Below are 144,179 nucleotides of genomic sequence, written 5' to 3'. Positions count from 1 at the left end.
ATAACATAAAACAGGATAGGAAGGGGGAGCCCAGTGAACGCTCGGATGCATAGATTGTTTTGCTTGAAATCTCCATATGACCAACGCTGCGCCTATTGAACATAAAGAGGAAAATAGGCCAGCTGCACTATTTACACACATGTTAGCAATCAGCGGGCCTGGGACGTGATGCGGGAAGCAGTCACATGGATTTTTTTAAAAATAGACACAACAAACAAATAAAACATATTGACCTGGAAAACTAAATTAAGACAAAAGCTGAACAGCACATGCATAATATGCGCCCTTTAATGAAGCATGCATACTGTATAATCACATTGAGTTCCTCAATTAGAGTTTAACAAAGCAAAGGAACATCTTTTATTTTCATCCTTGAATATACAAAATTAATAAACCAACATCAGATGTTCTGTCATTTTATGCTATGCAATATGCCATTTAACTGCATTTTAAAACGAATACATGAATATTTGTACAATAAGTTTTTTTCATTACAGGTGAAAAATATTTTTCAGTAAGTTAAAAGTTTTCCAGGATTGGTCATCAATAATCAACCGCTCTGAATCCCTGCCCGTCAGCTGACTGAGGTGTCAGTGAGGTTTTGATGAGTGCCACTATCACTTCAGTGCATACTCGGCACAGCTCTGTAAAGTTCATAGTGGCCGTGCCTGGTATTGCAGCTCAGTCACATACACTTGTATGATACAGAGCTGCTCTTGGGCCATGTGACTGATGAACGTGATGCCCCAGACCTCAGTTGAACGCTGTTGACTTTTCAATGAGCTGATCGATGGCAATCAGCAGACCCCCGTCCCATTAGCATCCCATCATAGCCCTGCAACACAGTTGCTCAGTTCTGATTTATTTACTATATTTATGTTATGAGCTTGGTTCTGGTTTTGTATCTATGTACTGAGGTTGATTTGTATGTAATTTACAGTATGTTTTGAGTTTGGCTCTGGTGCTGTATTTATGCAATGAGCTGTTTTGATGTGGGTATCCTGCTTTCTGCAAAAGCAGACTGTTTACCATTACATGGCATGTGGCATATAATAATGTGGGGAGGGGGGGGGGGGTGTACGGCACAAAAAAATCAGCAAAGGGTGCCATCTGCCCTTAAACCGGCACTGGCTACCCCCATGCTTCATGATGAAGATGATGGGACCAAGCTTCCTTGTATCTATTTCCCAACTAGAGCTGTTTGAAGTAGGAGAGTACTCTTTGTTACTAGGAAGCAGGACGATTAGGTCTGTAATAGTAATGAAAGGTGAATAATTTATACATTCAATAATTTTCTGTACTACAGTCATGTTGACTATAGAGATTTGTTTTCACTGTCGCAATTACATTTCTTTCTGTTTTATCAGAACAATTCCAATTAAATATCCAGTTATACAATAAAACATAATATAATTGTTCCCAGCAAGAGAAACCACGTAATCTTGTAGATATGATACTTTTTAATGGCTAACAAAAATACTTAATGTTAATGCGACCTTGTGAAGCAACGCAGGGTTCTTCTTCAGGCATAATGAAATATATATACACACATACATATGACAAGGCACAGACATGGTGTGATTAATTTGCTCTTAAAAAAAATACCAGAACAGGATGAGTAGAGAAGGAAATAAATACTTTTTTTTAAATAATAAAACATTAAATAGTCCAAGGGAGTGAATATTTTCTTATAAAAACAGCATCATGCTTCCCATGTATGATTCCACTCTCACTTTTCTCACTGTCTCTATAATACCTTTCCAATGTCTAAAAACTTTTATAATAGTCCCTGTATAACTAATATACACTTGATATTCTTAATTATCTTAAAGTAACAATTCAGGCGCATCGGATTAAGTTCACAGTAGAATAATAGATTGCACGGCAAGCTCAAGGCTGTATTTAATTAATTAGATTGGGACTTTTAATGAGAGTGACACCAATTATGGCGTCATCAGTCCATAGGTTATGGTGCAGTCACATTGCAGTTCAATTTGTCACATTGATTTATTTTCTTATTGTTCTGCTGTCATTATTTTTATAAAAATGCATTACATTATCTATAGCGAGTCCCCTGGGATGGCAAGTAATAAAGTCAAATAGTATCTCGTTCCACTCAGCAATATTTAATTGTGATATTACCAAATGATACAAGAAGAGAAGTAGGAAAATAAAAGGACAGAATAATGAGGAACTCATTATCCATTTCACTCAATTTGAATTAATCAAACCTCTCAAAGGGTGAATAGATCAAGATATTTACAGACAGTTTTGGATTACGCTCTTGAGAAAAGTTGTTGTCATATAAAAGACATGGGACTTGCGTTACTGAAAACAAATATAAGCTGTGTTCACGTCACGTCAAGGGAATACATTTGGCACATACAATAAACGGGTAAATCTCCCAATTATTGCACCAAAAATATAGCCCCCTGATATACAACTGTGTACCATATAGTATCGTGCCATCCATAGTATTTGCATTAAATATCTGATAAGTGCAGGTCTCCGATGTAGGGCCCCCACCAATCTCTAGAAAGGCGATCCCCCAAATCCCTTTCCTGACTGATGAGGCAGCCACAGGCCACTGCATGTAGGCAAGGAATGAAGGCCTCCATTCATATCTATGAGAGTTAAGGAAACAAAAATGCTTGACTGTTTTTGTAACACAAACAAATGAATGGGATCTGTGGGTGCACTTCCCAGAGGGGGAACCTATCTAACATTTATGGCATATCTTCTGGATATACTAGAAAAGTCCATGATGGGAATATTACTTTAAAGTGGGTTGTCCAAGTTTAAAAAATATTTTTAAACAGCTGGCCATGTATCAAAATAACAAGAAACTGTACTTCTCTCTTCTTCCCCAGGAAAAGACTGCACCGGCTCCTGTTATTCTTCAAGTCTCTGTGGACAGTGGAACTCAGGTGACTGATACAGGCAATCGGAGGCTGCAATGTCACCATTCCAAACTCCTGGCATCATTGCACCCAGGAGTGTTGATGCCCCGATAATAGGCAGTGACACTAGGCCTCTGATTGGCTGCAGCAGCCACCTTACTTCCGCTGTTAGAAGTGATCGGGATTGCCGCAAAAGAAGTGAGTATAGTTTCTCTTGTTATTTTGATGCATGGCCAGTAGAGATGAGCGAGCATACTCGCTAAGGGCAATTGCTTGATCGAGCATTGCCCTTAGCGAGTACCTGCCCGCTCGGGAGCAAAGATTCGGGTAACGGCGACGGGCTGGGAGCGGCGGGGGAGAGCGGGGAGGAACGGAGGGGAGATCTCTCTCTCCCTCTCTCCTCCCCGCTCCCCCCTGCTCATGGCCGCAACTCAACTGTCACCCGCGCCGGCAGCTGAACCTTCTCTGCCGAGCGGGGAGATACTCACTAAGGACAATGCTCAATCGAGCAATTGTCCTTAGCGAGTATGCTTGCTCATCTCTAATGGCCAAATTTTATTTTTTTTTTTAAACTTGGACAACCCTTTTAAATGCAAATGTAGTGTAAAGATTGAAAGAGGGAAGACCCAGAGTGTTAATTTTAACATGTCCAACAGACATAACAACTTTCTATCATTATAATGCAGTGCCCCAGACCTAGGAGATGTTTAGCAGCAAGGGAAATTGATATGGTAGTCATGGTGGCTCTGCTGCTCCTCCTGGCAAGATGGTAAATGAGATCTGGGACTGGTATAACTGCAGTTGTAAGATTTATTGTCAGTTCTTAATGTGTGCTGCCCGTTGGGTCAGACAGGGCAAGATGTTAGTTTGTTGTGACGCCAGCTTGTGTACAGGTAGTCACCCGTTTCAAGCTAAATAATAAATATAAAAAATTGGAGATCCAAACAAAAATGGGGCTAGTAGTCCTTGCCTTCCTGTAGTGTCGTGTGGTAAGTCAGTGTGGATGCTATTGATGGTGGGAAGCACTCCAGGCAGCAGACTTGGATGGTAAAAACAACGAAACACTTTATTGAGAAAGAGTTCTTTTCTTGGTAGCAGTTACACCGTTTGCATTTATGTGAAATTTGAGTAGATCATGAGAGGCATTATTAGGACGCATACTCCAAGTGCATCATTCACTATTGACTTAGGTAGCTGGTTCGGACTGGAAAGGGTTAACTTGTTGCTGGCTTGCCTCTTTACACTGACTCTGACTTCTATCTCTTCTCCCTGAAATTTTCTCTTCTCTTTCTCTCTATTCCTCATCTTTTCTAACACTCCAGAATGACTTTTCTTTGATAACTGACAATTAGATGTTGCACTTCCCACCGCATTGGCTTTTGAATAAAGATGGTCTCCTTGTTCCTCTTCAGTCTCTATCTCAGGTTCCCCTGGACTAGACTCTCTCCAGGCCCAGACTAGACTGCCGAACCCCGCCCACTCTCTACCTTTTATACCTTCTCACACAACCAATCCTAAGCTAAGGGAAGACTCTCTATCCAATCCCAAAGCGAACTACCGGTTATTGACAGGTATGAGAGCAGGTTAGGGTGAATTCTGCAAAGCTGGTACCTTATTCAATTGTGCTTGATTGCAATAATCCTACTTACTAAATAAACTTTCATGCAGCTGTATCAAACCTGCGCAATTTGGGAATGTGTTCTTTCTGCCTTTTCCTTTTATTTACTGCAATTGCTCTCATCTTGCTCTAGAAAATTGGACTTTGGGTATCGTTCACACAGTGCAGACAAAAAGCAGGAATCTCATTTTGTGTCACCTCAGTTTGGCCTTAGATACTGAGCTTAATGGCCTAGCGTGCAGTGACCACATACAATCCCCGTCAAATCCTACAGCTCAGATGGACTGATGTTGATTGTTTACTGGAGGCAATGTTGTTTTATTCTTTCTATGGAAACATGCAGCGTTTCATTTACTGAGAGGCTAAAATGCCTGAGGTTGTGTTCTTTTAGTAGCTTTCTTTCATACATCATAATAATAAATGGAACAAAGGGAATAAATGGAACACATTATGCAATGTAGGACAAAGCCAGGACAGTAGAACACGAATCTCTAAAGACTGCAGCCCCTTATTTACCAGTCATTGTATAGAGCACATTTATAGCATGGGCAGTGTTCTACTATATGATGGTAACTTTGCAGTCTAGTAACAATGAAAAATCCATATATTATTTATGTTTTTTCATGAGCTTCAATTCACAGCTCTAATGTAGCAGGCAGCAGAACTTTGGAAACGTTTTTAATCCAAGGACAGTTTACTTATTGACACTTTTCAATCCAATTAATACTGAATAAGTGATTTTAGTTTTTTTATTTTTCTGGCCAGTTGACTGGATCCCAAAAGGATGATCCATTCTCAGGGACCTAACCTTCCTTTTTCCAAAAGAAATATAGAGTTTTGTACGGTTAACGGAAATGTTTTTACCTCCAACATCTCATTTTAGCTAAAGAGTGGAGATGAGCGAACGTACTCGTCCGAGCTTGATACCCGTTTGAGTATTAGCGTGTTCGAGATGCTCGTTACTCGTGACGAGTACCACGCGATGTTCGAGTTACTTTCACTTTCATCTCTGAGACGTTAGCTCGCTTTTCTGGCCAATAGAAAGACAGGGAAGGCATTACAACCTTCCCCTGCGACGTTCAAGCCCTATACCACCACCCTGCAGTGAGTGGCTGGCGAGATCAGGTGTCACCCGAGTATATAAATCGGCCCCTCCCGCAGCTCGCCTCAGATGCATTCTGATAGAGATCAGGGAAAGTGCTGTTGGTGCCGGAGCTGCTATAGGGAGAGTGTTAGGAGTATTTTAGGCTTCAAGAACCCCAACGGTCCTTCTTAGGGCCACATCTAACCGTGTGCAGTAGTGTGGAGGCTGCTTTTTGCAGTGTTGCACATTTTTTTTTTTTTGTATATCGGCCGTGCAGAGCATTGCGCCCTGCAGTAATTATACATACTCCAGGGCCAGTAGTGGTGGTGAGGCAGGGACAGAAGACATATATTTATTGAATATAGGCAGTGGGCCTTTCCAAAAACATTTGGGAAAAAAAATCTATTTGGGCTGCCTGTGACTGTCCTCAGTGTACTGGGTCTGTGCTGGGTGTAGTTGTCCTCCTAATTCATACGCAGCCAGCTAAGTGTTACAGCAGGCTTGCGCAAAATTATTTCCTGGCTCTGTGTTGGCTGTTACATCACCGCTGTATTCCTGTCCACAGTGCAACAGTCTGCAGTTATTTTACATACTCTAGGGCCAGTAGTGGTGAGGCAGGGACAGAAGACATATTTATTGAATATAGGCAGTGGGCCTTTCCAAAAACATTTGGGAAAAAAAATCTATTTGGGCTGCCTGTGACTGTCCTCAGTGTACTGGGTCTGTGCTGGGTGTAGTTGTCCTCCTAATTCATACGCAGCCAGCTAAGTGTTACAGCAGGCTTGCGCAAAATTATTTCCTGGCTCTGTGTTGGCTGTTACATCACCGCGGTATTCCTGTCCACAGTGCAACAGTCTGCAGTTATTTTACATACTCCAGGGCCAGTAGTGGTGAGGCAGGGACAGAAGACATATATTTATTGAATATAGGCAGTGGGCCTTTCCAAAAACATTTGGGAAAAAAAATCTATTTGGGCTGCCTGTGACTGTCCTCAGTGTACTGGGTCTGTGCTGGGTGTGGTTGTCCTCCTAATTCATATGCAGCCAGCTAAGTGTTAGAGCAGGCTTGCGCAAAATTATTTCCTGGCTCTGCTGTGCGTTCGGTAAGCGATGTCAGCCTCCAACCACAGGCCAATAAGCGGCACATTTAATTACAGCGTTCTGTTTCTGCACTACTGGTAATACACCATGCTGTGGGGTAGGGGTAGGCCTAGAGGACGTGGACGCAGGCGAGGACGCGGAGGCCCAAGTCAGGGTGTGGGCACAGGCCAAGCCAGTGCAATGGCCAGGGGTAGAGGCAGGGCCAGACCGAATAATCCACCAACTGTTTCCCAAAGCGCCCCCTCGCGCCATGCCACCCTGCAGAGGTCAAGGTGCTCTGTGGTGTGGCAGTTTTTCACAGAGACGCCTGACGACCGACGAACAGTGGTGTGCAACCTTTGTCGTGCCAAGATCAGCTGGGGAGCCACCACCACCAGCATGCGCAGGCATATGATGGCCAAGCACCCCACAAGGTGGGACGAAGGCCGTTCACCGCCTCCGGTTTGCACCACTGCCTCTCCCCCTGTGCCCCAACCTGCCACTGAGATCCAACCCCCCTCTGAGGACACAGGCACTACTGTCTCCTGGCCTGCACCCACACCCTCACCTCCGCTGTCCTCGGCCCCATCCAGCAATGTCTCTCAGCGCAGCGTCCAGACGTCGCTAGCGCCACTGTTTGAGCGCAAGCGCAAGTACGCCGCCACGCACCCGTACGCTCAAGCGTTAAACGTGCACATTGCCAAATTGATCAGCCTGGAGATGCTGCCGTATAGGCTCGTGGAAACGGAGGCTTTCAAAAGCATGATGGTGGCGGCGGCCCCGCGCTACTCGGTTCCCAGTTGCCACTACTTTTACTGATGTGCCGTCCCAGCCCTGCACGACCACGTCTCCCGAAACATTGTACGCGCCCTCACCAACGCGGTTACTGCCAAGGTCCACTTAACAACGGACACGTGGACAAGCACAGGCGGGCAGGGCCACTATATCTCCCTGACGGCACATTGGGTGAATTTAGTGGAGGCTGGGACCGAGTCAGAGCCTGGTACCACTCACGTCCTACCCACCCCCAGAATTGCGGGCCCCAGCTCGGTGCTGGTATCTGCGGCGGTGTATGCTTCCTCCACTAAACCACCCTCCTCCTCCTCCAACGCAACCTCTGTCTAGCAATCAAGATGTGTCAGCAGCAGCAGCACGTCGCCAGCAGTCGCTGTCGCGTGGGGTGGCAGCACAGCGGTGGGCAAGCGTCAGCAGGCCGTGCTGAAACTACTCAGCTTAGGAGAGAAGAGGCACACGGCCCACGAACTGCTGCAGGGTCTGACAGAGCAGACTGACCGCTGGCTTGCGCCGCTGAGCCTCCAACCGGGCATGGTCGTGTGTGACAACGGCCGTAACCTGGTGGCGGCTCTGCAGCTCGGCAGCCTCACGCACGTGCCATGCCTTGCCCATGTCTTTAATTTGGTGGTTCAGCGCTTTCTGAAAAGCTACCCACACTTGTCATACCTGCTCGGAAAGGTGCGCCGGGTCAGCGCACATTTCCGCAACTCCAAGACGGACGCTGCCACCCTGCGGACCCTGCAACATCAGTTTAATCTGCCAGTGCACCAACTGCTGTGCGACGTGCCCACACGGTGGAACTCTACGCTCCACATGTTGGCCAGACTCTATGAGCAGCGTAGAGCTATAGTGGAATACCAACTGCAACATGGGCGGCGTAGTGGGAGTCAGCCTCCTCAATTCCTTACAGAAGAGTGGGCCTGGTTGGCAGACATCTGCCAGGTCCTTGGAAACTTTGAGGAGTCTACCCAGATGGTGAGCGGGGATACTGCAATCATTAGCGTCACCATTCCTCTGCTATGCCTCTTGAGAAGTTCCCTGCAAAGCATAAAGGCAGACGCTTTGTACTCGGAAACGGAGGCGTGGGAAGACAGTATGTCGCTGGATAGTCAAAGCACCCTCATGTCTATATCACAGCGCGTTGAGGAGGAGGAGGAGGGGGAGGATTATGAGGAGGAGGGGGAAGAGACAGCTTGGCCCACTGCTGAGGGTACCCATGCTGCTTGCCTGTCATCCTTTCAGCGTGTATGGCCTGAGGAGGAGGAGGAGGAGGATCCTGAAAGTGATCTTCCTAGTGAGGACAGCCATGTGTTGCGTACAGGTACCCTGGCACACATGGCTGACTTCATGTTAGGATGCCTTTCTCATGACCCTCGCGTTACACGCATTCTGGCTACTACGGATTACTGGGTGTACACACTACTCGACCCACGGTATAAGGAGCACCTTTCCACTCTCATTCCCGAAGAGGAAAGGGGTTCGAGAATGATGCTATACCACAGGGCGCTGGTGGACAAACTGATGGTAAACTTCCCATCTGACAGCGCTAGTGGCAGAAGGCGCATTTCCGAGGGCCAGGTGTCAGGGGAGGCGCGGAGATCAGGCAGCATGTACAGCGCAGGCAGGGGAACATTCTCTAAGGCCTTTGCCAGCTTTATGGCTCCCCAGCAAGACTGTGTCACCGCTCCCCAGTCAAGGCTGAGTTGGCGGGAGCACTGTAAAAGGATGGTGAGGGAGTACGTAGCCGATCGCACGACTGTCCTCCGTGACGCCTCTGCCCCCTACAAGTACTGGGTGTCGAAGCTGGGCACGTGGCCTGAATTCGCGCTGTATGTCCTGGAGGTGCTTGCTTGTCCTGCGGCTAGCGTCTTGTCAGAGAGGGTGTTTAGTGCGGCTGGGGGAATCATCACGGATAAGCGTACCCGCCTGTCAACCGACAGTGCTGGCAGGCTTACACTCATCAAGATGAACAAAGCCTGGATTTCCCCAGACTTCTCTTATTCACCAGTGGACAGCATCGATATCTAAGCAATACGTAGGCTGCACCCGCGGATGGAAGCATCGTTCTCTATCACCAAAACGGGGACATTTTTGCTTCATCAATCTGTGTATAATATTCCTCCTCCTCCTCCTGCTCCTCCTCCTGAAACCTCACATAATCACGCCGAACGGGCAATTTTTCTTAGGCCCACAAGGCTCAGTCATATAATTTTTCTAAACAATTTTTATACGTTTCAATGCTCATTAAAGCGTTGAATCTTGCACCTGAACCAATTTTTATTTTAACTGGGCTGCCTCCAGGCCTAGTTACCAATTAAGCCACATTAACCAAAGCTATTAATGGGTTTCACCTGCCCTCTTGGTTGGGCATGGACAATTTTTCTGACGTACATTAGTACTGTTGGTACACCAATTTTTTTGGGCCCTCGCCTACAGTGTAATCCAATTAATTTTTTGCCCACCTGCATTACAGCTGACGTTACATCAGCTGTGTTGGGCACTGCAATGGGATATATTTATGTACCGCCGGTGGGTTCCAGGGAGCCACCCATGCCGTGGGTCCACACGGAGTTGTAACTGCATGTGTCCACTTCTAAAGAGCCCCAGTCTGACTGGGGCATGCAGTGTGGGCCGAAGCCCACTTGCATTAAACATGACATTACCTCAGCTGTGATGGGCAATGCAATGGGATATATTTATGTACCGCCGGTGGCTTCCTGGCACCCACCCATGCTGTCGGTCCACACGGAGTTGTAACTACATGTGTCCACTTCTAAAGAACCCCAGTCTGACTGGGGCATGCAGTGTGGGCCGAAGCCCACCTGCATTTAATCGGACATTACCTCAGCTGTGATGGGCACTGCAATGGGATACATTAATGTACAGCCGGTGGGTTCCAGGGAGCCACCCATGCTGTGGGTGCACACGGAATTCCCATTGCGGAGTTGTACCTGCCTGTGACTATTTATAAAAACCGCGGTCTGACTGGGGCATGCAGACACCTTGACAGAATGAATAGTGTGTGGCACATAGGTTCCCCATTGCTATGCCCACGTGTACAGCTCCTGATGGCGGTGGCACAGGATTCTATTTCTCATTGCTTCTGTACAGCATTGTGGGCTATCGCCCCGCCCCTTTTAAAGAGGGTCGCTGCCTAGCCGTGCCAACCCTCTGCAGTGTGTGCCTGCGGTTCCTCCTCATGGCAGACGCACTTATAAATAGACATGAGTGTGGCGTGGCATGAGGGCAGCTGAAGGGTGCGCAGGGACAATTTGGTGTGCGCTGTGGACACTGGGTCGTGCAGGGGGAGGGGGGGGGGGGTTGGGCAGCATGTAACCCAGGAGAAGTGGCAGCGGAGTGTCATGCAGGCAGTGATTGTGCTTTGTTGGAGGTAGTGTGGTGCTTAGCTAAGGTATGCATTGCTAATGAGGGCTTTTCAGAAGTAAAAGTTGTTGGGGGGGCCCACTCTTGCCGCTATTGTGGCTTAATAGTGGGACCTGGGAACTTGAGATGCAGCCCAACATGTAGCCCCTCGCCTGCCCTATCCGTTACTGTGTCGTTCCCATCTTTTTCTTGAATTGCCCGATTTTCACAAATGGAAACCTTAGCGAGCATCGGCGATATACAAAAATGCTCAAGTCGCCCATTGACTTCAATGGGGTTCGTTACTCGAAACGAACCCTCGAGCATCGCGATAATTTCGTCCCAAGTAACGAGCACCCGAGCATTTTGGTGCTCGCTCATCTCTACTAAAGAGTAAAACTGTACAATTAGGAAAATTTCTTTTAAAAAAATTATTAGTTTTTTAAGGTGTAATTTTTTAAGGAGCTTAATAACACTTTTAAGTAGAGGATGGATTGGGTGGGTGGATGGATGGATTAGGTGGATGGATGTATGGATAAATGGTTGGGATGGATGTATGGATTGGGTGGATGGATGGATTAGGTGGATGGATGTATGGATAAATGGTTGGGATGGATGGATGGATTGGGTGGATGAATGGATTGGGTGGATGTATGTATGGATGAATGGATTGGGTGGATGGATGTATGGATGAATGGTTGGATTGGATGGATAGATGGATGGATTGGGTGGATGGATGTATGGATGAATGGATTGGGTGGATGAATGGATTGGGTGGATGGATTGGGTGGATTGATGGATGAATGGATTGGGTGGATGGATGGATAAATGAATGGATTGGGTGGATGAATGGATTGGGTGGATGGATGGATTAGGTGGATAGACGGATTTGGTGCATTGGGTGGATAGATGAATAAAGATGTAAGTGTATGGTGAGTGTAAAAGGAATAGATATAATAAGAAAATTATAGCATCATAAAATAAGCACAACATTGATACTTTGTAAAGTATTTACAAGATTTACGTATGGATAGTTGTGAGAATACTAAAATATACAGGGTGATTCTCTTGCTAGGAAACCAAAAAAATTTCTCAATGACATTCTAATTTTTGTATGGTTCCCTATGAAATTTACACGACAACGATCAATAGCAGATTAATGAACATTTTCTAAATCTATCTCTGCTGCTCATAACAACCAAATACAGCACCGCTTTCATTTTTCAAGAGAACTATGTGGAATGAAAGCGGAGCTGTAACTGGTTGCTATGTTTTGGCCAGTATTAGAGATGAGCGAGTATACTCGCTAAAGGCAATTACTCGAGCGAGCATTGCCTTTAGCGAGTACCTGCCCGCTCGAGATGAAACGTTCAGGTGCCGGCGGCGGGCAGGGAGCTTCGGGGGAGAGTGGGGCAGAACGGAGGGGAGATCTCTCTCTCCCTCTCTCCCCCCGCTCCCTCCTGCTGACAGCTGCTACTCACCGCACCCCCACGCCGGCAGCCGAACCTTTCGTCTCGAGCGGGCAGGTACTCGATAAAGGCAATGCTCGCTCGAGCAATTGCCTTTACCGTGTATACTCGCTCATCTCTAGCCAGCATCATAAATCTCCCCTAGGTGCATTGAACCATCACACCTTTCAGTGAAGTGGATTGTACCTGTGACGTTGTGAGACACAACTGCCAAACAGGCGTTTGACTCACTGTGTCACAAACATGTACTTAGTTGAAAAGTGCGCGCTTATTGTTCATGAATACTGGCGAACAGGTTAATTTAAACAATGTTAAAAGGGCATTTAGGAATAAGCATGGTGAAGGAAATGACCAACAGAATACTGTATTCAACAACTGGTGAGAAAATTTGAGACAACTAAAAGTGTTTGTACTCAACACACAGAAGTCTGATTGCACGGTACAAGATGTTAAGGATCGACTACTGGCATCGCCATGAAAATCCTTAAAACGACTTTCACAAGAAACTGGCATTACTTATTCCAAGTGTCAAAGAGCTGCAAAAAAGGTGAAACTACACTCATATCAGGAGTCCATAGTCCAAGAGTTGGAAAAACATACTCTATATTATTGATGCCCTCAAAGATGCAATATGGCAAGAAGTTGCTGCCATTACTAATGTCACATTTTATCAGATATCTTTGCCAATATGCCGACAAAAGGGCTTGAATGCTAAAGGGGACCATTTTCATCATATGCTCTAGTCCAGGCCTGTACAACTTGGCAGTAGGTAGGAGTCAAAATTAAAAATCAGCAAACCTCTTGGGGCCACAGATACGATTTTAGCAGGTTACGTACATAGTATAATGTTTCAAGTAAACGTTTGAAAAACTTAATATTTACATTTACAATATATTTAGGAACCTAAGAAAAAGACCAAGCAGACTCACATATCATTTTTACTCTTCAATTTACTTACTGCAGCATATACACATGGATCCAGAGGTCTGTTAGATTCTCCTCAGTCTATACACATAGAAGTGAGGAAGATTCACCTCAGTATACAAATAATTTCCCTAGGCTTTATGATTTTTGAGAAAAGAACTCTCTCGTGTATCGCGGATTTTTGCACAGTTTTTCACACTCAGAATTGAATAGTGAAGTTGCGATCCCTTTACTTTTCCTATTTAGGATGTAAAGAATGCAGATTTCATGTTTGTGCGGTACAGATGTGTGTTATTAGTTACATTACATAGGGGGTCACTTACTTTGGCCCTTAGAATTGAATAATCAAGTTGTGACCCTTTTACTTTTTCTATTTATTACCTAAAGAATTGTATTACCTAGTTTCACATTTGTACGACATCGGTAAGTTAGAGATTTAGTGTCGAGTCAGTCAGTCAGTCAGTGAGGGCTTTTGCCTTTATATATATAGACTAGCTGATATACCCGGCTTCGCCCGAGTTATTTTGGTACTGGTGTTTATCTGGTGTTCACACAGAAAATCTTATGAAGTCGTCGTTACTTTAGAGTTAGGGCGCCCACCCACTGGCGATTTTTTTTCCCTGCGAAATTCGCAGCATTTTTTTTTCTGCAGGGGTCTATGGGACTTGTAATGTTAAAATCGCGATCGCGCAAAATCGCGATTTTGCGCGATCGCGATTTTAACATTACAAGTCCCATAGACCCCTGCAGAGAAAAAAATGCTGCGAATTTCGCAGGGAAAAAAAATCGCCAGTGGGTGGGCGCCCATACCGGGAAAAAAATATGTACAGCATTTTGTATGGTTCTTTGCGTTACCCAGGAAACACCACATGAAGGTAACCATGCGACATTTCCTTTATATAAAATTACATCCGGAAGTGAGAGAATTAGATTATGTATGTAAATTTTGGACGCTAATTCTTTTGCGCTTAGAATTGAATAATCGAGTTGGGACCTATTAACTTTTCCTATTTATGACATAAACAATGCTTGTGCCAAATTTCATGTTTCTATGACATCGGGAAGTGAGAGAATTAGATTCTGTATGTAAAATTTGGACACTAATTCTTTTGCACTTAGAATTGAATAATTGAGTTGGGACCTATTAACTTTTCCTATTTATGACATAATCAATGCCCGTGCCAAATTTCAAATTTCTATGACACCGGGAAGTGAGAGAATTAGATTACGTACGTAAAATTTGGACGCTAATTCTTTTGCGCTAGAATTGAATAATTGAGTTGGGAGCCATTTACTTTTCCTATGTAAGATATAATCAATGCTCCTGCCAAATTTCAAGTTTCTATGACACCGGGAAGTGAGAAAATTAGATTCCGTACGTTATATTTGGTGCTAATTCTTTTGTGCTTAGAATTAAATAATCGAGTTAGGACCCATTAACTTTTCCTATGTATGACATAATCAATGCTCGTGCCAAATTTCAAGTGAGAGAATTAGATTCCGTACGTAAAATGTGGACGCTAATTCTGTTGCGCTTACAATTGAATAATCGAGTTGCGACCCATTAGCTTTTCCTATTTATGACATAATCAATGCTCGTGCCAAATTTCAAATTTCTATGACATTGAGAAGTGAGAGAATTAGATTCCGTACGTAAAATTTGGACGCTAATTCTTTTGCGCTTAGAATGGAATAATCGAGTTGGGACCCATTAACTTTTCCTATTTATGACATAATCAATGCTCGTGCCAAATTTCAAATTTCTTGATCATTTAGATCATAATTGAGTGAGGTGGATACCATTGTATAGCATGAACCGCCTCTCCACTTTTCCTGGAGAATGCAGCCAGCACTTGGCTAAGGGAAGGGTACCACCACAGCGAGTGGGTGCCATCTTTGATTCTAAACTCTGGCACACACCTCCACATTCTGTTCAGCAACTTACAGGTGGTGGCACAGCTCTGCCAGCCCTACCTGGGCACCCTAGATACCCCAGTAGAAAGCTCGGCGCTAAAGAGGTTGAAGGTGAGAAGCACCATCACAGTGCATAGAGCTCCACAGTCATATTAAGGAGTAGTTACATTTACGGCTCATTCACAGCGTTTGAACAAGCTGAAATTGTGTTTATTCACTGCATATTTGGACTTTCTTGTGTTTTTTATTTGGCATGCGTATTCATTGGATTTTTGAAAAATCTTTGAAAAAAGATCCCATAACTTTGTAAATAGGTATCATGCATACTCAATTCATATTTACAAAGTCCTATTGACTTTAATGAGCACTTTTGGTCTGTAGTATGAACCAAAATAGGACATGATGCGATTTGTTTCATGCACTTAAAATACACGCTTGTAAAACGGGTTTAAGCAGTCTGCTTTATGCGCTTAAAAAATGTGCACAATATGGTTTACAGATTCGCCCGTGTGAATGAGCTTTCATAAACGGCCCTTTAAAGGCAATCATAATGCTAATGTGGCCTTCGGTGAAAATAAGTTTGCCACCCCTGTTGTATACAGGATCTGCACATTGTCTTTGCCTGTGATGTGGCTAGTAACCAGCGTTGTATTCTTGTACCACATGCGATCATTTCCTCTCGGTTTGTTGCACAACTGGGCTTTAATGTATTTCAGAGAATGTGACTATATGGAAATAACATTTTGTTTGAAACTTCTATGAAATGTTTACACTGCTACAAAGCAGATTTTTCGCCTGACCTTTGGATTCGGGCGCACCACTGGAATCTTTTACTAATATAATGAGCATGAGACTTTTTCGCAGATTTATGCTCTGTGTTCACTTGTTTGACCTTTTGCCAGAAACTTCACTATAAATAATATGGTTGTACATTCTGTTTGACTTCCTTGACTTGCTTTCATTTCTGGCCTTATTACAAGAGAATCTTTGCTTTTCATGGGAATATTTTGCTTTTTCACTCTGCTACATATTTTGGTATCTGATGCTAGTTATCTATACATTGTGTCACCTTCTGCCTGCATTTCTTCAGTTCTAAAGACCTTCATTTAACGTTACATAAACAACATGTAACTAATTGTTGTGCTGAGAATACACTGGATGCGAGGACATCATGTGGTTTCATATTTAGGCATTTTTCTGTTTTTTAAAGGAATTAGATTAGAAAATGTCACAAACTGAGCCTTCACAGTTTGTGGTGCAAACACGGCCACAAGGGGTTGACTTACTTCCACTTCCTCAATACTGCACATCCTGCAAATTGAGCATAAATCACACCAAACACAGTCCTATGTGCCAGAAAAAAATACTTGCTGCCACCACTGACTGTTTCTTTGTAAAGCGCCATTTACACGCAAAGATGATCGCTCAAAATTTATTCAAAAGATGGGGAGAATGACAGTTTGAGCGATCATTTTGCATAAGCTACTAATACCCATTTGTAGCTTATTAGCTTCATCTGCATGTAAATAAGCCTCCTTTCGCTGTATACAGATTAAAGCAGATGGTCTGTTATCTGCATACATCCCCTTTGTTCTGCTGTGTGACAGCAGCTGAATACAATGTTATCAGCTCTCCCATGGAGAATCACAGCGTGCGGTCCCAGCTGCCCAGCCAAACAATGGATTTAAAACTCAACAAAAAATCATCATTCGGCCGAAAAACTAACAATGGTAGCATTTACACGCAACGATTATCGCTCAAAAGACATATTCTTATCAGGGTCCATAAAATAAATAACTGCAAAAAAACAGAGGTGACTTACCTGGTGTGACAGATCTGCCCATATTAAGGGCAGACTGTCACACCTTAAGTCCCATCTAGCTTATCAGATACTTGGTTCAGATGGCCAAGGGCTTCCCTCATCACAAGGACATCCAAAGATGGAGAGCATCAACAGGATTCTGAAGTGGAACGATGGAATAAAGGCTCATCCTGTTGGATGAAAATCTACTTTTTTGCACCATATACTGCTGCCCTCGCTTCTTTCCTCAGGATTCCAAAGTGGGTCTGAGACACGTGTGTACGAAGAATAAAATCGATAAATAAAACCTAGCGTTCCAGGGGTTACAGCCATATAAAATAGGAGAACATAAAAACTTACTTCACAGGGGGTTTCCATTGAGAAAACCCCCTTTATGTTGGTCTGCAAAATGCTACAGTAATGTTTTTCAGGGGTCCAAATCCACAGTTCACAATAGGAATATATAGAAGATTAATTCATACATGAGGATATTTAAAACATTACAAAGTATAAAATAACAAACGGGGGTTAACAGGTGTGGGGGTGCAAGACATTTCGGGGGAATAGAAAACTCCTTGTTCAGGGACGACAAAATACCATATATACTCGAGTATTAGCCTAGTTTTTCAGCACATTTTTTATGCTGAAAAAGCCCCCCTCGGCTTGTACAACAACAAAAAACCCGCAATACTCACCTCCCAGCCAGCGTCTATGGTCCCGGCAAGATGGTCTCCCCGGTGGTGCGGCAAGCTGCTTAAGAATTCTCCCCGCTGTCATCTCCCTGCTCAGCTTTGAATTTCCCCGCCGTCAGCACTGTGTAAGTAAGTGCTGTGATTCGATCGAACGCCAGCCAATCACAGCTGGCGCTCGATCCTTCACAGCTATTCAGTGGATAACATCACTGAATGGCTGTGATTGGTTTATCAAGCGGCGGCTGTGATTGGCTGGCGCTCAATCCAATCACAGTGCTTACTTAAACAGCGCTGATGGCGGGGAATTCAAAGCCGAGCAGGGAGATGATAGTGGGGAGAATTCTGAAGCAGCTTGATGCACTGCCAGGAAGACCATCGCGCTGGTGACACAGACGCTAGCTGGGTGGTGAGTATTGCATTTTGTCTTTACCTAGTATATACTCGAGTATAGCTAGGCTTATATTCGAGTCAATAGGTTTTACCAGTTTTTTGTGGTAAAACTTATTGACTAGGCTTATACACGGGTCGGTTAATACTCGAGTATATACGGAAGTTAACCAGGAGATGTGTATATATACCAAAGCTATAGGGACCCTTTGGGTGCATGGTGTACATTCCCACCATTTTATTTGCCTTGGAGCACTAAATGGCCGCCAACACGCATGTGAATAGCATCGCTGGAATGCAGGCCTTGCATCCCAAACAACCGGAAATTCACGGCTGGCTTGAGTGTGAAGGATGCAATAGTTTGTGCGCTCCAGCAACTGAATGTGGAATTGCTGGAAATGCATGTTACTTGTTCTAGTAGTCAAAGTAACGTAGTTAAAATCTAGAGATACGTGATCTGCCAATACAACTAAATAAAAGTAAAGATAAAAGAAATTATACATGCCCATATAAAATGGATAATTCTGCATAAAAACTATAATAAATGATCATAACAATAGAGAGGAGTGGCAACACATGGTGTATTAAAATTAGGGAAGAAGTCTGTACCTTAAAATATATATGCTAGATCATCTTCCAACAGTTACAACCAATAAAGGGGGGTCTCATACGTACGGATTTTAATTGCGTAATCCGCGATAAGTGTCTGCACGGAAGATCTGTGGAAAAACATAGGCATTGAAAGGCATGTATTTTTGATCAAACTCTCGGGTACAAATTGCGAACGGAAGAAAAAAATCGCTGCATGCTCTATTTTAGCACAGATTCCATGTAGATGGCCCCTATTGAACTCAATGGATGCGAGTGTTCCGTTCGTGTGAGCCCAGCCAAAGAAGAAACAGTAAAAATAAATAATGATATTAATAATAGAAATATCTTAAATAAAGGATAAGGAATAGAGATGAGCGAACGTACTCGTCCGAGCTTGATACTCGTTCGAGTATTAGCGTGTTCGAGATGCTCGTAACGAGTACCACGCGATGTTCGGGTTACTTTCACTTTCATCTCTGAGACGTTAGCGCGCTTTTCTGGCCAATTGAAAGACAGGGAAGGCATTACAACTTCCCTCTGCGACGTTCAAGCCCTATACCACCCCCCTGCAGTGAGTGGCTGGCGAGATCAGGTGTCACCCGAGTATAAAAATCGGCCCCTCCCGCGGCTCGCCACAGATGCGTTCTGACATAGCTGAGGGAAAGTGCTATTGTGTTGGAGCTGCTATAGGGAGAGTGTTAGGAGTTATTGTAGGCTTCAAGAACCCCAACGGTCCTTCTTAGGGCCACATCTAACCGTGTGCAGTACTGTGGAGGCTGCTTTTTGCAGTGTTGCACATTTTTTTTTTTGGTATATCAGCCGTGCAGAGCATTGCGCCCTGCAGTAATACTCCAGGGACAGAAATGCTTAGGCAGGGAGAGCGTTAGGAGTATTTTAGGCTTCAAGAACCCCAACGGTCCTTCCTAGGGCCACATCTAACCGTGTGCAGTACTGTGGAGGCTGCTTTTTGCAGTGTTGCACTTTTTTTTTTTTTTTTGGTATATTGGCCGTGCAGAGCATTGCGCCCTGCAGTAATACTCCAGGGACAGAAGTGCGTAGGCAGGGACAGGAGACATATTAATATTATTGATTGAATATAGGCAGTGGGCCTTTGCTAAAAAAATTTGGGCAAAAAATCTATTTGGCCTGCCTGTCACTGTGCTCAGTGTTCTGGGTCTGTGTGTGCTGAGTGTAGTAGTTCTACAAAATCATACGCAGCCAGCTAAGTGTTACAGCAGGCTTGCGCCAAATTATTTCCTGGCTCTGTCTGGGCTCTGAAATCACCGCTGTGTTGCAGTTGACAGTGCAACACTCTGCAGTTCTGTGACATACTCCAGGGACAGAAGTGTGGAGGCAGGGACAGAAGACATATTCATTGAATATAGGCAGTGGGCCTTTTCTAAAAAAAATATGGGCAAAAAATCTATTTGGCCTGCCTGTCACTGTGCTCAGTGTTCTAGGTCTGTGTGTGCTGGGTGAAGTAGTTCTACAAAATCATACGCAGCCAGCTAAGTGTTACAGCAGGCTTGCGCCAAATTATTTCCTGGCTCTGTCTGGGCTCTGAAATCACCGCTGTGTTGCAGTTGACAGCGCAACACTCTGCAGTTCTGTGACATACTCCTTGGACAGAAGTGTGGAGGCAGGGACAGAAGACATATTCATTGAATATAGGCAGTGGGCCTTTGCTAAAAAAATTTGGGCAAAAAATCTATTTGGCCTGCCTGTCACTGTGCTCAGTGTTCTGGGTCTGTGTGTGCTGGGTGTAGTAGTTCTACAAAATCATACGCAGCCAGCTAAGTGTTACAGCAGGCTTGCGCCAAATTATTTCCTGGCTCTGTCTGGGCTCTGAAATCACCGCTGTGTTGCAGTTGACAGTGCAACACTCTGCAGTTCTGTGACATACTTCAGGGACACAAGTGTGGAGGCAGGGACAGATGACATATTCATTGAATATAGGCAGTGGGCCTTTGCTAAAAAAATTTGGGCAAAAAATCTATTTGGCCTGCCTGTCACTGTGCTCAGTGTTCTGGGTCTGTGTGTGCTGGGTGTAGTAGTTCTACAAAATCATATGCAGCCAGCTAAGAGTTACAGCAGGCTTGCGCCAAATTATTTCCTGGCGTTCCGTAAACGAAGTCAGCCTCCAACCACAGGCCATTAAGCGGCACATTTAATTACAGCGTTCTGTTTCTACACTACTGGTAATACACCATGCTGAGGGGTAGGGGTAGGCCTATAGGACGTGGACGCGGGTGAGGACGCGGAGGCCCAAGTCAGGGTGTGGGCACAGGCCGAGCCAGTGCAGTGGCCAGGGGTAGAGGCAGGGCCAGACCAAATAATCCACCAACTGTTTCCCAAAGCGCCCCCTCGCGCCATGCCACCCTGCAGAGGTCAAGGTGCTCTACGGTGTGGCAGTTTTTCACAGAGACGCCAGACGACCGACAAACAGTGGTGTGCAACCTTTGTCGCGCCAAGATCAGCTGGGGAGGCACCACCACCAGCATGCGCAGGCATATGATGGCCAAGCACCCCACAAGGTGGGGCAATGCCCGTTCACCGCCTCCGGTTTGCACCACTGCCTCTCCCCCTGTGCCCCAACCTGCCACTGAGATCCAACCCTCCTCTGAGGACACAGGCACTACCGTCTCCTGGCCTGCACCCACACCCTCACCTCCGCTGTCCTCGGCCCCATCCAGCAATGTCTCTCAGCGCAGCATCCAGACGTCGCTAGCGCCACTGTTTGAGCGCAAGCGCAAGTACGCCGCCACGCACCCGCACGCTCAAGCGTTAAACATGCACATTGCCAAATTGATCAGCCTGGAGATGCTGCCGTATAGGCTTGTGGAAACGGAGGCTTTCAAAAGCACGATGGCGGTGGCGGCCCCGCGCTACTCGGTTCCCAGTCGCCACTACTTTTCCCGATGTGCCGTCCCAGGCCTGCACGACCACGTCTCCCGCAACATTGTACGCGCCCTCACCAACGCGGTTACTGCCAAGGTCCACTTAACAACAGACACGTGGACAAGCACAGGCGGGCAGGGCCACTATATCTCCCTGACGGCACATTGGGTGAATTTAGTGGAGGCTGGGACAGAGTCAGAGCCTGGGACCGCTCACGTCCTACCCACCCCCCGAATTGCGTGCCCCAGGTCGGTCGTGGTATCTGCGGCGGTGTATGCTTCCTCCACTAAACCACCCTCCTCCTCCTCCTCCTACGCAACCTCTGTCTCGCAATCAAGATGTGTCAGCAGCAGCACGTCGCCAGCAGTCGGTGTCACGCGGCGTGGCAGCACAGCGGTGGGCAAGCGTCAGCAGGCCGTGCTGAAACTACTCAGCTTAGGAGAGAAGAGGCACACGGCCCACGAACTGCTGCAGGGTCTGACAGAGCAGACCGACCGCTGGCTTGCGCCGCTGAGCCTCCAACCGGGCATGGTCGTGTGTGACAACGGCCGTAACCTGGTGGCGGCTCTGCAGCTCGGCAGCCTCACGCACGTGCCATGCCTGGCCCATGTCTTTAATTTGGTGGTTCAGCGCTTTCTGAAAAGCTACCCACACTTGTCATACCTGCTCGGAAAGGTGCACCAGCTCTGCGCACATTTCCGCAAGTCCCACACGCACGCTGCCACCCTGCGGACACTGCAATATTGGTTTCATCTGCCAGTGCACCAATTGCTGTGCGACGTGCCCACACAGTGGAACTCTACGCTCCACATGTTGGCCAGGCTCTATGAGCAGCGTAGAGCTATTGTGGATTACCAACTCCAACATGGGCAGCGTAGTGGGAGTCAGCCTCCTCAATTATTTACAGAAGAGTGGGCCTGGTTGGCAGACATCTGCCAGGTCCTTGGAAACTTTGAGGAGTCTACCCAGATGCTGAGCGGGGATGCTGCAATCATTAGCGTCACCATTCCTCTGCTATGCCTCTTGAGAAGTTCCCTGCAAAGCATAAAGGCAGACACTTTGGAATCGGAAATGCAGGCGGGGGAAGACAGTATGTCGCTGGATAGTCAGAGCAACCTCATGTCTATATCTCAGCGCGTTGAGGAGCAGGGGGAGGAGCATTAGGAGGAGGGGGAAGAGACAGCTTGGCTCACTGCTGAGGGGACAGATGCTGCTTGCCTGTCATCCTTTCAGCGTGTATGGCCAGAGGAGGAGGAGGAGGAGGAGGGGGAGGAGGAGCATGAGGAGGAGGGGGAAGAGACAGCTTGTCCCACTGCTGAGGGTACAGATGCAGCTTGCCTGTCATCCTTTCAGCATGTATGGCCAGAGGAGGAGGAGGAGGAGGAGGAGGAGGATCCTGAAAGTGATCTTCCGAGTGAGGACAGCCATGTGTTGCGTACAGGTACCCTGGCACACATTGCTGACTTCATGTTAGGATGCCTTTCTCGTGACCCTCGCGTTACACGCATTCTGGCCACTACGGATTACTGGGTATACACACTGCTCGACCCACGGTATAAGGAGAGCCTTTCCACTCTCATTCCCGAAGAGGAAAGGGGTTCGAGAATGATGCTATACCACAGGGCGCTGGTGGACAAACTGATGGTAAACTTCCCATCCAACAGCGCTAGTGGCCGAAGGCGCATTTCCGCAGCCCAGGTAGCAGGGGAGGAGCAGAGATCAGGCAGCATGTACAGCGCAGGCAGGGGAACATTCTCCAAGGCCTTTGCCAGCTTTATGGCTCCCCAGCAAGACTGTGTCACCGGTCCCCAGTCAAGGCTGAGTTGGCAGGAGCACTGTAAAAGGATGGTGAGGGAGTACGTAGCCGATCGCACGACCATCCTCGGTGATGCCTCTGCCCCCTACAACTACTGGGTGTCGAAGCTGGACATGTGGCCTGAACTCGCGCTGTATGCCCTGGAGGTGCTTGCTTGTCCTGCGGCTAGCGTCTTGTCAGAGAGTGTGTTTAGTGTGGCTGGGGGAATCATCATGGATAAGCGTACCCACCTGTCAACCGACAGTGCCGACAGGCTTACACTCATCAAGATGAACAAAGCCTGGATTTCCCCAGACTTCTCTTCTCCACCAGCGGACAGCAGCGATACCTAAACAATACGTAGGCTGCACCCGCGGATGGAAGCATCGTTCTCTATCACCATGCAAAACGGGGACCTTTTTGCTTCATCTATCTGTGTATAATATTCCTCCTCCTCCGCCTGCTCCTCCTCCTGAAACCTCACATAATCACGCCGAACGGGCAATTTTTCTTAGGCCCACAAGGCTCAGTCATATAATTTTTCTAAACAATTTTTATACGTTTCAATGCTCATTAAAGCGTTGAAACTTTCACCTCAACCAATTTTTATTTTTACTGGGCTGCCTCCAGGCCTAGTTACCAATTAAGCCACATTAACCAAAGCGATTAATGGGTTTCACCTGCCCTCTTGGTTGGGCATGGGCAATTTTTCTCAGGTACATTAGTACTGTTGGTACACCAATTTTTGGGGGCCCTCGCCTACAGTGTAATCCAATTAATTTTTTGCCCACCTGCATTACAGCTGACGTAACATCAGCTGCGTTGGGCACTGCAATGGGATATATTTATGTACCGCCGGTGGGTTCCAGGGAGCCACCCATGCTGTGGGTCCACAGGGAGTTGTAACTGCATGTGTCCACTTCTAAAGAACCCCGGTCTGACTGGGGCATGCAGTGTGGGCCGAAGCCCACCTGCATTAAACATCACATTATTACCTCAGCTGTGATGGGCAATGCAATGGGATATATTTATGTACAGCCGGTGGGTTCCAGGGAGCCACCCATGCTGTGGGTGCACAGGGAGTTGTAACTGCATGTGTCCACTTCTAAAGAACCCCGGTCTGACTGGGGCATGCAGTGTGGGCCGAAGCCCACCTGCATTAAACATGACATTATTACCTCAGCTGTGATGGGCAATGCAATGGGATATATTAATGTACCGCCGGTGGCTTCCTGGCACCCACCCATGCTGTCGGTCCACAGGGAGTTGTAACTGCATGTGTCCACTTCTAAAGAACCCCAGTCTGACTGGGGCATGCAGTGTGGGCCGAAGCCCACCTGCATTAAACATGACATTATTACCTCAGCTGAGATGGGCAATGCAATGGGATATATTTATGTACAGCCGGTGGGTTCCAGGGAGCCACCCATGCTGTGGGTGCACACGGAATTCCCATTGCGGAGTTGTACCTGCCTGTGACTTTTTATAGAAAACCGCGGTCCTACTGGGGCATGCAGACACCTTGACAGAATGAATAGTGTGTGGCACATAGGTTCCCCATTGCTATGCCCACGTGTGCAGCTCCAGATGGAGGTGGCACAGGATTGCATTTCTCATTGCTTCTGTACAGCATTGTGGACTATCGCCCCGCCCTTTTTAAAGAGGGTCGCTGCCCAGCCGTGCCAACCCTCTGCAGTGTGTGCCTGCTTTTCCTGTGGCAGACGCACTTATAAATAGACATGAGGGTGGCGTGGCATGAGGGCAGCTGAAGGCTGGGCAGGGACAGTTTGGTGTGCGCTGTGGACACTGGGTCGTGGGGGGGGGGGGGGTTTGGGCAGCATGTAACCCAGGAGAAGTGGCAGCGGAGTGTCATGCAGGCAGTGATTGTGCTTTGTTGGAGGTAGTGTGGTGCTTAGCTAAGGTATGCCTTGCTAATGAGGGCTTTTCAGAAGTAAAAGTTGTTGGGGGCGGGGCCCACTCTTGCCGCTATTGTGGCTTAATAGTGGGACCTGGGAACTTGAGATGCAGCCCAACATGTAGCCCCCCGCCTGCCCTATCCGTTGCTGTGTCGTTTCCATCACTTTCTTGGGTTTTGCAGATTTTCACAAATGAAAACCTTAGCGAGCATCGGCGATATACAAAAATGCTCGAGTCGCCCATTGACTTCAATGCGGTTCGTTATTCGAAACGAACCCTCGAGCATCGCGAAAAGTTCGTCTCGAGTAACGAGCAGCCGAGCATTTTGGTGCTCGCTCATCTCTAATAAGGAATATATATGAGATATAATGTGATGAGGAGAGGATTAAGATTACATTATATAAATTATACATGAAGAACTTGAAGTAAAATGATACAAAGTAATAAAAAATGGAATGTAAAAATGATAAAATATCACAATTATAAAGTCATAATAAAAAGCCATGATGTAAAACATAATAAAATAAAATAAAAAAGTGCTGAGAGGATGGAGGTTTTCACACTGGGTGGTCCAGGAATCCTAAAATTCTTATGTAATTGAGATATAAAATAAAATATATAAAATGTGGGATATTAAAATTGATAAAAACCCAGTGTCACACCATTTACAGCATTTCGTCCAGGCCATTTGGAATTAGTGTGTTGAGCCAGAAAATCCAAAACATTTGCTTTTGATTGTAGTTTTTTTGAAAATTCCAACTGAGGGATCTTCTCCAAAGGGGTAATGCGTAAATCCGAGGGGGTTCATGTTATGGTGGCTGGAAAAAAGTCATGAAAGGCTGAAATGCACGTACAAAAGCGGAAAATGTATACAAACCCATTAACATCACTGGGTTCTACTCTCTGCATATTGCAAAATTTGCGTGCGCAACTCCGTGTACATACAGTCGTGCGAAGGAGCCCTTATAAAGGGGAACAGAACAAACACAGTACCAAAGTGAAATATGGATATGATGGTATAACTATAAGGAATATCTCTACAATTGTAATATCACATGATCTAAACTAAAAATGCCATGAAGGAAAATGGAAAGCCGTGTGACATACTGAGCAGTGGAGATGAAATGCAAACAGGTAGCACATTAAACTAGTCAATAACTATCGAGGTATACAAATCTATAGGACCATGTCAGAAAGAAAAGATACCCTACGTGTATCACTACGTCATGGGTGGCTTCATCAGGAAAGTGCCAGTAACAAGATTAAATGTTTCTATAGTGTGCATAATTCTCTCAAAAAAGGCTCACTTGAATCTTGTAAAGCTCCCTGAGTGCTGGCGTTCCATTTCAAGAAGAGCGCACAGCGTAGTTGTCTCACAGAATGTTCACATTTCTATATATTGAAACACTTATACCAGGGGCCTAACTATACGGGATGCAGGAGGTGCTATTTCACCCGGGCCCAGGAGCCTTAGAGGACCCATAAGGCCTCCCTTCCCCATATAGGGAGCCCAGTACTATGAATAAAGCATTATAGTTGGGGGCCCTGTTACAGGTTTTGCATTGGGGCCCAGGAGCTTCTGTTACGCCTTTGACTTATACCCAGAGTAGGAAAGCAGACACTCAAATCTCACGTGTGCAACTAATCAGCCAATTGGTAGGTGCTTCCAGATTAGTATGCTGGCTGACCATGGGTCATAATAGTATAACTAAATAGGATTAGGACAGGGTGAGAGAGTTCCAGACCCTCATGCAACCTATTGGTAGATGTCGAATACAAAGTGAATTGAATCGATAAAATCAACATTTACATTTCAGGTATGCAGACCCCTTCATCAGATACTAGATTGATTATTATTGTTGTATGGAAAATACAAAATCCTGGTCAGCGTGAAAAAATGATCATTGTTGGCCAGTGGTTTCACATGGGGTGACCAAAGTGTGTGTAAGTTCTCTTATTAACTAAACACATTGGCGCAGATTTACTATTCAAAATACAACAGTTTTCTAGGACAAATTCAGCCAGAAACCTATCTTACATGCTTTGTGCCTAAATTGTGCTAAATTTCGAAAAAGTGTGCCAACATTTTGGTGCAATTTCTGACGTTACTTAAGCCAAGTAACAAGTGATATATACTGTGGGAGGACAGCTCGGTAGAGTGCGGGTTTGCGGCAGTCAAAGACGGAAACAAGTGGATAAAGTCCAAGTGCAGGCGTGACTTGCGTTTATTTCAGTCCAGCAAAACAACACAAATGCAGCCTTAGCTTCAGGCAAGAAAATAACAGTCCAGCAATAGGTCAATAGGCAGTCCCTGCCTGACCAGGTCATGCTCAGCAGGTGCACACACACCAGGGTTTTCAGCTCTATGGTATCACAGGCTGCCAGAGTCCAGCAGCCATCTCCCCCCCCACCTGTGTCAGTGCATACTGCTGTTTATATGCACACCTCCTGCTGGCTCAGCCTCAGCACCTGTGCTGATTGACCTCACACACAACCTGGAGTGGAGGAAGTGGAATGGATGGCCCCCCTACCAACCTGACATCCATTCCAAAAATCCAGGCCCAAAGACTTTTAAAGAAAAGACCTCCAGCAACTACTTGCTGGAGATTACATTGCACTCCTGGTTTTTCATGTCTCAAACAGCGGGACATAAACTTCCTCCAGCCCCACTAGGCATAATAGCGGAACCAAGGGGCGATGTAGCGACCATCCACTATCACGCCCCTTAAAATTTGACTGATTTACCATCTAGCTATGATGATCTTAGTTTGCACTTTCTTAGACAATATTAGTAAGTGTACCCCACTTTATCCTTCTGATGCAGCACATAATGGGGTGTGAAGAGAGCCTTATAGATGTACTGTACCTTCTTTCTATAACTATTCTAGTACTGAACTGAATCCTTCAGATCTCAGCACTTGTTCAGTTCTTTATCCTGTGACCTCCTCATAGCTTATATTCTATAAAAAGCTTTAGGCCTCATGTCCACAGGGAAAATCTTCATGCAGAATCCCGCAGCGGGTCCTTCCTTTCCCGCGGACATGAGGCCTAAAAATAAGCATTACTTACCTGTCCGGACGCTGCGGATCTGCCCTCCGTCACAGCCGGATCTTCTTTCTTCGGCCCAGCAGATGTGCTTGGCACGACGGCAGCGTGCCACGCGCATGCACCGTGCACTCTTTTCTTTTTTGAACTCCTGCTCTCCTGCGCTCTTCTGCGCTCCCCAACATATTTTTGCGTTTATGAAGTTAGAAGATGCCAAGAAGCAGGCTGATATGTCCGTGCCAGCAGATCAATCCTTTTTTTTTGCGATCAAAATGCCACTTCACATGCTCATGTGTTATAGCCTTCCATGGAATAGAATGGCAATTACATGCCTAATTAGGGCCAGCTCTCTTCTTTTCCCTGCATTGTACGCAGGATTACTCCCTTTATTTGAACTGACACAGAAGTCTATGGCAGCTTTTTACGTAACACGGACAAAGATAGAGCAGTTTCTGCACAAAAAAAATACGTTCATCTGAATTTGCCCTTACTGATACAGATATTTCATACACAATCAAATAAATTGAAGTTTGAAGAGCATCAGATGAGAATATCTGGATAGCTACATAAGTATATAAATACTATCAATGATCAAGCTGTGAGGTTGACTGCCTTACTGAAGGGGAAATAAAAGTTTTATGGACCTTCAGTATTTACATAGCTGTGGCTTGTGTCTACTCCACATCTCTGAATGTTGAAGTTGGTGGTGCAGCAGGGTGCAAGTATTGTGTCTATATTTTGTATGTTATGCTGGGTTATAGGGATTATTCAGGGACGAAAAGTGTTTTCAAAGCTGATAACAATAGTGTAAAAAAAGTAAAAGGAATCTTACTCATTTCATGAGATAAAAACATTTTCTGTTACCACAAGGTCAGCCACACTCCATAAAATAAACCCGATACACTCTTATACCGTGTGCATGGAAGATGGCAGTGACTGGGGGCACAGACTGATGCACGCTACTTTAGAGGAGAGGCTGACAGTGCTCCAGCACTAAACAGATGTAGAGGGGAATCTCCTGGTGAATGCAGCAATCAAAAATTAGCATCTCCAGACTCCAGCTACCATGGCCCCCTCTGAACACACTCCACTGGTCGGGTCGTTTGGTTATTGCATGTGTGTGTAAAGGCCCATTTAGACACAACGATTATCGCTCAAAATTAGCTGAAAAGCCGTCTTTTGAGTGATATTCGTTGTGTCTAAATGTGCCTATCTTTCACTGTTCGGCTGAACAATGGTTTTCAGCTCTGCTTGAAAACCGTGGTTCGGCAGAACAGCTCATAAGCAGGACCGCATGCTGTATTCTGCCCGCGGAGAGCTCATTACAGCTGATAACATTGTTACAGCTGTTCTCAGTTCTCAGCCCTGCTGGCAGAACAGATGATAAGCAGAACCGCACTCTGTGTCTTCTGTCCATGGTGCTGAATTCTCAAAGGGGAGCCCGTGTCTGAACAATGGAGCTAATTACAGAGCTCAGACCTCCTGCTGAGTTCTGTAACAGCTCCCAGAAGCTCATTTCCATGCAAATGAAGCTGTTAAAGTACTAATAGCAATTAGTGCCTATTAGTACTTTATGCAAAACGATCTCTCATCTTTCAATCTTTTGAAAGATTATGTGTGTGTGTAAATGGGCCTTAAGTGTGTCTGTGTGTATAGTGTGTGAAAAGTATATGTAAAAGTTTGCCTATGTGTGTGTTCATACATGTGAAAAAATGTGCATGTTTGTAAGTGCAAAACAACTTGTTTGTATATATCTTTGTTACAGTTTGCCATATATTATGTGTTTGCTCCATGTCCCACTGTGTGTATGTAAAGTGTATCACTGTGCGTGCAGGTAAAAGTGTTCATGTGTATGAAAACATATTGTGGAAGTTTGGTACATATATATTAAATCTGTCAATTAAGGGGTTTTCCAGGTAAAAACTACTGATGACCTATCCTTAGAATTAGAGATGAGCGAGCACCAAAATGCTCAGGTGCTCATTACTCGGGACGAAATTTTCGCGATGCTCGAGGGTACGTTTCGAGTAACGAACCCCATTGAAGTCAATGGGCGACCCGAGCATTTTTGTATATCGCTGATGCTCGCTAAGGTTTCCATTTGTGAAAATCTGGGCAATTCAAGAAAGTGATGGGAACGACACAGCAACGGATAGGGCAGGCGAGGGGCTACATGTTGGGCTGCATCTCAAGTTCCCAGGCCCCACTATTAAGCCACAATAGCGGCAAGAGTGGCCCCCCCCTCCCAACAATTTTTACTTCTGAAAAGCCCTCATTAGCAATGCATACCTTAGCTAAGCACCACACTACCTCCAACAAAGCACAATCACTGCCTGCATGACACTCCGCTGCCACTTCTCCTGGGTTACATGCTGCCCAAACCCTCCTGCACGACCCAGTGTCCACAGCGCACACCAAATTGTCCCTGCGCAGCCTTCAGCTGCCCTCATGCCACACCACACTCATGTCTATTTATAAGTGCGTCTGCCATGAGGAGGAACCGCAGGCACACACTGCAGAGGGTTGGCACGGCTAGGCACGAACCTCTTTAAAAGGGGTGGGGCGATAGCCCACAATGCTGTACAGAAGCAATGAGAAATATAATCCTGTGCCACCGCCATCAGGAGCTGCACACGTGGGCATAGCAATGGGGAACCTATGTGCCACACACTATTCATTCTGTCAAGGTGTCTGCATGCCCCAGTCAGACCGCGTTTTTTTATAAATAGTCACAGGCAGGTACAACTGGAAATCCCCAACTCCGCAATGGGAATTCCGTGTGCACCCACAGCATGGGTGGCTCCCTGGAACCCACCGGCTGTACATAAATGTATCCCATTGCAGTGCCCTGGACAGCAGAGCTAACGTCAGATTAAATGCAGGTGGGCTTCGGCCCACACTGCATGCCCCAACCTGACCGGGCTTTTTAATTCATAGACACAGGCAGGTACAACTCCTTATTGTGAAGTCCCTGTGGATGCCAGGAAGCCACCGGCGGCACATAAATATATCCCATAGCATTGCCCATCACAGCTGAGGTAATGTCATGCTTAACGCAGGTGGGCTTCGGCCCACACTGCATGCCCCAGTCAGACTGGGGTTCTTTAGAAGTGGACACATGTAGTTACAACTCCCTGTGGACCGACAGCATGAGTGGCTCCCTGGAACCCACCAGCGATACATAAATATATCCCATTGCAGTGCCCAGCACAGCTGATGTAACGTCAGCTGTAATGCAGGTGGGCAAAAAATTAATTGAATTACACTGTTGGCGAGGGCCCCAAAAAATTGGTGTACCAACAGTACTAATGTACCTCAGAAAAATTGCCCATGCCCAACTAAGAGGGCAGGTGAAACCCATTAATCACTTTGGTTAATGTGGCTTAATTGGTAACTAGGCCTGGAGGCAGCCCAGTTAAAATAAAAATTGGTTGAGGTGAAAGTTTCAACGCTTTAATGAGCATTGAAACGTATAAAAATTGTTTAGAAAAATTATATGACTGAGCCTTGTGGGCCTAAGAAAAATTGTCCGTTCGGCGTGATTACGTGAGGTTTCAGGAGGAGGAGCAGGAGGAGGAGGAGGAATATTATACACAGATTGATGAAGCAAAAATGTCCCCGTTTTTGATGGTGATAGAGAACGATGCTTCCATCCGCGGGTGCAGCCTACGTATTGCTTAGGTATCGCTGCTGTCCGCTGGTGAAGAAGAGAAGTCTGGGGAAATCCAGGCTTTGTTCATCTTGATGAGTGTAAGCCTGTCGGCACTGTCGGTTGACAGGCGGGTACGCTTATCTGTGATGATTCCCCCAGCCGCACTAAACACCCTCTCTGACAAGACGCTAGCCGCAGGGCAAGCAAGCACCTCCAGGGCATACAGCGCGAGTTCAGGCCACGTGTCCAGCTTCGACACCCAGTAGTTGTAGGGGGCAGAGGCGTCACCAAGGATGGTCGTGCGATCGGCTACGTACTCCCTCACCATCCTTTTACAGTGCTCCTGCCAACTCAGCCTTGACTGGGGAGCGGTGACACAGTCTTGCTGGGGAGCCATAAAGCTGGCAAAGGCCTTGGAGAATGTTCCCCTGCCTGCGCTGTACATGCTGCCTTATCTCTGCGCCTCCCCTGCTACCTGGCCCTCGGAACTGCGCCTTCTGCCACTAGAGCTGTCGGATGGGAAGTTTACCATCAGTTTCTCCACCAGCGCCCTGTGGTATAGCATCATTCTCGAACCCTTTTCCTCTTCGGGAAAGAGAGTGGAAAGGTTCTCCTTATACCGTGGGTCGAGCAGTGTGTACACCCAGTAATCCGTAGTGGCCAGAATGCGTGTAACGCGAGGGTCACGAGAAAGGCATCCTAACATGAAGTCAGCCATGTGTGCCAGGGTACCTGTAGGCAACACATGGCTGTCCTCACTAGGAAGATCACTTTCAGGATCCTCCTCCTCCGGCCATACACGCTGAAAGGATGACAGGCAAGCAGCATGGGTACCCTCAGCAGTGGGCCAAGCTGTCTCTTCCCCCTCCTCCTCATGCTCCTCCCCCTCCTCCTCCTCCTCAACGCGCTGAGATATAGACATGAGGGTGCTCTGATTATACAGCGACATACTGTCTTCCCACGCCTCCGTTTCCGAGTGCAAAGCGTCTGCCTTTATGCTTTGCAGGGAACTTCTCAAGAGGCATAGCAGAGGAATGGTGACGCTAATGATTGCAGCATCCCCGTTCACCATCTGGGTAGACTCCTCAAAGTTTCCAAGGACCTGGCAGATGTCTGCCAACCAGGCCCACTCTTCTGTAAAGAATTGAGGAGGCTGACTCCCACTACGCCGCCCATGTTGGAGTTGGTATTCCACTATAGCTCTACGCTGCTCATAGAGCCTGGCCAACATGTGGAGCGTAGAGTTCCACCGTGTGGGCATGTCGCACAGCAGTCGGTGCACTGGCAGATTAAACCGATGTTGCAGGGTCCGCAGGGTGGCAGCGTCCGTCTTGGAGTTGCGGAAATGTGCGCTGACCCGGCGCACCTTTCCGAGCAGGTATGACAAGTGTGGGTAGCTTTTCAGAAAGCGCTGAACCACCAAATTAAAGACATGGGCCAGGCATGGCACGTGCGTGAGGCTGCTGAGCTGCAGAGCCGCCACCAGGTTACGGCCGTTGTCACACACGACCCTGCCCGGTTGGAGGCTCAGCGGCGCAAGCCAGCGGTCGGTCTGCTCTGTCAGACCCTGCAGCAGTTCGTGGGCCGTGTGCCTCTTCTCTCCTAAGCTGAGTAGTTTCAGCACGGCCTGCTGACGCTTGCCCACCGCTGTGCTGCCACGCCGCGCGACACCGACTGCTGGTGACGTGCTGCTGCTGACACATCTTGATTGCGAGACAGAGGTTGCGTTGGAGGAGGAGGAGGAGGAGGGTGGTTTCGTGGAGGAAGCATACACCGCCGCAGATACCAGCACCGAGCTGGGGCCCGCAATTCTGGGGGTGGGTAGGACGTGAGCGGTCCCAGGCTCTGACTCTGTCCCAGCCTCCACTAAATTCACCCAATGTGCCGTCAGGGAGATATAGTGGCCCTGCCCGCCTGTGCTTGTCCACTTGTCCATTGTTAAGTGGACCTTGGCAGTAACCGCGTTGGTGAGGGCGCGTACAATGTTGCGGGAGACGTGGTCGTGCAGGGCTGGGACGGCACATCGGGAAAAGTAGTGGCGACTGGGAACCGAGTAGCGCGGGGCCGCCGCCGCCATCATGCTTTTGAAAGCCTCCGTTTCCACAAGCCTGTACAGCAGCATCTCCAGGCTGATCAATTTGGCAATGTGCACGTTTAACGCGTGCGGGTGCGTGGCGGCGTACTTGCGCTTGCGCTCAAACAGTGGCGCTAGCGACGTCTGGACGCTGCGCTGAGAGACATTGCTGGATGGGGCCGAGGACAGCGGAGGTGAGGGTGTGGGTGCAGGTCAGGAGACGGTAGTGCCTGTGTCCTCAGATGGGGGTTGGATCTCAGTGGCAGGTTGGGGCACAGGGGGAGAGGCAGTGGTGCAAACCGGAGGCGGTGAACGGCCTTCATCCCACCTTGTGGGGTGCTTGGACATCATATGCCTGCGCATGCTGGTGGTGGTGGCTCCCCAGCTGATCTTGGCGCGACAAAGGTTGCACACCACTGTTCGTCGGTCGTCAGGCGTCTCTGTGAAAAACTGCCACACCGTAGAGCACCTTGACCTCTGCAGGGTGGCATGGCGCGAGGGGGTGCTTTGGGAAACAGTTGGTGGATTATTCGGTCTGGCCCTGCCTCTACCCCTGGCCACCGCACTGGCTCGGCCTGTGCCCACACCCTGACTTGGGCCTCCGCGTCCTCGCCCGCGTCCACGTCCTCTAGGCCTACCCCTACCCCTCAGCATGCTGTATTACCAGTAGTGCAGAAACAGAACGCTGTAATTAAATGTGCCACTTATTGGCCTCAGGTTGGAGGCTGACTTCGCTTACGGAACGCACAGCAGAGCCAGGAAATAATTTTGCGCAAGCCTGCTGTAACACTTAGCTGGCTGCGTATGAATTAGGAGGACAACTACCCCCAGCACAGACCCAGTACACTGAGGACAGTCACAGGCAGCCCAAATAGATTTTTTTTCCCAAATGTTTTTGGAAAGGCCCACTGCCTATATTCAATAAATATGTCTTCTGTCCCTGCCTCACCACTACTGGCCCTGGACTATGTAAAATAACTGCAGATTGTTGCACTGTGGACTAGAATACAGCGGTGATGTAACAGCCAACACAGAGCCAGAAAAATAATTTTGCGCAAGCCTGCTGTAACACTTAGCTGGCTGCGTATGAATTAGGAGGACAACTACCCCCAGCACAGACCCAGTACACTGAGGACAGTCACAGGCAGCCCAAATAGATTTTTTTTCCCAAATGTTTTTGGAAAGGCCCACTGCCTATTCAATAAATATGTCTTCTGTCCCTGCCTCACCACTACTGGCCCTGGAGTATGTAAAATAACTGCAGACTGTTGCACTGTGGACTGGAATACAGCGGTGATGTAATAGCCAACACAGAGCCAGGAAATAATTTTGCGCAAGCCTGCTGTAACACTTAGCTGGCTGCGTATGAATTAGGAGGACAGCTACCCCCAGCACAGACCCAGTACACTGAGGACAGTCACAGGGAGCCCAAATAGATTTTTTTCCCCAAATGTTTTTGGAAAGGCCCACTGCCTATATTCAATAAATATGTCTTCTGTCCCTGCCTCACCACCACTACTGGCCCTGGACTATGTATAATTACTGCAGGGCGCAATGCTCTGCACGGCCGATATACAAAAAAAAAAAAAAAGTGCAACACTGCAAAAAGCAGCCTCCACACTACTGCACACGGTTAGATGTGGCCCTAAGAAGGACCGTTGGGGTTCTTGAAGCCTAAAATACTCCTAACACTCTCCCTATAGCAACTCCAGCAAGACAGCACTTTCCCTGATCTCTGTCAGAACGCATCTGTGGCGAGCCGCGGGAGGGGCCGATTTATATACTCGGGTGACACCTGATCTCGCCAGCCACTCACTGCAGGGGGGTGGTATAGGGCTTGAACATCACAAGGGGAAGTTGTAATGCCTTCCCTGTCTTTCTATTGGCCAGAAAAGCGCGCTAACATCTCAGAGATGAAAGTGAAAGTAACTCGAACATCGCGTGGTACTCGTCACGAGTAACGAGCATCTCGAACACGCTAATACTCGAACGAGTATCAAGCTCGGACGAGTACGTTCGCTCATCTCTACTTAGAATATGTCATCAATAGTTAATCATCAGGGACCTGCAGCTCAGGGTCACCAGCAATCCGCTGATCTTCCTGCCTGCTGTTAGTGCAGCTGGAAGGACGTTGTCATTGGAGATGTCATAGTTCACTTCACTCCCATTGAAATCAATGGGAGCCGAAGTTTCTATTACACTTCTGCCTCCAGCACCGGGGTCAGACAAGGTTGTGTAATAGGTGGCTTCAGCTCACATTGATTTGAATGAGAGCGTAGTCAGCTATGGCACTTCTGCTCCCTTCCCCAATGACGACTTCCAGCCCTGCTGCACTGAGAGCGGGCCAGGAGACCAGTTGAACTCAATGGTTCCCAAACAGTGGGTCTCCAGCGATTAACTGTTGATGAGATGACCTATCCTGAGGCTGTATACAGTAGCAAACGTGGCCCATTGACTTCCAGTGCAAAAAGAAAAAATTAGACTAACACTTGATTTAAATAGTATGTAATTTTCTGTTGATACCTTCCTTTTGATGGTTTACATGATGTAGGACTGATGTGGGACCTAGAAAGGCCAAACATCTTAAAGGCATTGTCTAAGATTTTGTAAATCTGGACATATAAAGGCACAAAATAAATACAAAAACCCTCCCAGATTTCAAACTTTACTACCTGGCCGGAGAGTTAAGAAATCTAAGACCGTGGCTCTTGACTGAGGAGCTCCCCATTGCAAACAACTTCCTAGCTGAAATAGTAACGAGAAAAACCTGGTAGGCTACCCAGAAGGACCAGAACACGCTAAGGCTCAGGGCATACTCCTGTTACATAAATTAGCCCTCTCTGGCGGTTGGCTAAATCCGTGCAACATTTTGAAGATACGGTAGCAGAAATGCCATTATGGAACAACCCTATTCTTCTCCCCATGGGCTCGGTACCAGATCCCCAGTACTGGGCAGGCCTGGGAGTAGTGACACTGGGAAATATATATAGGACCAATATGTTCATTTCCTATACTCAATTATGTTATGAACTGCAAACACCCCACCTGCAACTCTTCAGGTACTTTCAACTGCGACATGCTGCCCATGCCCAGTTCCCTTCTGCTGCGTTCCAAATCTCTAAATACCCTGTCATAGGAATTCTCAAGTCCCAGGGCCCTAAAGGATTGATCTCTGCATTGTATACGCACCTGTTGTCAGCCAGAATTGGCTACACCCCACTAGAGATTCAAAATAAATGGCAAGATCTTGTTCTGGAAATAATATCAGAAGACTAGCAGGATATTCTAGAGTCCCATTTGTGGGTATTCCCGGCAGTAAATAATAGATTAATACAACTATATGTAATACATCAATCTTATCTCACACCCATACGACTACATAGGATAAGCAGGACTCGGACATCAGAGTGTCATAGATGTCACTGTGAATGATGACTTCTGGCATATGTTATGGGACTGCCCACACATTAGGGACTACTGGACAGAGGTGACAAAATTTTTGTTGAAGATTTTGCCCTCTGCACATACAATGACTCTGGATCCTAAAATTGCAATATTTGGCTTGATAGATGAGAAACGATGGCCTCATCACATGCAAATCTTTTTGAGAGAGGTCTTGTTTTTGGCTCGGAAAGTAGTAGCCCTGTAATGGATGGCTGACGAATCTCCATCTGTATCGGGATAGAAAAGCCTGGTCAATACTATGTTGCCATATGAAAAGCTTGTTTACCAGCAGAGGGGCTGCTTGGCTAAATTTCAAAAAATTTGGGGTCTTTGGGTAGATAACTGTACTACTGTACAATAGCACTAATGCCACTTTATAGCCAAAAAAGTAAACCAATACTAATGTGTTCATTGTTTAGTGGTTATGCATTGTCTGAAGATTGGAAAATGTTATTGTTATTAGAATGGTGTATGAGATACATGTAACAGAAAATGGAAGTTGTAAATGATACGAAGAAGCAAGTGAGAACTGTGTAATTGCCATAGTACCAGCAATGACGCATGGAATGTACTTGAAGACCTAATTTAATGAAGTGATCAATAAAAAGAAATAAAAAAAATACAAAAACAGTACTTACCATTTTAAGGGTCCCGGTGCCCCAGTATAGCTTCCCCATTCCCTACCGATCCTGTCCCGGAAGATCAGGCACTGATTACATCACGTTCATTGTTCAACTGACCGCTGAAGCCAATTACTGGCCTTAGCAGTCATGTGCGATTCATACATGCATGACTAATGAGGCCAGGGAATTAATTCATCAGCGACCACATGAACGATGAATGGTATGTGGCCGGCGAAGGAGCTTCCAGCACTGGAGCTGGAATTTAAGTGACTGAGCTGCGTAACGAGCACTCTGGTTCATCAGTAGAGATGAGCGAGTATACTCGTTTCGAGTAATTACTCGATCGAGCACCGCGATTTGAGTACTTCAGTACTCGGGTGAAAAGATTCGGGAGGCGCCGGGGGGAGGCGTGGCGGCACGGGGGTAGCAGCGGGGAACAGGGGGGAGCCCTCTCTCCCTCTCCCCCCCCACTCCCCGCTGCGACCCCCCCACTCACCCATGGCGCCCCCTGAATCTTTTCGCCCGAGTACGGAAGTACTCGAAAATCGCGGTGCTCGGGCAAAAAAGGGGCGTGGCCGAGTACGCTCGCTCATCTCTATTCATCAGGTCTGCACTCAGGCCAATTCAGAATGTACTGTTTTGTCGCTGTTGGCAGCACATCCCTAGTTCATACAGGGAGCTTTGCAGCTGAGAATGCTTATTTTTGGTGTCACGTGAAAATGCGATCACCCAGCAAATAAGCATTTGTCAGATGATCGGTGGCATCTTCTTATGGCCTGATGATTGGGCATACAAAAATTCCTTTGAATGTTCTTTCCCGTTCATAGGGCCAAGTAAAAGGCATTTAATGCCCTATAACTTCGTTCCCGCATTTATTAGCTAGTAGAATGTAAGCCACGTTCTGGAGTATGTAAGATGGTGACTTCTTCAATAACTAATCTGTATCTTACAATGCAAAACTTTTTGGCAGTATTTAACGGACAAGACTGAGATGAGCGGAGGCGCTGTTATTCATCACCTCTTATCTGACTAAACCTCCGTGATTCTTGTCTTCAGGAAAACAAAGTACAACACATAAAAACCATTCAGCGCCGCTTCTTGCTCATCCTTCATTTCATCACATTTAAACTTACTCATAGAACATTTTTTAGACTATCTTCACTTCAATGAACTGTCACTGTTCAGTGTCTTGGTGGTTTTGTAGGTTTTATCTTAATAGCAATTCTTTAATTGGTGATAGTTTATAAAAAGGAAGCAGACTGTTTCATTTTGACTTGGAGTCAACATAAAAATTCGCAGTACTAGAAAGAAACTTTGTTATGACATTACATACGCATTCTATAAGATGGATTTTTTGACTCTGCAGAAATAAATCAGCTCCAGCCCAATAAAATTGAACTGTCTAGCAGTAAATTCAGCTGTACTACCGTAGATGTTGTGAGTATCAGTGATTGCTGGAGCTGATTTACTGAAATCACTCCAGTTACCGCACACAAGATAAGTCTAGCTTTAGAAATACTATTATAGGTATTGAGGATGAATAAATGCAAATATGGATTTCAGTAACATGTTCCTAGAATAATTGCTTACCCCTCTAAGCCTTGGTATTTCGTATTGCAAGAGTAAGGTGCCTAGTGTATTAGGGTTTATGCACATGGGTGTAGTTCATATCCATGTGCTGTCCATGTCTTCACAGCACAAAGACGCTTAAAATCCAATTGTGCTATACACATATGCATTTCTTCACATGGACTATTGCTATACGCTATCTGGCCTGCTTTCATGGACAAAAATAGCCAATCCAATATTGCCGATCCGTAAAAATTGGACAGCACGGCTCTGTTCGTATGCTGTCCAATGTTTTTCTGTGCCCGATTGTTGCACAGCCAACATGACTATGATTAAAGCCTTAAAAGAGATAAAACAACCCCGTTACCTGGAGCATCCAGAGGATTACTTTTCACTTTCCTAGTGTAGTCTTGAAAAAGAAGGCTCTGATTTATTTATGGACAACAAGGAGACTTCTTTTGAATATAGGTTTGATACACCCAATATGTTTGTGTTCATTAATCTCTTGAATTTTGTTGTATTTAGAGATGAGCGAGTATACTCGCTAAAGGCAATTGCTCGAGCGAGCATTGCCTTTAGCGAGTACCTGCCCGCTCGAGACCAAAGGTTCAGGTGCCGGCGCGGGGAAGTGGTGAGTAGCGGCTGTCAGCAGGAGGGAGCGGGGGGGGGGGGGGGAGAGAGAGAGATCTCCCCTCCGTTCCGACCCGCTCTCCCCCGCAGCTCCCTGCCCGCTGCCGGCACCCGAACCTTTGGTCTCGAGAGGGCAGGTACTCGCTAAAGGCAATGCTCGCTCGAGCAATTGCCTTTAGCGAGTATACTCGCTCAACTCTAGTTGTATTACATCAAGAAATGAAATTTGTGAGGTCAACAACTACTTGATCAGTGAAAGGATTAGTTATCTCTTTGATAAGATATACCAATTTTGTACATTACTAAACCGCTAGGGCGCATTCGCATGGCACTTTTTATGTTCAGTTTTATGTGAGCCAAAACTAAGAGTGGAAAAAAAGTATAATGGAAAGATTTGCATTTCTTCCGTATTTTGGACCTGTTCCTGGTTTAGGCTCACAAAAAAACTGAACATAAAAACTGTTGTTTTTTAATGCGAATGTCAATGGGACTTTCTACTGTTAAAAATGCATTGCAAGTTTGTGCTTTGCGATTTTTGTGCGATGTGTTTTTAACATTAGAAAGTCCCATTGCAATTTGCGGGGGGGGGAAAGCAGTGATATCGCTTAAACAAAAACATGCAAGAAAAACACAAGTCTGAAAAAGCCCTAACATGTTACTCTGGAGATTTGGTGGAGGGAAGCTGCCTCTTAAGGTGTGACCACCCACATAATAAGTCCAATATTTTTTTGACTTATTAATGTCAGTTATGATAGAGAGTTTAATAGCTTAGAGCACTGGTCTTGTAAACCAGGGATTGTGAGTTCGATAGTCTTACATCTGGGCAACAAAAATGAAAAAGGCACATACAGAATGAGAGGAATTGGGCTAAGCAGCAGCACTTCTTAAAAAGACTACTATATTAATAGATCACAGACTGAATGTGAATCAACAGTGTGATGCAGCAGCAAAAAAGGCAAACACAATTCTTGGATGTATTAAGAGAAACATAGATTCTAGATCACGTGAGGTAATTATCTCTCTTTACGCTTCCTCGGTCAGACCTCATGAGTAATACTGTGTCCAGTTCTGGGCACCCCCCTTTAAAAAAAACATTGACAAACTGGAGCAAGGTCAGAGAAGATGGTGAGCGGTCTGCAAATCATGTCCTATGAGGAACGGTAAAAGGATCTGGGAATGTTTAGCTTGCAAAAAAGAAGGCTGAGAGGAGAGTTAATAGCTGTCTACATATATCTGAAGGGCTGTCACAGTGCAGAGGGATCAGCCCTATTCTCATTTGCACAAGGAAAGACTAGAAGCAATGGGATGAAACTGAGAGAGAGGAGACACAAATAAGATATTAGAAAAAACTTTCTGACAGTGAGGGTGATCAATGAGTGGAACAGGTTACCACAGGAGGTGGTGAGTTCTCCTTCAATGGAAGGGTTCAAAGAAAGGCTGGACACATATCTGTCTGGGATGATTTAGTGTATCCTGCACTGAGCAGGAGGTTGGACCCGATGACCCTGGAGGTCCCTTCCAACTCTACTATTCTCTGATATCTATTAGCAAGCTGCAGGTTGATTGCAAAACAGCTGGAGTACCAGGATCATGCTATCCCATACATTGTCAGTAGTGGCTGAGATGTAACAATGATGCAAACTTAAAACAGAAGCAGGTTTTGAGCTTCACCATGACCTTATCATATGTGCACCAAGTACACTGGCCTCGACTAGTCCATGCTTCATTTGATGTTGCTCATATTGCTTGATTTTCCCATTCTAATACGGATTCACACTAAAACTGATCCAGGAAATCTCCAATCATGAAAGGGATGGTATCTATGATAAAGTGGTTATTCATTATACATTATATGCTCTTGTATAGAGCATCTTGATCACCTTATATATTGCTGTCAGCAATTCATACCACCAGCACATTCACAGCCTACATGATACCGACTGAGGTTTCATTAGGAGGTGTTCTGGATATATTGTAATGGGGTATACGTATTCTAGCCTTAGAACATGAACTGCTGCACAAAAGTCATCTGTATATATCACTGGGAACTGAAGCAGGATTCGGGTGTAAAAACAATACTGCCCTGGCTTTTAAGAAAGTCATGCCGCTGACTGATAAAGCTTTTGTCATGTAATGCATCCCAGCTGCCTGCTCAGCTGACAATTGGCTGATGTTCAAAAGTCAAGATAGGAAAAAATGTTTCACACTTTGGCTGGCAAAAAGATTCTACTGGGACTTTGAAATATTGAAACAGCTTTCAGAGAGAGATAATACATCGCCTTAGCCCGAGAGAAGCCATATACTTCTATGAGGTTAGACAATTAATAGAAATAGGCAAGTAGTGACGTTATCTGTACTATATAGGGAGCTATTAATTATGCTAAAAATATGACCAGCTGCATCTATTACAGTAGGCTCAAATTTGGGATTTTTTTCTTTCTACAATAAACACGGAATTAACTTTTCTGAACTTTTTATACAACTATTCAGACTTATAAACTCTAAGAATACAGCAGTTTTGTTCTGGAAGTAGAAGGTACAACTTTACAGATGATTGAAAATGTGTCATCTATGAGAATACATTTTGGGGTAAAATCACAATATTTGGGCATTACATTTGGTGCATACATCTAACTTAGCCATAGACCTCTATTATCCAGCCATATGTCATAGGAGTATCCTCTTGGCATGTGTTTGATATGTACTTTTTTTATAGTTGGCGTTAATGGCAGATATATCCACCTTCATAGGCATACCGTTGGGATATGACAGTACTGGATTCTAAACGTGACATCCAAATATGGTGTAAAATAAGCCTACTTTGGTATTTTGTGATGCAGTAAAACTGTGGCTTTCTTCTGCAGTCTTGCCTTCCAACAGGCCCTTGCCCTCTGGGCAAATTCACAGGAGCATTTAAAAATTCATCTGTTTTGCATCTGCAAAAAACTGACATTTTTTTGCCATCTATGTGCTGTTCTGTATAACATCTGTATGCAGTTCATGTGCCGTCTTTTACTTCTGTACCGTATATCATCCATTTTTCAAGTTCATGAAAAACTGAAACAGGCCACAATTCTTTTTTTATGCGTCCCTTATTAATGGAAATATGACTAATGGCACTCATACACATTTAATATCTGAATAAAATTGCGTAACTGTTATATCTACTGACTGCATAAAAATGTAAGGTTCTTAAGGACATATTTTGATCAAAATATGTATGCCCATCTACCACGTCAAAGCGACCTTATGTAGGTGGGACCCTACACTGATAGACTTACTGCTCTTTGGGCATAAGCCTTTCAAATGCATTCAAGGGAAGTAGGATCTAGCTATATACACTAATTAAAATGCTCTGGACAAATGGGAAAAAGGCTGCACAACAGATATGGAGGCAGCCTCACCTTTACAAATGCAACAAAAATCAAATGTAGTCAGTACTTCATACAAATAAATTAAATGCACAGGCTGCACCATTCCCCATCTGTTCCAAACCTTTTAATTAGTGAATATAGCTAGATCCCGTCAGTGTAGGTTCCCATCTAAATAAAAGTCAATAGGTTGGGGATAATTCAGCAGAATGTGCACTGGTCCTTTAGGACTGCAGGGATGTTCATGCATGCACTCTTTGGAAGCTATCTGTGAGAGGAAAATGGTAGAATGCAAATAAAAAGCTTTGTTTTGCTGAACTTTGTACTGATGAGGCAGAAAAAAGTTGTGACATGCTAGTATGAAGTAGTAGGGCATATGGCACCTGCATGTGTCATAGAGCTGTCTCGCTTCTGCTAAGGCCCCCTGTCCACAGCCGAGGCGGAATATCGATATTCCGCCACGGGGGAGGGTAGGGGATCCCTGACAGGTCTCCAAGATGAGCCTATGTAATAAATAGGCTCACCACGGAAAATTGCGGCAATCACAGCATGCCGCGATTTAAATCCCGTGAGTGGAGAATCGCTATGGTTCTCCACTCGTGGGTGCCGGCACTGCGCTTTCCATAGTAATCCTATGGAAAGCTTTACAGAGCGTGATCCGTGGGCGATTTAGCGCAAGCGGATCATCGCCTGTGGACAGGCAGCCTAAAGGGTCTACTATGTGCAGGAGGCTTTCAGAAGATCTATGCTATATATGTTCTCTGCCCTGTTCTTCTCTTTCCTGCATGATTCATGTTGATGTATTTTTATGTTTTTGCACCTTGGCATGATTGAGCTGGTATATGTTTGCTTTGGCTTCAACTCCATCCCAGTCATTACTTTCCTTAGCAACAGTGACCCTTTATTTATCTCCCATGATGGTTCTCTTTGCTTTTCTGAAGAATTGATTGAACTGCTGTGCACAGGAGCATCCACAAGCTTGCCTTTTATTCATTAGCTAGTGTAATGTGATTTCATGGAGGACTTTTTCTAAAATAATTTATTTTGTGTAATGTAATAGTAACTACTTAATTTTATGTATCCAGCTCCTATGGTGACCTTCATACTCCATTAGAAACAGAGTACAAACCCTCATCTATTTTCCGTAGGTTAGCAAAGAAAAGCAGTAGTTCCTAAGTATTTCTTGATCAGGAGCCACTTGCAAATACGACATGGTGGTGTTGAGCCATGTTGAGTAGTAAAAAGTAAAAGGTGTATCATATACAGTATATGGTCAAATGATAACTACCAGGGTTATGGTTTGACCCAGGTGCCAAGTTTCAGTGCTGATATGATGTCCCTAGAGTCGGGCTGTACATAAATCTCCATAGCTGCTCACCGCTGGAGTGCTACATGTTTCTCGGAGGTCACCCTTAAGGATTAAGCACAGTAAATTGACAGTATTTCGTCCTAGGGCTTAATCCCCGCCGATAGTAAAAATATGGCGTGCAATTAAAGTTCCTGCTTCTGCAATGTAGCAGGAGCAGGTCAGGTCCTTGGCTGTCAGCCACAGCTAAGGACCCGGAGGAGAAGGTAGAAGCGGTTTTTATATACTTCTCCTTTACAGGCTACTTAATGCTCAATGAGTACTATGTAGTGGAAGGAGAAAGTGGAGCATAGTTGAGCACAAGAGCTCTGCCAGTGGCTACTGTCACTATGGGGGATGTTTTCCCCTGTAACTGCGGATTCTATGGATGCCCCAGCTACAGTGGAAAAGCGTGAAATTAAATTTTAAAAAAGACAATGCAAATGACCCCCAGAGGTCGTATATGATGTCATGGGGCACAATTAAAAATGACAAAAATAACTAAAAAAAAATTACAGAATATATATATATATATATATATATATATATATATATATATATATATATAGTGTTTTGTATGACCTATAGGTAGATAACACAGGATCCACCATTCACAGTAGGTATAAGCTGTGGCCACGGATTCCCCCCTCCTTCTTGAAGAATGACCTCTGCATCAGTCCCAGAACATGCCTAGAATAGTCTCCCATAGAAGTCAATGGGTCCCCCTCTTTCTATTGTGTGAATGGCCCATGAGGCTGCTGTAAAGCATATCACTAAATGTTCGTAATACAGTTTAAATATAGCTCAGACAAGATGGCCGCCCCCATTGTCATGTATAGAAAACAGAATAAAAAATTCTACACTAAGAATATAAAAAAACAATTAGAAAAATGTAAACTGTTTCACTATCTGGTTTTAATTAACACAAACCTTTTTTGATGATATGATCTCTTTAAATAAAGTGAGTGGAATGACAGTTGCAGATTCAGTCTTTGCAGAGGGGTTGTTTGGAGTCTGCAATCATGGAGTTATTCAGGTCTGCATTGGGGGTGGCCCCACAAAATAGTAGGATAAATAGTAAAGTTGCTTCCTTTTTAACTTTAGATGCATTGAGCCAATAAAATAGTTAAAGGGGGTTTTAAAACTCTCTTTAGCAGTTAAGCTCTGATTTTCAGAGAAAGGACATTGCGGTTTTGGACTGACAGCTAGAGTCTTTTTTAAATGGCTGTAGCTCCAGTTCTATGCGGGCTACCAATATGTTTTTTGTCAATCAGCAAAGGTCGCACTCCTGGGATCTGGAAGTATAAAGAAAATGTGCACCAAAAGAGTATAAGGGGTGACTTACCTGGCATGACCAGGCCGCCCAAGATACGGGCAGTCTGCCACACTTAAATTCCCAGTAGGCAGTGCTATAAATTATAGATTATTTGGTCCGCCAGCCCTGGTCACACGGACATCCTACAGGAATTGAGAGCGTCAATGGGGACTCGGAATCGGAATATCGGGTAACAAATAAGCAAGTAGACAATGTGTCAAAATAAATGAGCTCGAAGGGGTAAACCATGCACTGAAAGTGGATTGATAGGCCACTCGCTTAATAGGGGTGTCTCAGATGAGAGCACTAAATTTACAGCTTTCATTTCTGTCAGTGTGTGTAGAGCAGAGAGGGAGGGGGATATACCCTATTTCCCTGAAAATAAGACATAGCATGATTTTCCAAAATTTTTGAGGATGCAAAATGATTTTTCAGGCTTTTTGAGGATGCTTGTAATATAAGCCCTACTCCAAAATTAAGCCCTGATAACAGTTAATTAAAAAAGTCAATTTAAATAGTGTCCAGGCAGCTATACATGTAAAAAAGTTAAACCTTTTTGAACAAAAATTAATATAAGACACTGTCTTATTTTCAGGGAAACACGGTAGGCCTGTAACAGAGTAGATCTGTGCATATCTCTCTGTCCCAGGAAAGGGGTGATATACATTTTTGTTGATGTTATCACCTCCCATCAAACAGAGAGCATATTTGCTCTCTGATTGTCACATATGGGATTTTTCTCAGAAAAGGAGTAAAATGATGAGGACTTGCTCATCTAATCAGTCCTCTGCACCATTTAACCCTGCAGATGCTGTTGTTATTACCAACCCTGGCATCTAAATATTTAAATATTTTTTGAGAAAATAAAAAAGGTTTTCCTGTTACACAAGGCTTTGAGTATTGAAAAAAACTTAAAACGAACAAAAAACCCACTACACATAATTGATATTGCCACATCCATAACAACTTATACTAGAAAATATTACATTATTTATCCAGCTACATTAACAAAAACTAAAAAACATTATGACCGCTGGAACACAAAAGGGGATATGATTCTCACCATGGTGATAGATTGCCACTTCGTGCCATAGCATCTGACAGGTGGCGTCACTGTGCGAGAAAACCTGACGATGCCCCCAAAAAACTGTAATGTGGGTTTCTAATGTAAAAGCATTATAGGATGTCCCTGATGACATTCCTGCCCAGCATTCTATTGGCTGCAGCGGTCATGTGGATAAACAGCTGCATTGTAGTCACCCAGCACATCATCCTGGTCCCCTCCATAAATGTCATACATGTTTGTCTCATGTAAATGCACTGTGCAAGCCTTGTCTTGTCATTTCCAGTGTGTGTGATGCACAGCTGCTACGCTTGAGAGGTTAACTTTAATAAAATCATTGCCTGCATGTAAATGTATCAGTCTGTCATAGCATGTGGTATGAGTGCAGGTATAAACAGGAGTGATTAAGAGGGGTCTGGGTTCCATCTTCTGGGAGGTCAGTCTTCAGTGCCATCTAACACAGAGCAACATGGAAGCATCTTCAGCTTCCTTGTGGTGAAGATGGAAGAGGAGGAGAGATCTACCATAGTGATTGTGTTCTGGATGTGAGTGGAGTGAGCCCCAAGCATAAGAGAGCATTTGTAAGAATTTTCTGTAAGACTAGGCCAGTGCAGAGGTACTAATTAAAGTCATCGAGTTTTCCTACGCAGCCTACTAAGTTACACCCACGCGTCTCCAGGGCTGGGTGAAAGTCAATAACTACTGTCAGAGTGTCTGTGGAATGACCCTACCCCTTTTCCTCCTCCGGAGTGTTCCCTTCCAGGATTGGTACCTGGCAGATAACGTGGACTGCAGGACCGGTGTCATCCTGTGTTTCCTCCCTGACCTCAAGCCTCTTGACTTGCCTGCACTGTATTGACTGTACCTAAATTGCCTTGTGATAACTGTCTACTGCAAGTTTACAATAGTAAAGTTTTACCGGGCCCTAACCATTCCTGGGGACCCGAGGTACTAGAAGTCTGTGTCTGTGATTATTCTCCACCAAGTATCATACCGGTGTGTAGGAATGGTGGCGTTACCCGTGACAACTACAACCCCATCATCATATTTATTAGCATTCCCTATCCTAGGGGTATCTTTGGTGGCCTGCAGTTACACTCTGGCCTTGGCCGCGTGTTATCCCTCAGGGAAAGGAGTCTGGTAAGTTCCACCATGACAAGCCATCACTTAACCCTCCCAGCTCCCCACTTATGTCAGGTGTCCAGGATATCCCTATGGGATGCTGCAGCATGACTGTTGTAGCCTGAAGGAAACAGAAGATCGTAGGAGCCATGGGGGAGCAGTGGTGCAGTGGAGAAGGACTGTTGGTTTTTTTACATAAATATAATGGCCCATTTACACGGGATGATTATAGCTTAGAGTTGTTCAAATCCCCATGCTCCTGCGGGTATTTGAATGATAGCCGTCCCATGTAAATGCATGCAGAGACTGAACAATTGAACATTGTTCAGTCGTTCAGTTTCTGCATGCAGAAAACTGAACAACTAGCCGTTCAGTGTAAACAGCAGTCGTTCAGTTCTGAGCAACTGACTGCTTACAGTGAATAGAGGCAGTCAGTCGGAGAATGCTCCCTGGTCGCCCTGCCTACATGCTAGCTGCACTCCAAGATGATGCCAGCAATACTTGCTCTTGTGTAACAGCACAGGAGCAAGCATCACTGAGGCGCACTGTCGGGCATTGTTTGCCTAATAGTTCGTCCCGTGTAAATGCGTCTTTAATTGTTCTTGCATAGCCGCCAATGATTGGTAAAGGGCAGAACCCCTTTAAAAAGTTAACACAGGAGTATAGTGGCGCGTGTGAACGCACTCTAAGGCTAGTTTCATATGGGCGATCGTGATTTTGTCACGAGAAAATCGCTGAAAAATTGCATGTTTGTTCCCTGTCATTTTTGAGCGTCAGCAATTCTTTTTTGAATAATCTCGCATTACATTGCTGCTACCCGCGTTAAAATGGTGGTTTTTAATGTGAAAGTCAATAGGACTTTCTAACGTTAAAATCGCAAGTTTGTTGCATTGTGATATGATAAAAAGGAGGGTCCATAGGGAAACATGGGAGATAAAAAATCGCACATTGCAGAAAGATAGAGCATGCTGCGATGTTTTTGTTTTCTCAACATCGCATCAGTGAAAACATCGCAGGTGGGAAGGAAACCATTATAAATCATTGGTTTCATAATCTGCTTTTTTTTATTGACTCTCGCATCAGGTGAAAATCGTCCAATTTTTTTTTTCGCCCGTGTGAAACCACCCTAAGGTCACTTTTACAAACAGTATAAATACTGTACTATTACAGTACAAGCAATGTGGAGGAGAGTTTAAAAAAATCTCCTTGCAGCAGGAAACGTCCGCAACAAATCTGCAGCATTTATGGAAACGGGTAGAAGCCCGCAGCAGATCCGCAACAAAATCCATGCCAAAATCTGCACCATTTACGGTCAGTTTTGGCCACTATGTATTTGCAGTATATTTGCTGCAGTGGTTCCGCTGTGGAGGGCTGGAGGCAGATCTGCCCTGTGTGAAGGCGGCTTAAAAGGCAGCTTTCAAAAGGATTAAAAAAATTGTACTGTATCTCCCCTTACTGCAGCCTCTTGCCACAGAACATTACCAGTTCATAAACAGAACGTGTTGGTCCTTGTAATGGTTCAGTGACTTCTGGGACTTTTTCAGTTATCTACTAAGTGATTGACTTCCGAGTTCCACTTTTCATTCTTGAAATGGTACTTATAGAAAAAAACTGTTGCAGGGTGATGAGCAAAGAACGGACTGTGGACTCATCTGTAACATACTGCAAGGTGAACCAGAAGAATGTCCCGAAGATTCTGCACATCAATTTGGTCATATCAAGTTATATAGCATTTGACTATCTATCACAAACCAAGAGGATTTATTGGGGCTTCTTGAGTATTACATTAGAGGGAATTAACACACAATATTTATGGGTTTTTATGGGTTTTTAAAAACATGTTGCAAATAACATCATTTTTAGCAGCATAATAAACAACAATCGCGATACAAAACCTTCTATGTGACAGTCCCTGTGACCAACACTAGTTACAAATGCAAAAATACTTACCCTAGATTTTAACCCTTTGTAATCCAATTTTATATTCAGGATTTCCTAGGGGAGGTTCTCTTTCTGCCATTATACAATGGTGCCACCTGCTGGCTAGAGTCAGTACTGCGGTATTGGACATGCTGGAGAGGCCCCCGACGACAAAGCGGCCAGTAATACACAATAAGAATACCCTGCCGCACGTCTTCCGACATCAGAAGTTGTACAGCCTTCAATCAAAATGTCTGTAGATGTCAGACAGTGGATTGGAAAGGGCTATTCGGTAAAATCTACTGAGTTCTGCCCACCCCTATTCCTTAAGGTGCATTTAGACGGAACAACATTCAGAAAATTGCTAATATGAGCGAAAGTGAACGATAATCGTTCAGTTGAAATGCCAGCCAACGACTAAACCATGAGTGAGAATCCTTTACTTCTCGTTTAGTTTCAGCCGGCATAAAAATCGCCATTGACTTGTTCACATGTTGTCGGGTTTAAACACTTCTCGTCAGGGGTGTAGCTAAAGGCTCATTGGCCCGGGTGCAAAAGTTTATCTTGGGGCCCCCTAACTTCTCTTAACCCCTTGACACAGAGGCATAACTTGAAGCTCCTGGGGCCCAATGCAAAACTTGTAACAGGGCTCCCGACTATAATGCTTTTTTCATAGTACTAGGCTCTGTGTATAGAGAAGAGAGGCCCTATGGGCCTCGTAAGGGTCCTGGGCCCGGGTGCAACCGTATCCCCTATAGTTACACCAGTGCCTCTTGTGCAGTGTTTCACATAGGAATGTGAAACAATGAACGAGAAGTGGAAGATTCTCAACAATCTGCCTGTCTAAGCATTCTGTACCAGCATGATGAAGCTGGTGAGGGCATCACCAGCTCCTTCATTCGTGCAAACAATTCTCATTCAGAATCGTTCAGCCCCCATGTGTTCCCTCCTCTGTGCAAATACATTTGCGCTTCCTTAGATAGGTATTGTCATTTTTATGGATCATTGAGAAATCTGATAATGTAACATGCCCACTATTACTTATTTTGTTAAAAGCATTAACCTCAAGAGGTAGTCGATATATATTGAAATAGCGGTCACCTAGACAGGATGTCAAGTGGTTGCTAGGGAACCTGAATAGGTATACCCTGCAGAACAGAGCCGTAGAAGAAGAACTCTAGATTCTGCAAGTGTAATTTTAATCAGACTAGACATATGTAGTTATTGCACCGGAGTCTTTAACCCTAAAGCAAACATCTCAATGTGTTTCCTACCATGTAGAGAGAACTGAGCTGCTCTCATGACAGCAAAACCATTGAGGCTGTCTTGTGTTAATCTCTCTGATACCAGACAGGATATGATTGAACTACAATTTGTTCCCTTACTGTTCGTCGCTCATATCATACAATCATAAAATAATCATTCTTCATTTGCCAGTTGTTCCATGTAAAAGATGATCATTCAGTCATTCGCAATCCATTCTGAGAATTTCCAGACTCTGCTGAGAGACAAACGATGGACTGAACAAGCTAGGACGCAAAAATGATGAACAAATGGAAACATTTATCTGTACGTGTAAATGAATGTTATTTGAAAGTAAACAACTTGTTTGCTTCTTCAAACGATAAATGGCGATATGTAAAAGGACCCTAAGGGCGGCTATACATGAGGCGACTGTCAGGCACTCGACAGCAGTCCCAATACTTCTGTGTATGAGTGGGGGAAAAGAGTTAAGGAGAGTTCTGAGTTCCATTCTGGGCTTGCAAGAGGACCACGCAGGCACCTTCAGCATGTGTGGCCCAAAATAGAAGAGGCCGAAAGGAGTCCACAGTCTGCCCTGGGCTTGCTGTACCCAGTAGATGTGAAAGTACCCCTTCAATGGTAAGAGAATGAGCGAATGAGGAGCCATCATGCAGAACACCCTTTTTCCAAATGTGAGTGTTGACTGGTAGAGAGTGTAAGAGAAGATAGAGTGCTGCCGGGGCCAGGACCCACAGATAACAAGGACTGTGGTTTCTCCTGTTCACCCGTGAGTCTGCCGGGACCAGGACCCACAGATAACAAGGACTGTGGTTTCTCCTGTTCACCCGTGAATCTGCCGGGACCAGGACCCACAGATAAAAAGGACTGGGGTTTCTCCTGTTCACCCGTGAATCAGCTGGGACCAGGAGCAACAGAGAACAAGGACTGTGATTTCTCCTGTTCACCCATGAATCAGCCGGGACCTGGAGCAACAGATAACAGGACTGTGGTTTCTCCTGTTCACTCGTGAATCCTCCCTGCCACACCACTTTGAAGTTTGCACCGTGTTTTCCTGCTAGCATGTATTTGCAAATTGTGCCAAGTAAACGAACCGTTTACCGACCATTTCCGGTTTCGCTCAGAAAGTTAACTCCCTGTGTGTGGACTTTTTATTACCAACAACTAGATTCACCGCAAAGGATGGAACGGTGGCTTCATTTGTGACATAAAGGTCTAAGATAATCCATTATTGGGTTCTCCTGTTTAATAACCTGCCCTCGGCCCCTTGGACGTGTCACCGGTTACCCTCCGGGTGGGAGACAGTAGAGCCACCGTGACAAGACCCAAGCTCTACCCCGCTTTCTCATATAGTTTAAATTTCTTGTATGGCAATGCTTGTTAAAGCATAGCAACTATTGTAACGCTACTGTCTTGGAGTCTCTCGAAATAGTGAAGGCCTCAGCAAAATAGGCGCTGTTATTTAGTATAATTTACTGGTTGTAAGTTTATGTCACAAGGCCTCCTTCATACAGGCGACACGGCATTGCCACGAGAAAATTGCAGCGATATCACATCACTGGTTCGTGCAATATCGTTGCATCTTCTCGCGGCAATACTGTGATTTTGTAGCGCTACAAAGTCGCATGTGGTGCTACAAAGTTGCGCGTCAGCCCGGCTGAAAGTAAACTGTAGCTGAAGAAGAAGAAAAAACTACACATACATCACAATTCCCGCTCTGTCAACCCGTCCGCACTTTCTCCCTGGGTCCCTGGCACTGATCATCTTCTTCTCTTCTGACTGGGGAGTCAAAAATTCCCGCCTCCTGGAAGTGCTGGCTGTGATTGGCTGACGCTTAGCCAATCACATCCAGTGCTCGATGAATGGCTGTGATTGAACCAAGCAGGCGGATAGCGTAGTCAGGAAAGCCAGAGCTCAGTACACAGGTAGGTATATCAAGTAGCGGAATGGAGGAGCCGCAGATGAAAGAGCTTGTCTACTGGCTGGGAGCACAATAATCTCGCAAGGAACTGGAGGAAGAGCCAATCTTTTACAGCATGTCCAATTAGAAACAGGGTGGAGTCCAAAACAAGAACTGGATCAGGAGCACTGGAACAAGGCTAAGGCTCAGCAGGCTGGATAGCTCAGCAGGGAGAGCTGACGCTTAGAGCACAGGAGCTCCTTAGTTCATGCCCCGACAGTCCTATGGAAGAAACTAACATGCCCCCATTGTGCACTGATCCCTAAAAGCAGAATGCACACAAGTCCACATTACTAAGAGGGACACTATTTTAAAATGGTTGTCCAAGTTAAGGAAACCCCTGTCACCAGTTCCCCCATACCTTTAAAGCATTAAGAAACGATTCAGCTTCCCCGCTTGACCTCTATCGCTGGTTTCAGTCTCTCTGTAAAACTTCACAGGCTGCGCCTGTCCACAAACAAGCTGCAGCAGCCAATGACAGCGCTCAGCAATCATTGATGAGCGCTGTCATTGGCTGCTACAGTAGGTTCACAGGATGTCACAGCAGCCTGTAAGCAAAGATAGCAGAGACCTGAGCTGGCCATGGGCGGTGAGCGGAGACCAGAGACCCGGGGACAGGGGGTTTCTTTAACTCAGACATGCCCATATTATTTCATACCTATATGTACCCCTTCTGTTTTTGTTATTACTTTAATTTCATTCTATTTCTTTGAGACAATAAGTAATTTCATCCATAAGTTTGTATAAACTTAAGGGTTTTATCACACCATTTTATTATTTTGTAGTCCAATATTACTCTTAACATTCGGATTATGAAAGTCGTTTCATATATATTCTTTTTTCCTTTCCATAACTGTAAAAAGCTGCTCGGAGATTAGACTGATTAGACTTCTGGTCACTGGAGTGCATCTCACCTTGGGAGTTGGAATGCAATTGCACACGCTCCTGGAAGTGCCCTTACTGGTTCTGGTCACTGGCGTAACTATAGGGGATGCAAGGGGTGCGGTTGCACTCAGGCCCAGGAGCCTTAGGGGGCCCATAAGGCCTCTCTTTTCCATGTAGGAAGCTCAGTACTATGAATAAAGTATTATAGTTGGGAGCCCTCCTACAGAGATTGCATTGGGACCCAGGAGCTTCAAGTTACGCCTCTGGTTCCAGGATTTGGAATGCAGATGCATGTGCTTTGGGACGCAGTTTGCAGGGGAACTTCTGGAGCACCAGAACTTCTGGTTCCGCGGGGGGTACGTGTGCGAATTTGGCAAAGGCAAGAAAACCAAGCCATACCTCCCCCATTGACGTCAATACAGATGCTTTGCAACAGAGGTAATATCTTATTGTGTGTATGTATGTATATATATATATATATATATATATTCATTAGTTATGTATTAAGCACATATAAAAAAAGGATAATGTACAGATACAGTGCATATACATATATATATCAGATTTATCCTTTCTGCGTGTGCCTGATAAAGGAGGCTCCCTGGCCTCCAAAAAGCGTTGCATCCATGCTTTTATAAGTACTCTAAATAAATAGTTTTCCCTAACCTCTGCAGGCTTGGCTCTTAAGGTGCAGCTTTGACATTGCAGTTCGGCACACGTGGATTTAGGGGAAGTCTTCTGATTTGGAGCCCCTCCATGAAGTAAGTTTTCTTTACCTTAAACTAATACTCTTTATGACCCTTGGATCGCTGGGATTTACTATTTTCTTTATGGTCTTGTATATTAACAAAACTCTATCATTCCTAATAAAAACGATACAATTATGTGCCCCCTAATATATGGCATAACTGCTGAAGCATCTCGCCAGAACCCCGATGACACATTGTGATACAGTTCTGCCATGTAGAATGTCATATATGAGAATACACTGTAGAATCACTATTGCCTGCATTGTCTTTGCTACATGATCATTATTTTGCATAATTTCATCAGATTTATGTCAATTGTAACCGATCTGGAAATGTTTATTTTTTATTGTTTATCTTACTACAAGAAATGAATTTAACCTTCTCTTTCCCAGAATGCAGCAGAGACATTACTAAGCTGCGTCTTGCCTGTGACTTTGCTGTTGCTGGAGCAACAAGAGGAGTGGAGGATGGCTTCTTCGCTGTCACTGCTCACAGCTCATAACCCTCATCCTCTGCTCACTGCTGGGGAAGAGAAGCAGCACATCTCAGCTGCCATTGGCTGCGGCAGCCTGTCTGTCAGCAGGGGGCAGGCTTCTGTGTGAGACTCAGCTCTGCTGCTGTACTAAGCTTCATTAGAGCTGCAGAGGCTGTCACTAAGTAACTCTTTAGATTCCATTTCTTCTTCAAAGACCACCGGCAGAATGGTAGGTGCTTCATTCTTCTTTCAATTCAGTAATAAATCCTGACGATAACCTGGACAAGTTGTAGCTTTAGATTCCCCTTCCATGGGTTTGGATCATGCAATGCTTCTATAATGGTAACATTCTCCCACTAATGCTTCCTAACATGAGATCAGTGCATGTTTGCCATCATACGTGTGGGTGGATGTGTTCTACATGATCACTTAGAAAGCACATCCTGTTTTCCCAGGATCTAATATATTGCATACTAATTAATAGCATTATTATGATGTATTGTGCAGCCCGTACAGCTGCATTCCCAAAGGAGATCCCTGCTATTTTCCCAGTGTCAAATATCCCATATTTTTTGGCTAGATTCGATATCCGTAAAAAATGTCCCGCTTTAAATTGCATAAACATCGTTCTCTTGGATTGTTGTCCTTCTGTGAACAAGGGGATGTAGCAGAGCATCCGCAGATGTATTGTGTGCAATGAGGACATTTGTTAGAATATGGCTGTGATGTAACCGCAACGTACATGAGAGGGGACATTGTAACGGTCGTTGACGTCACTACATTAGCTACATTGTCATTTTGGAGAAGGCCTTGGACTGGATTCAAATCCATGGTGTGCACCAGTGACAAGACGCGGTACATGTTTTACGTGCGTTTGCCAGTTGTCAGCTGTATGAAGAATTACAGGGTCACTTATCTGTTTAGCAAACTGTACAATTCTTGTTAGTAAGGGCAGTGTTTCACAGAACACACTGATTGTGAGTGTCTGCAGTGAGGAGAACCATTCTAATTACAGAATAGTAATTATACTTTTATTTTCTGTAGTTTTTTTTATCTCTAAGGTTAGAATATAGGATGCTGTACCAAATGCTTATTAATGGGCTAATATAGGAATGACTGAAATAAATGGTTATATTGATCATGTGTGTATATGGTTATACAGTTTAGGATTTTATGCATTTTTTTTAAACTGCTTTATATGGTAACTGGAATATAGAGTAGACAATCTTCTTGCACCCAAAGGGGGGAGCATGTATCCTGTTTTCCTGAAAATAAGACATACCCTGAAAATAAGACATAGCAAGATTTTCAAGAATTTTTGAGGATGCAAAATGATTTTTCAGGTTTTTTGAGAATGCTTGAAATATAAGCCCTACTCCAAAATTAAGCCCAGCTAACAGTTAATTAAAAAAGTCAATTTAAATAGTGTCTAGGCAGCTATACATATAAAAAAGTTTAACCTTTTTGAACAAAAATCAATATGACACTGTCTTATTTTCGGGGAAACACAGTATCAATAGAGCATGGATACATCAGCTATTATGCAAAGAGTCAGCAGCACTGACAGAAAAGTGACATGGCAGCCAGCAGCTGTATTGTGACATAAGATCTCATTGCAACTTAAATGTGGCACAAAAATCAAACTAAACTTCCTTCCTGTGCAGTTTGATAGAAATGTAATTCACTGTGTTACAAAAATAATGATTTTTTTTTTTTTTTTCTGGACATTTTTGTGTTTTGGGTGCTGATTTATGCTGAGATTTTCACTGTTAAGAACAGATTTACAGACAATCTTAACAAGAAGACTAGATGTCACTAAAATGAAATATGTTTTATAAAATGTCCTTATAAACAGCAAATCCTGAATAAGGTAGCATACAGTAAGAAGCAGGACATAAGATCACCAGGTGGGAGATGTATAACAACTTCCATGAGTGGCAGGAAAATATGGGACGTTAGATGCAATGCTTGCATACGGGCTCCTGCACATGAACGCAGGCGTATATGAATGTGTATATATATATATATATCACATGATTTCCTGCACGTATCCACGCATTATACTGCCCTCTTTTTCGCTGCCAGGCCCGTTTACATTGGCATGGGATACTCCAATCCACCCTAAATGCGGCAGCCAGGCTCATCTTCCTGTCCAGCCGCTACTTGGACGCCTCTGCCCTGTGCCAGTCACTGCACTGGCTGCCCGTTAAATACAGAATTCAATTTAAACTCGCTACCTTCATCCACAAAGCCCTCCACAGCGCAGCGCCCCCCTATATCGCCTCCCTTATCTCAATCCATCACCCAGCCCGGGCTCTTCGCTCTGCTAACGAAACCAGACTGAGCGCCCCTTTAATTCGAACTTCTCATTCCCGCCTCCAAGACTTCTCCAGAGCAGCATCGGTCCTCTGGAATGCATTACCAAAGGCTACCCGAGCAATCCAGGACTCGCAGAACTTCAGGCGTGCTCTAAAAACGCACCTCTTCAGGGAGGCATACCGCATTCCCTAAACAAACCCCTCTGTACTCCGCCTGATAACATGCTCCCTGACCTATTGACTGCAGTCCCTGCTAACCGTCATCAACCGCTCCTGCAGTCATACTGATCCTGCCGTCACACGGCCAAATGTCTGACCATTGTCTGTGTGTATAGAATTCCTTACTCTCCACCTCGCCATACCGTGCACATATCCAGCCCCTTTCCCTTTTGTATCACCCCAATACTTGTAGTATGTAAGCTCGTTGGAGCAGGACCCTCACCCCTATTGTTTCCATCAACTGATTACTATGTAACCGTGGCTCTGTAATTTTTGTACTTTTGTCTTTCTGTATCCCCCCTGTCTATGTAAGCGCTGCGGAATATGTTGGCGCTATGCAAATAAAGTTTATTATTATTATTATTGAAGCGGCTGAGCAGCCTAATTAGTCCCCGATGTTATCAATTAACACTGAAAAATCGCGCAATATGCACAATTTAATGCAGACAGGATACACCTTTGTGCATCCCTATAAACTACTATAGTGCCTTAGGTGCGCATGTGGCATATTCTTTCGCCCAACAGAAATGTACTTGCAAAAACGCTGAATGTGAAATCAACGGGTTCTATTGTTAGTGGTTTGCGGAAGCGATTATGCGAGCACGAAAAAGCACAAACATCGCCTGTGTGAAGGAGCCCTCAGTCACTTATTTCTTTTCTGTCTGCCAGTGTTCCCCCTTGGAATATTCCAGCAGTAATCAGCCAACATCGCAGGCGTCTACTTTCCGTTTTTCTATTGTACATGTGTCCTGGTGAAATCCTTCACTGTGCTCATCTCACAAGTCACTGCATCTCTCCTGTTAGACAGCTTTGATAAATGAGGGCCATGGGTTTAATGGTCAATATACTGTAACATAATGGTAAAGCATTGAGTGTCCTACTTTCTTATGTCTATAACTTCATTATCTAACAGACAATTTTGGTTGTCGTATTTGGATTCAGCACCCTGAATATACGTAAGAACACTGATTTTTACACAGGAAAGTATACCATTGTAGCACAGTGTAACGAACCACAGTGTTAAAATATGCTATAAATGTTAGCATGTTTGACAACATCACTAAAGTGCTGTGTGAGTGGAGCTTTTGGCACATGATCCCCTACTATATAATGGGTTAGATTTATCAACACCTTTTTACCGCAAAAAAAGTTATACCATTTGGCGCAAGGCCTGCTTATGCAAAAATTGTGTAACTTTGTGAGCAGTATGCCATTCTGCACCACTTTCCTGAAAAGGTGCGTGGCTTGGCAGAGGGCATGGCTACCCCAGACCAACAGAGTTATGTATAATTAACACTAAATGATACCAAATATCTACTCCAGCTCCCAACTGGCATATATTTCTATGTAAGCCCACGGAGGTGCCGAGATGTACCTAAGATATAAAGAGGCGGAAATCATAGTAAGGCTGGCATTAAAAACACTGGTCTTAATACGTTTCCTCCACTGTTTAAAAAAACATTCCACCAGGTTGCTTCTCCACGACTCTACTTACCAGGGTGTCAGGGAAATTTCTGCGTACAGCACCAATCAGGCCCACCCCAATGCCCCGCTGCCGGCGGTAAAGAAGAGACACCACACACGGAGGTCTGGTATAGTTCCTCACACGGGGACATGACTGCGCACTTTATTACAGATTACATGGGATCTTATACCCTTTGGTCTCATAACTAGGAATGGGTGATGGGCTCATTGGCTCAAATTCACAGCATAACCATATATGGGAAGTCCGGCTGAGACAGTGAAAGTTATATACGTAGTTGAACAGTCGTTATCTAGATACGGCGCTTCTGGGAAAACAGCCAAGCACACGGCCTTCGTGTCCGATTCTTCATTGCGGTGTTTAAGATACATTTTGTCTTCGCCTTGCAAGGCCTTTGGAATATCTGATGTAAGGCGACAGATTAAGTTTTTTCTCATTTGGAATGGAATAGAAGTTGCATATAGGTATAAAAGCATAAAAAAACATATGGCAATATATACATATACCCTCACAAGGGCATTATGGATTTAGTGTTGTGCATTGCCACCATCTTCATCCTAGATTTGGCGGTGGCTCGCATGATTATCTATTGCAAACAACTATTCACAAAACTAAGGCAATTTTGACATGGCTGAGAAAATCGCACGAGATTTGTGCGTTGCGAGACGCACAAATGTCGGACAAATATGATCTCCATTCTTTTGAATGGGTTCATACACATGATCGATACTTTTCCCACATCACATTACTGGGAAACACATTCTATCTTCGGACATGCCCTCGTAACGCATCGCTAGGTGCACGCAGTGCAATGCAATGCTAGGTTTCCTCATTGAAAACAATGGGAGAAACTCCATGATCCTCTGCCGCAGCTATCAGCTGTGCCTCAGGATCGCTACTTCCCCGAAGTGATGCGAGGCGGTTTTGAGATAAAAACGCCTCACATCCACAGGGAAATGTCATGTTGGCGAGCGTGATATCTGTCCGTGGTTCATGGCCCGATATCGCACTTGCCCGTGTGAAGTTAGCCTTATTCTGCACAACAGCATAGATCGCTGGTATTGTTAACTATGGATTATTTCTTGACTGCTAATGAATAGAATAACGGGACACTATTAACATAACATTACCTGAGCTTGGTTGGCACATTCATCCATAACCACCAAATGATTTCTAGCAGGAAATTTGAAGTAACAAGGAATAGTCAACATTTATTTACTTTATTCCATAGAGTATCACAGGTACAGCAAGTAGTGGAAACAAGAATTCATAAGGCCATATAGCAGAGGCAGGAATGGTCTTGAAAAAAAAATGTGCACATACTAATGTTTACTTGGATAATACCCTTCGGTGACAAAACTTACCTCTGTGAAGTGGTAGAGGTACTTTGGCTGTACCACATCATGGATGCAAGACTTGGTCACAAAGAACTTTGAATACACGAGGCCTGGAATGAGATTTGGGAAATATCACTGTTAGGCCTAATGCCCACTGATGGATTTCTGCCGTGTTTCACGCAGCGGTATTCCACAGCTATTAGGTTCTATTTAGCCTAATAGTTTTTTGTCTTGCAATGTTCATGCTGTGAAATTCTATCGCGGAATTACGCAACATGAAAAAGATCACACATGTGCTATTTGCCGTGGAAAAACTTTCGTCCGGCTTCCATTGTAGTCTATGGAACCCGTCCGTCACGCGATACTTCTCCCCTCTTGTTTGTTCTAGTTATGGAGCCTTTAGCCATTAGAATACACAATAATTCAGAGATTAAAGGAATTAAAATTGCCTCAGTCCAACACAAGCTTTGCATGTTTGCAGATGACAAACTAATGCTAGTTTCCTCCCCTCATACTTCTATCCCCAATTTGCGGGCAGACTTACCCAGATTTGGATCATTATCTGGTTCAGAAATCAATAATGCAAAAACTAGGGCTTTCAACCTAACGTTACCCCTGCAATCAGTATTACAACTTCAAGCTAATTTCCTATTCCAATGGGTATCCATTTTGAACAATAATCGTCTTGTGTAAATGCATGCAGCGACTGAACAAGAGTTGTTCAGTCATTCAGTTTTTGCATGCAGAAAACTGAACAACAAGCCGTGCTTACAGTGAATCGAGGCGGGCAGGGGAGGGCGCCCTGATGCCAGCCATACTCGCTCCTGTGTAATAGCGCAGAAGCGAGGATCACTGGGACGAGCTGTCGGGCATCGCTTGCTCGACAGCTCATCCCATGTAAATGGGGCATTTGTCTCTGCTTCTCCTGGAGAGTTGGAGTCGTTATCAGATATTATAGATAGGAAGGGTAAATGCATGAACATGAGATTACTCCCCAAACTGTTATATCTCTTTAGAGCCTTCCCAAATGTTTCAACAGATATCCATCCATTTTGTTTGGCAGAATTCCACCCCACAGGTATCCCATTCCACCCTCTACAGATATAGATTGAAAGGTGGCCTTGGTGTCCCAAATATTCAAAAAAATTACTAGGCAGCCCAAATAGCTCAACTAGCCCTCCTCCATTCGCAAACCAACATGCAACTCTGGCTATCTCTAGAACCCCTCAAGGTTTATCCCCTCAGCATTGACTCAATCTTATGAACCCCACTAACTTACAGCCCCCCCCCCTCCCCCATTACAAACCGTATCACAAGCACTCACTGAAAGTATCAGATTTCATCAAATATTCTGGTGGATTAATTTCACCTATTTACCCCTACTCCCATTTCTTCAAAATCCGTTAATTCCACCTGGCTATGCCTCCCCTCAAATGTTTCAGGTCTGGACAAGCAGAGGTCTCACCAAAATATATAATCTACTTTCTATAGAAGGTATTCTCCCATTTTCCACCCTTCAGAAAAACTCTACTAAACCCTCTTCAGAAATACTCGAATACCTACAACTCAAATACTTCATAGTCAAAAAACACTAAGTCCCCATTAACTTCAACCCCTTCAAAACCTTTAGTCTTAAATACCCTCATGCCGGAGGTCTCATTTCTCAAATCTACACCAGACTAGTCCACTCCTCTTATCATACTCAATTATCATATATTTCCCACTGGGAAACAGATATTGGAAGTCCTCTTACTGAGGATGATTAGTCTCAGATTGGGAATCAAGTAATAAAAGTGCCCACAATATACTCATGTTAGAAACCTCCTTTAAAATACTATTCCAGTGGTATCTAATCCGAACCCAAATAGCCTATGCTGAGGGGTTGTCAATCTCCCAATGACATGATACACATTTGGTGGTCCTGTCCCCGAGTGAAATGACTATTGATAAGAGTATACTTATTACATTTTTGGTTACAGGTAGCAATATCCAAAGGGCTCCATGGGAGGCCTTAATAAATTAAAAAATCGCAAATATCTCTCTGGAATCAAGAAGATTGATTTTGTTCTTTTTCCTAGCAACGAAACAGACAATTGCCCAATTTATTCCAGCTCATATTTGTAGAGGAGGGTAATAATATTTTTGTATACCAGTTAAGTTCAGCGGTTAGGTTTTTTTTCCTTTGTGCTTCTGAGTGTTTCTATAAGTGCCTTCCTTTTATGAACTTAGGACTTTGGACTACAATTATAGTGACCATTGTTGCTATTGAATTCTGACCATCTCTCGATGTCTTTCCTGTCCTTGCAAATTCCTTCTTCTTCATTTTATACCTAGGGACTAGAGTTGAGCGAACATACTATGCTGAGCTTGATGCTCGTTCGAGTATTACCGTACTTGAAGGTGCTCGTTACTCGTGTTCGACCCCGCCCCAGTTTTTGGCTCCTCCCCGCTGTGACGTGCCTGTTTTAGCCTCTCCCTGCCGCGATGCAGCACGCGTCATTGGCAAATTTTTTGTCTGGTAGGGGAGAGAGAGAGTGAGAGAGAGAACGAACCAAGAAAAAAAAAGCTCGGCACCCGGCCTCCCACATACAAAAATGCTCGAGTCTCCCATTGTAGTCAATGGGGTTCATTACTCGAGTAGAGCTCTCGAATTTTACGAAAAGCTCGACTTGAATAACGTGGACCCGAGCATTTGGGTGCTCGCGCATCTCTACTAGGGACCATTTTGGGATGGGTGCTCCATTTAATTGGCAGATCCAGTCAGGATATATCAAGGAAAAAAGTCATGCTTCACCTCTGTTTCTACCACTGTCAGTTGTATTGTCTTGCAGGTCTAGCATCCCAGTAACCCCCTGTACTCTACACCTCATTCAGCCTGCCTGTGCCCACTTTTCCAGATTCTCTTGGTCTGTTTCTTTGACAAAGCTGGATGGATGTGACAATGGGGCTGAGCTGTAATACCAGGTACAGGGACCATATCTCAATGTACGGTATAATACTACCGACTACTATGTTCTTCTAGTCAATTTCCCTAGATCTTTGCAGGTGGCTTTTTACAGTAGATTAGACATCATCTTGCTTTCATAAAGTTCGTTCACATCAGAGACTCTGTTCAGAGGCTCCATTGCAAATTTAATTGTTCTGAATAGGAAAAATAGGGCTGCAACTATCAAAACAACGGACCACCAAAATACTGATGTGAGCAAAACCTAACCAAGAGAGAACATTTCCAATATCCGATGAGTATTGCCACAGGGAGTGTCCCTATCACAGGTACTGGACATGAAAGCTATCACCTATATTGAACTGCTGGCAAGTGAAAGTAACTCCAAACCAGAATTTCTACAGTATAGATCAGTTTAATCCGGACTTTGTTCTGATTTTCTCAGGAGCCGGTGTACTTTCTGTTATTAAATGCTTGATAATTCAAAATGTCTCATTTTATTTCTAGTATGGATTTGTCAACCATGCCTTGGAGCTGCTGGTGATAAGAAACTATGGAGAAGAAGTATGGGAAGATATCAAGTAAGTTGCTGGCGGGAATTTTATTTGTACTTTTCATATATTATGTACACATAGACTGACTATGTTCACCCCTGAACACCAAGATATATTTTGGATATAGAATTCATCAGCATAAAAAGTTAAATACATTACATTACTTATCTTGTAGTGATTAAGAGTGACATACTATATTATGATCCAGAGCTGCATTCACAGTTCTGTAAGCCTCAGGGTTGAAATCCCTCTTCTTTCCTTACTACAGTAGTTCAGTGTCTGCTAACGTATGGTGACTTGCATTTAAATGTCATCTTTATATCAGGCCTTGCACAGTAATGATATATGAAAAACGTCTCTGTAGGCATATTTAAAACTATGTCTAATGATAAACTTGTTGGCTGTTTTTAATAATAGAATTATGAGTACAGCTCTGGGGTATAGTAAAGGCTGAAACTCAGGATCTGTACAAAATAAGTAAAGTATTTACAAAGTTATTCAACTTTTTATGTAGTTTATTATGTGGGATATTTCAAATTATAAATAGAGATGAGCGAGCATTGCCCTTAGCGAGTACCTGCCCGCTCGAGACAAAAGGTTCGGGTGCCGGCGCGGGGGAGCGGGGAGTAGTGGCAGTCAGCAGGGGGAAGCAGGGGGGTGAGAGGGAGAGAGAGATCTCCCCTCCATTTCTACCCGCTCTCCCCCGCAGCTCCCTGCCCGCCGGCGGCACCTGAACCTTTTGTTTCGAGCGGGCAGGTTCTGCCCTTAGCAGGTACTCGCTAGGGGCAATGCTCGCTCGACCAATTGCCCTAAGCGAGTATGCTCGCTCATCACTAATTATAAACTTTTTCGGGGAGCATAGTCCTACAGGAGGGCTCCAAAGCACCCGAAACCTGTTAAGAGGGCTATCCCTAGAGGCCAGTCAAAAGTGTTCTAAAGATTCCTCTGTACATGTTTGGGTAAGAGAGGCTATCCTCAGTGGTCCATTGATTTGGTAAAAAAATAGTAGTTTTATACAGTAGAGACTGCATTCTGATGTGATAAGCAGTTTGCAAAAACAGAGGAGTTTAATAAGATAAAATATATTTCTTAAAGTGTCTTCTACTTTTGCAGCAATACTCAAATATATTTCGAAAGATAGTCATTTCCATGAATTCTCCAACAATGGAACAACCCATATGACCCAGCTTGATTCTGAGTGAAAATTTCAGCAAAACATGGTTATCTACAATGATGTGCTTTAAAAGTGGACATAACTGCAAAGTTCACAATCCCAATGATGCAGCAAAGGAGTTGTCATCTTTAGCTAATGGTTCTACCTACCAAATTAAAGGGGTTTTCCAGTTACTAGACAACATTCCTCTGGTAGCTTCAAGTGCGTTAAAATGACAAAAAGGGCAGTATTTACACATCCTCCACAACGGGGATCCAGCATTGTATTCCCGCCATCCTCCCAGGGTTTGCTGTGGAAGATGTCCTAATAGGCAGTCTGGCAGGGTCACTGTTTTGAGCTCCTGGCATCATGGCATCCAGGATATGAGCACAGATGCCAGGAGAACAGCTGGTGACACTGCAGCCTTTGATTGGCTGCAGTGGTCACCTGACTTTATGTGACAACATCTTCCACAGCAAACATCGGGAGGACAGTGGGGCTACAGCGCTGGATCCCCACCGCAGAAGACAGATAAGTACTGCTTTTTGTTTGAATGCAGCTATTGGGGGAATGTTCTCCGATAACTGGACAAACCCTTTAAGTCATTCATGAACTGCAGTACATCGTATGTTATCTATTTAACTGCCAGCACAAAATGTAAAGTACGGTATGGGGGTTGTATTACTTGTCCCCTTAAAGTTATCAGCAATCAGATAAATAATGCTCCTGCCGTATATAAGTACTTTTTCCATTGTCACAAACAGAACATGTTCTGCTTTATGCATTTTAGGTGTTGAAAGAGTTAAAGGGTGGTTCCCACCAAAGCAGTATATGATCTCTGGGGGTTCAACCAATGTGACCCCACTAATCATGAGAACAGTGCATCCCAAGTCCCCCAGATAAATGTAGAGGTGGTGCACTGCTCCATTCACTCCTATGGGACTAAGGGATATAGCTGAGCACATCACCCAACTATCTCCATAGACCGTGAATAGAGTGGTGGTCATGCATGTGACAACCAGTCCATTCATCTGGGGGGCTTTAGGTGCACCGTTGTTATAGTCATTGTTGGTACCAATGATCAGACTCCCAGCGATCATACATTTATGACCTATCCACAGGATAGGTCATAGATGTTCTTGGTGGGATAACCCTTCTAATTTGCCTCGTAGAGGAGGTGATTCTAAGAGGTCACTACTAAGCTGAATATTTGTCTTGAATAACAGAAACTCAACAGGTTTGAATTATAAAAGTGATTTAATTTAGCAGTATTTATTTGATTTCTTTCCTTTTCCGTATACTCTAATTCCTTCATAACCATATTATGTATGTATTTGGTTAGGCGGATGATACACAACCTCTCATGTTATGGTCAAGAATTCTTGTTCAGAACTGCATAAGTGACTGTAAATGGTGATGGATTTGCTCATTGCTTGTCTGTAATAAAATAGTAGTTTTGATCTCATCTGCTCAGCATGCTGGATCTCCGCTTGTATTTCACTGTATTTTCTAGCTTGGAGTGCATTTACATAGGCAATTATCACACGTCCTTCTAATTGCGATATGGTTGGAACTCTCATGTGAAAAGAACGTATTGATCTTTATTTTTTTATTCAAATGACCAATGGTCCGAGATATTTAATTTGCCACATGTTGTATTTTTGGGTGATACATTGCCAGAAATTGACCATTTTTTTCAATTGGATCTTTAAAAGACGCATTGCTCTCAAATGTTATGCTATGCGATTTGCATGTAAATGCAATGTGTCTTTTTTATTTTAACTATAGGAACAACATGCGATTTTTATTTTCACGTGCGAAAAAAAAATTGCATGTAGATTGATGCAATGTTTTTTGTTATTTTTCTTAAAAAATGCATCACACACAATGAAAAATGGCAGGTTTGAAAGTATGATACATCACCCACTTGAATGCACCTTTAAGGCTAACCTTGCATCACTTTGGGGAAGTAGCTGACAGCCGCTACGGAGGATTGCAGTTTCCCACATTGGTTCTAATGGGAAGACCTTGTATCGTATCGTACCTCGTGGACCTAGCATGCGGTGCGATTCTGCCGCCGGCCCCATTGAAAACAATGGGCGATACGAGGGCACACCCAAAGATAGGACGTGGTGTGATACAGAAGTTAACCATAGATTTCTGGATAATATGACCACTGCTACCAATGACCACATCCATAATAATATCCTCTGCAGGCTTGAATGCTACCACACTATTACTAGTTCTAATATGTTACAGATATTTCTTTTTAGGGTTTGAGCAGCAATGTCCTTTAGCCTTATAGTCAGAGAATATTAAAGGGGTTCTGACATGAAAAAAAAAAATTTGTACTCACCTTGCCTGGCCTGGCCCGATCGCCAGGCATGTCCCCTCCAGCCGGCATCTTCTTCTGTGCCTTTAAAGCAGAGCAGGAGCGGTCAAAAAGACCGCTTCCTGCTCTGGTCCGTCCGTCAGGCACTTCCGAGGTCAACGGACGGACCGCTCACAGCAAGCACGTCACAAGCAGTGCTTGCTGTGGGCGGCCCGTCCGTCCGGCTGAACTCCGGAGTGCTGCGCATGCGCAGTGGAGACGCATCCCGTCCTGACTCCTTTCAGAGGGCACCTCTCCACTGCGCATGCGCGCGATCCCGGAGCGGCGCTGCTGCTGAAGGAAGAAGACTGCCTGCCGGGAGCTGACCCCCCGATGTCAACAACAACAGAAGACAAGGTAAGTGTTATCTTTTTATGCTTTAGCAGCCATTAAACCATGGGTTCCCTGGGTCCATTAGGCAGACCAGGGAACAATGGCTGCTAAAGCATAAAAACATTATTCATGTCAGAACCCCTTTAAGGTAATTTATAATATGTTACTACTGTAAATAGAATCGATATAGATATTGGATTGCACTGACTTTTTATATGATCGGAATGAATTTACATGGTTCCATTATTAACTAGGTTTTAAAAAAATTACACATGTCCATCACGTTCAGCCTTTCTTAGAACTGTTTGAACCAAAAGAAGGCAAGACCAATCACCCTGCGCAATTGTAGCCGATTGTTTAGCATTAAAGGGAGTGAGTCAGCAGTTTTGACGCCTCTAAACTTCTTATAGCGCTATATTGATGATGAGGAAAGCTATGTGATGATAACATTGTTGATGGTCATGCAGGCTGCATGATCAAGTAATCCAAGTTTTAATCCCATTCATGCCGTGCTCACTAGTGCCCTGAGTGACCACTCCAGTGGTCTCCTGATTGGATGCTACAGTTGTCACTCAAGACCAGAGAGTAGGGGCTATAGAGCGTTGAATGAACAGATCCTGGGGCACCATATGTGAAAGGACTGCCACTGGGCACTTGTGAGCACTGTGTGAGAAGGCTTGAACCCTGGATTTCTGAGTAATGTAAGTTGCATGACCATCAACAGAAGTATGATCACATTACTCTTATTGCCATTAAATATAGCACTGTCAGACTCCCTCTAAGTGTTACAGCTTAAAGCGGTTGTGCCAAGTTCTAAAGTTATTCCCAGTGGCTGTCCAACTGCTGGGACGCCCGTTGATCCCGAGAATGGGGCCTTGGTCAGTCCCTGAGTGAGTTGCACAGAGGTAATACAGGCATTCCATTTACTTCAATGGCCGTGCCAGAGATTGCCGAAGTACTTGAACTTGATAATCTCTGGCAATGTCATTTATAGTGATTGAACCGGCATGCCCTCCACTTTAGTGACCTGGGCACCGACTGGACTGCGGTTCTTGGGATCGGTGGTGGTCCTGGTAGTCGAATACCCACCAGTCTTAAAGTTATTCCCTATACTGTGGATAACTTTATAACTTGGTGCAACAACTTTAGAGTAAAAAAATCATTCAAAGATTGCAAATGCTGTTTGCACGTATATTGGAATGTTTGTGAAAATGTTGGGTAAGCTTTAGGTGGTGAGGGACTTATACTGTATTGTTGGCCATGGAGACCCTGGTCAATATTCCAGTTATTGATATGTGAAATCCTTCCAGATGACATCACTGCAGAAAATGTATAGTCGCTTTGTTTTAATTTACTGCAGTGGGTCTGGTCTAATACACTATGGTTTATGAGATAAGAGTATGTGCAATAAAGACTTGTCTGCACAAAGAATGTAACCATACATCACTTGAAATTCTCACCTAGCATGAGACATTTTATCTAAACCTCATATGGCATTCAATGTACGTACAAAAGTTTGTTCTCCTTCTGCTAAATTGGAAAACTTATCTTGTCCGTTGATTTGTTATTGTAATGTATACTTCCCTTGTTGTATCCTTAATAGGAAAGCTTTATCTCCCAATGGTCCTTTTACACAGGATGAGCTATCGGGCAAACAATGCACTGGTAGCTCGTCCCAGTGATGCTCGCTCCTGTGTAACAGGAGTATCACTGGCATCACTCATAGTGCTGCCGGAATGTATGCGGAGCAGTCGGGGAGTGTTCCCCACCCGCCTGTCTCTATTCACTGTAAAGCCCCATTTAGATGTTTATGCAGCATAAACGATGAGTGATGAGTTTAACTATGACAGTGCAGTGTAAATAGCAGCTGTTCAGTATTGAACAGCCACTATGTTAACTAAATGGAGAGGGGCGGTGGAGAGCGAGGCGTGAAATCTGCTCCTGCCGCCCCGCTGTGAGCCACCAATACAAGCTCCCATGCAGCTTCATGAGAGCATGTATGTGCGGGGACGAGTGTCGTACATCGTTTGCCCAACATTCGTCCCGTCTAAATGGGGCTTAAGTGAATGACTGCTGTTTATACAGCTCAACGTTCAGTTTTCTACATGCAGAAACTGAGCAATTCCTGTTCGATCCTTCAGTTGCTGCATGCACTTACATGGGACGATCATCGTACAAATTCCCGCGGGAGCATAGGAATTTGAACAATTCTGAAATGATAATCACACTGTGTAAAGCGGCCATTACCCTTTTTTACATACAAGTTACATGACCTCCTACAGCATTGGCACATTATGTTTTCCCAAGATGCTAATTATGTTTTTCCTATAATTCCAAACCCCTGAAGGTTGTGAGTTCAATCCCCGCACAGGTCAGGTTGCCGGATGCGGAATAAGTTGGCGCTATACACGTCCCTTTCCCTCTCCTTTCAGTGTTCAAAAAATGGAATAGATCACCAGTTACTGTAGTAGATTACCAAAGGGCATGAGTAATGCCCAAAATGTTTTTCTCAGTCAGAAAGGGACTTTTCAGAGCTACAAATTTGAAGGATTATCTCAAGGTAGGTAATCAATATCAGATCAATGGTAGTCCAATTCCTCCCCCCTTTCCCCATAGCTATTAGCTAATTGAACTGTCTCTTTCATTCTTTACTAGACACTTTTGCTAGTGACTGTGCCTGAAATTACAGCTCAGTGCAAGTGAATCAGATTAAGTTGCAGTACCAGGTGCTGCCACTATAAGATGTACAGAGGTGTGTCTGGTAAACGATAAAAGAGATGCAACACTTTCTAGAGGAATGACTTGACTAAATTCTTGCTTCATTCTCCACACTTTAACCTCACTCATCATCTCCTGTGTATACCGACAAGGACTTTGGGCAGTGAAGACCAGGTCAGAAGCAGTGAACTGGAGTAAATTTAAACTGATTGCCTACTGACAATGTAATCATGCTAAGTGCTGTCTAGTACTGTCTGGTTATGTAAGAGCACATGTTATGTCTAGGTCATTTTTAGAGTTACATTAGCATCACAATTCCATTTATAATTAAAGGGGTTGTCCATTTTCTATTGCTGCCCAGTCCATGGACTTTACCACTTTACTATGTAGATAGGGGCCAATGCACTGGTATAAGAAAGGGATAGGAGCAGAATTTTAAATACATGTATATTATAAAATTGTATGACTTTATATTCTAGAACTAAATAAATAAAGACTGTAAAAAGTAGAATAGAGCGGACAACCCCTTTAATCCACTTTTAATTTTTTTTTAAATAAAAAAGGCATAATGTATCCCAATGAAAGATAACAAATACCCTCCATAGGGATCCATTGCTTCACTGACTTCAATAGTTAATGGGAATGTCAGGTTTTCATTTTTATACTATTTAGAATAGCTTTTGAAATCAGCGGTGACGTTAATGGAAACCATTCTATGGGTTTTGTTTAAAAACAGCAGGACAGAATAAAATACAGAAAATGCTAGTATGAATGGGACCCTATGTAAATTCATATGCATTGATATTTCCATACAAGGAGAAGAAAATATTGGAAATTTGATTACTGCTATAAACAGAAAATAGAAGATCTATGATTGTTGTAGGTGCTCACGCAGGGAGGCATACAGCTGCTGGGAATGAGGCACTGTATGTCTTATGAAGCAACGCGAGTGGCTGCAGGAAGCAGAGCATGGCTGTAGGGGTATTATATCAGTCCCACTGTTTATTCGTAAAGCATTATGAATTGGTACCTGGTTGTGACTGCAGAGAAGTGGCATGGTGGCTCCCACCTCTAGTGACCTCAGATGAGACCCATTCTTTTTGCATTCGAGAACAGAGGGGCTTGGATTTAGAAGAACATCCCTGTGTCTGCAGCAATCCTCCCCTGAAGTGAATTGCTTAATAAGCCTTTTGCTTGTGCTGAAACCGGAAATAGCACAGCTTATCCAAGCCTGTAACAAACTCTGTTGTAATAAGTGCTAAAGCCCCTTTTACACGCAAAATGACCGCTCAAAATTAGTTCGTTTTTGAGCAATCATTTTGCATTAGCTAATAATGGGCTAATTAAGCTATTAGTAGCTTACTAGCTTCATCTGCATGTATTTAGAGAACAGTGGACGGTCTGTTCTCTAAATACACGCCCCTTGTTCATACAATGCTAATAGCGCTGCCCGCGGAGAACTCAGCATGCAGTCCCTGCCATCCGGGATAATGGATTTCATGCTGACCTGAAGTCAGCGATGAACGAAGAGTGCACAATAAGTGCATGATGGGCACACATTTACACGCAACGGCTATCGATCAACAGCTGTCATTTGGACGAATTTTGAGCTATAATCGTTGCTTGTAAATGGGGCTTAATAGTACCAGTAATGATCCTCTTAGATGAGCCGAGTATCATTTGAATGAGTGAGTGACATCATTGTTAGCTCGTTCATTGGTGCAGTCTGTTTAGACAGGCAGATACATTGTTGGCTCAATCAAACGAAAATCATTCAGTCTTTAACGAGCAACAATGATTTTTTATGCCTGCATAACATGAACGACGAATGAAAAGTGAATGCTTATCATTTGTTCATTCGTGGGCTCACTTTCGCTAGTTTGACCGATTTTTGGAACAATAATTGTTACATCTAAAAGCACCTTTAAGTAGACTCTTCCTCCCTCAGTGCCTCGCCGGGAACCACTGTCGACCATGTATCAGCCATATGATAGAGCTCATTTCAGCTGATATGGAACATACCTACATTACCCGCTGATGCTGTAGGCCCCCATCAGTAAACCTGCCTGTGGCCCCTCTTCCACCTGAGGGGCCACTACATTAAAGTCATTGATTTCTCTACATGTTTAGTATGAAAGCTAAAGTGCTTCCTTAATAACATCAGCTTTAAATAATCCCATTATAAATACTTGCAGCTTAAGTAAGATGATAAGAAATAAGTAATAATCGGGCTGTGTAACATGCAGACATAAGCCAACACTCAGGATGCGTGTTGGTATTTATTTTCCTGCCACATTCGCTCTTATGCTAACAAATTTAGTAATTTCTTTCATCCTGTTTTCAACAATGTTTATAAATGTTCCAGATAAGCTATCCAGTGAATGTTATGTTATTAACTTCCCTGAAGTTTATTGGGACCAACAGATCAGGATAGGTTATGAACATTTATTACTAAGTATGAATATACAGTATGTGCTGGAAAACATATATCATCCTTCAAAAGATGGTATGAAAGGGCAAGGTAAATTATGGTTCATGACGGTCTCTAAGGAAGGTTTGGGGGTTTCATTGACTGGAAACATAATATTAGTATAGGGTAATATTAGTGATTGGCACCAGTCTCTGTATGCACCATCATACAGGGACTGGTGCCATCAATAGTGCCGCCCACTGGACTGCTAAGCAGCCTGTAAAATACTCTTGTATAAAAAAAACCTAATTGATTGCAGAAGTCTTACCTTTATTGGCTAACTAGAAATATTATATTTGCAAACTTTTGGAGCACAGAGGTTTCTTCATCAGGCAGATTAACAAATGAAATACTGAGGAAATACACAACCTTTACATGATGTTATATCAAGACCTTATGCATAGGGTGATACACCATTAAGAAAAACAAATAAAAGAGGGTTTAGTATCGTGTTAGCCAGTAGAGCAAAATGTGATTATTCTCAGTAAGAGAAACAAAGTAATCTTGTAGATATGATACCTTTTAATGGCTAACAAAATTACATGATGTTACAGCAAGCTTTCAACCCTTTTCAGGGTCCTTCCTCAGGCTTAATGGAACAAATCTAGAGATGTATTTATTTATTAATATTAATCGTGTGTATTTATTAAATACATCTGTAGATCTATTTCATTTAGCTTGAGGAAGGACCCTGAGAGATTGGAAAGCTTGCTATAACATCATGTATTTTTGTTAGCCATTAAATGGTAACATATCTACAAGATTACGTGGTTTCTCTTAATGAGAACAATCACACCATTAAGATAAACCAATATATCAACCCATGTACAAATATCTTGGTGTAACATAGTTTAAAGGTTGTTTATTTCTCTCAGTTGTTCATTTGTTATTAGCCGGATGATGAGGCCTCTGACCACAAAAAGCTTGCAAATATATTTTTTCTGGTTATCCAATAAAGACATCACCTCTGTGATACTTTACTTGTCACAGCATGAGATCCTATACGAATGGCAGCAGACACACTTAGGTGCAATAAAACAGGTTCTTTTCTTTATTCCATCCTCAGTACAATACACGCAACGTTTCGGCCGTTACAAACAGCCTTTGTCTCTGTGATACTTTAGTCTTTTTATGCCAGAGGATTTAACATGAGAAAAAGGTAGGACAAGGGATTACAAAAAACCTCTAGAAGTTATGTAGTGGACCCTATAACAGATACCCAGAGTGCTTTTGCAACCAGTTGTGAAGTGCATCTTGCAACCAGTTGTTAAGACATGATGTGTCTCTTAAACATATTCCCACAGCATGGTCGCACATTCATGTTGCTAGCACTCCTCTTCTCGGCACGCTGATGTTGACAATAGATTGTTTTAATCATGCGTTTTATTAGAGATTATCTTTTTAATAATTAGGCGAGAAATACAAAGGACAATGGGAAATATTAAAATGACAGCATAGTGACTTTGCCTAGGAAAACAAAGGGATGAAAATGCTTCCAGTCTATGAATGCCTTTGTGTGGGCACTGCTAATCCTTGGTTAAACACAATGAAACACTTCCCTTACACAGCCTGTATTACTATTGGAAAACAATACCAGAGTGTTGTATGTCAAAAAGTTGAACATTACTCAATCTTTTTATTATAGTCGGCATTTATTCTTCTGCACGTGTCCTTGACACATAGAATTCAATAAACACGGATGTTTGCCATGTTCCTTGGACGTGGTTCGTTATACTAGTTTGTCTTAGTATTAAGGTGTAATAATTGTTTCTCTTGGACAAAAGTGGTCTTCCACTCTGTGCTTACCTTAGAAGCATTGTTTGGTATATAGGTTTTTTGCATGCTATTTTTTTCAGCAAAATCACATCCCTTTAGGGTGTTTTCACAGAGGGCGGAATATTCTGCAACAACATTGCGGAATTCGCCTTCTTGTAGAATATTCAGCGTCAAAATCTGCACTGCTGACGTGCAGATTTTCATGTGGAATTCTGGGACGGCATATTTTGCAGCGTTGTAGCGGAATATTCCATCTTGTGTGAAAGCACCCAAAGAGAACCCAGTGGACACTATTATAAGACAGAGGTGTCCATTGGGCGACGCTGGTGACTGTTGTGTGATAGATCCAGCACAGCATTGATACCGAAAGCCACATTTGGGAACATAACCTTACTTTTTATAGTTATGCAGGACAGCAGTCATACATAACTACTATATGCGATCTCCTATGATGATTTCTGCAAGAAGATGCACTAATTTGTTCTGGAAATTTTGGAAAAGTACCAGACTGCTGGCCAGAAATCAAATACACCCCATTACAGTCAATGGGGGTCCATTGAGGGCTGTTCAGTTCTGTCGTAAGCCGGGGTGCCGTTTTTCTGCTTTCTGAATGGAACAGGAAAATGGAACACTGATATGAACAGGCCCTTATTGTTTGTCGTAACTTTTTTTTTTAAAGGGAACCGTAACCACTTATGAGCACCATTAACTAAGTCATGGTGCTGATAGGGCAGGTCCAAAGGAGTCCAGAGATGCAGTTTTATGCTTATGTGGTTCCTCATTCCCGTGCTGTTACCCTTGAAAGTCAGTGCGCGGACAATGCATTGTACTCTTGTCTGCAGGCTGTGTGCATGCGCTTCCATTGTTCTCTAGAGGAATGCACATGCAGACCCGGCAAAGATGAGTGAACTGTCACGTTCCATTGGTGACAGTGCAGGAACAGGGAGTCAGGGAAGTATAAAAACTATATTTCGTTTATGCTGCTCATAGCTGGGGACAGGTTCCCTTTAACCCATTAAGGATGCTGATAGTATACATACGGAATAGGATTAAAGCTCCTGCAATCTATCAGCAACAGGTTGGGTTCTCGGCTTTCAGGCACAGCTGAGGATATGATGGAGAAGACAGAAGTGGTTTTTAAGGCTGCCTGTCAACGGGTGGATTTTCATTGCTTTGCTATGGAAAGCGCTTCCCCCTGTCCACGAGCGGAGAATCATAGCTGCGAATTACCGTGATTCTCAACGGTCAGCCTATCTGTTAGATAGACTGACAGCGGAGATCCGTCTGCGGGCTCCTGCTCCCAGGCGGCGAAGATACCGCAACGCCCGTGGACAGGCAGCCTAACAGCTTCTTCCTTCTCATTTACACGTTTACATAGCACTTTGATGTTTCCTGCACAGCACCCAGTAATCACAGGATCGCCGGCGACTCTAGCATGTCAGAGCTGCAGGGTCTCAGCAGACCCCTGACCAGCTCTAATAGTGACTACGGGCAATCTAAGGGGATGTTTTCCCCTATAACTGGGGCTCCTATGGATGCTGCTCCTGCAGATGCTCCAGTTCCAGTGGAGATGTGTGAAACAAAAAATACAGTGTGAATGACCCCCAGAGGTCTTATATGATGCCATGGCAGATAATGGATGTTAACAAAAAAAAGTTACAAAAATGAGTTAAATCAATTGCATAATAAAATAAAAAATAAAAATAATTATTTGCACGGTATATAAGTCCCACCGTCAACACTAACATAAACCGTTGCCATATCTTCCCTGTAATTCGCGATTATAAAAATTATATATCAAAACATTTGAAACAACATGTTGAAACCATTCCTATACTTTATTTTAATGTAAATATAATAAGTTTAAAAATAAAGAACTATAAATGTAAAAAATCTTTTTGCACACTTTAACACTAATAAAATAAAAAAAGGGGAAAAAAATTTTAGTGAAGAAAGGTATTAAAAAAAAAGCCCTACATGTGACCAAAAAATGCAGAAAAAATCATTTTGGCAGGAAAAAATGGAGCCATAAAACCACCACATGGGTAAAACTGCTAGAAAATGTCTGGTCCTTTAGAACTGAAACACTCCGGTCTTTAAGGGGCTAAAATGTCAGGCCTTTCATGAAATAAGCAAGAAATGGAACTGTAGCTACAAACGTAGTTTTTATTTTTATCAAGTTAGTGAAAGGTACAAAAGTAATTGTTTTCAAATGCCTTATGGCAGGATGAACTTCAACTTGACGTGCTTAGCGGAAACATGCAGACCTATGAGTTGAATTTAGTGTCCTACATTAAGGATTTGTGCATGCGGTCGATGTTCTACAGTGGAATTGCGTGCACAAAATCTGTTTACAGTTCTAGCATAATGGATGAGATTTAAAAAAAATGTCAATCACACAGCAAAAAAAAAAATCTGCAAAATTGACCTGTGGTGAGGATTTTGGATTCTGTTGTACTGCATATTTTTGCCACAATGCATGGTGTGAATTCCAAATCTGCTGAAAACATGCAGAATTTTTTCTCGGATTGATCACAGATTACGCTGCTGCGCAGAATACGTTCCTTGTGATTTACCTTAAACTCCAACCTGCTCCAAGTGATAAAAAGTAACAAATTGCAATATTCTTACTATTTAAATATCAGTAATCGGGCACTTCCAGATCCTTTGTCCCCCATCACACCTTGCCTCCAATGTGATGATGTGTCGTACATAGACAAGTTATCAGGGTCTCCAGGCACTGTACATCATCACTGAGGCCAGTAAGCGACTGCCAAATTCACAAGTCAGCTTGTTGGTATTTTTTGACGTGTGAAGCAGGCTGGAGCTTATTAGGGGTCTGGAAACCCCCGCTGAAACAGAACAACACATCCTCCTAATGAAATCATATTCTGCTCATAAAAGAACAAATTTCGAGATATTCACAAAATTCTAAAAAATAATGAAATGTTCTGCTTTGATTTATAGAAGCTGCATCATGATAGAAAAATGTGCTTGGTTTCGTAATATGTCAAGCCATATATAGTCCTAAAACCTGGACTACATGAGGCTTCCAGACGGGAAGGCACAACTGAAATATATGGTAACAACTTGGTCTAAAGCATTCATGGTATAGAAGTATAGTGGAACATTGAACAGCAAGTAGAGCTTTCTTTAGGAAGCGGACTATTGCGCAATATGCCTCGCAGAATTCTGCACCAAAATCCACATGGCTAAATACAGATTTTGATGTGGCATTGCTGACAGAGTTCGGCCATACATCAAAATAAATATGTTAGCAGTGTGGATTTTGGTGCAGAATATTCAATTCTGTGTGAAAGCACCCATAAAGTCAGGTCCAGAGTTCTGTGCTGATTAATATGTTTATAGTGTTTTTAGAGCTCTAAATCTGCCCAGACTTAGATTTAAAGGATCATATTAGTGTTAAAGCGAAGCAAAACAGCAGAACCCTGTTTTTGGGTTGAACTTTGCTAAAAGTTCAGTCTAGCAAAAACCTAAACAACGGTTGGTTAGTCTTTGCTGAACCTGCTAAAAGAAGAAAAAAAGAAAAAGCTGAAAAAATGTTTTTCCTTCCTTTTTTTTTCTTCTTTTCCCTTCTTTCTTTTTTCATTAACTTTTCCTAAAAATTACTCAAAAGTACTTAGATACACCCCTAGGTGACCTAAGAGTATTATACTAGGCCTTTGTTGCTCTGAGATAGTGCTATACACCAGTATTGGTGAAGGTCCAGTTTGGTTTGAACTAATTCGGACCAAATCCAACCTTTTGCGAAATTCGGCTGAACCAAATTTTTCAAAAGTTCACTCATCCCGAGATCACATACTAGCTATCTGCAGCCACCTCTAGAGGGAGCTAAGGAAGTCACTGTGAACTGTTTTTAGATTGAACTCAATAATAAGACAGTATACAATAAACTTCTTAGCTTACTCTAGAGGTGGCTGCTGGTAGCCAGTATGTCATCCTTTAATGGGAACCTGTCACCAGGTATGAGCACCATAAACTAAGTTTTGTGCTTATACGGCAGGTTCACTGGAGTCCAGGAAGGTTTTTCTTATACTCACCCATCTCCCCGAACCAGCACTATCAACGCCAATAGTCTGTGCGGACTGTGCAGCCGAGCTGCTGGCTACACACTGTGTGTGCACACTCCCCGACTCCAGGGAACCTGCTGTAAGTTAGTTTATGGTGCTCATACCTGGTGGCAGGTTCCCCTTAAAATCCATGTCAATGCTCAATATCAGAAACATAAATCTCCAACAGCTGTAAAGATATATTAAGAAAACATAGATGAAGAAATCAGCCCAAACATTTAAGCCTATTTAGTAAAAAAACACCCACAGTGGTAAGCAAACTTGACACTTTAGGGCAAAAAAGGAGAATAATGTTAAAGGTGCATTCACATGTAGTGCATTTGCTGCAGATATTGTTGCAGGGTTCTATGCGGATCTGCAGCAGATTTCACCCTTTCAATTGAATTCAAATTTAAGGGGTGAAACCTGCTGCAGATCTGCACAAAAAAAGCAGCTATGTGTGAATGCAGCCTAAATGGTATTGCCCATATGCTTAGCACTTAGATATTAACAATTTATGGTGGTTTTATCAGCTTATAAAAACATGGCTGCTTTTTTCTAGGAGCAGTGACATTTTTGTCCATGGGTTATGTATGGTTTTGTTGCTCAGTTTGTTTCCAGTAAATGGCATTGAGGTGCAATACCTGACACAGCCATGGACAAAAGTGGTGCTGTTTCTAGGAGAAAACATCCATACTCTATTTCTAATCTCATACAACCCTTTTAATAATAAAATGGAAATGTATAGCAAGTTCATGTTACTATAGACACAATGCCGCTGATGTCTAGTGTATACATAGGGCAGACATAATAAAAATATATGAGCGCCGCCTCATGCGTCCTGGATTAATAATCTATTGGTATCAGTAGAAAGATCAATATTGGCACTCACCCGGTGCTTGGTGGGTCACCCGGGTATTACGGAGCCAACCAGCACCTGCAGTCCGTGTTCGCCTGTCAGTCACAATCTCCTTCCACGATCCAGCGGGTATGCTGGAGAGACGTCCAGGAGTCAATAGAGGCTCACCAGTCCTGGGGAACCATGTAAACAATAGGAGTTCCAAAAGTACTTCACGGGTTAGGGATAAATGTTGAGGTAAACCAACATTCACCTCAACATTTTTCCCTAACCTGTGAAGCGCGGAGTACTTTTTTTCTTATTTGAACTCCTATCACATAGGGCAGATAGGGGAGGTAAGTAGAATAAAATTCTTTTCACTATTTTTTTTACATATTTATGATGATTATGTTATAGCGTTATTATTGTTGGATGATGCATCATAAACTGTTTCCATGCTCAATAATAGCTGTCCATTGTATTTGTAGACGAGAAGCGCAGCTGGATGAAGAGGGACAGTTCTTGGTGAGAATAATTTATGATGACTCCAAAACCTACGACCTTGTATCAGCAGCAAGCAAAGTGCTCAGTAAGTTAAATGTTAACTTCTGGAAAACTGTGATAACTGTTACAGGAAGTTTGGTAGGAAGGCAATTCTCGTTCATGACTATCTCATCTATTTTTACTCCTCTGTGTTTATAAACCTGAAGTTTATGTAATGAATATATTTAACGTGCAGTGTTATTACTGAGCCGCTTACACTATGAGATTGTTGCATTGTTTCTAGACAGGCTTTTAAATATTATCAACAGCCTGAGCTGTAGGACATTTTAAGGACATGCTTTCCCTTGCCATATAGAAGCATAGAATTTGATCCATCCCAGCCCGTCCCAATATATGTTGTGTGGGCTGTCAGAAGATTATTTAAAAGTAGGAATTACAAATTGACCCTGCTTTTTTCCGTTTGCATGGGTGACCGCAAACGGTACCGCACATAGTTTGAAAGGGGTTATATGAATTAGACAAAAAAAGGTTGGCTTTTGTCCTAAAGCTCCTCTATTGTCCATGGGCTGGACCTTTTTTTTTTTTTTTTTCTAACCCCATAGCTGTTCTATGGATGAAGTATAAAAGTCTGAAACAGATTCCTTAATGCCCAATTACATTTCGAGATTATTGTTGCAATGACATGTGATTGACTTGTTTTTGTAGTGCTGTAGCTAGTTCCATGTAAATATATGTAAAGTTTTCAGGGGTTCATTCCTAATTGAAGGGGATTTTAGAGACTTAAAGGATCGTTCTGGGATTTTATTTTTCTATTGATGACCGACGGGGATCTGCCACTTTGGATCCCCGCCGTTCAGCTGATTTCTGGTACCGCTGTCACTATGGTCAGTACAGGAAGCAGAAAGTGCTAACTATAGCGTAGCAGCCTCGGTTGGTATTGTAGGGTCTAGCTCACATCGAATTCAACTGAAGCTGGCCCTGTAATAACAATCCGGGCCGCTGTGCTATGGTCAGTACTTGCTGATTCTTGCGCTAACTACTGTGACAGAAGCCCTGCAAATTAGCTGATCAACAGGGATACCAAGTGGTGGATACCTGTCAGTCATCAAAAAGAAAGAATATCCTGGAATACCCCTTTAAGAAAAATAAATAAATAAAACCAGCAGCCAAAAGTGTTATTAGATTTTAAAAAAGAAGGGAAAAAACCCTCAGCACTGCTAGTTTAATCTTCCGTCACTAAGGGCCCGTTCAGACGAGCGTATGCGCTAATGCGCGACACACATGCGCGCGTTTGAACGTGCGCACAAAAATGCGCATGAACGAAGGTCCGTGCTTTATATATGCGTGTTAGTAAATGTGATGTTGGCTTCATGGAGCGCATGTAGATGCGCTTCATACCTTGAGCTGTATCAGCATCCCAGCCAATATACACAGCGCCAGTATTTTAAGTATTGATAGTTGTGAGATACGCAATTTCTTTGGCGCCCCAGCGAACTTTGGATTACTAAGTTTCTTCCTTTATATAACAGGCTGCGCATCGTTTAATGGTGTTTACAACCAAACACATCCGGAACACAACATGGAGTGCTTTATGCCAAGGGAAAGACACAAAACCATTTAGCTTTAGCATAAAAAATAAATAAAATTACATTGCTGTCTTATTGGGTCGTTCACACGAGCGGACTCGCGTGCAGCGTGTTCCATAGGAGCCAATGTTAAGAGCAGCGCAGTACGGAGCAAACTGGTACGCATGCCCTTTATTCGTTGCTGCGCGCGTTCGCACGCACTAAAAACACGCCCACGTGAACACTTCATAGGAACTCCATAGTTTTATATAGGAGCGCAGTTTTGTGCGCGCGTGTATGTGCGCGAAAACATGCTAGTCTGAACGGGCCCTAAGGATGTATTCACGAAGGCGATCTTCCTGTTCAAATTCTATCTGGTCCTGAGATGGACAGAACTCGCATGGGCAAAGTAGCCATTCATTTGAATGGGTCAACTCACCCAAGAGATTTTTCTCTTGGACCTATAGTCCAAGGTAGACAAATCGCTCTATGTCCTATTTCTGTGTGATTCTGCTTGAAGAATTGCCCAGTATTTTCTATGGAGGCATTAAAAAAACATATTGCAGTCACATGTCATGCGATTTTCATGCGACTGCAATGCATTTTTAATGCAAGTTACTTTGGGGAACGCATAAAAAAGAATCAAAATGTGCAGAGTAGAGAATAACACGCATGAAAATTGCTTGAAGAAAGTGTGAAAATTGCATAGAAAGCAGTCAGTTTTTCTGTGACCTGTGTAGATACACCCTAAAGGCCCTTTTACACACAATGATGATCGCTCAAAATTCACTCAAAAGCCATCTTTTGAGCGCTAATCATTGTTTCTAAAGGTGCTCCCATCATGCACTCACCATGCACTTTTCGTCTATCTCTGAGTTCAGCTCAGCTTAAAATCCATCGGTACTGATAAAAAGGACCGCATGCTGAGTTCTCCAGGGGCAGCGCTGATAACCTACCAGCTGCTATCACGCTGGAGAACAATAGTGATGTATTTAGAGAACAGATCATGTGATGCTCTCTAAATACATGCAAATGAAGCTAGCTAGCTGCTAATGGGCTAAGTATATGCTAAAGGATCACTCAAAACTCTCAGTTTCTGACGGACTTTGAGCGATCATTTGTGTGTGTAAATGTACCTTAAGGCTGGGCTTACACGAACAGATTTGAATTGCAGACTCTGCGATCACCGTCCGGAAGAGATGAGCGAGCGTATTCGGTTCGGGTGTTTTTGCACTCGAGCACCGCTTTTTCCGAGTAACTGACTACTCGGACGAAAAGATTCGGGGGGCACCGTGGGGCGGCGTGGTGGAGCGGGGATAGCAGTGGGGAACAGGGGGGAGCTCTCTCTCCCCCCCCCCCACTCCCCTCTGCTGCAACCCCCGCTCACCCCTGGTGCCCCCCGAATCTTTTCGTTCGAGTAGTTAGTTACTCGGAAAAATCGGTGCTCAATTGCAAAAACACCCGAACCGAGTACGCTCGCTCATCTCTACCGTCCCGCACTGAAGAGTTCCTTTACACTTGCAGATACGAATTTCATATCCTGCGAGCAGAAGAAAAATCGCAGCATGCTCTATTTTAACGTGGATTCTGTGCGGACGGCTTCAATAGATCTCTATAGAAGCAAGCGATCTGCAGCTCATACACAATTAACATTGCGTCTAATGCTCACACCTTGATAGGACAATAGATAGAAAGACCGGAATGCCAGCTGGTGGGGAGAGATCTTTGTTTTGCCCGAACGATATGTTGTGCATATATGTACATCCGCGTGGAAAACCACATTCATCCGCAATCTTTTGCAATTATTCACAATTATTTTCCGCAAAGGCTGTGGTTGTAGTACCAGGCATGTATACCTGCTTTTTGAGTAACTTGAGTTAGAATTCTGGTGCTTTCAGCTCAGAAAATCTCCCCCAATGCTTTTATAGCAATGGGTAGAGTTGATCTCCACCTCATAGTCATCCTTGCTCTTATGGCACTATTTTAACTGGATGGGATGTATGATGTAGGCATTTTTGTACATTTGTATGTTTTTAGTAATACAGTATGTGTTTACTATGTGTTGAAGGTTTCTTTTCGAGTAATCCTAAACCCTCCTGTATAAAATTTACATAAATCTTCTTTTTCGCTTGAATTGTTCTACAGATCTCAACGCCGGAGATATTCTCCAAATGTTTGGAAATATGTTTTTTGTTTTTTGCCAAGAGTCTGGATATGACACAATTCTTCGGGTTCTTGGATCCAATGTCAGGGAGTTCTTGCAGGTCAGTTCCTGTTTTGTTGCGCACAAACAAGCTTAACAGAAAGTGATAAATCACGGCAGATGATAATTTTTGACACTTGCTGCATAGTGACTGTAAAATACCAAGCAGATATATAAGCCTTGTTATTTCTTAGACATGAAAAAAAATCAATAACAGTTCTGAAAAGCAAGATAAGAGTCAGTAAATCATGGAACACTAAAGAGTCTCAAGTGAGCTTTTAAGGTTTGCATTGCAAAATAAAAAGGAAATCAATTATGCTGCAATGTGAGAAGGACGGATAGTGGTATCCACTCTCTTCTAGCAAATGAAATGTTATGGTAAGATTGCCGTGGGATGAACCTCACTAGATTTCCCTTCTCCTTAAAGAAAGATTTCAGATGGCTTGAAACTTTGCCATGTATCCAGCTGCCCATAAATTCATAGACAGTCCGTAAACTAGGGAACTTTTTTGGTGGAGTTGTGCCCATAATTTGTTTTAAATTGGAGGAGTTTATGCAGCGTATTCTGATTGGAATTAGCATTATTTCACAATTTAACCCTTTCCAATCCACTGTCTGACCTCTGAAGACATTATGATTTAAGTCTGCACAGCTCCGATGTTTGAAGACGTCCGTCAGGGTTCTCTTAATGTATATTGTCAGCCTTCTGCTGTCGGAGCCTAACCAACATGTCATCTCAAGCAGTACTGGTTTTAGCCAGCATATAGCGCTGTTTAATAACTGCAGAAAAAGAGTAAGCCTCCAAGGAAAACCAGGATACAAATTGGATTGGAAAGGGTTAATATTAAAGGGAACTTGTCAGCACAGCACTATAAACTAAGTTATGATGCTGTTACTGGAGGTGACAGGAAGACCGGTGATGTATTTTTTATACTCACCCGCAGAGGCGTAACTTGAAGCTCCTGGGCCCCAATGCAAAACCTGGAACGGTGCCCCCAACTGTAATGCTTTATTCATAGTACTGGGTTTCCTATATGGAGAAGAGAGGCCTTATGGGCCCCCCAAGGCTCCTGGGCCCTGGTGCAACCGCATCACCTGCATCCTCTATAGTTACGCCCCTGCTCATCCGATCTCCCAAATCTGCGTGCCGTATGAAAATCTGGCTTTTCAGATTGCCGTGAGCGCGCTCTCCCATGAACTTGTATGAGAGAGCGCATATGGCAATCTGAAAATGAATCAGAGTGTCATGCGATGTGCAGACTTTGGGAGGTGACCGTGTGGGATCGGGATAGGTGGTGATTATAAAAAAATACATCCCCCGGCTCCCTGTCACCTCCCCTAATGGCACCATAACTTAGTTTATGGTTCTGTAGGCATGTGACAGGTTCCCTTTAAGTAATATTTATATAAATTAATATTGTGTTCTACAGACAGTCACTGATCAGTCATAGTATTAACTACTGTGAAGTGTATAACATTGATTTTCATGACAATGGCACTAGTCCATCCTTGGAGTTGATGTATTGAAAACAGGACAAATTGGTAAGTATAAGGATCTGAGCGATTTTGCAAGGGTCAAATTGTGATCAGACAACTGGATCAGAGCATCTTCAAACTTGCAGGTCTTGTGGGGTGTTTCTAGAATGCAGTTGTTAGTACAGTCCTACAAAAAGTGGTCCAAGGAAACTACAACCAATGAAATGGTGACAGTCATGAGTACCCAAGACTCTATGATGAGCATATGGAGCAAACGTTAGCCTGTCTGGGCTGATTCCACAGAAGAGCTACTGTAGCCCAAATTGCAGGAAACGTTAATGCTGGTTATGATAGGAACGTGTCAGGACATACAGTAGCGTGCAGCTTATGGTCTTATAATAAAAGCATACCTTAGTAATTGGAGCTGAAAGCTCTCCCTTACCATATGTATATGAGGCAGAGTAGTCCAATAGATCTACCGGACCAAAGAACTTTTGTTCCCAAAGTCCGCTATTCTCGCCTGCTTAGATCCACATATCACTGCCAAGTCTCGTACGAGCATCACGCGGTTCACAGGCGGAACATTCGCAGATGAGCAACATGAATCTGCCCACAAAAGGGATAATGTATCTGCTGTTGATATGCGCACAACGCTCTTGTCAAACTTGGCAGCGCTACATAGGTCTGAGGAGGCGAGAGTGACTGTTTGGGGACAAACAGGCTGCTAACAGAGATGCTCCAGCATGCTCACTGGACCGCTCTGCCTCATTTATATACGGTGCCGGAGAACTTAGTGCTCCAGTTACTGAGGCATGCTTTTATTATCAGACCAACCAAAAAGAGTTTAGAAACAGCACTGTCAATATTGCAGCACAGCTCTTGGCTTACATTACTAAAATTTGCTCACAGATTCCCTTTAACAAAGGAGAAGAGCAAGAATAATTATCAATAATCATTGTATGAGCCAGTGCCTAGGATGGCTTGTTGCTCACTGCTGGTAAATGTAAATGCCACTCAGTAATGTTGACAAATGACATTGCTGATTTGAGCACGGCCAGGTCCTGGTGTTCAGTGTTGTGGACTGTGCTCCCCAAGACTCAGGCTCTCTTGGGAAATACAGGGCACACTATGCTCTACCAAAAACTGTGATCGATATAATCCTATCCCCAAATAATAATAAATACAGTGACTGTGTAACACCACCATGCTGAGACTGGATAATAGCACCATGTTGTTCAATAAAATAACACTACAGAATTGCTAAAATTACCTCCATATTGAGACTAGAATCATACAGTGATCATATAGTGACCAGATACCCAGACACATGAATAAAATATTGATCAGACGCTGTCAAAGGCATAATAACCAATTAAATCCAGCGACTTACAGGCATCATTTTCTGATTATAGACATTTTCTTTCCTTATCTTCTCCATCTGCCCAGACCGCTATGATGACTTATATAAGCAGCATTTAATCTCTACAAAATTTTTAACACAAATCTCTTTGGTTCTACGCTTTCCCAACACCCTCCCCCCACCTCCCCATTATTCACAACCCAGCCCCATCGTGCTGCACATTTATTAGTGCCGTTGTGCTGTTGCCACTAACACGTAATCTCACACAGACTGCCTCTTATGGTTCTCCCTCTCTTGCACAGACAGACCCTCATGGTCTTTACCACTCATCACACAGACTTCCCATCATTGTTTTCCCCCATCACAGAGACTGCCCTTTATTGTAAGCCCCTTCCTTGTTCTCCTCCCTAACATAGACTGCCTCTCATGGTCACACACCCCCATCACACAGACTACCTCTCATTTTTCTTCCCCTATCACAGACTGTCCCTCATTGTTCTCCCCCTCACTCAATCCTCTCTTCATTGTTTTCCCCTTATCACACAGACCCCCCTTTATTGTCCCTTGCCTATCGCACAGTCTGCCTCTCATTGTTCTACCCCCATCAGAGACTGTCCAACCTTGTTCTCTCCCTATCAGACAATGCCCGTTATTGTTATGCCCCATGGCAGAATGCCCTTCATTGTTCTCTCCAAATCAGAGACTCAGAAACCTCCCCTAATTGTTCTACCACCATCAGAACCACTCCATTATGGTAGTCCCCTCACATTACACAGACTACCCCTCATTGTTCTCCTCCCAGAGGTTTGCTGCTGCTGCCATCACTGCTGATCATTGACCTGACAGATACTACTTGAAGTACCTAAATAGAAAAGAAAGGATACCAACAGCACAGTAAATTAAGCTGTCTCCAGCTGGGTAGCAAGGATGCACATCTACAACCAAGCCTGAATCCAGTATTATTTCTGAAATGTTAAAGTATTCTAGATAATCAAATTACATATTTCAAACTCGGACGCATTTCACATTGCTGTAATATGGGTGCATTTTAATTCTTTATTAAAGGAGCTCTAGCCGATCCCTTACATGTCTACTGAGCCAAACGTAGGTCGTCTAAGATTCTCTTTAAACTCATAGCATAAGTTCTGTATATTGAGAGAGAAGCCCCCATCTATAGCTACAGGTTGCAGTAATTTGCTATTGGTGGGGCTTGGGTAGGCTCAACAATTTGAATGAATCTCTGGTTGTCGATTTCAGCAATGTCTGAATAGTCCTCCGTTTTTACATGTTCTCATATATCCTGTATTGTTGAAAGAGGAAGATTTATTTTAACAAATCTCAATTTGCCATTCTCTTCATATTTTTAGAACCTAGATGCTCTGCATGATCACTTGGGTACTATCTATCCAGGTATGCGTGCTCCGTCATTTAGATGCACTGATGCAGAGAAAGGAAAAGGACTAATTTTACACTACTATTCAGAGAGAGAAGGACTGCAAGATATTGTCATTGGGATTATCAAGACAGTGGCACAACAGATCCATGGAACAGAGATAGATATGAAGGTGAGTTTTTAAAGGAGTTTACAGTTTTTAAAAATTAATGACTTATCCACAGAATGTCATCAACAATTGATCGACAGACCCTGGCTGATCTCAGCTGTTTGCTGTGCCAGCTGTCACCCAGTACAGAGTGGGAACAGATAGCTCTGTACATTGTGTAATGGCCCATAGTAGTATTGCAGGCACACCTCCCATCAAAGTGAATGTTCTGTTGACAGGTCATCAAGATTTACGACCAGCAAAACCCCTTAATTGAATTGTCCAAATTGTATGTTACATTCGAGACAGTTTGGGTTTTTTCCTTCTGATAGTCTAACCTTTAAGCTATCCAGCCAGATAAGGTTATATGGCATGTATAGATTAGTAGCACGACTGCATAGTATTTCATAGGACCGTAAAGCACATATTGGGCTAGCTCTAATACAATCCATAAATACTGTATATGCACAGTGTTCTGGGTTTAGGGGGTAATCCGGTGCCAACATTGCTGTGTATGTTAACTCTATAATCCTATAGACAAACTATAATACATTGTTATTAACTATGATCAATATTGTTTTTGGATAATCATCGGATCTAGTCATTTTCTGAACATTTTTCCCAGAGATCTAATGCATATTGCTATCAGGATGGTTCATAGTGCTGGAGAGAAGGAACCATCCTGATAGAAATGCTCTTGCAAGTTGTCTTTTTTGTAAATCTAATATAACAAGCATACAGGCTTTTTCTTGCACCACACTTTGACCCTTTTGCATGACCTTTGGTGGATGATTTTGGTTTGATTAGATTTGTGACATCCTCACCACCGTCGTAAAATCATAGAATTTCAGTTTGATACATTGAGTGACTGTCAGGCCAGGTCAAAGTTCCTATGTTAAAGGGGTTGTCTCGCGGCAGCAAGTGGGGTTAAGTACTTCTGTATGGCCATATTAATGCACTTTGTAATATACATCGTGCATTAAATATGAGCCATACAAAAGTTATTCACTTACCTGCTCCGTTGCTAGCGTCCCCGTTTCCATGGCTCCGTCTAAATTCGCTGTCTTCTGGCGTTTTTAGACGCGCAGTCCGGTCTTCTGCTTGGTGAATGGGGCCGCTCGTGCCGGAGAGCTGGTCCCGCGTCATCATCGTAGCTCCGCCCCGTCACGTGTGCCGATTCCAGCCAATCAGGAGACTGGAATCGGCAATGGACCGCACAGAGCCCACGGTGCACCATGGGAGAAGACCCGCGGTGCATCGTGGGTGAAGATCCCGGTGGCCATCTTGGAGAAGGAAGAAAGAAGTCGTCGCAGAGCGGGGATTCGGGTAAGTAATATATATATATATATATATATATATATATTTTTTTTTTTTAACCCATCCCTTGGGTTTGTCTCGCGCCGAACGGGGGGCCTATTGAAAAAAAAGAAAACCCGTTTCGGCGCAAGACAACCCCTTTAAGTCTAGCAGCGTGGTTGTGCTTCAGCCAACAGCACCGCTAGGGAGAGTCAGGGCTCCTTCCCACTGGTGAGGACGATATCAGGCTGTGTGTCATGGCCCAATATCGCCCTCGCAATACATGTCGAAACCCCTTGGATGAAAGGTGTTTTCACATGGAAACAGCCTCGAATCCCTGTGGGGCTGAAGGAATTCCCCAGAGCAGCTGTCACAGCCATGACAGGGGATTGCCATGTTCTCCCATTGAAAACAATGGGCAATATCGCAAAAAAGAACCTGTTGCGATTTTTTTTCCCTGCATAGCATCACAACGCGGTGCCATGCAGGGAAACATCGCAAATGTGAATGGATCCATTTTATGTTCGAGTAGCGAACATCCCATCAATCTAGTTTACTAAATTAGCTTTGTGGCCTCTTCATTTTGAGGATTTAGGGGTTTCCAGAAGTTGCGTGTCCAACAATATGCAAGGGAATGCGTATCCTAGTTACTAAGGAGTTTTTCAAAATTTAAAAAGGCAGGAGCAGAAATATAACAAAGAGCGCCATATTCACCTTTGCAATGGCCTTCCCTGCCAAACATTGCCACTACGGTCCCCACTGGTCCAGTTTCGGAAGTGACTGCAACAGTCACATACTGTCCATCACTTTTATGACTGCTCACCAATCACTGGCCTCAGCAGTCACATAAGTTCATGTACAGAAGCTCATGAGGCTAGTGATTGGGGGGTATTAAACAGCACTTCTGGGATTAGTCCGGTTAGGACTAGAAAGGCAGTGCTTTACAGAGAAGACCATTGGGCAGGTGAGTGTGGCTTTTTTCTTTATTTTCCACTATTGTCTGCCCTCTGCCTTTAAGATAAAAATAGAAACATCGGCAAAACTTTAAGGTTTTCTTCACACCGTTTTTCTGGCTTGTTAAAAAAAATCACTTAGAATTTCATATGCTCTTTGCAAGTTGTTTTTGTGTTGTTTTTAAATCACACATTTTTTACGTGTTTTTTCTTAGGCACAATTTTTGTCTCTTATAGCAAAACTAGGGAAGCCTCCTGAAAAAAGGGATACATCGGCCATGCTGTATTTTGAACAAGCCACCATGGTCCCTAAAATGCACCAAAACCAGCACTGTTTATAGCACCTTCCATACAGTATTTCCCTATCACCTTACAGCTAACACCTGGTTGCAGTATCTTTTTACCAGAGTTAGGGCTTATTAGGATGTGCATATATCGGTCAGGGTTTTCATGCCTGGCTGATATACGCTGCCCCTGTCTGCAGGAGGAGGAGGCAGGACAGGTCGGAAGCAGTGCACTGAGCTCCTGCCCCCTCTCCACCCGACACCACTGTTTGCAATAGGAGGGTCGAGACGGGGGTGGAGCTACGTTCCATCCCCAGCCTGCCCCCTCCCACTGCAAACAGTGGCGAGGGGTGGAGAGGGGATGGGAGCTCAGTGCACTGCCCAGGTCCTGCCTCCTCCCCTCGCAGAGAGGGGCAGCGTATATCAGCTGGATGTGAAAACCCAACCGATATACGATCGTCTGAACAAGCCCTAAATGTGCCAATAAACAGTGTTTTTCCAGAAAACACTGTGTGATGCCAACATAAGTGTGGCGTAATATACTTTGAAGACGTTACGGAACCTCTAACCAGCTAATTAGTTGATTATGTGTGACGGAGCTTCTCTTGCATTAGGAGGCTTTTCATAAAGTCAAAAATTTGCACTGCAATTAATTAAAATACTTTTAGAAATTCTTGGCCATCTGCATTATATAGCATCAGTCACACTTTTATTAGATCATTACTAGTCCTGTGTGTTTATCCCTTAAGCAGTCTCTTAATTTGGCAGCAGAAGTATACTTATAGTCATTCAGAATTTACATAGTTGAACATGGAAAAATGCTCATTGCATGGAATTAATTGCCTGAAATTTGATGATAGTCTGTTAATACAGTATTGCTACTTCTTACAAATAATTAGGAAAGCAGTTGAATAAAACCGCAGAATTAAATGTAGCATAAAAGCTGAAATAATCAGTATAATGATTAGCAACTCACGAAGGCCAAGCGTACTTGAAGAGTGGATCTTAACTGCTTGCAGCTGCTTTCGACTCGACTGTGGATGTGTTACTTTAATGAGGTGCGATTCTTGAAACAGTTGTCAGAATGGGATCACATTACTGTTTTGTTGCATAGGTTATTGCTGTAATTTTATGCTTACGGGTTTTTATTGCTGTTAAACTGAAGAATTTGTTTATGGCACCCTGGAGTCATAGAACTGTCTTCCATCTGCAGATAATTCCCACTGAAACAATAATTGAAAATATGATACAGTCATAACTGAAGAAATCATATGGTATAGTTTAGAAATGCTTTGGAGTTGCCATAAAACTCCTAAGATTTGGGTTTCACTTCTGCTGTCATTACTCACTATTAGTATTGCTCCAATGTATGATTTGGCTACAGAAAGAAAGGAGAAAATTGTGTATGGTAAGGTTGGTAAAGTGAGCTAGAATCTAGTGAGAGGTAGACTTTATAGATGGTGTCCCAATTGGACAATCCCATGCTCGTATATGGCCTATTAGGGCATTGGACATCAGAGAGTTGGGTCTCTTACAAGGATTCCACCTAACATATTTATAATATTGGCATCTTCTTATGCAGTGCAGCTTCTGAGGTCCCTCAAGTTCCAAGGCCCAATATTTTGCACTCCCTTGGTGCAAGAAGGAGTTATCCAGTAGGCGCAACAGTACTAATGTCAACAACCTGTAGCTTTATGACTATATATTCTTTAGGTGATGTCTAGTGCCCAATTGATTCCCTTTTGTGCTTAGGGAAAGCAAATTCTAGCTTATCACATTTTTTTTATCAAATTGTAATAAATCTTGGGTTATGCAGATATTGACCAGAAAAGAAAAATGTGCACCAAGAATGAGCTGTTGGGCTCGAATGAAACTTTACATGTGTGTCTATAATGATGATATATATAAGAGACTGGATAAGAGTGTAAGGATAGGTTTATTGGAGAAAGCTGTAGAATTCAAAGGAGGCTCTAGAACCCTGTTGGGCCACCACTAGCCTGGATACATGATGAGATATGGTTAGACATGGAGGAATACACCCTAGTTGGGACGCTAGATCCTGCAAACTTGTTGGCTGCTGAAGCTGGCGTCCCAGCTGGTCCCATAAATGTTCGATCAGCGATAAATCTGCCGATTGGCAGTACAAGGAAGTGTGGCAACCTGTCAGAGACATTCCTGTGACATCTTTGCTGTGTGCAGCTAAGCATTATCCTGCTGGAAAATGCCTATTGGAAGCCCTGCCATGAGAGACAACACACGTGACTGCAAGATTCCCTTCACATATCACTGAGCTATTAGTGTCCCTCGATCACTACTAGGTGTTACTGACTTTCATATGTAATGCCTCCCTAGATCATCATACCAGCAGTTGGAGCAATGTTTCCACAGGGAAAGATAGGATTGAAGAGCTCACCATGAGGCCTCCATACTCAAACATAACCAACATTGGCTCCCAAATAGAATCTGGACTCATCACTAAAGATAATACAGGTTTCTTGGTCATGATACCACTGCAAACAAAAGCAATGGTGTTGGGGTGCTAATGGCAGGACACATAATGGGAGCCATGACCAGGAATTTCCTTCTAAGCACCTGGAAATGGTTCGGTCAGAGACTTGATTTTGTAATGAAATTGTCACCTCTGTCTGGATGGTGGACAACAAATTTGTTGGATCTGCTCATGCTTGTCAACGGAACAAGCGATCCTCTCTACCAGTGCTCTGTCTGGGCCATTCAAAATCTGGTCACCATGTGTGCATTCCCTCATGTAACCAACACCTTCTTACAGCTTGGTCAGAACAGCCTAGATGATGGGCAATTCGTCAAAATGACCGTCCCGCAAGAAACAAGCCCTCATACAGCTACGTTGATGGATAAATAAAGAAGTTATGATAATTTAAAAGGGGGGAAGAAAAAACGAAAATGGGAAAAAACAAAAAAGCTTGGTCACTAAGGGGTAACTGGGCAAAATGTCTTTTAGCACATCATAGAGGTATGTCTAGTAGTCAACCATGTCTCCGCAAGAAGTACACTACACAAGAGTAGTCTCTGAGAGCCTAGGGCAACAGGGAAAGCACTTTTATGGCCATTCGCAGCAAGACCCCGTGTCTTGTAATCATATACATATCTGCCTACGATATAACTGCATTCAACATTTCTATCTGGATACACAATTTTTTATGATTGACTATCTTTTAAGTCCTATATTTGGGAAAATTCACTAGAAATATGATTTTACTGTATTTACAATAAATTATAAAAACTTACCATTAGAGATTACAAAAATGCATAGCCATGGGATAAACTGACTGCGTTTACAGTCAAGGTGAAGAGCACTGTAACAGTGTTGTGAGGAATGATGGATATAATGTGTACATTTATGTCTAACTTAACTGGACTTTACATTTTCCCAGATAATAGACAATGTGGATGGGTTATATAAGAAATAAAACGTGTTTGCTTCCTGATGTTTTGCTAAGGTCATTCAACAAAGAAATGAGGAGTGTGACCACACACAGTTCTTGATAGAAGAAAAGGACTCCAGAGAGGAAGACTTTTATGAAGACCTGGACAGATTTGAAGAAAATGGAACTCAAGAATCCCGTATCAGTCCTTACACGTTCTGCAAAGCGTTCCCTTTTCATATAATGTTTGATAGAGATCTGGTTGTCACACAGTGTGGAAATGCCATCTATAGAGTTCTCCCCCAGGTAAATATCTGTCTCATTGTCCCTCAGTCTTATGTATAAGGCCGGGCTCACACGAGCATGCTCTAAAATGCAGTGTATAATGCAGTGTTTTACCGCTGTGTGGTTCAGCTTATTGCCACATACCACCACATATTTTGTCATGCGCAGTCTTCCCTGTTTCTTTTTTTGCATCTCCTGCTCTGTCACATAGTGACGTTGCATATAAACGCCGCACATACACTGTGTAATTGCATACGTACGGCATTTTATACGCAGCCATAGAGAACAATAGGGTTGTATCGTGTATAATACACAGTTAGATAGAACATGCTGCATTCTTTTTACACACTTATTATACGCAATGAATATACGTAAATGTAAGTGGATCAATGAATATCAATGTACTTTCATTGACTCTATTCACCGAGTATTATGCGTGTGTAATACGCAATGAAATGACGCTCATGTGAACCTGCCCTAAATTTCTGACTGGATGGCAGGAGAAAGTATAGTTTTTGTATCATGTGAAATTGGAGTCATTAACAACTTCAAGTCAAGATAAGGGTGGACACATCTGTACTTCGCAGAAAGATTCCCTGCAAGCTCTCAAATACATAATAATAATTGCTTTTTTGGCCACGATAAAAACCATAAGTCCTATGGCAACACTCTTAATTTTCCCATCAGCTATAAGGCGTCGTTCATAGAGATGAGCGAGCACCAAAATGCTCGGGTGCTCGTTACTCGAGTCGAACTTTCAGTGATGCTCGAGAGTTCGTTTCGAGTAACGAACCCCATTGAAGTCAATGGGTGACTCGAGCATTTTTGTATATCGCCGATGCTCGCTAAGGTTTTTATTTGTGAAAATCTGCAAAACACAAGAAAGTGATGGAAACGACACAGAAACGAATAGGGCAGGCGAGGAGCTACATTTTGGGCTGTATCTCAAGTTCCCAGGTCCCACTATTAAGCCACAATAGCGGCAAGAGTGAGACCCGTCAATACAGCCGACTCCATTGAAAGCAATGGGCTGCCGGCGATCGCGGGATGAATTGTCGGGAAAGGGTTAAATATATAAGCCCTTCCCTGCAATTCATCCAGAAATGTGTAAAAATAAAAAATATATATATACTCACCTGGTGCCGGCAGACGGAGTTCAGCGCGGCAGGCTGCAGTTCTCCTGAACTGCTCTGAACAGCTGTGAGTAGTATTCAGCAGCCGGGGATTTAAAATCCCCGCCTGCTGAATAAGATGCCTCTGATTGGTCACAGCCTGACCAATCAGAGGCCAGCCCTCACTCACACCCATTCATGAATTCATGAATGGGTGAGTGAGGGCTGCCTCTGATTGGCTCAGGGGCAGGAGAGCTGAATTCATGAATGGGTGTGAGTGAGGGCTGGCCTCTGATTGGTCAGGCTGTGACCAATCAGAGGCATCTTATTCAGCAGGCGGGGATTTTAAATCCCCGGCTGCTCAATATTACTCACAGCTGTTCAGAGCAGTTCAGGAGAACTGCAGCCTGCCGCACTGAACTCCGTCTGCCGGCACCAGGTGAGTATATATATATTTTTTATTTTTACACATTTTTGGATGAATTGCAGGGAAGGGCTTATATATTTAACCCTTTCCCGACAATTCATCCCGCGATCGCCGGCAGCCCATTGCTTTCAATGGAGTCGGCTGTATTGCGGCTCCATTGAATTCAATGGGCTAACATCGTTCTGCCGGGACAAGGTAAGTATATATATATTTTTTATTTTTACACATTTCTAGATGAATTGCAGGGAAGGGCTTATATATTTAAGTCCTTCCCGACAATTCATCCCGCGTACGCAGGCATCCCATTGCTTTCAATGGTCAGTGCTCGTTTAATCGAGACGAGTATCGCGTGGTGCTCGTCTCGAGTAAGGAGCATCTCGAGCACCCTAATACTCGAACGAGCATCAAGCTCGGACGAGTATGCTCGCTCATCTCTAGTCGTTCACATGAGCGCTGTTTTAGCGCAGTATAGGCGCGTGAAAAGATCACGCCTATACTTCACTAAAGATTGCATGAACAGGTGAATTCCAGCTACTTGAATTTGCCCGTACACACTATCCGTGGTGCATGTTATCCAGCTCCCATAGGAGTCTATGGAAATTCATCACGCACCATAGATAGGTCAGGTCTTACCTTTTCAAGCAGCACAGACCTTAGATGCAGGCATTGCAGTCCATGTCCTATCTTTGATTGGTGCAAGCTTTTTGCACGTCTAAAATTCCTTCGTGTGAACGCTTCTATAGGAAACCATTGGTCCTATTTGGATACAATCTTTTCACGCGCCTATAATGGGCCAAAACAGCGCACGTCTGAACGAGGCCTAACACATAGGCTATGACTACTTTTGCAACTTGTACAATTAGAGTGTAATTCTAACTAGATATTTGCGCTTTAACGCATGTTCCATCACTGTGGAAACTTTTTCGATATGGATATGGGTGCAAATACATGGAAAATCACATTTGCCATAAATATTACTATGCATTTAAATCCACAGCAAGAGCCCAGAAGAAATTTGCAACTTATATGGCATTTAGCAGACATAAAAATCCACAGCATGCCTTAGAATGAATGCAGATGTTTTTTATCTCATGCCTTTGTTAGACCCCATTCACCTGCATTGTACTGTGCTTTCAATGCATCCATCATATCTGAACATTTCCTAAAGATGACCATACAAACACAACAAAAACCCAATTTGTACGCAACATAAAGCCGCCCTCTGACATTGCAGAACCAGTGTGGTATTCTGCAATGGAATACCCACAAGAATTCCATGGTGGCCAAATCCGCACTAAATGGATAATCAATATTAATGCTCATTTTTATTAAATTTATAGCTCCAGCCTGGAAACTGTAACCTGCTGTCAGTGTTCTCCTTGGTACGACCACATATTGACATCAGCTTCCATGGAATCCTGTCTCATATCAACACTGTGTTTGTCCTGAGAAGTAAGGTAAAGGATCAATAATAGAGTTATGGGTGTACATATATTTCTTTTACTGTGTATCACTAAAAGAGTCAGACGTATGACATTAGAGAAACTGAATTAATAGCTATTTTGGAAGAGCAAGGGAGGATTTACATGGGACGATTATCATCCAAATAATTGGTCAAAAGATGGAATGCAAATGACAGTCGTTCAATGCAGACATGGCAACCAACAGAGTGATGAACGATAAATTGCTCACTAGTCTCTAGTCGTTTCATTCCAGCCAACCTAACAAATAAGTGCTGGTCGATCCAAACTCGCCTTGTGTAAAGTCACAGTCATTTGTATTTGAATGACTTGCGAAATAATTTGCATGAAGATGTGTCATCCCCCCCCATCCTTCACCATACAAACAATATCTTGGCAAATACTTACTCCACTGATGGTGTGACCACATGCCATATGACCACTGTAGCAAGAAACAGGATTGAATTCAGAAAAGAGAAGTAGCATTTATACTTTGTCTCTATTTATGATCCAGATCTTATTTTGCCTTAAGAAGTTGCGTTAAAAAATCTGAATAAATCCTACACATGGGACATCACTCTAAGGCGGGGGAGGGGGGGTGTATGCTGTATACTAATACTCCTGACTGATAAGCTGAGAGGGATCACAGCCTCTAGACACCTTGTAAGTACAGGGTCATTCGGTGTCACTCAGTTAATTAACTTTACTCGTTGTTAATAGATGTCCTTAATTTAGCCCTTTAATGACGTGGCCTAGTTTTTGGGATTTTTATCTCGACTTTTGAAAAGCTATAACTTTTTATTTTCCCATTGCCATAGCCTTGTGAAGCCTTGTTCATGGAAAGCTGCAATTTTTATTGGTACCACTTTTAGGTACATATAAAGTGTTATATTTAGTAATGTTTTCATGGGAGGTATTGCAGTATAAGGGCTCAGTCAGACGGGCGTTTTTTCGCGCGATTTGCTCATGCGCATGTGTCCAGCGATTTCATTCCTGAATGACAGCTGAGAGCTGCCCCTGATTGGTCCCTGCCCTGAGCCAATCAGAGGCAGCACTCACTCACCCATTCATGAATTCATGAATGGGTAAGTGAGAGCTGCCTCTGATTGGTGAGGCTGTGACCAATCAGAGGCAGCTCATTCAGCAGGCGGGGATTTTAAATCCCCGACTGCTGAATACTACTCCGTCTGCCGGGACAAGGTGAGTATATATATATTTTTTTTTTTTTACACATTTCTGGATGAATTGCAGGGAAGGGCTTATATATTTAAGCCCTTCCCGAAAATTCATTGTGAGATCGCCGGCAGCGCATTGCTTTCAATGGAGCCGGCTGTATTGCCGGCTCCATTGAATTCAATGCGCTGGACAGCTCCGGCCCGTTTCTATTGAAACGCGGCTAGGAGCAGTTTTTTCGGGCGATTTTTCGGCCCCGGTCACGCGTTTTGCGGATGCGCATCCGTCATGCGATCGCGGGAAAAAACGCCCGTGTGACTAAGGCCTAATTGACATAATGACACTTTTCTACAAGTTGGTATGATTACAATAACGCTAAAGTTATATATTTTTTTAGTTTTTTTCAACTTTTTGTGCAGTAAAACCCCCTTTTTTAATAATTTTTTGTTGCATTGCTGCATTCAAAGACCCCAAACTTTTTATTTTTCCATCAATAGAGCTGTGTGAGAGGTTGTTTCTTGCATGATGGGCTGTAGTATTATTTAATGGGCCCTTTTGGATATGGCAGTACCAAACATTTTTGGTTCATTATTTGTTCTTATCAACAAAAAAAATGGAAAATTAGTGTTTTTTTACTTTGATATGTTTTAAGAATTTTATTTATTTTCTTTACCTCTTTCTATGCCCTGCAGGAGACGTAGACCTGCAATCCTATAATTGCTCAGGTAATACAATGCAGTATTTCTGTAGTGCAGTGTATTATCTCTTTCAATACGTGCTGTGACAGACCAAGAGGCCATTGTTAAGCCTCTAGTTCCCATGGAAACCTCTCGGCCCTCAATGACCAGATGGTGGAGGGCCAATGACGTGACTGATAGTGGTTTGTGAAGGATAACTTTGACCCTGGCCATTAATCTCCAAGCCTGGCCATTGCAGCAGGACCCCTGTGTCAGTTACAGCATGGGAACTGCTTCCTTCCCATGATGTACATGTATGGAATGGGCTGGGAAGGGATTAAAGAACTATGAATCCATGACGGAACCTGTTAAATTTAATGGCTGACTACATTTTGTAGCTTTCGACTTTTCATTCAATGTCTTTAAACCTCAATTATAATATAAATGTGGGCATATATCTTAGCTCTACTTTTACAAAGATTTCTCGTGTGCCTGTTAGCAATAGACAAGGAATGTTTACGATCAGAAGAAAAGCCTGTTGGTAATGAGCACGAGGGAAACTTTTGCAAAAGTGAACTTACGTGTTAATATATCAAACCATTGCCCGTACTTTCTGGAATCTCAAACTTGTATTTATGATTGGCTCAACATATGACTCTAGTTCACAGCCAGCTCTCATTTATACTATGTTAGAAGCAGAAATATTTCCTAATAAGGTTATGTTTACCCTCACTTCAAATGTCTCTAATGGGAAAAACAAGATGGAAAATACATTCTAGAATATACAGCAAGATTTTATTTGGACTACATAGGATCATTGCAACCCAAACTCACCGTCCAATGTTTACACGTCACATAGTGCCGAGCAGACCTAATGAAGTGTCCCTTCCATTTATTGTGATGATTAGATATTTAATTGCTGACTTTGCTTTCATATTGAGGAAGAGGATGGAACATATTTTATCTCATTTATATGGCTTGGCACATGGCTCTTGTTTTGAATACCGCTCATTGTTAGTTCTCTACATGAAACAACAGATCATCAAAGTGTTGATAGTTTGGCTAAGTTGATTTCGGAAAAAGCTCGCCAATCCTGATGTTAGTGCAAGGTAACTTTTTGTTTCTTTAAACTTTAGTTTGTTTTTTTTTAAAGACCAAATACAGTTCAAAAGAAGAACAGATGAAAACCATAAAATACACAACCATACGAAATACATAATTATTATATGACTGTTTAATAGCAAATCTCTGGCAAAGAGACAAAAAGCACCTCCTGCATCGGCAATATGAACAAAGATATAAATCCCTAAAAATCGCACATTCAGAATTGGTGTCCTTCACCTTACGACAGATTTCTGTAATTCTGAATAGAGATGGCCTTTGTAGCAAAGACTGTGTAGACACTCAGGTTGCTTTCACACGGCTGAAAAAAAATTGCGCAAGATTTGTGCATTGCGAGACGCACAAATCTCGCACGAATATGAACCCTATTCTTTTGAATGGAGACATATATGTACATGAGCGGGAAAAAAATCATGGCACGTTCTAACTTTACGCATTCCTTGGAATGCATCGTCCATTGATTTCAATGGGAGCTTTAACCCATGCCAATCCACTGTCTGACCTCTGAAGACATTATGATTTAAGGCTGTACAGCTCTGATGTTGGAAGACATCAGTCGGGGTTCTCTTACTGTATATTGCGAGCCTCTCTGCTGTCGGAGCCTATCCATGCAGTACTGGCTTTAGCCAGCATTTAGCGCCGTTGTATAACAGCAGAAAAAGAGTAAGCCCCCTAGGAAACCGGGATACAAATTGGATTGGAAAGGGTTAATACCTCGCATGCCATGTGATGTGCATGGGATAGCGATGCAATGTTTCCCAATGAAATCAGTGGGAAACACTTCCGTTCTTCTATCGTACCTGAGGCCCGTTTGTAGGTAGTCTCAGAATCACATTTTATATTGTCTTAATTATCTCAAATGAAATATGAAGCAGCTTTGTAATAATCTTGTGTAAAGGAGTTTTAGATGAGATTTTAAAAGTTAGCAAAACAGTAATAATAAAATAAAAATAACCTATACTGACCTGTTAAAGGAGTATTCCAGAGAGAAGTTTTTTTCAAGTTTCCACCCATCCACTGGATGGATGAAAACTGTTAGATTGGTGGAAGTCTGACCGCTGGAACCCCCACCAATCCTAAGAATGGGGGATCCATATCCCCTATTTCTCAAAGCAGGGTTGCTTCTCACTATTGCTATAATGTTGTTGTGGCTCCTTTCATTTCAATGGGCCTGACGGACTTAGCTAAGTACAAACTACTTGGGTGGAGCTGGGGCTGCCTATATATGGCTAGCGATTAGAGATGAGCGAACACCAAAATGTTCGGGTGTTCGTTATTCGTAACGAACTTCCCGTGATGCTCGAGGGTTCGTTTCGAACAACGAACCCCATTGAAGTCAATGGGCGACCAGAACATTTTTGTATTTCGCCGATGCTCGCTAAGGTTTTCATGTGTGAAAATCTGGGCAATTCAGGAAAGTGATGGGAATGACACAGTGACGGATAGGGCAGGCGAGGGGCTACATGTTGGGCTGCATCTCAAGTTCCCAGGTCCCACTATTAAGCCACAATACCGGCAAGAGTGGGCCCCCCCCCCTCCCAACAACTTTTACTTCTGAAAAGCCCTCATTAGCATGGCATACCTTTGCTAAGCACCACACTAGCTACAACAAAGCACAATCACTGCCTGCATGACACTCCACTGACACTTCTCCTGGGTTACATGCTGCCCAACCGCCCCCCCTCCCCCCCACAGCGCACACCAAAGTGTCCCTGCGCAGCCTTCAGCTGCCCTCATGCCACACCACGCTCATGTCTATTTAGAATTGCGTCTGCCATGACGAGGGACCGCAGGCACACACTGCAGAGGTTGGCACGGCTAGGCAGCGACCCTCTTTAAAAGTGGCGGAGCGATAGCCCACAATGCTGTACAGAAGCAATGAGAAATAGAATCCTGTGCCACCGCCATCAGGAGCTGCACACGTGGGCATAGCAATGGGGAACCTATGTGCCACACACTATTCATTCTGTCAAGGTGTCTGCATGCCCCAGTCAGACCGGGCTTTTTAATTCATAGACACAGGCAGGTACAACTCCCTATTGTGAAGTCCCTGTCGACCCACAGCATGGGTGGCTCCCTGGAACCCACCGGCGGTACACAGAAATATCCCATTGCATTGCCCAACACAGCTGAGGTAGTAATGTCGTGCTTAATGCAGGTGGGCTTCGGCCCACACTGCATGCCCCAGTCTGACTGGGGTTCTTTATAAGTGTACAGATGTAGTAAAAACTCTGTGTGCACCTACAGCATGGGTGGGTGCCAGGAAGCCACCGGCGGTACATAGAAATATCCCATTGCATTGCCCAACACAGCTGAGGTAGTAATGTTGTGCTTAACCCTTTCCAATCCAATTTGTATATGGTTTTCCTAGGGGGCTTACTCTTTTTCTGCTGTTATACAACGGCGCTATATGCTGGCTAAAGCCAGTACTGCATGAGCTGACACGTAGGATAGGCTCCGACAGCAGAGAGGCTGGCAATATACAGTAAGAGAACCCCGACGGACGTCTACCAACAACGGAGCTGTACAGCCTTAAACCCTGTCTTCACAGGTCACACAGTGGACTGGAAAGGGTTAATGCAGGTGGGTTTCGGCCCACACTGCATGCCCCAGTCAGACTGGGGTTCTTTACAAGTGGACACATGTAGGTTTAACTCCCTGTGGACCCACTGCCTGGGTGGGTGCCAGGAAGCCACCGGCGGTACATAGAAATATCCCATTGCATTGCCCAACACAGCTGAGGTAGTAATGTCGTGCGTAATACAGGTGGGCTTCGGCCCACACTGCATGCCCCAGTCAGACGGGTTCTTTAGAAGTGTACAGATGTATTAAAAACTCAGTGTGCACCTACAGCATGGGTGGCTCCCTGGAACCCACCGGCGGTACACAAAAATATCCCATTGCATTGCCCAACACAGCTGAGGTAGTAATGTCGTGCGTAATACAGGTGGGCTTCGGCCCACACTGCATGCCCCAGTCAGACTGGGGTTCTTTACAAGTGGACACATGTAGGTTTAACTCCCTGTGGACCCACTGCCTGGGTGGGTGCCAGGAAGCCACCGGCGGTACATAGAAATATCCCATTGCATTGCCCAACACAGCTGAGGTAACGTCAGCTGTAATGCAGGTGGGCTAAAAATTAATTTGATTACACTGTAGGCGAGGGCCCACAAAAATTGCTGTATCAACAGTACTAATGTACATCCCAAAAATTGGCCATGGCCAGCCAAGAGGGCAGGTGAAACCCATTAATCGCTTTGGTTAATGTGGCTTAAGTGGTAACTAGGCCTGGAGGCAGCCCAGTGTAACGAAAAATTGGTTCAAGTTAAAGTTCCAATGCTTTTAAGCGCATTGAAACTTATAAAAATTGTTCTGAAAAATTATTTGAGTGAGCCTTGTGGCCCTAAGAAAAATTGCCCGTTCAGCGTGATTACGTGAGGTTTCAGGAGGAGGAGCAGGAGGAGGAGGAGGAGGAATATTAGACACAGATTGATGAAGCAGAAATGTCCCCGTTTTGGATGGTGAGAGAGAACGTAGCTTCTATCCGCGGGTGCAGCCTACGTATTGCTTACGTATCGCTGCTGTCCGCTGGTGGAGAACAGAAGTCTGGGGAAATCCAGCCTTTGTTCATCTTGATGAGTGTTAGCCTGTCGGCACTGTCGGTTGACAAGCGGCTACGCTTATCTGTGATGATTCCCCCAGCCGCACTAAACACCCTCTCCGACAACACGCTAGCCGCAGGACAAGCAAGCACCTCAAGGGCATACAGGGCTAGTTCAGGCCACGTGTCCAGCTTCGACACCCAGTAGTTGTAGGGGGCAGAGGCGTCACCAAGGATGGTCGTGCGATCCGCTACGTACTCCCTCACCATCCTTTTGCAGTGCTCCCGCCGACTCAGCCGTGACTGGGGAGCGGTGACACAGTCTTGGTGGGGAGCCATAAAGCTGGCCAGGCCCTTAAAGACTGTTGCACTGCCTGGGATGTACATGCTGCTCGATCTACGCACATCCCCTGCAACATGGCCCTCGGAACTGCGCCTTCTGCCACTAGCGCTGTCGGCTGGGAATTTTACCATCAGCTTGTCCGCAAGGGTCCTGTGGTATAGCAACACTCTCGAACCCCTTTCCTCTTCGGGAATCAGAGTGGGCAGGTTCTCCTTATACCGTGGATCGAGCAGTGTGTACACCCAGTAATCCGTAGTGGCCAGAATGCGTGCAACGCGAGGGTCACGAGAAAGGCATCCTAACATGAAGTCAGCCATGTGTGCCAGGGTACCTGTACGCAACACATGGCTGTCTTCACTAGGAAGATCACTTTCAGGATCCTCCTCCTCCTCCTCCTCCTCAGGCCATACACGCTGAAAGGATGACAGGCAATCAGCCGGTGTACCGTCAGCAGCGGCCCAAGCTGTCTCTTCCCCCTCCTCCTCATCCTCCTCCTCCTCCTCCTGTACGCGCTGAGAAATAGACAGGAGGGTGCCCTGACTATCCAGCGGCATACTGTCTTCCTCCGCCCCCGTTTCCGAGCGCAAAGCAGCTGCCTTTATGGTTTGCAGGGAATTTCTCAAGATGCATAGCAGAGGAATGGTGACGCTAATGATTGTAGCATCGCCGCTCACCACCTGGGTAGACTCCTCAAAATTACCAAGGACATGGCAGATGTCTGCCAACCAGGCCCACTCTTCTGAAAGGAATTGAGGAGGCTGACTCCCACTGCGCCGCCCATGTTGGAGTTGGTATTCGACTATAGCTCTACGCTGTTCATAGAGCCTGGCCAACATGTGGAGCGTAGAGTTCCACCGTGTGGGCACGTCGCACAGCAGTCGGTGCACTGGCAGCTTAAAGTGATGTTGCAGGGTGCGCAGGGTGGCAGCGTCCGTGTGGGACTTGCGGAAATGTGCGCAGAGCCGGCGCGCCTTTACGAGCAGGTCTGACAAGCGTGGGTAGCTTTTCAGAAAGCGCTGAACCACCAAATTAAAGACGTGGGCCAGGCATGGCACGTGCGTGAGGCTGCCGAGCTGCAGAGCCGCCACCAGGTTACGGCCGTTGTCACACACGACCATGCCCGGTTGGAGGCTCAGCGGCGCAAGCCAGCGGTCGGTCTGCTGTGTCAGACCCTGCAGCAGTTCGTGGGCCGTGTGCCTCTTATCGCCTAAGCTGAGTAGTTTCAGCACGGCCTGCTGACGCTTGCCCACCGCTGTGCTGCCACACCGCGCGACACCGACTGCTGGCGACATGCTGCTGCTAACACATCTTGATTGTGAGACAGAGGAGGAGGAGGAGGAGGAGGAGGGTGCTTTAGTGGAGGAAGCATACACCTCCGCAGATACCAGCACCGAGCTGGGGCCCGCAATTCTGGGGGTGGGTAGGACGTGAGCGGTCCCAGGCTCTGACTCTGTCCCAGCCTCCACTAAATTCACCCAATGTGCCGTCAGGGAGATGTAGTGGCCCTGCCCGCCTGTGCTTGTCCACGTGTCCGTAGTTAAGTGGACCGTGGCAGTAACCGCGTTGGTGAGGGCGCGCACAATGTTGCGGGAGACGTGGTCGTGCAGGGCTGGGACGGCACATCGGGAAAAGTAGTGGCGACTGGGAACTGAGTAGCGCGGGGCCGCCGCCTCCATGATACTTTTGAAGGACTCCGTTTCCACAACCCTATACGGCAGCATCTCAAGGCTGATGAATTTTGCGATGCGGACGGTTAACGTTTGAGCGTGCGGGTGCGTGGCGGCGTACTTGCGCTTGCGCTCGAACACTTGCGCAAGCGACGGCTGAACGGTGCGCTGAACTACACTGCTGGATGGGGCCGAGGACAGCGGAGATGAGGGTGTGGGTGCAGGCCATGAGGCAGTAGTGCCTGTGTCCTGAGAGGGGGGTTGCATCTCAGTGGCAGGTTGGGGCACAGGGGGAGAGGCAGGGGTGCAAACCGGAGGCGGTGAACGGCCTTTGTCCCACCTTGCGGGGTGCTTGGCCATCATATGTCTGCGCATGGTGGTGGTGGTGAGGCTGTTGGTGTTGGCTCCCCGGCTGAGCTTTGCGCGACAAAGGTTGCACACCACTGTTCGTCGGTCGTCAGGCGTCTCTGTGAAAAACTGCCAGACCTTAGAGCACCTCGGCCTCCGCAGGGTGGCATGGCGCGAGGGGGCGCTTTGGGAAACACTTGGTGGATTATTCGGTCTGGCCCTGCCTCTACCCCTGGCCCTGGACACCGCACTGCCTCTTGCAACCTGCCCTGCTGATGCCCTTGACTCCCCCTCTGAAGACCTGTCCTCCTGAGTAAGCGTTGCACACCAGGTGGGGTCAGTCACCTCATCGTCCTGCTGCTCTTCCTCCGAATCCTCTGTGCGCTGCTCCCTGGGACTTACTGCCCTTACTACTACCTCACTGCAAGACAACTGTGTCTGATCGTCATCGTCCTCCTGACCCACAGAAAGTTGTTGAGACAGTTGGCGGAAGTCCCCAGCCTCTTCCCCCGGACCCCGGGAACTTTCGAATGGTTGGGCATCAGTGACGATAAACTCCTCTGGTGGGAGAGGAACCGCTGCTGCCCAATCTAAGCAGGGGCCCGAGAACAGTTCCTGGGAGTGCTCCCGCTCCTGAGCAGGTGTTATTGTAGTGGAGTGAGGAGGCTGGGAGGAAGGAGGAGCAGCAGACAGAGGATTCGGATTGGCAGCAGTGGACGGCGCAGAACTGCGGGTAGACGATAGGTTGCTCGAAGCACTTTCTGCCATCCAGGACAGGACCTGCTCACACTGCTCATTTTCTAATAACCGTCTCCCGCGTGGACCCATTAATTGGGCGATGAATGTGGGGACGCCAGAAACGTGCCTCTCTCCTAATCGCGCAGTAGTCGGCTGCGACACACCTGGATCAGGAGCTTGGCCTGTGCCCACACCCTGACTTGGCCCTCCGCGTCCTCGGCCGCGTCCACGTCCTCTAGGCCTACCCCTACCCCTCAGCATGCTGTATTACCAGTGATTTGATTTCACAGGCAGGAAATAAATTGGCGCAAGACTGCAGGCCAAATATAATTTTTGCCCTTTTTGGAAAACGAAAGGCCCCACTGCCTCTAGTGAATGAATTATCTAAGTTTAATAACTGTGCTGTGTCCCTGCTTATGTGTCACAGAACGTGAGGGTAGCAGAGTTATTATAACTCTTGGAGAGCAGGTATTTTTTTCCCAATTAAGGAAAGCAAATGGCGAAGCCAGCAGTAAAGCGTAGCTGGGTGCGTATGATTTAGCAATGTTTTTCACGCAGCTCACACGTCTCCACAGGCGTAAGGACGGACAGAGGCTGGACAAATAGATTTGTTTTCAGTTTTTTCCCACCAACAGGCAGCACTGCGTATATTCAATGAACATGAGAAGTTTAATAACTGTGCTGTGTCCCTGCTTATGTGTCACAGAACGTGAGGGTAGCAGAGTTATTATAACTCTTGGAGAGCAGGTATTTTTTTCCCAATTAAGGAAAGCAAATGGCGAAGCCAGCAGTAAAGCGTAGCTGGGTGCGTATGATTTAGCAATGTTTTTCACGCAGCTCACACGTGTCCACCGCCCGTAAGGACGGACAGAGGCTGGACAAATAGATTTGTTTCCACTTGTTTTTCCACCAAAAGGCAGCACTGCGTATATTCTATGAATAATAACTGTGTTGTGGCCCTGCCTATACAATTCTTTCCCTGCAGTATCAATGGAGGGTGGAATGCTCTGCAGAGGCGATTTTGAGAAGCCCAAAAAAAATGCAGCACAGCTAACAGCAGCCTGGACAGTACTGCACACGGATAAATATGGCCCTAGAAAGGACCGTTGAGGTTCTTGAAGGCTACACTCACTCCTAACACTCTCCCTGCCTATGCAGCACTTCTGTCCCTAATGCCAGGTGCAACGGTCTGCAGAGGCGATTTTGAGAAAAAAAAAAATCCCACTGCTAACAGCAGCCAACACACAGCTATCAGTGGCCCTAATAAGGACGTTTGGGGGGTCTTGAAGCCTACACTAACTACCAATTCTTTCCCTACAGCAGCTCCGGTATAAACAGCACTGTCCCTCATCTAACTCACACCGCATCTGAGGCGAGCCGCGGGAGGGGCCGACTTTTATATTAGGCGAACACCTGATCTCGCCAGCCACTCACAGCAGGGGGGTGGTATAGGGCTTAAACGTTGCAGGGGGAAGTTGTAATGCCTTCCCTGTCTTTCAATTGGCCAGAAAAGCGCGCTAACGTCTCAGGGAAGGAAGTGAAAGTAACCAGAACACCGCATGGTGTTCGTTACGAATAACGAACATCCCGAACACCCTAATATTCGCACGAATATCAAGCTCGGACGAACGCGTTCACTCATCTCTACTAGCGATCCATTCACTGTGACATTATAGCGATGGCAAGAAGCAACCTTGCATTGAGAAATAGGGGAAATTTGTGTCCTCCAGTCACGGGATCGGTGGGGGTTACAGCGGTTAGACCCTCACCAAACTTTCAGTTTTTACTCATGCAGCAGATGGGTGAAAAACAGAAAAAAACTTTTACTCTCCAGAATGCCCTTCCAGCGCCCACTGTGTGGTGGTCTTTGTTTACTTTTCTGCAGCAATCACACCCCATACATCCACATGACCACTGAAGCCAATCAGTGGCCTTAGTAGTGATGGTTGCATGCATGGCATGAGAGTGTTGAGGTCAGTGATGGGCAGCAGTGGTCACATAAATTTATGTAATGGCATTATTGCAGGACAAGTAAGTAAAGATTACTGGGGACCACTGGAGTCACAGTGTGGGAGATATGGGGAATTTAACAGGTGAATATGGTCTACCTGATTTACATTTTATTACATTTTTTACTGTTAAGATCATTTTTTTAACTTGCAAGAAAAAAAAACTCCTACCTTTTTGCTTTGATAACTCTTTTGAGCTGCAGATTATGAAGCTCCATTATAACAGAGAACAATCAAACCCTATGCAGTCGGATCCTGGAGCTACAATGTAATAACTATCAGTCCTTTACTTTCAGCTTATCTATCAAATGTACGTTAGCAAAATGTCAGGGACAAATGAAGGAAAGTATGAGACTGCAAGACTGCAAAAATACACTGCACATACTTTGTTGTCTGTTATCATGGAGACATATAGTCTGCATAGGAGCTGCTGTAGATACAGGCCAATTTGAATAAAGACCTATTGCACGGTTGCTTCATTTTTCATTTCTGATTTATTGAAACACTTGTATTGACGTCGATACCACTTTATTGGACTGCTCAATGGAGTTCAGAAAGAACCAACCTTATATTGGTGAGCTTTCCTAAAGGCCCATTTAGACACAACGATTATCGCTTAAAATTCACTCAAAAGCCAAATTATCGTTGTGTCTAAATGTGCCCATATTTCAGTTTTCTGTCCTACAGCGGTTTTCAGTTCTGCTTGAAAACCATTGTTTGGCAGAACAGCTGATAAGCAGGACCGCATGCTGTGTCTGCTGTCCATGGTGCTAAATTCTCCACAGGGAGCTAAAGATTACATTGTTTTCTCTAAGCAGCCTGTGGCTGAACAATGGAGCTAATTACAGAGCTCAGACCTCCTGCTGAGTTCTGTAACAGCTCCCAGCAGCTCATTTGTATGCAAATGAAGCTGATAAAGTATTAATAGCAATTAGTGCCTGTTAGTACTTTATGCAAAACGATCGCTGATCTTTCAATCTTTTGAAAGATTATCTGTGTGTGTTAATAGGACCTAAGTTATAAAGTGAAACTGTAAGAAAACCCCATAAAATTAAAATGCAAATGTGGTTGAGTCCTCCATATAAAGCAACTATAGATCTGTTCTGATTCAGAGTATTACACCTGGGTATACTGCATAGAATGAGTAAGCAACATTATTGTCACTTGCTAATTATCACTTTTCCTCTCTATTAATTTTGATAATGATGTCTACTACACTTCTATTTAATACAGCCTACAGTATATAGTTTACGTTACTGAAATGTTTTCATTAATATATTCTTATTTAATACAAGGAAGGTTTGCTTGATGTGGAAAAATCGGAGACTGAAGATGAGCTGACGCTAACTGAAATAAGTTGTCTCCGTCTAAAAGGACAGATGATCTACTTGCCGGAAGCGGACAATATTCTTTTTCTCTGCTCTCCAAGGTAATGAGGCATACTGTACACTATATTAAAGCTTCTAAATTACTATTACTCTATAGCAGCCTGAAAGGAAGTAGGGTACACAATATTAACAACCTTTGTATTACATTATGTAAAATTGTATGATGTAGTATATGTAGAGACTTGGGGAAATTACAATAATGGAGGCTATTTTGGTTTCCCGAATGGGTGTACCAAGATATTTGTTCTCCTTCATGCTTTTGAAGTATTGTTTCTTTGCTAGATGTCTGGAAATTGCAAGGGCTCAGTACTAGAGATTAGCGAGTATACTCGCTAAGGCACATTACTCGAGCGAGCAGTGCCTTAGTCGAGTATCTCCCCGCTCGTCTCTAAAGATTCGGGGGCTGGCGGGGAGCGGCGGGGGAGAGCGGGGAGAAACGGAGGGGAGATCTCTCTCTCCCTCTCTACCTCCCGCTCCCCGCCGCAACTCACCTGTCCCACGCTCCAGCCCCCGAATATTTAGAGACGAGCAGGGAGATACTCGGCTAAGGCACTACTCGCTCGAGTAATGTGCCTTAGCGAGTATACTCGCTCATCTCTACTCAGTACCACTGCCAACAATCTGACATTCCCTTTTCCTTCTACAATTTGTGAATTTTTACATAGTTTAGCATATTTATGTTTTAATAACCACTAGCTTACATATCCACATTGTCTGGCAACTTATTTGGTCCATTTGTCCAATATTACTATTCAGATATTAATCATAGTCTTTGTGAGGGTCATATTAAAAACCGTCCAGAAAAAAAAATGGAATGTTTTGATACACTGGCTCTTTCTCTTTTTGAATTTGGGCCTCATGCTATCCCAGGGTCTCTGCAGCCCTTGATGTCCTGGCTTGCTTTTTCCCACTCATTTTTAATTTGTTGGTCACATTGTTCACTTATCTCACTTGCTCGCAGTAATTTTACTTTCTTTGCTTCTGGCTGGAATTGTCCAATAGGTTTCTGTTTCTTCTAAGGCATTCTGGATCCACCACACATCTAAATTATTCAACACACTGAATCACAAAGCATCTTGTTTTACCTTAGATTATACAATAGCTTCATTCATTGAAACGGTATAAAATTGTGTTTGTTGCACATAGCAACCAATCATTATTCCTTAAGCTGCACTAGTAAAATGAAAGTTGTGCTGTGATTGCTTGCTATGAGCCGCAAACAGCTAAATTACACCCACCCCCTCAATATTTCACGTTGAATCATGAAGAATTGGTGCACCAAGTTTCGTTGAGATCCATCAAGGCATGTAGCAGCCTATGAAGAGCAAAGAAGTATACCTCAAATTTTCACTTTTACATGTAGGCAATAAATTTAATAAAATAATAATATAAAGTTTGTATTAACCATTATGGCTAAAAAAGTGTTATACGTGCTTCGTATGCAGTATATCGTAAGGTTGTGAGCATGAGCCTTTGCATCAGGAAATACAACATGGAAATTGCCCAATAACATAGATCATGTCATCATGTTTTTACATGAATACGTTGTAGTCAATGTGACCTATAGAATGATGACTTGATGATATACTTAATTTCAGTGTGATGAACTTGGATGACTTGACAAGAAGAGGACTGTATCTCAGTGACATACCTCTCCATGATGCCACTCGTGACCTAGTACTTCTTGGAGAACAGTTCAGAGAAGAATATAAGTTGACACAAGAACTGGAAATACTTACTGACCGGCTGCAGCACACCCTTAGGGCCCTGGAAGATGAGAAGAAAAAGACTGATACGTAAGAGATGCTTTCACATTATATAATGTTAGCAATGCCAATATGTAATATGATGTAATATGATGATGTTGGCCTCAGAAGTGTAGTGACCTTATTTCGAGGAAGATAATTATTCAGCCTTTCACCAATGTCTAATTAACCGTTATCTGCTCGTTGTCTATATAATTCACAACAGTTGTTCTCAGTTACATTTCTATTACATTTCTATGCCCCATTTCTTTCCATTTGCAGTTTGCTGTACTCTGTGCTTCCACCTACTGTTGCTAATGAGCTCAGACATAAGCGCCCAGTAGCAGCCAAGCGATATGACAATGTCACAATTCTGTTTAGTGGCATTGTAGGATTTAATGCGTTCTGTAGCAAGCATGCTTCCGGGGAAGGAGCCATGAAGATTGTAAATCTTCTGAATGACGTATATACAAGATTTGATATTTTAACAGACTCTAGAAAGAATCCCTTTGTCTATAAGGTAAACATTTATTACATGTTCTGAAATAGAATCTTGGATGAGTGTCTACTATTTGCTTCTATTCTATGTAACCTGTTTGGAATCTGATATAATGTACTGTATAATTATATAATGTGTGTTCTACCACTGAATAATTGTGTGTTTTTGAACACAGCAACATGGTTTATCTCTTTCAGTCCTTTCTAAACACATAGAGGCATTTACTTAATGCTACAGGCAAATCTAGAAGTGATATACCTTTTAAATGGGTTAAAAGGGGTAAACTTCCTTCTTAGGGAGAGCAGCTAGTAGGTGTGAGAAGACTTATAAGGCCATCCGTGCTCCTCTGGGAAATTTATGCAAATGCAAAGATGGAAAAATGCCTCTACAGCGCCACCTATTGGAAGGCAATAGTCCTACAAGTCAGTGTCAGATCTTTTAAGAAGATTGCAACAATGACTAGGAATATAAGCCAAAGCTGAAGTCTTCTCCAGAAGAAATAGATAACCATGTACAGATGGACTGTTTGGGGTGTATTGCCCCTCATCAGTGTACAGTAGGTTACTGCTAATTTCTAATAGGTGGCGCTGTAGAGACATTGTTCCATTTTCCCATTTTTTAGAATTATCAATTACAGTCCCATAATATCAATGATTAAACCACATACATTAGTATATAAATGTCTCTTTACGTAGAGACAAATCTACTCAAGTTTGGTCTTATACAGGTAACGCGTTATACTTTATCCTCCCATGATATCCATGGTAATTAAGTTCCATTACGTCTTATGTGTTACAATTTGTATCACAAATTGTAGCCACATTCCTTTGTATCGAATCATCCCATGTGTTTTGTGCCCAGACTAGCTCTAATTTAAGAATCGTAGTATCCAATGTAGTCTCAGATGTCTGTAAATGCAACATAGACATGATACGTATTTATTCATGTTCAATAGAAAATGTGTTGACAAAACTCCCTATGTGGTGTCAGCTGAGAAGATTCCAAGTATGTCACCAAAAGTAGAGAATGACGGGATTTTGTCATGAATATTCTTTTAGTGTAATAAACACTTTGTATTGGTTGAGATCACACAGTTGTCAGTCTTTATGATAGTGACAAACTACATGGAAAAACTAAAGCAATTTATATGACTTTGTTATACAGTAACTCTTTACTAGTATGCATGGTTTTACATAACTTTTTTAACAGATGAGTCCATAAAGAGGTTATCCTATCAGAATCATAGGATATATGATAAATAGAGATGAGCGAGTATACTCGCTAAAGTCAATTGCTCGAGCGAGCATTGCCTTTAGCGAGTACCTGCCCGCTTGAGACTGAAGGTTCGGGTGCTGGCGGCGGGCAGGGAGCTTCGGGTGAGAGCGGGGAGGAACGGAGGGGAGATCTCTCTCTCCCTCTCTCCCCCCCGCTCCCTCCTGCTGACAGCCGCTACTCACCGCTCCCCCGCGCCGGCACCCGAACCTTCAGTCTCGAGCGAGCAGGTACTCGCTAAAGGCAATGCTCGCTCAAGCAATTGCCTTTAGCGAGTATACTCGCTCATCTCTAGTGATAAATGATTGATTGCTGGGAGTCCGACTGCTGGAACCTGCAGGGATGAGGAGAATGCCGCACCCTGAATCCATTTTAGTGAAATCAAGTCTGGTGTACATGTGTGAGCACCACTCCTTTCACTTTTATTGATCTAGCAGAAATAGCTGATCAGCTGTCTCCCTAGACAGTCAATGGAGCAGTGGCCATGCATGCTCATCACTGCTCAGTTCACTAAGGGGGACTTAGAGTGCACTGCTCTTGGGATCATAGCGGTCAAACCCCCAGCAATCAAACATAATGATTTTGGTGAGATCATGAACTTGCTACATTGTTTGGAAAGTGTAATATGTTTCAATGTAGTTAACCATTAAAAGTATCCCCAATGAAGTACTTTATTTGTAAAGTATCCCACTGCACTGACTCATTACCACTACCTGCGTATGAATTAATCCACTTGTCATGTCTGATTAAGCAGTTCACTTAGATAACATTGTGTGTAGCTTGAAATAATGTATTATTATATTTTAAGGTTGAAACTGTTGGCGATAAGTACATGACTGTAAGTGGCCTTCCAGAACCATGTGTCCACCATGCAAGGTCTATATGTCACCTGGCTTTAGACATGATTGAGATTGCTGGACAAGTTCAAGTAGATGGAGTATCTGTACAGGTAATGGTCATTCAGAATATGTTTTGGGGACAAAAGTTATTGTGAAGAATTTGTTTTTTAGTTACACAATCCTTTGTGCATAAAAAAAAATCAACACACACATCTTACCAAGTACCTGCAGAAAATAATGATGTACTTATTGATTGATTTATTTATTTATTTTTTTGCAGTAAGTTTTCCGTTTCATGCATTTAGAAAGCATCATACTTGGTTTGAAGGCTCTACCACATTCAAGTTTCTGGCTGGTGGGCATTCACTGTCACTGATCAGCTGGTCTCTCTTATGAACTTGCACAACTTTAGAGGATGTGTAATGTAATCAAGCCCACTCAATGATACACAGATATCTCTCTATCTCACCTCTCTCTGAGTAGCTGTTCGTTTCGTTCCCCATCGCTGCTGATAAGAGCAGAATATTCACCCAGACCCTCTGAAATATGGCTTTTTCTGCTTCCTGTGCTTCTGATCTCCTTTTAATACTGTCATAAAGCCATGTGTAATAGCTCAGTGAAAAGGCAGTGAATGCAGGTTCACAACAGGGTGGCAGGCTAGGGGAGGAGATGTCAGTTTATTCTGACAGACAGAATTAGCTAAGATTATAGCCCTCCAATGTGCAGTGCCTTGGAAAACAATGCAAGCATTGAAATCAAACAAGCCAAAATTTTACTGAAAACCAATTTAAAAAGTTATTTCCAAAAACACACTGATTAATAGAAAATAAGAGTGGAAAGATGTACATAGCCTTTAACCCTTTCCAATCCACTGTCTGACGTCTGAAGACATTATGATTCAAGGCTGTACAGTTTTGATGTTGGAAGACGTCCGTCAGGGTTCCCTTACTGTATATTGCCAGCCTCTCTGCTGTTGAAGCCTATCCAACATGTGACCTCATGCAGTACTGGCTTTAGCCAGCAGATAGCGCTGTTGTATAATGGCAGAAAACAGTAAGCCCCCTAGGAAAACCAGGATGCAAATTGGATTGGAAATGGTTAATGTTCTGATATCAGTTCCAATGATCTTATATTTGGAAAGTTGTACGGTTATAGTTTCATTTATTTACCTATTTCTGGATTCATAGAATTTTGTATCAAGTCAGTTACTGAAGCAGTCCATAATGTACAGACATTTATCAGTTCCAGTTCCCTTATATTTGGCCAGCTAATCAGTGATAATATTATATCTTATTTATTACCTATTTTCGGATTTGAAATAACAGATTTACCATCATGTTTACAAATATATCCTGATTTTTGGATGCTAAAATAGGTTTAGCTAATCTGAGTTTATAGACATGTAATAGGTTTAGCTAACATGAGCTCACACATAAACAATACATAATCATGTTATTACATAGAATATTAGATTACAATTTAACCTAGTCTGTATTTGGCTCTTTGGGTTTATAGGGGTTACGTCATGAACTTTAGTTTGTATGTTGCCCTGATATTAACATTGATAGGGGTACAGTGGGTGATAAATATTTTTTATGCTTCTATTAAAAAAAAATATTTATAGTATTGTTAATTTTCTAATAATATTAGAATAACAGCATCAGGGTCTTAGCATGATCAGTAAAAACGTCATCAAGTTGCAAAGCATTAGCATTAGGCCTTATTCACATGAGCGTATATTGGCCGCGTTTTCACTCCTGGCCAATATACGCAACCATGTGAGGCATTGGTCCCCAAAAGAGGTGATTTTACGGCAAGTAAAAACATCGCACCGTAAAAAATGGAACATACACGACCGAATTACGTGCCAGCGATTATGCAGTGGGGAAAAAGATAGTTCTCGTTCTATCTGTTGACCGATTTATGCTGGCGGCCCCCATAGACTCCTATGGGAGCTGGAAAAAAAATGGAGGGGAAGGCATTTTAACAGCATCCAACGCTGCAAAATGCTTACAGGTGCCTCTATGTAGGCATTGGAAGTAATGCCAAGGATTTATGCCGAGCGAGTGCTTTCTGGGGTGCGACGTATTTTTTTAGCTAAAAATGTCGTACCCGGTCGTATGAATGTGCAAAAAAAAAAAAGCTAATTAAACTCTGGACTTCATCGCGGAAAAACATCCATTCATGCAAATGTACGGCGCGGATGACTTAACATAAAAACGCATACGCTCGTGTGAAAGATCCCTTAGTTAGGATGGTGTTGGTGATGCTGCTGCTAGATGATTAGTGGACCTGGCGACTTTAGATCAAACTCCCACATCAAGCATGTGAAAATGACATGTGAGATGTGATATGCATAGTAAACACTAGGCTCACTTAGGTCTTTTTAATTACATTTTTGTAGACACACAATATTTTAAAACATGGATTAATAACGTCACTTTATTTTAATGGCCTGTTATTAAAATGTCACAAATGGAGTCTTTTGCCCTTAAAAGAATTGTTATTATTGAATTGTTGAGTCATTTGCTTTCCAAGGCCATTTTTCTCCCAGTATTCTGGTGTTGCAATCAATGTCTGATACACTGAAATAATTTACCATATCCTTTAACTAGGTCATCAGCGTTTAAACGGAGGGGGTCAGACCTTCACCAATCAGCACAGTGAATGAGCCACGGCACTCACTATTTACATAGAGACTCAGAAATGTTTCTCACAGGCAACCTGTAACATCAGTAACTGAGAACAAAATTTACTGCCATGCTGTAGCCTACAAGCATCTACAAGTATCTTCAGTGATATGAGCCATTACTTTTGTTATATCCCCATACAAACACAAATTTACCTTGACTCAATGCGTTAGGATAACTTTCTGCGCGTCAGTTTGTTTATCCTTTCAACGACTTTACAGTGGGTTTTAGTTGTGTTAAATGGGTTGTCCAGGACTTTGACTATTGATGACCTATGGTCAGTACAGGTCATCAATAATTGATCGGCGGTGGATCACCGGATCAACTGATCCTTGTAGATGGCACTGGAAGCAGATAGCACCTATATTGCAGTGGCGTGGTTTGGCACTGCAGTCACAGGTCCCTTTGAATTCAATGAGAGATGTGCCAAACTGGACCATTGCAATGTTGACTGTGCTATCTGCTTCCAAGACTATACGCATCAACAGCAGGTCTATCAGCGATCCTGCATGAAGAACCCATGCTGATCAACTATTGGTGATCTAGGTTGAGGATAGGTCATCAAGAGTAAAAGTCTCAGACAATGTCTTTAAGATAAGATATCAATAGTTTTTCAATAGCTCAAGATAATAATTGTCACAGAAATGTATCACAGCTGGGTTGAACTTGGCTCTAACTGTATGTACAACTAGGAAAGAAGTATTCAGGTGGGTAGTCTGCTTCAGACAGATACTAATAACATGTCAGGTTAGGCCACATTGATCTTGTAGATGTGTCCCTTTTACATGCTACTGGTGGTAACAGTAGCGTCTTCACATGAGACGGCAGCTGATATAAATTAGTGGACTTTATGGGCTGAAACAAAATGCTAATTTAATTAGCCAACACTAACTTCTGTCTTGTTAGATCACAATTGGCATACATACAGGAGAAGTGGTGACAGGTGTTATCGGTCAGAGAATGCCACGCTACTGCCTGTTTGGAAATACAGTCAATTTGACTAGCAGAACGGAGACAACTGGAGAGAAGGGGAAGATAAATGTATCTGAATATACATACAGGTAAGACTTAAACTATTAATTAGCCACCAGGAAAAAGAAAAAGAAACTCAATTTTGATTGGACATACCTTCAGTCATTTTACTACTAAGATCAGAGGTTATAAAGGGGAAGGGTGGGTTTGGTCTATGCAAGCAAGCCAGTATTTCCACCATGGGTCACTGCTACCTTTGCTGATGTAGCAAGCTTGACATTTACCTCGTTACATACCATGATGCACAAACTTTACATTTTCATGTAACACATCACAAGCCGTACCACTGAAAATGGCAAGCGAACGTTTGCTGCATTGTGGCATGTAAGGCTGGGTTCACACGAGGCGGATTCGCCGCGGCAAATCCGCCTGAGGCCGCTAATCCCGAGATTAGCCAGCCATGTGGACGAGATGCTGCATGTTCATTTTTTTTCTTCTTCTGCTGCAGCCGTGCTCTCCTCTATGGGAGCGCCGTCCGCAGCGGAAGAGCGAGCGGCCAGGCCGCTTCAAAACCCGTGGCTAAGTGCCATGGGTTTTGAAGCAGCGCTTCTCCCGGCGGAAATCTCGCAGTTTTTTGCTGTGGCCAAACCGCGAGATTTCCGCCGGGAATCCAGCGTGTGAGAACCCAGCCTAAGACTTCTTTTACACTGCGTTTTTGTGATCTGTATAATGGATATGTCAATGTTTTTAATAGCAGTGTGAAAAGCGTTTAACACCTTAGCATTAAGTCCTTCTTCAGAGGAGTGCATGTGCAACTAGGCGCGCCGCTATGGTGTGTATTTGCGCATGAACCAGTCATAATGCTAATTTTATGCTAATATAGGCAGTCATGTTCAATGGCAATTTAACAATAACTTTACTCTAGAAGTGGAAAATATATCTATGAATCCATGCAGCAATCAGGGGCCAGTCTGTGTACCTACCCTTAGAATGCCATTTCCATTTACATCACATAAGCATTTGCAGTTTATTCGCTAATTTCCAATCAACATATGACAGAGAGACTGATTATGGTTACTTTGTCTATCTCTATGCAAGGAGTCTTTATATTACTTAAAATACTGCAAAAAACTCACATTAGGGATTTATTACAAGCCAATCAAGAGAAGCAGAATTCCTACACTTACCCTGTTTTCCTGATAATAAGACATACCCTGAAAATACACCCTACCATGATTTTTCATGATCTTTGGGGAGGCTTGAATTATAAGCCCTACCCCGAAAATAAGCCATAGCTACATTACATAAAAAATCAATAAATTACCTAGCAGGTTCAGTAATTCCACGGCCAATTCATAAATCCCGTCTCCACAACTCAATGGCTGTGATTGGTTCTTCGACTGCTGCTCAGCCAACTAATCCAGTGCTCGATAAAGCAATCACAGCCATCGCATTGGTTCATCGAGCACTGCATTGATTGGCTGAGTAGCGGTCGAAGAACCAATCAGAGCTATAGCTTCCTGTAGGTGTAATTTATGAATCCCGTAACCAGGAAGTGATCTTCTGTGGGCGGCCGGGGACCACAAGAAGCACGTCGGAGTTCCAGAGAGCAGCAGGAGGGACATGGACTGAGCCTGCTAGGTAAGTATAATAAGACATCCCAAAAAAATAAGACCCGGAACCTCTTTTGGGGCAAAGTTAATATAAGACAGTGTCTTATTTTGGGGGGAACATGGCACTTATGAAACTGAAATCTCCAGTTCTTCATATATAAGTCATAGCTAAGTGATGTGATAAGCACGTGTTTAACACGGAGTGTAAGGATTCTGTCCCACGTGCAGATTTTGAGGATTGAGTCAAGTATTCTGATGCTGTTTTTGAAGCCAAAGTCAGATGTGGATCATAAAAGGAGAGAAAGAATAAAGGATAGGTGCTACTTTTTTTGAATTCACTTGTAGTTTTTGATCCAAAAACTGCATCAAAAACCTAAACCAAACCTGCCTGTGATCAGCACCCTAATGCCGTTAAGGACTTCAGCTCAGACAGGCAGTGACATATATATATATATATATATATATATATCACCTATCTAGATTGAAGGAAGGGAATGTATAATAAAAGCTTAATGGGGTATTATATCTTAAGTGCAGAGTCTCCAGTTGACAAGATTTACTTCTCCTCAGCTGGAAAATATATTGGGACACAGGTAACTAGATACTAAGCCCATCATGATGGATTTATAGGATTCCTATGGCAGAGATGTAGCTTTACCGGGCATGGAATGGAAAATTGGACAATTATTCACTAAAATTAATGTGTGTGGTAAAATGACTGGCGAGATCGTTAATCTAGGTGGTTGAGCTCACATATGATTTAAAAGCTGGACATTTTGACTTTCCAAATACGAACTTGTATGTTTATAGGGCATAATAAATAACAGTGAAGAATCAGGAATGCTCACATAACGCCAAGACTGTCCAGACAATAAGATTTAGCATTATAGTTTTTGCAGAATGCACTTCTTCATAATGATAAAAAAATGTAGTTAGCTTTCTATGGTGGGATCAGATTAAATTCAGGGCTCCATGTTGCCTTAGCACACGATAATTGAATGTACCTAGAAAACAGTTTTGCTATATAAGATGCGCATGGCATTGTGATTATTGCAGAAAACTAATTAATGTCCCTAAATTTCTGCAATGGCGACTCTCATACTGCAGAGCAAAAACATTTTGTGCAATATGACAATGATTAGCCCTAGCTTTGAGTATATCATTCCCATAAACCAGAGAACATTGGGATCACCACACCCCATAGTATATGTGTATATCTTGCCGTAAAGAAATTAAAGGGAACCTGTCATGACTTTGAGCCCCATAAACTACATTATGGGTTTAAATGTCAGGAAACAAGGTGGCGGTGTTTTATACTCATAGGGATTAATGGGAGGGAGTGATCACAGAGCGAACTGAAAAGAGTCATGCTGCTGGAGTGCGTGGACTTTGGGGGGGACACAGCGCAGGAATGGAGTGCAAGGTGAGTATATAACATGGCCCCCTGGACACCTTGTTCTTTGATCTTTGAGTCCCATAATGTAGTTTATGGGGCTCTAAGGTCATGTTAGAATCCCATAAACTAGGGTCGCCAAGGGTCGTGAATGACTAAACGGCTAACAACAACAACAAGGTCATTATAGGTTCCCTTTAAATTATATTTTTAACTAAGAGATCCTTAGTTCCATCAAACTAAATGAATCCTGCAGAGAAATTGTAGATTCATTGATCTATACTCTACCTAAGGCAGACTTGGGCCACAGCATGCTAATCCATGGACAGCACACAGCCCCATTATAGGTCCATATGGACATGCACATTGACGTTTTTTCACACAGGTGTCTATGAGAAATAAGACATGTCAATACATAAATTGAATTTGTGTCCCTGTGCTGTCCAGTGCAAGTTGTGCCCGAGTATCTCGGGCGAAACTCGAACACACAGCTAGTGTGCACCTAGCCTAAGAGCAATCCAGCCCCTGAACAGTAGAAATGTTGAGATCCTTACACAGGGCCATATCCACTGTTTTGGAAGGAAAGAAACATAAGAGTATTAACAGTATATAAAAGTATCTCTAAATAGCTTTTTCTGGGATCTTTGAAAAAAGTTAGACCAGCATGTGGTAGGTCATACTGAGGATGCCCTGTAGAAGTTGGGATAGAAGTGATGGTATTAAAGGGAAGAATGAGTTAATATTCATTGTATCTAATTTGGAGGACAGTATTAAGTTTGACAACTTGCAGTGAAACAAAAAAGGTGATCCATTCCACTGCCAGATGCAGACCAGGAGAACAAATACTTTGGTCTCAAAACATATCCACATATTTGCCACTATTTAAGCCAGAAAGGAAGTAGATATTGCTGTAAGTGAACATACATCACAGTAGCATCCCAATTAGAGACGTAGCTTAAAACGTCTGAGCCCCAATGAAAATTTTGTAACAGGGTCCCCAACTATAATGCTTTATTCATAGTACTGGGCTCCCTATATGGAGAAGAGAGGCCTTATGGGCCCCCTAAGGCTCCTGGGCCTGGGTGCAACCACAGTTCCTATAGTTACGCCCCTGATCCCAATGCTAGGATCAAAGAGATCCTGAGAAGAGTAGTACTCACTAGTAACCTAATGTATAGCCCTGCAGTAACCTAGGTGCTACGTCTTACAAAAGGGTACATGGTTGTAGGTTGCAGATTTTTCCCAGCATTTCCACATCAAAAACTGCATCACTGGCCAGTGGCACCATCTAATCAGCAGTGTCGCTCAGCGGTGGCTGCCGGGTGACAGTGCGCCCTGCACTTTTGGGCTGCCAGTGCATAATATTAGGAGGTGAGAAGAGCGCATATATGTAGGCTGATATTAACTGCGGATATGCAGGTGAGTCTGCATCAATGCTATGGATTTTTATGTGGTTTTTGATGCGGAAATGACGTGACCGTACACATTTCTGCCACATGTGAACATACCCTTAAAGGGGTTTTTAAAGACTTAAATATTGATGGCCCATCTTTAGAATAATCCATCAATGTTTCATCTGTGGCGGTCTGATCCATGGGAACTACATCAGTCAATGAAGGGCTGTAGCGTGTTTCCATTATTGTTTACACATGGGCAGCTGTGCCTGGGACAGTAGCTTAGTACAAGAAGCCCCTTTAATGTGCTGATCAGTTGGATCCGGGAGGTCAGACCCCCACCAATCAAACATTGAGGACCTATGGACTAAGGAGTTGTGATTTGGCTAGTACTTCTATTATGGATTGTGGAAGTTACCTGAACTCCATCGTCTAATTTTGCTATTTTCATGATTTTTCAGATGTCTTATGAGTCCAGAAAATGCAGACCCCCAGTTTCACTTACAGCATAGAGGACCCGTGAGCATGAAGGGGAAAACAGAACCGATGCAAGTGTGGTTTTTATCCCGAAAGACTGCAGAAGCGGAGGTATGACTAATCTGGATGGAGGGCTCCTCTTATCTAAACACTTAACATTTTTTCTCGTTTGAATTAAATCTGGAGTTATAAATCATTGTTAGCGGAATGATTCATATGTCTAAATATTACTCTATACTTGTGCCCAACTATTTTTCAACATTGTACAATCAAACATTTATTTTGACTGAGAAAAATGATACGACACATTTCAGTATGAAGAACGTTAAACCGTAGAGAAAAAAATCTACTTAAAAATTAAATGTGTACCAAAATTTTTTCCAGCGTTGGTCTGTTTGCTGGGGCTGAAGCAGCCGTATAATGCCTTCTACATGGCATATGTTGCCCCATATAGGATTTGCTCCTCTCTTGCAGTACACGCAATGTATATATATTGTGGAGGGTTTTTTTTAGACCTTCTTTTTTGTGTTCTCTGATTCAAAAGTGCTGTGGTCAGATGTTACTTTAAAGTCTATAGTAAGATATAAAAAATCTTATGTACTCCGTGTTTTGGCTTTTGCATCATTTTTGAGTCAGTGGCAATTTGTTACATTAAACCCTTTAAGACCCACCCATTGTAAATAAAAACCGAACAGGCAATGATGCCTATGTAGAGAAATGGACATGAGGTTTACTCACAAGAAGGGTGGACTGTGCAAAGACAAAAGAAGAATGACTTGACTTACTAGCAGGGAATAGAGATTACAACGGCAAAATAATGGTGTGCAGTAGACTGGAGCATGCTGATGCCGGAAGAACTCACATCCGTCTTAATGCCTCTACTACTAGGACAGACATAACCTGACAACAAGAAGTGAACAGCAAGTTATAAGGAAGGGAGAAGCCTCCTGGTCAGTACTTTGGAGAAACTTTTTTTAAGACTAAAAACATTTTGGTAGATAAACTGACCATTTAAGCCACAGCTCTCTTGGCACTTTGCAAAACTGTTGAGATAGATGCAAAAAAGTGTCTAAAACACATAATAAATTTGACCCAAGGCATTTTGCTTTGTAACTCTCCCCCAATGTTTAGGGTATGTTCATAAGTTGCAAATTCTGGTGCAGATCTTCACCGGAAACCGCAGTATAGTTTATGCTTTATATTTTGGTGCAGGGCTGTACCAAAAACTGTGTCAAACTCCTCACCAATCGAAGAGGTGAATTCTGCTGCAGATCCAGATCAAAATTCTGTCTAGATCATTCCGAACAAGTTCAATGGGGTTTAAGTCAGGAGACTGTCAAGGCCATTCCAATCTTTGATGCGTACCAGCTTCTTCATGTCTTCTTAGGTAGTTCTGACATCACCTAGAAGCATGTTTTGGATCATTGTCTTGCTGTTATATGAAGCCCCTAACCAAATAGGTGTACACCGTAGGGTATTGCAAGTTACCAACTCTGGATCTAGCAAAAGAGCCCCAGATCATCACGCTTCTTCCTCCATGTTTCACAATTGGTGTCACACAGTCAGGAACTATCCTTTCACCTACTCAACGGCATACAAAAACCCTGTGTGATGTCAAATTTTGATTCATCAGTCTATAATACCCTCTTCCACTTTTCAGTAGTAGGTGATTAGCCTAGGCAAGTTTTTTTTTTCATTCTGCAATCTTAGCCTTGGCTTTCTTCCTCTGCCTGTCCAACCTGTAGATAGAAGTCTTCTCTTTCATGCTGTTAGGGGCAGATTATGCAAACTGTTGACTCTCAAAAACTTGTCATGTGATTTTGTAGTGGCCTTTGGTCTGCCAGAACTCTTCCTGTCAGAGTTTCTTGCAGTTTACAAGTGCCATTTGATGGTATAGGAGACTGTACTGACTACCAACTTGGCTTTCTTAGGAATTTCTCTTTAGGACAGACCTAAACTTTTAAGAGTTATAATTGTTTGTGTGTCATCTTTGGTCAACTGCCTTTTTCTTGTCAGTATTTCTTGCTCTGCCCTGAAGAGCAAAACTGTCCAAATCCTGCCCTAGTCTGTCCCAACACTGGTTATATAGGATCAGAGAGTTTGAAAGTAATCTGCAAAAGTTGAGACACCTGTAGGAATAATTTGCAGCCAATTTCAAACCATAATTTGCTTTCTGTGCTACAGAGCAGCTATCCTTGTTGTGTTCCCTGAACAAATCCCTTTGGTTAATATCATACATTTAGTCTATTGTTGCGTTTCAGGTTAAAATTTCATAATATTTTTATGTTTTTAACTTACTTTTGAACTATTTCATGTTATTTGCCGGACTTCAACTGTGTTAATGTCAAAATAACTGGAAAAATTGAGGTGCTCTAAAACTTTGTCAGATAGTGTATGTGACAATATATGAGCATCAGTGCGCATTGCATGATTTAATTATTTTCCTCTTTTTTTTTTAGGAATAAGTACAGCATTAAAAATGAAGAACCAAATCCAGGGAAAATCACTGAAACGCTATGTGACCAAGTTTTATTTCAGTAACCTGATACAGTAATTTTGTTGCCCTTCATTTGTTACATACAAATATATAAACTGTAGCTGTAAATGTTTACTGTGAATATTACTTTAGTGTATTTTGTATGTTGCCCTGGTGGCAACCTGAAATCTATATACCAAATTTGTTTAAAAAAAAAAAAAAAAGTTCACATATTGTGGAACACGATTCTAATTAGCTGATAGTCTATATATAGAGATTATGCTTAGCACCACTCTATACATTTAATGTATGCATATACTTCCTATTCACATCTTATATTTGGACTAAATGTATAGTTCTGACAATTAGCAGGGACAACTGCACAGTATACAAATAAACCGATTGGTTGGATATGCAGCTATTTTTTCTGTATGCCGACAAAGCCTCCATTTCCAAACCTAAGCTGACCCTACATTAGGATACTATAAATGAGATACAGATATATGACTGTGCATGTTGCTTCTAACCTGCTTAGTGTTCTCAGTATTTTTGGTAGTATCCTTATCATGCATTCACCACATGTAATATGGTATTTTGATATGTTTACTAGTATGTTGCATACCTTATTACGGGTGGCAGTGCTCTAGGTCAGCAATATATATATATATATATGATAGTAATGTATAAGATTTGTATTTTAGGTAATAGTAGTAATTAACAGGGTATCTTTGTCCATAGACATAAAACCCCCAAAAATGAAGTCTTTACTTTTGACACACAGAAGCAAACGCTTGTAAATATTAATAGAAAAGTCATATTTTTAACTATGTCCCATATAATAGTGTATTTCAGGCTCTCTATAGATGACTGATTCCTTCTTAGTTGACATGCAGAATGTATTGTGCTGGTTTATTTCATGGTCGACTTTATCTTGTATACAAAGATTTCTAATATTTATCTTTACATGTCACATGTACAATATAAAATGTCCAGGTACTATAAAGACATCCATAATAAATTATTTTTTCATCACACTCTATACAGTATATTTCTTTGTGTTAATGTAATGTTACCATCTTCGATATGTCAATAATAAAGAATAATGTCCAGATATTCTAATTAATGGCAAAACAATCTGATGTTGTGTTCATTAAAACCAATTAATTTGCAGTTTCTGAAGTTGATGTGTTGGAAGCAGAAAAAATGGGCAAGTGTAAGCAACTGAATGATTTGACATGGGCCAAAATGTGAAAGATAACTGAGTCAGAGCATCTCCAAAATGGCAGGTATTGTGGGGTGTTTTGCTGCATGTAGTGGTTAGTACCTACCACAAGTGGTTCAAGAAAGGAGAACGGATGAACCGGCAACATGGATGCCCACGGTTCATTGATGTGTGTGGCATCGAAGGCTAGCCCACCTGGTCTGAACCTACAAAAGAGCTAAAAAGTTAATGCTGAATACCTTCAGAGGTATTGTGGAGTCCATGCCTTGATAACATAATAACTAGATTACAAGTAATTGATAGAAAACTCTGATACAAGGCTAAAGATCCTCATAATTGGTTCTCTCTGCTATGGTCCGATACTGTACCAAATTGTCAATAGTTTGCGCTCCAGCAACCTATAGTACTTAATATTTTTGTAGCCTTTTTATGTATTTAAATGGCCATTAACTTTTCACACAATTCATCTGACAGCCTATCATCAAACTTCTAATATACTAGCATTAACATTTTTTGTTTTACCACTGAAAATCAAGTTTAAAGTACCTGCCACTAGGGGTTGTCCTTCCAACACCTTTGCAATCCACTGCCTGTCATTTGACATTTGGCTTCTCTAGTAATAGAGACATGAGGGCACTGCTAGTTACTACATTGCAGCTGATAGTACCAGGCTATGCAAGGCAACATGAAAAGTGTGGAAGAGAAATAGCTTTTTTACACAATCGATTCTATGTTAAACACTGAGCAGAGAATGTTTAAATGTAACAGGACGTGAACGAACCATTAATGATTTTTAAAATTGCTATTTACTTTATTTACCTAAATGGAATTTTTGTGCTAAAAATTTTCCTAAAATGCTGGCCATCGGGAGTCTCCTTCCTCCTAGCTTGCTATCCACTGTCTGCTCTCAATTGATTGATAGCAGATATTGAGACATTAGAACAAGGCTAGGGGATAAGTCATTATGCTCATTGAAAGGCAGCGCTGGAATAACCATAGTGCAAATTGAGCCAGTACTTCAAGCCCTACATTCTCCTTCTGTTCAGGACGGGCCCCTGGCTGCTGCACCTGCTCTCCCACAGGTGCAAAGAGGGCTCCAACATGCATGAGGATATATCTTAAATATTATTTCCCTGTCGGACCCCCATGTAGCAGCTGAATAGCAGAATTGTCCCGCCTCCATTGTTGACATTACAAATACTCCCTTAGGGCCCCAACACAGGGGTTGGCATCTTTAGGGTAAGCCCTGCCCACCTGTAAGCATCTTACCGGTGCTGGATTAGAGCCCAGGTGTAGTAACTGAACCGGTTCCCTGGAGAGTGGTCAGAATAGCTGGGAGTCATTAACGGGAGGACACGGCATGCAGTACAAATGGGATGAGACAGAAGCGTAGTCAATGGAAGCCAAAGGTCAGTAGGAGGTATTGGCATGCAGTAAAGGACCAGGAGAAACAGGAGCTTGATCAAGGTGGTGGAACACATCATAATCACGCACTGAAGGAGTGGCAAAGCCAGGCTTTTATTGGAGACGCAATCAAGGCAAAAGGCGGGGTCAGGAACAGGAGGCAGGAACTAGGTAACTGGGAAATACAGAACAAGGTTAGGTTTCAGCAAGTGAAAGTGTTCACAAGAATGTGTCAGTCTTGTTGATGTAGGAAGGCCAGGCTCCATTTCACATTCACCTGCAGTAGGTTCCGGTGTGTGTCGATGGCCATGCTGTGTCTGAGGTACTCCTTCATTGCGGCCTTGCTGGTGGTGGTCAGCTCAGGGTGAGAGTAAACTGTGAGTGAAACAGGCTGGTTGTTTTTTAAATTTTCTTTTGTATGAAAATCAACCTGTTACTCTACGGAGTGCTGATAGCATGACAGAAAATGTCCCTTTAACACTGTCATCACTCTGCAGAAGCAGCAATATGAGCAGGACTTAGGAGCAGAAGTTGAACAGCTTGCTCAAACTGGGCTATGGCTTCAGGGCCCGTCGTCTTGTCGTCAGAGAAGCATGGGCCCATTTTCTTTTCCCTTCTCCGAAAAGTCTAAAAAGTAAGGTATAATTTAGGTCTTTCCATAAGTTTTATGCGTTAAACCTTTCACAATTTTTGTAGTCTGTCTTCGAACTCTATTAGATTCTTTGGTTCTATTTTCTCAATGTCTTTCAGTAGGTAATGTCTCCACATAGCTGAAGACAGTGTTCCAGATGTGGTGTCACCAGAGCTTTATACATCGGGATCATACTCTCCCTCTTTCTACTGGTTATACCTCTAGTTATGCACCTGAGCATCCTACTTGCTTTCCATGCTGTTGGGATTCACCACTTCATGTGGGCCTGGAAAATAATGATATATCATTTAAGTGTTCTAATTGGTCTGCTTTATGATATAGCAGCTCACTTGCAGAAAGATTCAACACTCCCCCAAAAGAACTGTGTAGTAATTACTGAGGCCAATGAGTACCTATAGTGGTCACATGCTGGTACGTTACCTAATTGTTGGCATCCTGTAACCAAAGTCCGTGGGGGTGGCATCTGCACTGGATGGGCTGAAGATTACAGAGATGAGAAGATGAGAATGTTTTTTTAAGTAGAGGAACATCTGTAACCACTTTTTTTAAACTACTGGACAAATTTCTTTAATATGTTAGTGGTTAACCTACCACATTATTGGGACCACAAATGTGTTTTGGGATTCCATCCAAAAAATACAGCAGTGATTAAGTTTTTTTTAACATGTCTGTGTAAATCTGGCTTAGATGAGGCTCAAAATGTTACTCATGTGAAAAATAAAAACTCCACACTGCACCTAGATTCTCAAGTACAGCACATTTGTGAAGCTATTCCTGTCGATGTTCCATTTCTGCTGCTGACCTCCCTTGATCCCTAATTCATAAGGAATTTATCATTGTCTACCATGTTACAGATACAATAGAGATTCATTCTGGTCACCACTGGGTGCTCTACAGGCATGATGACTAACAATACACTTACCTCTCTTCACCTCTGCCACTGAACAGACTGCTTGATTGAAATAGTGCTAACAAGTTCCTGCTATAGACAGAAAGCTTGCAGTTCGTTATTTGGGTAAAGGTGTATAAGCGTCCAACGGCTGTCCTAGTGACTACTGCTCCCGTGCTTTTAGACAGGAGCGATAGTCTGTCAGAGAATGGAGGTGGAGCACGATGGAGACCTCTCCCGGCCGTTCCACGCGCAGTAAACAGGAGTTCAAAGACTGAGTAACTCCTGTTAACACTTAGGAAGAAGCCGCTTATTACTCGTTCCGCTTCCATGAGCTGAAACAGTGACCTATCGGGGGCCATGTATACACAGGTTGACAGTCACCTGTAATTGCTTGTTTGAGCGATTATTCAGGCAACTTTCTAAAGTTTCCTTAAGACATTTAAGTTATTTTAGATCTCTCTCTCTCTCATTCTCTCTCAGCAGGGAGGAAGTAAAGGGATCTAATAATTTAATTATCTTCCTACTTCCTTCTAAACTCAAAAAACAGAATGTGCTTTTTGCATGTCAACAAAACTAATCATTTGCATAGAACACTTATTTCTTTAACATTAGATTAGAAACTTGAATTTACACACTGAGGTATATATTCTAAAAGGAGCATTTGGCATGTTTTATCGCATTCCATTACAGATTCTGTCAATTGCTACTTACCGACAACTACAAATGACTACATTCTCAGCACATATTGTGGGAAAAGGGCAGTTTTGTAAACTGTTGCTAAGCAACTACTGACAGAATTGAAAATGTCACGCAGTAAACATCAGTATAAACTACACTTTCAATAGTAGTGATTCCATTAGGCATAGCAGTGATAAAGTACTATTAAGCTCCTCTGCTTGGATTTGGCCCTCCAGATCTTTGTGTGTCCTCAACTACTATAACTAAAATAAATGATATAAATTTCAGCTTTTTTGCTTTAGTTTACTGCACTGCTAATCTATTTGGTGTCTTTGAGATAGTATACTCCAACATCCCACATTGGCCTACTTCTGATACACTGATGACATCATAATCATGTGGACCAACACCGAACATGAACTAATAAAATTCCATGAGAGATTCAATGCATTCCACCCCACCATAAATCTGACATTAAGCTACTTGTATACTAAAATCAACTTTTTGGACACCATAAAAAATTCAAAACACGTGAGGCCCAAATTTCAGGTTAATATTTGGTTCCATACGGTAGTAGAAATGCATTCTTTTATCTGCATGATCAATGATGGAGCATTTAGGCATATTGAAAGAAAGGAGTCATATACATAGCTCCACAAATGAATGTGTATGCATAAGGAACACTAACCACACCATATTGTTGAAATTACTTCATGCAATGTCACTGTTTACAACAAAAATTGCTATGACGTGGACTAATAACAATATATTCAGGAGAACTTGGGAAATGGGTTGTGAGTTTTGCCAATAACTATCACATCCTTTTCATGTAGTATAGCATGTTGCTTGTATCAATACTACAGTAAAAGCAAGTGTCTTTGCATTTTCTTTTATGAACGTGTGTACTCTACAGAATGTTCAAGCATTTCTTCACACTTACTGTAAAGTAGTTCTAGTTATAGTAAGTGTGGGTATGTCCTGAACTTTTTATAGTACCTTTCCACTGTTATTCACTACACTTTACATGACCACTGACTTTGCAAACAACGCGTGGTTCTGTGATAGCCAACGTGAAAACTATCAAAACAACCTAAAATGCCATTTTTGTGCTGAAACATTACTCTTAAAAGGGTTCTGCCATTAGAAAAAAAATTTCTATATTTACCTATTCCTCCCCAGACAGTCTTCCTACCGCATCTTCTCCTCCCCAGACAGTCTTCCTACCGCATCTTCTCCTCCCCAAATTTCTCTTGGCTCCCGCAGTCCCCCGGGTCATGTCACCGCAAGCCGGCCATATCCTTTCCTTCCTGTGACGTTACGTACATTCGCAACGTTCTGCTTCCTGCAGGTCAATGTACGCTACGTCATTAGTAACATAACATTCACTGCCTAGTGGGAAATGCCAAATCCTATGTTGTGCTATTGCTGAAAGTGTCTCACAGTGAGTGTTCATAAACTATTGCTGCAAAACATACTTTATTACACAAATCATAATATATCACTACACATGTGGAGAAATAAGCAAGCAACAGATGTATGGGTCATTCCGTGTCAGTTCAACCAACGCTCCCGGTCGAACATCTCAGATTTCAATGAAACTTTGCACAAAGATAGACCCTGACCCTAAACTAAGATAGCCAGAATATTAGGCTTCAAAGTGCTTTGGTTCACGAGCTACAGGTCTTTATCTAGGGGGTTGTCATGTGATTACAGTGCGCAACCTGAAAAAAGTGGCAATTTCAATCCATTGCCAAGCCAGTTCCAATGACTCTAGAGCAATGAAACTTCACACACTAGGAGAACTTTTGGTGCTGAATCCAGCTAAGCTACTCAGACTGCCACTCTTATCATCATTCTGCCACCATTGCATGTCAAAGTAGCTGAAAAATTCTATCGCGCAAAATAAAATTCATATTTTAAGCAGTAATAACTCATAATCAATGCAATCCAACTCAGCTATGAATTTATCAATGTGTACTCCATAGAAATGGTTCTCATTATTCACATTATGGACCCAAAAGGATGCATAGCTCTTAAGATACAATGAGTCAAAAATGGCAAAAAACACTTTTTTGCTAATTTATCCCTTTTTCAAAGGCGTAAATCGGAATGTACTCCATTTGTTTTTTCATTTTTGTTCTATTTGGAAGAGAATTTTTTGCTCTACAAGATTCGATGTTTTTCATTTTGTTCCCAGACCTTCTAGATGGGAAAATATCAATGCCTGTGAAGGTCCTATGCACTCGCGGAGGTCAAATCATAAATAAGCGTAAGTTTTGCATGGATGTATAATTAGTTTAGAAATCATGAGAAGGTAAATTATTTTTGGAATGAGACAACTTTTTGTACTCAAGAAACTTATGTGATCAAAAATTGCATGGCGAGTTCAGGTGAGCCACAAGCTTTGGCCTAAGATGGTCTGAATATCATTGAGAGTTGCATAATGATTGTGGTATATTACAGTGATCACTGGGCTTATTTAGCACTCTATCCATATTGGATACTAAGATTATCTAAGGCTAGCATTTGTGTAATAAATAACTAGTTATTTATTACACAAATGCTAGCCTTAGATAATCTTAGTATCCAATCTGGATAGAGTGCTAAATAAGCCCAGTGATCACTGTAATATACCACAATCATTATGCAACACTCAATGATATTCTGACCATCTTAGGCCAAAGCTTGTGGCTCACCTGAACTCGCCAGGCAATTTTTGATCACATAAGTTTCTTGAGCACAAAAAGTTGTCTCATTCCAAAAATAATTTACCTTCTCATGATTTCTAAACTAATTATACATCCATGCAAAACTTACACTTATTTTATTATTTGACCTCCGCGAGTGCATAGGACCTTCACAGGCATTGATATTTTCCCATCTAGAAGGTCTGGGAACAAAATGAAAAACATCGAATCTTGTAGAGCAAAAAATTCTCTTTCAAATAGAACAAAAATGAAAAAATAAAAATGGAGTACATTCCGATTTACGCCTTTGAAAAAGGGAAAAATTAGCAAAAAAGTGTTTTTTGCCATTTTTGACTCATTGTATCTTAAGAGCTATGCATCCTTTTGGGTCCATAATGTGAATAATGAGAACCATTTCTATGGAGTACACATTGATAAATTCATAGCTGAGTTGGATTGCATTGATTATGAGTTATTACTGCTTAAAATATGAGTTTTATTTTGCGCGATAGAATTTTTCAGCTACTTTGACATGCAATGGTGGCAGAATGATGATAAGAGTGGCAGTCTGAGTAGCTTAGCTGGATTCAGCACCAAAAGTTCTCCTAGTGTGTGAAGTTTCATTGCTCTAGAGTCATTAGAACTGGCTTGGAAATAGATTGAAATCGCCACTTTTTTCAGGTTGCGCGCTGTAATCACATGACAACCCCCTAGATTAAGACCTGTAGCTCGTGAACCAAAGCACTTTGAAGCCTAATATTCTGGCTATCTTAGTTTAGGGTCAGGGTCTATCTTTGTGCAAAGTTTCATTAAAAACTGAGATGGTCGACCGGGAGCGTTGGTTGAACTGACACGGAATGACCCGTATATTCTATCCCCTGCATGTGGTGCACACAGCATTCTTGTTTTCTCTCCAGCTTATCTTGAATGCCGTATGTGTTGGTACCTACATTGTTTCTTCATTTGTTGTTTGTTTCTCTATATATGTAGTGATATTTTATTATTCATCTAATAAAGTATATTTTAGTGAATATATTACCATTTTTGTTAATTTTCCTGTATATTGGTAAAGAAATTATATAGCCTCTAGCTAATGCTGTGCTGATGCATCATGGGATTGATGTGCAAGTGAAAGCAAAGGTTTCACCATAAAGATGGTGCCTGATAAGTATCAGACAAAAGGCTGCACTGCATGGAAGCAATCAGGAGAGAGGGGCAGGGATGGAAAAATGTGTTTTTGTTGGAGTGGCCCTTTAATTTTGATCATCAGTGCTTCAAGTCCATTGTATAAATGCTTTGCAAGAATGTAAAAAGTAAGCAGTTGGCAGCTAGTCCAGTTTCAATGACCAGAAAAAGCCACCTTTTTCTTTATTCGCAACTGTACTTGAGGGCTGGCTTATGTTAATATTTGTTCGAGAATGTGGGCAAGCCAGGAAATCCTCTAGTGGGTATGTCTGATACTTGACATGAAGGTCCTGTATTTAACTGAACAGCGCCCATGCAATATGTCTGTTCTTAGTTTGGGAAATGTCAATTAATTTCAGTTTAAGCAATGGAGTATGTGACCTTGGTTATTAAACTTTGGTTAAAGCACCTTCTGCACTCATGTAAATGACCCATGGAAAGAAAATTGTCACCATGTATTACTATGATGCAGCTCATAAATCAATTTTCACACTTGATGTCATTGTGTTCCTTGCGGTAATCCGATTAGGCTACAATATCTAGTGATCTCCATAAATGGTAGTGTATAAGTTAGACATTCAGTCTGAACAGTGCAAGTAAAGCATCACTACAAAAGAATCTGGTACATAGAGAAGGACTTAATGAGTTTTCAGGACACAGATCAGTTCAATGTTAATACTCATTATGCCAGTATTAACGTGTAACGAATCTTGGCTGCAAACATTAAAGTAAAAAAAACGTTCCTTAAACCGACCTTTTATAATTTTCTTATTAGAATAATAAGGATGTTGCCAGGAATGTGTTTCCATTAGGTACAAGATACCGGTCTTGTGCCTTGCAAGAAAAGGGTGCTTGTAACATGGTGTATGAGTAGTTCCCCTTTAAGAAGACAATCGTAGACCAGATCAAGTGCCAGTAATTCAACTTTTACTGAACACAATATCAATTTCAATGATACTGGATTTTAGGGGTTACCGTCGCTTAAAGAAAGCTTAGAGTCATAATGGTCACAGTTATACAAGGTGGTGCGATAGTGTAAATATAGCGAAATTTAACTTCAAGTACACTAAATAAGACTACTTTTTTCTCCCGATCCCTGCTCTTGTTTACTTCACAGAAACTCTGCTCATCAGACTGTGTTGCTTCACAAAGGCCTGATTGTCCCGCAAGCTTCACTAACCTCCTGAGAGCAACCATACCGTTGAATTAGGCCCTGATTCTCCAGGAATTCATTCATAATTTCCTTCCAAACCTCAATTTACTCATTTGTAGAGACCACATAACTGAAAGTCAAATGTCCCATCAGTGTATTTATGCTGTGAAACTAAGTAAGTTTGATCACTCTACTAGGCCTTCAGTCCCATGCTATAGCTTTCTCCATCACCCATACAGTTGGCATCTGACAAAGCCCGAACTGAGCCTACTAGCAGTCTCCCTCAGTTTTAAATTAAGCCTCATGGTCACACCTTCTCAGTGTCCTCCAAGCTGCCATAATCTGACAAAAACTAACCCTACCCAGGCCAGCAATCTTCTTGGCCTACAGTGCTTTGGTGAAGGTTCGCACATTGAGTTTGCAAAAATCCCTCCACTACAGTTAGTCTACCTAGCCCTCAGTATGAATTAGCATATGAATTGGTACACTGTCTGCTCCTGCCTCACTAGGTAGAACTTGTGTCACCACACCCCTTTACGTGGATTTTCTGCAGACCTTGATCAACCCTCAATCCACTCCTGCAGGAATGAGGCCTTTCCAGGCCATAACATGATGTGTCTCTGATAAGTGGAATAGACCCTAGGCCTAAACTTCATGCAAGCCTACTGTAGTTCCGATAGGCTCTGCAAGATAGTCACATGTGCTTTCCTCTAATTGAGGCTAAACACCTCTACTTCTCCCCCTCTCAGCTAACTGAGGCTAAATCCAGGTCTACTTGACTCTCTGAGTGTAGTAGGCATCCTGAGCAGTACATGTGGTTTCAGCCGCAGTTTGACTGCACTTCCTACAGGAAGTGTCTTATATAACATTTGTGCAGTATGGTCACCTGATGGCAACAACTTTTCAACACAGCATAACATACTTATATTTCCTGTATAGTCTTTGCACTTGTAGTTGATAACCAACAAGACTGTACATTCTGCAGCCAATCGTTGCAGCTTGCCTTAGCTGTACAGCAGGTAGTAGCTACCCACCTTCCAGGCAACCTGCAAAACAAAAGTATCCAAGACAACATATATACAGCATGTAGAATCTATCAGTCTCAGCAGTCTTTCAGTTATCAATCTTTTAAAGCAGTGTTTCTCAACTCCAGTCCTCAGGCACCCCAACAGGTCATGTTTTCAGGATTTCCTCAGTATTGCACAGGTGATGTAATTATTGTCAGTGCCTCAGACATTGCCATAGGTGTTCTTACCATAGGATATCCTGAAAACATGACCTGTTTGGGGGGCACTGAGGACTGGAGTTGAGAAACACTGATTTAAAGAAACAGGTAGCCATCAGTAAATGATACAACCAGTCCATGTGCTGCAAAAGGGACAACATATAGTTCACCTTCCTTAAGTACTTGGTAATTGGGGTTGGCTTATCGTATATGCAGTAAGTATTGGTATTGGTACAAGTTTGGTTAACTTTCATCTAATGTGTAAGGGCACCTTAAGGGAGTCACTGGCTCATCTATCTTAATAACTCCCATATACTTCAGTGGACAGCCTTACGTGACAGTCACCTCTCTGATATATGGCTATTATAGGGGACTTGGGGGTTCCAGTGGTAAGATGGGGGGACACTATAACTTTTTTCACCCAAGGACTTTCGTCAAACCTATTCTGGTATGGGATTCAAAGACTATGCTATTCCTACAGTCCTACAATATTTCATAGAAACTTCAAGCACTGTGTAATGCATATTTGGTCTATGGATAGCACATTACATATTAACCCTTTGCAATCCAATTTTGGATTCAGGGTTTCCTAGGGGGCTTTCTCTTTCTGCCATTATACAATGGCGCCATCTGCTGGCTAGAACCAGTACTGCAGTATGTGACAACAGAGCGGCCAGTAATCTACAGTAAGAATACCCTGCCAGACGTCTTCCGGCATCAGAGCTGTACAGGCTTCAATGTCTTTAGACGTCAGACAGTGGATTGGAAAGGGTTAAATACACCTTACTTATGCCTTGGTAGAGTTTGTATAAGAGATGACAATTTTAATTCAAATCTGATCTCAGTCCGGCAATCAGTGTCGATATGCGCCCAGGTCTTGTATCTGTGCGGGTGATTTAATGGTATTAAAATGTCTGCTGTATCAGTTAATCGGACTAGTGGGTTATAATCCATGACTGATAAGACACACAACAGATTGCTGCATGATTTGATTGTTTTAAGCCTGTCGTTTACCTGTTCCTTTCTGTGGTGATTTTAATTACATTTCAGAGCATGGCAATATCTTTTGCGCACTATGAGTCAATACGCTCGACAGTCTATGAGAAATCGAGCAGGACGGAGTGGAAAGAAATCAATAATGTATTAGTCTGTGGCACAGGGTTTTATTAGATTTTATAGCTATCTAGAGCTACTGTCAACTATTGCAGTACACTTTTTGAGATGTACGTGTACTTGCGGATATGGTTTTAATCCAATGTATTCAAATTACCAATAAGTAGCAATAATTGGTATTTTAATTGGATATGTAGGATTCATCATCATATTCTTAATACGAGCCTTATAGGAAATTGTAACTGTCTGGTGTTTACTTTCAGTGTAGCTTATGGAAAACCTTAAAATATGACAAGATTTAAATAATAACTAGAGATGAGCGAACGCGTTCGTCCGAGCTTGATATTCGTGCGAATATTAGGGTGTTCGGGATGTTCGTTATTCGTGACGAACACCATGCGGTGTTCTGGTTACTTTCACTTCCTTCCCTGAGACGTTAGCGCGCTTTTCTGGCCAATTGAAAGACAGGGAAGGCATTACAACTTCCCCCTGCAACGTTTAAGCCCTATACCACCCCCCTGCTGTGAGTGGCTGGCGAGATCAGGTGTTCGCCTAATATAAAAGTCGGCCCCTCCCGCGGCTCGCCTCAGATGCGGTGTGAGTTAGATGAGGGACAGTGCTGTTTATACCGGAGCTGCTGTAGGGAAAGAATTGGTAGTTAGTGTAGGCTTCAAGACCCCCCAAAGGTCCTTATTAGGGCCACTGATAGCTGTGTGTTGGCTGCTGTTAGCAGTGGGATTTTTTTTTTCTCAAAATCGCCTCTGCAGACCGTTGCACCTGGCATTAGGGACAGAAGTGCTGCATAGGCAGGGAGAGTGTTAGGAGTGAGTGTAGCCTTCAAGAACCTCAACGGTCCTTTCTAGGGCCATATTTATCCGTGTGCAGTACTGTCCAGGCTGCTGTTGGCTGTGCTGCATTTTTTTTGGGCTTCTCAAAATCGCCTCTGCAGAGCATTGCACCCTCCATTGATACTGCAGGGAAAGAATTGTATAGGCAGGGCCACAACACAGTTATTATTCATAGAATATACGCAGTGCTGCCTGTTGGTGGGAAAAAACTGAAAACAAATCTATTTGTCCAGCCTCTGTCCGTCCTTACGCCTGTGGAGACGTGTGAGCTGCGTGAAAAACATTGCTAAATCATACGCACCCAGCTACGCTTTACTGCTGGCTTCGCCATTTGCTTTCCTTAATTGGGAAAAAAAATACCTGCTCTGCCACAGTTAATAACTCTGCTACCCTCACGTTCTGTGACACATAAGCAGGGACACAGCACAGTTATTAAACTTCTCAGGTTCATTGAATATACGCAGTGCTGCCTGTTGGTGGGAAAAAACTGAAAACAAATCTATTTGTCCAGCCTGTGTCCGTCCTTACGCCTGTGGAGACGTGTGAGCTGCGTGAAAAACATTGCTAAATCATACTCACCCAGCTACGCTTTACTGCTGGGTTCGCCATTTGCTTTCCTTAATTGGGAAAAAAAATACCTGCTCTGCCACAGTTAATAACTCTGCTACCCTCACGTTCTGTGACACATAAGCAGGGACACAGCACAGTTATTAAACTTAGATAATTCATTCACTAGAGGCAGTGGGGCCTTTCGTTTTCCAAAAAGGGCAAAAATTATATTTGGCCTGCAGTCTTGCGCCAATTTATTTCCTGCCTGTGAAATCAAATCACTGGTAATACAGCATGCTGAGGGGTAGGGGTAGGCCTAGAGGACGTGGACGCGGCCGAGGACGCGGAGGGCCAAGTCAGGGTGTGGGCACAGGCCAAGCTCCTGATCCAGGTGTGTCGCAGCCGACTGCTGCGCGATTAGGAGAGAGGCACGTTTCTGGCGTCCCCACATTCATCGCCCAATTAATGGGTCCACGCGGGAGACGGTTATTAGAAAATGAGCAGTGTGAGCAGGTCCTGTCCTGGATGGCAGAAAGTGCTTCGAGCAACCTATCGTCTACCCGCAGTTCTGCGCCGTCCACTGCTGCCAATCCGAATCCTCTGTCTGCTGCTCCTCCTTCCTCCCAGCCTCCTCACTCCACTACAATGACACCTGCTCAGGAGCGGGAACACTCCCAGGAACTGTTCTCGGGCCCCTGCTTAGATTGGGCAGCAGCGGTTCCTCTCCCACCAGAGGAGTTTATCGTCACTGATGCCCAACCATTCGAAAGTTCCCGGGGTCCGGGGGAAGAGGCTGGGGACTTCCGCCAACTGTCTCAACAACTTTCTGTGGGTGAGGAGGACGATGACGATCAGACACAGTTGTCTTGCAGTGAGGTAGTAGTAAGGGCAGTAAGTCCCAGGGAGCAGCGCACAGAGGATTCGGAGGAAGAGCAGCAGGACGATGAGGTGACTGACCCCACCTGGTGTGCAACGCTTACTCAGGAGGACAGGTCTTCAGAGGGGGAGTCAAGGGCATCAGCAGGGCAGGTTGCAAGAGGCAGTGCAGTGGCCAGGGGTAGAGGCAGGGCCAGACCGAATAATCCACCAAGTGTTTCCCAAAGCGCCCCCTCGCGCCATGCCACCCTGCGGAGGCCGAGGTGCTCTAAGGTCTGGCAGTTTTTCACAGAGACGCCTGACGACCGACGAACAGTGGTGTGCAACCTTTGTCGCGCAAAGCTCAGCCGGGGAGCCAACACCAACAGCCTCACCACCACCACCATGCGCAGACATATGATGGCCAAGCACCCCGCAAGGTGGGACAAAGGCCGTTCACCGCCTCCGGTTTGCACCCCTGCCTCTCCCCCTGTGCCCCAACCTGCCACTGAGATGCAACCCCCCTCTCAGGACACAGGCACTACCGCCTCATGGCCTGCACCCACACCCTCATCTCCGCTGTCCTCGGCCCCATCCAGCAGTGTAGTTCAGCGCACCGTTCAGCCGTCGCTTGCGCAAGTGTTCGAGCGCAAGCGCAAGTACGCCGCCACGCACCCGCACGCTCAAACGTTAACCGTCCGCATCGCAAAATTCATCAGCCTTGAGATGCTGCCGTATAGGGTTGTGGAAACGGAGTCCTTCAAAAGTATCATGGAGGCGGCGGCCCCGCGCTACTCAGTTCCCAGTCGCCACTACTTTTCCCGATGTGCCGTCCCAGCCCTGCACGACCACGTCTCCCGCAACATTGTGCGCGCCCTCACCAACGCGGTTACTGCCACGGTCCACTTAACTACGGACACGTGGACAAGCACAGGCGGGCAGGGCCACTACATCTCCCTGACGGCACATTGGGTGAATTTAGTGGAGGCTGGGACAGAGTCAGAGCCTGGGACCGCTCACGTCCTACCCACCCCCAGAATTGCGGGCCCCAGCTCGGTGGTGGTATCTGCGGAGGTGTATGCTTCCTCCACTAAAGCACCCTCCTCCTCCTCCTCCTCCTCTGTCTCACAATCAAGATGTGTTAGCAGCAGCATGTCGCCAGCAGTCGGTGTCGCGCGGTGTGGCAGCACAGCGGTGGGCAAGCGTCAGCAGGCCGTGCTGAAACTACTCAGCTTAGGCGATAAGAGGCACACGGCCCACGAACTGCTGCAGGGTCTGACACAGCAGACCGACCGCTGGCTTGCGCCGCTGAGCCTCCAACCGGGCATGGTCGTGTGTGACAACGGCCGTAACCTGGTGGCGGCTCTGCAGCTCGGCAGCCTCACGCACGTGCCATGCCTGGCCCACGTCTTTAATTTGGTGGTTCAGCGGTTTCTGAAAAGCTACCCACGCTTGTCAGACCTGCTCGTAAAGGCGCGCCGGCTCTGCGCACATTTCCGCAAGTCCCACACGGACGCTGCCACCCTGCGCACCCTGCAACATCACTTTAAGCTGCCAGTGCACCGACTGCTGTGCGACGTGCCCACACGGTGGAACTCTACGCTCCACATGTTGGCCAGGCTCTATGAACAGCGTAGAGCTATAGTCGAATACCAACTCCAACATGGGCGGCGCAGTGGGAGTCAGCCTCCTCAATTCCTTTCAGAAGAGTGGGCCTGGTTGGCAGACATCTGCCATGTCCTTGGTAATTTTGAGGAGTCTACCCAGGTGGTGAGCGGCGATGCTACAATCATTAGCGTCACCATTCCTCTGCTATGCATCTTGAGAAATTCCCTGCAAACCATAAAGGCAGCTGCTTTGCGCTCGGAAACGGGGGCGGGGGAAGACAGTATGCCGCTGGATAGTCAGGGCACCCTCCTGTCTATTTCTCAGCGCGTACAGGAGGAGGAGGAGGAGCATGAGGAGGATGAGGAGGAGGGGGAAGAGACAGCTTGGCCCGCTGCTGACGGTACACTGGCTGATTGCCTGTCATCCTTTCAGCGTGTATGGCCTGAGGAGGAGGAGGAGGAGGAGGATCCTGAAAGTGATCTTCCTAGTGAAGACAGCCATGTGTTGCGTACAGGTACCCTGGCACACATGGCTGACTTCAAGTTAGGATGCCTTTCTCGTGACCCTCGCGTTGCACGCATTCTGGCCACTACGGATTACTGGGTGTACACACTGCTCGATCCACGGTATAAGGAGAACCTGCCCACTCTGATTCCCGAAGAGGAAAGGGGTTCGAGAGTGTTGCTATACCACAGGACCCTTGCGGACAAGCTGATGGTAAAATTCCCAGCCGACAGCGCTAGTGGCAGAAGGCGCAGTTCCGAGGGCCATGTTGCAGGGGATGTGCGTAGATCGAGCAGCATGTACATCCCAGGCAGTGCAACAGTCTTTAAGGGCCTGGCCAGCTTTATGGCTCCCCACCAAGACTGTGTCACCGCTCCCCAGTCACGGCTGAGTCGGCGGGAGCACTGCAAAAGGATGGTGAGGGAGTACGTAGCGGATCGCACGACCATCCTTGGTGACGCCTCTGCCCCCTACAACTACTGGGTGTCGAAGCTGGACACGTGGCCTGAACTAGCCCTGTATGCCCTTGAGGTGCTTGCTTGTCCTGCGGCTAGCGTGTTGTCGGAGAGGGTGTTTAGTGCGGCTGGGGGAATCATCACAGATAAGCGTAGCCGCTTGTCAACCGACAGTGCCGACAGGCTAACACTCATCAAGATGAACAAAGGCTGGATTTCGCCAGACTTCTGTTCTCCACCAGCGGACAGCAGCGATACGTAAGCAATACGTAGGCTGCACCCGCGGATGGAAGCTACGTTCTCTCTCACCATCCAAAACGGGGACATTTCTGCTTCATCAATCTGTGTCTAATATTCCTCCTCCTCCTCCTCCTGCTCCTCCTCCTGAAACCTCACGTAATCACGCTGAACGGGCAATTTTTCTTAGGGCCACAAGGCTCACTCAAATAATTTTTCTGAACAATTTTTATAAGTTTCAATGCGCTTAAAAGCATTGGAACTTTAACTTGAACCAATTTTTCGTTACACTG

The 144,179-nt window shown here is 43.7% G+C and overlaps 1 protein-coding gene and 1 long non-coding RNA gene across 2 annotated transcripts; one reads left to right on the top strand and one right to left on the bottom strand.

Moving 5' to 3' along the window:
- Positions 1-25,915: 25,915 nt before the first annotated feature.
- LOC136572745 (uncharacterized) lies at positions 25,916-61,169 on the bottom strand. Its single transcript, XR_010785817.1, has 3 exons — positions 61,114-61,169; positions 59,762-60,152; positions 25,916-26,045 (listed from the first exon to the last, which is right to left on the bottom strand). It is a non-coding gene; the product is annotated as an uncharacterized lncRNA (long non-coding RNA).
- GUCY1B1 (guanylate cyclase 1 soluble subunit beta 1) lies at positions 55,822-127,656 on the top strand. The gene is made up of 14 exons (XM_066573602.1): positions 55,822-55,958; positions 64,538-64,611; positions 80,802-80,902; positions 84,528-84,646; positions 88,789-88,986; positions 94,975-95,205; positions 98,064-98,180; positions 111,157-111,290; positions 112,848-113,045; positions 113,277-113,514; positions 115,574-115,714; positions 119,201-119,355; positions 124,128-124,254; positions 126,603-127,656. The coding sequence occupies exons 1-14, from the start codon at positions 55,956-55,958 to the stop codon at positions 126,606-126,608; spliced, it is 1,842 nt and encodes a 613-aa protein (XP_066429699.1). The 5' UTR covers positions 55,822-55,955; the 3' UTR covers positions 126,609-127,656.
- Positions 127,657-144,179: the final 16,523 nt, after the last annotated feature.

This window comes from Eleutherodactylus coqui, chromosome 7 (genome assembly GCF_035609145.1).
Source record: "Eleutherodactylus coqui strain aEleCoq1 chromosome 7, aEleCoq1.hap1, whole genome shotgun sequence".
Classification (NCBI taxonomy): Eukaryota; Metazoa; Chordata; class Amphibia; order Anura; family Eleutherodactylidae; genus Eleutherodactylus; species Eleutherodactylus coqui.
This window is presented reverse-complemented; position numbering and strand designations above follow the sequence as displayed.

What these genes read in the sequence shown, in the direction of transcription:
- GUCY1B1 (XM_066573602.1), top strand. An exon ending in GAACAGAGATAGATATGAAG is followed by an intron (nt 88,987 to 94,974) that starts GTGAGTTTTTAA and finishes TGTTTTGCTAAG; the next exon opens with GTCATTCAACAAAGAAATGA. An exon ending in AGAATCCCTTTGTCTATAAG is followed by an intron (nt 113,515 to 115,573) that starts GTAAACATTTAT and finishes TTATATTTTAAG; the next exon opens with GTTGAAACTGTTGGCGATAA.